Raw genomic sequence first — 141,879 nt, forward strand, 5'->3', positions numbered from 1 at the left:
TCTGAAATTTTGATGTTACCACGAAGTGTATAATAATCATTGTGTCTTATTGAAACGAGGGAAGTTCTGGATAGTCTACGCAATTTTGATACCAATATGAATTAATTTATGCTTATAACCAATTTTCTGAAAAACAGTATATTGATTGTACCCAAAAATGGTCATATTAAAACAAAAAATAAGATGGGTTACTTATATCAACTTTGTCTCCGACTCAATTTTACAACTTTCATCTTACATTCATCAAACTTTACGTCTTTTTACCATGATTTGCAGCGTCTGGATTCAACGTATAAAGGAAGCTTGCAGCGATCATCTTTCTCCTCGTCATCATGGGGTAAATAATTTGGCTTGTTTTAATACCTTTGGGGTGGGTGTTGGTAGGAAAACGGTGTAACCAGTATCTATGCTGATGGGAGGTTGTTTCCTAAGCAAGTCACCAGCTTGCCATCAAAAGAAAAAGATTCCAAGAACCCTGTCAACCTTTCAATATAGTTGCTGATCAACTGCTCTGCTCAGGATATCTTACTTTAGGCCGGTATAGATGCATCAAAAGGGAAAGTCTCTTCACCAAGTATTTATCTGAAGTCTGAACGGGGATAGCCTCATCGGATCCTGATTTGTTGTCATTATATTAATTGGATACCGTTCCCCATACGTCCTTTTAAAGTCACTAGATGTGTTTATTAAACCTGTACTGTATTAAAACTAGGGCGCACGTCACGAGCTAGTCGCCCACGAGTATCTCACGAGTCTTACACAACCCAAGAGTTACACAGCTCACCACCATACAGCCCACGAGCTAGACACTAAGTAGCGAATAAGGCCCACGAGCTCAACGTCAAGGTAACAACATTTACTTTAGGCCCACGAGCTATACGAGCCACGAGCTACAATAGACACTCGGCAAATAAAGCCCACGAGCTCTATACCATAGGCAAAATGCCTTAATGTTTAGCTTGTGAGACTGTTTTACTTAGAGTCTAACTAGTAAGCCTGTTCTACTTGGTGTATAGCTCGTGGGCGTTTAACTGATTGACTTTTTTTTTTCAATGCCGAGCTAGTGCCTAGCAGGTCGTTGCTCTTGGTTGTCTAGCTATTGAAATGGCCCTTTTATGGAGCAGCCTCAAACGCGGGACGATATTTGATAAAACAACACAAAACACAGAGACGAGTGGTCGAATGCAGGTTTTTCCCATGCTATCTAAATAACAAAGAAATAAGCTCTTAAAGGCCAAAACATAGTTCTCATATGCCCGCAGAACTTGCCCATTAGTGCTCCAAAATGTACACGATTAATCTCGAAATACTCCAGAGTAACTCATCATCCTGACAAATTGCGTCAGCAAGGTGAATTTCCATTTAGACTCTTTCGGTGTATCGCAAGCAAAGTCTGAATGATTTAAAGATGGATTTTGAGCCCTTCCGAAAACTATGCTTGAGTGCCGATTGGTGCGAAAAACCCTCATAGTGTTATACTGTACACACTGTACAGAGTCCTGTTCACAGAAAGGGTTATGTGTGACTTCCTTCCAAGAATGAAGGTTGTTTGGCAGAATTACGTCCGAAAGATGGAAAGGATGTGACCACTGCGAAATGATGGAAGAAAATGACAAAGAAATTCACTATGCAAGTGAAATGGATTGACTATTAATGCAATATGTGGATGCTTAATCAATTAGTTTTAGAAAACCAGCCAAACCTAAATATCCTTTACGAACAAACAAATAACTTGTTCATTCTTTATTTCTTCAGGATTAATCTGTACGTTTCTTAGTCATTGCGGAGTTATGAATATTCATTACATTACTTTACTTTCTTTTTAATACGCTGATGCGAAAATATGCCAGCGATATACATGTTCTCTTAAACACAAGTCAAAGAGTCAAAGAGCTCATCTTGTATTTCAACCCAGGATTTTGTTATTCCTGGGATTTTGACAGGTTTGAATCTGATCCCTTGGGTTTTGACAGGTTTTCCCTGCCCTTTTGTCACCTTTAGTAGCTTGATAATACAAGTGTAGCCAATAGCAGAGCTACCAAGTCTCACGCATTGTGAGTGAGACTCAAGCATTTAGGGTCTGTCTAACGATCTCACGCATGACGCCCATTTTTCTCACGCATTGGGAGCATTGCTTAAAGGATTAAAGAGAGAGTTGCAATTGAAGGCATATTTCCCTTTTGTCTTTCAAAATAAGTAAAAAATAGTCACCAGTTTGCACATTACGAGCTAAAAATTGAAAAAGCCCCCTACCGTGGGAGGGTGGATACCCCCCTCCCACACCCTCTCCTCGCTCAGTCGCTTTGCTCCCTCGCTCACACACATGCGCGCGTGCCGAGACGCCGAGTCATGAAAATCTCACTCATAATTTGTTTTTGTTTTTTTTTTTGTTTTTTTTTTTTTAACTTGGCATCTACTTACTCTTAAAACATCCGGGTCAGAACTGACCGGGAACTGGGTCTGTTGGGGTCACACACCGTTCAGGGTCAGAAATGACAAGGAATGGGGTCAGATATGCCCTCATTCAGAGTCATGAATTAGTTCTGGGTGACCCCATTCGGGGTCTTCATGACCAATTTCCAAGTCATTTTTTACCCTGAACGGTGTGTGACCCCAACGGACCCAGTTCCGGGTCAGTTCTGACCGGGATTTTTTTTTAGAGCGTATGCAATAGATTGTTAAAGCAGAGGAGTGCAGATGTGCTATGAAAGATTTTAATCAGTTTTCTCCCTCGAGAGTCTGTACCAATGCATTTGCAAAATTGCAAGTGCTGATCTATAGTTTAACAAACATTTCGTAAACAAAATGGAACCCCCGGGAATCAAACTTGTCATACTGCTTTCCGGGCAGCGACACTACCACCAGGCTGTCCCTGGTTGCCGGGAGTGACACGATGAACATGGAACAAAATAATATCCATGCTCTAAAATTTCGACATTGTGATGTTAAGTAGTCGAAGGCGGTCAAGGCTTATTGAATGAAATCCAAGGGTTGTTAAAGTAGAAGGATGAAGATGTGCTGTAAAGAATTTTAGTTAGTTGTCTCCCCCTATATAAATGTGTTTGTGAATGTATTTGTACAAATATATCAAAAAATTTGTGAAAATGATTATCAGCAGTTGCGATCTTGCAAATTTATTCATTTGAATAGAGGGAGAAAACTGATTCAAAATCTTTCACGGCACAATGCATCTGCACAGTAATTCTCAGAGTCGTTGTCGTTGTCTGACATTTTGTTTTTTTCTTCGGCCACAACGGTTCAAGTTATAAATTGTTCAAGTCCTGCTTGATTTTATGTGCCTCTCTATTTTGCTGGGACCTCTACAGTTCATAAAACTACAGATAAGAGCACTTTGACAAAAGTACATTCATTTGTAGCAAGTGCACAATTCGTAAAGATTTGTTACTGAGCTGCGTTATGGTAAAACTTACACAAGTCGTCGAAAATTATATGTAACTTGTGAAGGAGCTGGAGTAGGTTAAGCGCTCTTTCATTTTTTTTTTATGATATGCTTTTTATTTAATTCAATCTATTCGGCACAAAATAAATCAAAAGTACATTATGTACACAATAAAAACAAAAGCAATGTGTGCAAACATACATGCACATGTTATGGAAATTAATGCTGGGACCCCTTTGAAGCATCTGGTGCTTGTTGTTGGGGCCCAAAACAAGATTATACAAAATGCAGTTGTTAAATAGCATATTGTGCAAAAATGAAAAGAAAGAAAAAAATACACACACACACACACACACAAAAAAAAAAACTTATCAGCCCTACACTATACGTACACACCACGTTCTTATTAAACACACAGCGAACATGCACCCAACACACTCGTTCAGTAGCAATGTCAGGATCAAAGATGTGAAGAGAAGAAGAAATTAATAGTAAGCAGTCTATTCAGTCATGGATAACAGTTTCTTAAAAGTATGTTGTTTGAATAATGTTCTGAAGCGAGAAAGTGTAGTGGTGGACTTGAGATCTGGACTAATTGAACTCCATTCATTTGTGACCGTGCACCTCAAAACGAACATAAAGTCGCACACACTGATTTAGCGTGAGGACTGAAAATAAGTGAAATGGGTCAACCTAGCCGAACTTGACTTTTTCATATTTTCTGGAAGAGCAGGTGTTCTTTTACATTATATTAAAATTTGGTATCATAAAACGGGCGGGAAAGTGTGTTTTTTTTAGCAGTTTATCTCGAACATTTTTGGTAGAATTGTGTGATTAGGTGTGTCTTTAGAATCCCTTTTTCATTTCTGAAAAACCTTGTCACACTCTTCACTTTCAAATCTAATAACTTTTGAAAGGATAGCGCTACTGCTTTGAAAGTTGACATTAATTATGAACAGAATGTGTTAATGAGGCATGCTTAATTTCACTTTAATCTGATAATCCCTTCATTGTTGTTACTCTGTTGGTTTACTTCCTGTTTTTTTGTCCCATTCATCGCACAGCCAGCACGGTTTGGTAAAGATTAAGCGCTTGAATAGACACTGTACTTCAGAGCCTCTTTTCTCAGTTCACACTTTTCCGGAGTTTGTGCTTTCTTTCCAATATTTAGATAGGTTAGGAGAGTCCATTTGATTTGAGTTATACATCATTTTAAAGCTTAAAGTCTGCTCTTTCAGAATATGGCCTTAACTAAAAATTCATGTCTGGCGACTTTTTGTTTGTTTTGAGGTGCAGAGTCACATTTACACCTGTAAAACGAATGGTATGAGTTCTAACTGTTAAACGGGCTACTGGCATTCCCAGGCTTTATCTTTCCCGAGTAGAATAATCATGAAAACACAAATTACATTTAAAACTATCATGAAACAAAGTTGGGAGAATGCCTTTATGATACTTTAACATAAACACTAATATATTAAATCGAACAAGTTCATAAATGGGTAGAATTTTAACTTGACAAAGACTGGCAAGCTTGAACTGCGACAATTGCTCTTAGAAATCAATCTTATCGCACGTTTTTGTAACATAGATAATTTCTCAACATGAGTTTTATATGTCTTACATCATATTTCATTACGATAATTTAAATGTGGTAATATTATTGCATTGTATGTATAAAATAAAAATTTTCTAGGTACAAAATCTACCAATTTAGACAACACTCCAACACATTTTGATATGTTTTGTAAGTGGTGCTTTCACTCAAGACAGTCATGAATAGAAATACCAAGAAATGTATAATTTGAGTTCCTTCAATAATAACATTTTCAATCTTAATCAGATCAGAATTTACAGAAATGTTCTTTTACTCAGAGTGAAATAAAACATTTTGTTTTTGTAAAATTCAAAAATACTTTGTTACATTTAACCATTCATTCAACAATTGTAATTCATTATTCAGGGCAAATATAAGTGTATTTACATTTCTCTGAGAATATGATACTACAGTGTCATCAGCAAAAACAGAAAATTTCAATATTTTTGAACAATTTACAATATCATTAACATATACTAAGAATAGTAATGGCCCTAGCACAGAGCCCTGAGGTACACCAATGTTTACCTCTCCTTGCATGGATTCGACACCATCAACCACCACATATTCTTTTCTATTTAACAAGTAATTAGAAAACGACAGTAGGGGTAAACCCCTTATTCCATACGAACATAGCTTTGTTAAAAGGATATGGTGGTTGATGGTGTCGAAAGCTATTGAGAGGTCCATAAACACCCCACAACAAATATTACCTTTATCAATTTCTCAATCAGTGAAATATATCAAATTCATTGAGATGGAATGATTTTTTCCGAAAACCAAACTGCTCAGGAATCAAAATATTCCCCTTGGGGGGCCTGGTATCTCACCTGCTGCGTCACAGGCATACGCCAAGAGCATCTGTACCATCTGCTAGAGGGAGTCGGCATACGAGACGATTTCTTTCTCGCCCTCAATGAATATTGAATATTTTCATTATAGGATGCTCATGAATACGTTGTGGAAATTCTTCACGCTTACACCAAAATTGATGTAGACTGCATTTGTGTTATACCATATAGCGTCTTCACTTTTGTCCTCCTGCGACACTGTATACATACCTGGAACGAATACGTGTCATACTATAATGATCTGGATGAGGTGATATGGTGGTATTTGACTTCAAAATGATAAGAGTCAATCATTCAAACACTACTGTGTATTTCATCGTTAAATTTCTTGTTATTTTCAACCTCCTACTATGTTACATAGGTGGATTCACTACACCACATTGGGGGGCCTGGTATCTCAACTTCTGCATCACGGGCATACGCCAAGAGTATCTGCACTATGCCAAGCGTTAAGACTCTGCAGCTACAGGGAGTCAGCATACCAGACGATTTCTTTCTCACCCTCACGGCATAAGCATCGGGGGCAGGGGTATTCAATTCAATTTAATTCAATTCAATACAATTCAATTTAGTTTAATTCAATTTAATTTATTTCAATTCACTTTAATTCAATTTAATTCAATTTAATTCAATTTAATTCAATTCAATTCAATTTAATTCAATATAATTCAATATAATTCAATTTAATTCAATTTAATTCAATTTAATTCAATTTAATTCAATTTAATTCAATTTAATTCAATTTAATTCAATTTAATTCAATTTAATTCAATTCAATTCAATTCAATTCAATTCAAAAAATATTCTCCTTGGTAAGATAATCATAAATCACAGGCAAACGCCAAGAGTATCTGCACTATGCCAATTCAATTCAATTCAAAAGATATTCTCCTTGTTAAATAATCATAAACATTTTCTCTCACATCATTTTTTGCACTGGAGAGGAAAAGCTTTGAATGTTTCTGTACACGGCGGTTGCCGTAACTGAATAGGTAAGTGATTCCACAATTTCGGTGCCATAATTGTCTGCTCAATAAAGGTACGTAACACGTTGAAGGGAATCATTGAAAAATGTGTTGTTTTTTCTTGTTTTGTTTTTTTATTCCACCCCATCCCCACCAATCCAGGAATTCTGCCTCCCGAAGTTGTAAAGGCCGTGCAACCAGGAGTGGTAAGTCAATGAATTTACACAAACAGGGATTTACACGTTCGGGTATCACTTCCGGCTCTACAGCCGCGAGAATTATGTCTGCAGAGGCCAATGCTAACAGGGGCGGGGTTCCTACCGACGGGCTGGTCGCTACCTGCCAGTCGCTTGGCGCGACAGGGACCAAGGATGTTTGCCGCCCGGCAGCCGGCGGCGGAGCTTCGAAATAACTTCAATGTAAACTGAGACCTATTTGGTAGACTGCATGAAAACATTCAAAGAATATGCTTGCGAACGTCATTACTGATCAAACTGATCAAGTACATTTGTGCATCGACATCTAAAGAAACATTTATAGTATGTCACAATTGTCAGTTGTAGAAAACGTGTATAACTATGAATGAATTTTATTCAATTAGAAATAAAAAATAGAAAGAGTAGGATATGAAAGGCACAACAAAACTTGGAATGTTACTGATGAAGCAATGGGCAGAGAAAATAATACAAATATATAATTTATAAAAAAATTGTATATTAAAGAATCTTGAGAAAGTATTTGATAAGAAACAGATACGTGATATTATGGATAAATGTTTTGTTAATATTGGATATGATTTGAATTGAAAGTTTGATCAAAATTCTACAGATAATTTTTTTAATGCTATATGTGAAAGTAAATGAACACACTGCTTATGTTAACCCTGGTCCTGAGAAAGAAATCATAGATATTATCATAGATTATACGCATATGATATTAGACGATTACAGTTTCAATGAAGCGTTATTTATATGACCAAAACAATATACAAATGTAGTTATCTGTAATGCAAAAAAAAAATCGATTAATCTAGGCATTAGATGGGACCTCTTTTATTTTTGTTGCAAATTAATGACATTTTCAGTGGTGCTGAAATTTTAAAGCTTCTTCTTTTTGCTGATGATACAATCGTATGTTCTTTTTTTCACACAAGAATGCTTTAGAATAAAAAAAAAAATCATTTTGAACCAAGAATTTCCTCTGATGACAGAGGGGTTTTATTTAGATGAACTTACAATGAATGTCCAGAAAACTAATCTATGTTATTTACTAAATTATGTTATTTACCAAGAGAAAATATAATATTGAAAATCTCTCTATTCGTATCTGTGAGTCTCACGTAAAACAGAGATTGCATGATGAGAATGTTACCTGGAATGCTCATGTATATAATCTCTCTATAGTGTTGGTTAAGAATATCGGTGTTAAAATTAAGTTGCAGTCAATGCATAAAGTGTTCATAAAAGTGTTTATGATTTAAATGTTTGACTGTATTTGTCATATTAAATTATGATTCGGGGCAATGCATAAAAACCCAGTTGAACAGAGTTTGCGTTTTACAAAAACGGGCAATGCGTATCGTAGACCATGCTTCATAACTTTGCCATTTTTCGTGATATTTATCTTTCGCAGTTGGGTATATGTATTTATGTTGCAAAACATTACTTCCAGAATCCCTTTTTATACTTTTTTCGCTGAACCGCGTTATTCATGACGACGAAACAAGAAATTCTGTCATATCATTATCAATATTATTACTTTATTATTATTGTTATTGTTATTATCATTATCATTATCAACATGTACATAATTGTGCCAGTAAACCACCAAAGATTATGGATTAAGGATTAAGTCCATTGTTCATCCTAAACACTAAAACTGAATTTTAAAAAAGATAATTTTCGTTTTTAGCTCATATTCATTTCCAACAATTACCGACTGTTGCTTAGATCAAACCTCACTCCAAGGATGAATCTCTGAATCTATCTTTGTCAAATTCTAATTGCTTTTACTTGTGTAGATAAACATCATGTAATGTCTTACTGATTTCCAAATGGTTTTGATTGTCCATTTCGTTTGTGCATTCTGTTTTGGTTTTCGTTCTTTAAGTCAAACCAGGGATTATTTTCGTTAAATATATAAAATGCGCAATTTACCTTATCTTACATAAACCAACATTCTAAAAATCAAGAGCACTTGATAAAGGACGAGGAGCCCGAAATTTGTGCGTCAAACAATAAACTGTTGGCTTTGATAGCATGACCTTGAGATCTGTTCTATTTGTTATATATTATGATATACATATATTATTTAATACATATAGGTCATATATATATATATATATATATATATACATAGAGAGAGAGAGAGAGAGAGAGAGAGGGAGGGAGATATAGGCGTGAGACAGTATAATGATCCACTTGTTCAGACCGAAGCTTCTTCTTTCTCTTTCTTTTATTTTGTTCTCAAGCCTTTGGCCTTCACCAGTTGACACATTTCTTGTATGCATGTATATATATATATATATATATATATGATAATAATTATAATAATAATAATAATATATATATATATATATATATATACTGTATGTGTTTGTGTGAGTGTGTACTGTGTGAGTGCTAGCGCACACGTTAATGAAATTAAGGCTACCATGTTTAAAGCTGATGGCCAGGGCAGTACTAGACTCGAGAGAAATGAAAATGACATGACAATTTCTTTTTGTTCATTCTTTGGCCCTTGACTTTATTTTATTTTATTTTTTTCCTTAGTAATATTAGCGCATCAACAATTGATTCACTGCACACTGCACAAAGTTAAGACGAAGCCGGGCGAAGATAACGATTTAAGAAACAAACGAAAAATAATTGAGAGAAACGAAAGAAAAGAAAGAAAAAAAAATCATCGTAATTCACAGCATCGTATAAAACACAAACACTTCGAATTAGGTATGCAAAGATGCATACCATTATAATCATTTTCCCCATGGAGATGTTTTCACTGAAATCTAATCCTTAAATCATTAACTCGTCCAATTTGTCATGATTAAATAGCATCAAAAATAAAGCGCTGCTACCGAATGTACTCAATTTAATATAGAAGTTTTCCCCTATATCAGTCGTTCATCAATAAGCCTACATAAATAGTTAACTTACTGTACATAATAACACAGTACAGTTCCAGCATACAAAGTGACCAAAACTAACAAAATACAGTCATTACAAATAAGCATGTATGGCACTTGATTATACAAAGGTTGCATGTCAAGATATTCTGGTGAACAAATAGTCATGTAGATTTTGAAGGAAAAAATATTTATTTATATTTTAACAAACGCTAATATTTATATTTTACTGACAATTATTTATGACGATGGCAGATCTGAAAAGGCTCTCACGCAGCTTGACGCACCCGACTTCGGATTTCCATCTCTTGTTTGTTTGTTTGCTTGTTTCATTTTCATCTAAGAAAATGGCTGGATAGCCCATAATCGGCTGCAATACAGCTGGTCTTCCATGTAGTTCAGTTGGATGTGAGGTGGGACCACTTCACCGAGTTAAAAACCCTACTCTTTGTGATGAATATATAAAGCGGGATCTTTTACGTGCATGGGTTGTGACTCTCCTACACACGGGACCTCCATTTTATCTCCTATCCAAGGGACAGAGTGTTTTGCCTCTTGCTCGTGTTGCTGGAGAGGACGCAACATTGCTCTCGAAGCAGGATCGTCTGGATCGTTTGAGGAAGACGCGTTATCGACTGAGCTAACTCATCGTCCACCGCCTCTTCACTCATAACTTTCTATGTTGACAACATCATCTGATCTTAAGGATCTATTAAAAGAAAGAAAGAAAACATTTTAAAATGAATTCTTAGTATGAATACTGACTTGTGTTGATCCACGGTGCTCTGATCACACCTCATGTGGCGGAATGAATATCTCGATACATGTCATATATCTCATAATATTTTTTTCACAATCTTTCCTCAGATATAGCTTAGATATGCCTACAAAGCAACAACAACAACAACAACAACAACAACAACAACTTTCCCAACCAAAAATTTGCCAGTGCCATAATTGTGCCATGATATGTCGATCATTGCTGAAATACTAACAGGATCAACAAGAGACATTGGAAGACACTGTTCCTTAGACAGATGAGTATAACTTCCATGTTACTATAAACGTTACTAATCAAATGATTTAATTTCTGATTCATCCAGGTAGCGATCAATAAAGGTACAAAATAAATCAATTTATCTGGATCCTGATCCTGAACGCTTTTATTCGAACAATAACGTCAGTAGTGCGTCTGCGCCGATTGGCAACGATGCCTTCCCGCCAATAAATCAGACGAGCTGATGAAGCGTCCAGGATCGGACGTGAAACCGTTCAAAACAGTACGTCCAGATACACTGATTTAATTTTGTACCTTTAAACGTTACTGATATAGTAACAACATACATTACAGTGAAACATACAAGTTGTACTCGGTTTAGGGGAAGGTGCATTCCAATGTACTTTGTTAATCGTATGAGTACTTAAGTAGTATTTGAGAGATGATGTCACTGTCAAAATTCTGGTTTGGAAAGTTTTGTGTGAGTGTATCTATTATTATTAAATCTGAATCAAAAATATTTCTTATAATATATATGGCACAGGCTCATTTTGGCTACATAATATAAGTGATGATTAGGTATTGTACATCGATACAAGTCAACATGCATTTGCATTGATTAGTTCCTTAAAAGCGAGGATTCAATGGGTTGTGACGAATGTAAATGAAAAGGAAAAAAAAAAAAGCTTAGTCCACGTGGCTTTTGTTTTATAAGAATACTCGTAGAGGGCGCTACGTCCATGACCATCCTCCCAGCCTGTAAAATAAATTCCTTTCGCGAGCACAGGGTCAGAGCTACGCAAAACGTGTAAGTCACTGACAACTGTTTTAAGCTACTGAAATCCTTGCATCTGATTGGCTGAGAGCAAATTTGTCAGCAAACATCACTGACAAAACATTTGATGAAAAGCCCCCCCCCCCCCCCCATATCCACTATACCCACGGTACAGTCTTGAGTACCATGGTACCATAGTGCCATTTTTTGTCTCAGGCATTCGATTTGGCTCTGTGCAAATTATTCACATACAAGGTTGCGTGATAGTCACAGTCTCGTTTGGCAAATCCCGCCATTTGGGCTTACCTGTTGCTCAAATACAAGGATCATTAGACATTTCACAACGATATCCCTTTCAGGTAAACATGACTTCGTTCCTTTATGAGGGAGGAATGTTTGGTTTATCTAAAAATGACTGTGCTTCTGTAGAACTGTTGATATTGGCTACTATAAGTACACTGTATTATCATCTACAGCGATTTCTTATAGTTAATATCAATTCCTTTTATGCCAACTTTATAATAATCCCCGCAGACATGATACCCAGAGCACTGTTTCACTCGTGATGACTTTCTTACCTGCCACATCATTTCCTGATGAACTTTTGATGAATTTTGGATCCAAAATACCATGTGCCCCTTACTGGATAGTGTTTCGCATTTCTTTCCACATGTTGTTTTTATGGTTATCTCATGAATCGTAATTTTGGATTACATTCCTGCACCTTCTATAATAGCTCTCAGTTCTAACCTTCCTCGATTCTGTTCTACTTTCAAATTTCGGTTTGCAATCTTTCATTGTAGAATTAAAAAAACGCAATATAATCTAGTTTGATTGTCAATCTATGTTTCATCTCAAGACATACAAGAATGTGTTCCTGACGAACCACAGTGAAGGGATCTTTGAACATCACGTCGGGAAACTGGACTGTTTGTTTAATCTGCCATTAATATCTACTGCTGTCTTTCTTTCTAGATGCGTGGCAAATTAAAAGAGATGATGAAAATGATGATCATGATATTTTGTGTTTTATATTTCTCTTCTTGTACATATCCTGTAAAACAATACGAAACCGTGTATACCCAAAGGTATTATTGAGGCATTCTTGTCTATTTTCATAAATCTGCCACTGTGTCATTATATTGTCACAAAATTGCCTAGAGCACCCCTCTCACTGTAATGGATCAGTCTAGGGCTGTGCACTGGAGTGTGCACTGGTGTGTACTCTACTGTAGGCATAGCTTATGTGTTAAAGTACACAGGTCATGAGTGTGTGTGTGCCTGACCCTGCAGTGTCAGGTCAGTACAAAGTTTACTTGTCTTCAAGGCTCACACCCATAAATATTTCCCCATAGGGACGTGTGTTAAAAATCAAATTTCAAAAAATTATGTAAAATAGCTGGGAGAAATGAGGTGTTTCAGCTTCGCGAACCTGGATAAGTGAGATATACCCTTTCATCCATCAAATTTTCAGGGTGGATTCTTCGGTCAAAATTCTGTCCAGGGGTTAGTCCAGATACTGGACGATTTTTATCATCCGCAGTCCCCACGCACTCGGCACCCACCCAATGCGCTGAACCGCTGATTGCGACACTCCGCCAATTGGTACTCCCGAATGAGGGGTGAATTGTGTAATACAGTGTACATACAGACACCATCAGCGTACGTCCGTACACACGCGGGCACACTACGAATACAGTCCAGGAAGTGGACTATCCAGGGGTCCGCAAAGCCAGACTACGAGTTCTTGTCACTCAAAAAGTCACCTATTTTCCGTACACGTACCCAATGAAATATAGTCCCCTATGCTAAAATTCCATCAGAAAAGCTTTTATCTTCCAACCAAAATGCAGTTTGTAGAGGAATTCACACTCAATATCTACAGCTATTCAGTTTTTTGACAAACTACATCATTGATTTTTAATCAATTTTTCCCTTCATTTATGTTGGTATCTTTGGTACGAATTTGTGAAGGGGTCTGGGACATTCCATTGTATTTACGGGTGTGAGCCCTGCAGAGCGTGTCGCGGAGTGACGGCTTACTTTTGCCAAGGTGCTGTTTTGGATGCTGCTCATATGTAGTCTCTCGCTCGCGCTCTGTACTTGAATCGACATACACTGCAGCTGTATTGGAGTTGATCCTCCTTGATTAAACACATTCGGAACGGTATGTACCCTGACTGTTGACTCATTTTATGATGTCTTGACCTAAATAACAAGTGCTTGCAGTGGGTGCTCATTGTTGGTGGTTGCTCTGATGTGCGAGGGTATGAGGTGACTATGAGTGAGTGAGCGATAAGCTGAAGTGCCTGCCAGCCATATACTTTGGCGAGTGTCCCGATTGAGGTGATGAAAATACTCAGTAATACAGGGGAAACTCGATATAACGAGATGGTAGGGACCGAGTCGTTTTCCTCGTTTTTGTAGCCGATATCTCGTTATATCAGTGGGCATAAAAGAAAGCATAACATAAAGACATTAATTTGCACATGTGGGACTACCCATCATCTTTCAATCAATACTGATAACTTGGTAATGTGTGTGAGGGAATTACTCACCTTAATGGGTAAGAAGATGTTTTTCGCCAATGAAATCCAATATCAAGAATGTGTTTCTTATTAATTGGAGATGTTTGAATTTGTAAATTTATATAGTTTGCGATTGTGTCAAGATCGTCAATGGATTGGTATGTTGTTATGGTATGGGTGTGTGTTGTGTGTAAAGCTTGAATGTGGTCTGCACAATGCTGTGTGTGTATGTCACACATCCTGTATGTACTAAATATGACTGTGTGTGTGTGTGAAGATGGGGAATTCCCTACGAAAGCCAAGCACAGCATCAGATTGCCTCACACCTGATGATGTCATGTATACATGATAGCACAGGTGAAGTAAAGCTTTACACGAAGACATTGCTTTACCTCGCTGTAACAGGTTTGATTGGTTATATTTTTCTTTGTTTGGAAATTACAAAATTTATCTCGTTATAGCAGTTATTTCGTTATAGCCGATCTCGCTATAAGAGTAGCATTTTACATAGACTTGTGTGGAAGGAAATTTTATGACCGGGAAAATTTCCTCGTAATAACCGATATCTCGTTATAGCAATGTTCGTTACACCGAGTTTCCCCTGTAACAAAGAGGCAAATTTGTTACAATATTCAAAGAAAAGATTTGTTTCATGGCCACCTTGAATTAACCTTGTGTGCCAATGACATTCCTATGTTGAGCTAAATATCACCTTAAGTATTGTCATTGTTTCATTCTGTGACTCAACCACCGGGTTTGGCTGCTTTATGTGCTGACAGCAATTGTTGCACGTTGACGTACCGCGACTGCGTTGTACAAACAAGATGACAAATTTCTCAATTTATAACTTTCTGTCAAACTAGCACAGATACAACCAGAAAGCCAGAGGGAAGATCACTTTACAAAAAAAGAAGCCTCCCCCGTTTCAGCTCGAAACAACTCTGCACTTCTTGTAACGTACAGCTATCTTCCAACTTCACGTAAGTAACACTTTGTCAGCGTTCTTACGAAACATCGTAGAGCACATTCAGAATACATTTCTGTTTCTCTGCTTTTCAACTGCCATTAATGATATTATTCTTACGATGATAGCGCGGAAATATCTCTGACCAGGGAGGTGAGATGACACCTCCATGGTCTGACTCTTTTTTTTTTTTTCGTTAACATGAAATCAGGTTACATGAGTAGATATATGTTCAGGTAAATGTGTATACCTACAGTTTGTTTGTTTGTTTGTTTTAACGTTCAGTTTTTATACGTATATCATGGCCGGCGGGGAGGGGGGGGGGATGGGGCTGGGGGCTCCCCCGCTTTTTTGCACTATACAAAAGAATACATATAAGGTGTCACCACTTTGGGCTCCCCCCCCCCCCCTTACACACACACACACATACACTTTTTTTTCAGAAAGAAATAGATAGAAACCTTGAAGAATAATCGCGCTAAGGTTATGTTTCTGCGCTGAAAACCATTTTTTTTTTTGCTTGTCATTTTTTTTTCTTTTTTTGCTTGTTAGCTCATTAAACCCGGGAGTGCCCCCCCCCCCCCGCCACACACACACACACTTTTCAAAACGTTCCGCCGGCGATGTATATCTTTCAGGAGTACCGTTCTTATAACGCAGTCATATCAATAATGTGTGTGGGTTTTTTTTTTTGTTTTTTTTTGTTTCAGCTCCGAGTCTTCTCTTTCCTTCTCTCTCTCCCTCTCTCTCTCTCTCTCTCTCTCTCTCTGTCTCTCTCTTTTTCTGTCCTTCTGCTGTTTAAGATAAAATTTTCTGTTAAGTTTTGATATGAACTAAACATGGTTAGTATGTTATCTTTTTTTTTTTTTTGATAAAACCAAAACTGAACTGAATAAGCCAGTTTTGAGTTAGCTCATGGCATATTGGTACGAATGATCTCTCTTTTCTCTCAGTCTGTTAGTGGCACTTACATCGTTTTCAGAGCGTCATAATGCATAGGCCTTTCGTTACAATTTATGGGATACATCAATCCTGTTAAAACAATATTTAAGAATGACCAGAATAATCCGTCAGTTTACTTTAACACTTATAGAAAGCATCCATTTAATCATTGTATTAACAATCTCTTTCTATTGATATTGCCAAATATCACATTTGCTGTCACATGGACGTGCTGGTAAGCAGCATTTATGAGGATTACTTGACTAATCATTGCATCACAAATGCTTATCCAAGTAAATTTAAAATCAAACATGCCTATTGGTACGAATAAACTTTTTTCTGCTCATGCGCAAAGTAGAACTGCGAACTGGCTCAGTAATTGAATTGATCGTTGGAATCGATGTAATGTTTGTTTGTTTGTTTGTTTGTTTGTTTGGTTGGTTTATTTTTGCATTTTCTTTCTCCATATACAATTGCAAATGAAAACAGAATGATACAGATAACATACAAATCAATACACAAAAAAAAAAATCATTTGCGTACCAACATTAGTCTGAAGTGACATATGAATCAAAATAACATATTAAGGCATACTGTATCTATTAACAAAGGAGAAATCAATACAGGGGACCGTCATCATAAGCAGAGCTTGACGTGGATGAGGCCCTATCTGAATATGTGATACCAATATAATACAACACCAATTATATATGTACTCATAAAACTCTTAATCTTAATACACGAAACACATTTTGGTAGAGAAAAAAGAAAAAAAAACAGAAAAGAAAAATAGTGACTTTGCGCTTTAAAACAAGAAAAAAAAAGCACAGCACGCTGCACCATTGACTACTGCATGGTATAGTAGACTATAAAAGTGTAGGTGTGTGCGAGTGACAGTGCGTCGTGTGTGCAGGTGACAGTGCAAGAAAGAATAAAGGCTGTAGCATGCCTATTCTCGGGGTAAGGTATGGGCTTTACTATATGTATGCAATACATTATCAAAGAAGGGAACGGGAGGGAATGGAAAAAAATCGAAAAATCATTTTGCATGGATCAGGGCTGACTGAGACTTTAAATAAGGAAAAAAAAGAAAAAATACATTGATCAAAGACTACTAACTGGAAACATATTTCAATAATAAATACTTTTTTAAATGAGCTTTAAAGGAAAAAAGTGAAGTACACTGCTTAAATTGATCAGGTAGGTTATTCCAAACATCGGGACCGTAATGTCTAATTGATTTCTGAGCTAAGACAGTTTTGGGGTTTACAAGGTGGAAGTCTGTCGAACGGCGAGTTGGATATGTGTGTATATTCGAATTTAAGTGAAAAATATTATGAAATAAAGAGGGAAGTTGATTTGTTGCGTACTTGTACATAAATATATCTGTTTGTAAAATGTGGATGTCCTGAAGCTTCAAAGTATGCAAACGATGAAATAAAGGATCTGTATGAGATAAATATGTGGAATTAGTAATAATGCGAATAGCACGCTTTTGGAGTAAATACAATAAATTCAGTTTAGTAATACTACAATTTCCCCATACAATATTTGAATAGAATATATGAGGCAAAATTAAAGAATTATATAAAATAATCAGGGATCGTTCTGATAGGAGATCTTTCAATTTCCAGAGTACGCCAATATTTCTTGACAGGGTCCTTTGTAGACAGGATATATGTTCGTTCCATGTCAAATGAGAATCGATTGTAATGCCTAAAAATCTAATAACCTGTTTTTCGCAAAGAGAAAACCCATCAATGGATATATTGACATTAGGATCCTGTGAGTAGGATTTTCTAAAATGAACAAGATTTGTCTTGTTAACATTCAAAGATAACTTGTTTGATTTAAACCAATTCAAAGAGTTTGTTCGCAAAAACCGATAAGTCCATTTTTGAAGATTTTGAAGTACGGTCTCTGTCATAAAGTACAAAATAATACCTTTTAAATAATATATTGGTCACAACATATAAACGTACATTTTTGAAGTTATGGTCAAAAGAAGCAAAAATTTTCTTATTATTCTCATTATATTTCTTCACCTTTAATCGTAAATATCTCCATTTGGCAAATATGGACTTATCGGTTTTTGCAAACAAACTCTTCATATTCAATAATTCAGTGTTCAAACGATTAACAAGGGTCCCTATATCATAATCTGATGCAATAATAGATGTATCATCAGCAAAAAGTATAAAATTCAGAGATGGAGAAGAACTTATAATATCATTTATATAAATGTTAAACAACAGAGGCCCTAAAATGGAGCCTTGAGGTACCCCACATTTAATATCAAGTTTCTGTGATTCATAAGACTGAAAACTAACATACTGTTGACGGTTTTGCAAATAATTTATGAACCAGAGCAGAGCGTGACCTCGGACTCCATACGTATGAAGTTTATATATCAATACTTCGACAAATCCATGGTTATACCTATAACATGCTTCTTATCAGCAAAAGCTTCAGTTATTTTATCACACATGTGAGCGATTGCATAATCAGTAGAATATCCACTTTTAAATCCAAATTGATTGGGTATCAATAAATTATTGGTTTGTAAAACTGATATATCTTTTATACACAATTTTTTTCAAGAACTTTGGATAAACTTGGTAATAATGAAATTGGTCTATAATTGCTCATTAATTTAGAGTCATCTTTTTTATGAATAGGAATAACTTTTGCAAGTTTGAATGAGTTCGGAAAAATGCCTGTTGAAAGAGACATATTGAATACGTGAGTTAGGGGGTTTGCAATGTAAAAATTATTTGTTTCAATAAATGAACACTAAGACCATCACGCCCACTCGATTTAGTTGTTTTCAGATTCTGGACAACATTGATTATTTCATAATCATTGGTAGGCGTGAGAAATAATGAATTTTCACAAGGATTGGGTAAATAATCAGTAAAATGTGTATTGCATGAATTCATATTAGATGCTAAACTAGGACCTATATTTATAAAATAATCATTAAATGAGTTAGCAATTGTGGTAAAATTAGTAATTTCCTCATTGTCAATGATGATAGAGTTGGTAGTTTCTTTTACCGTCTTTCCCATAATAGAGCATTGACAGTTTTCCACAATGAAAAAAGATTATCCTTATTTTTTTTTTCTATAATATTTGAATAATACAATTTTCGGGACAATCTTATTACTGATGTTAATTGATTTCTATATTTCCGGTATTTCATAAATAGATTATTACTTTGATTCTTTATTGCTTGCTTATATATCTTATTATGGGTTGATATAGACCGCATAATACCTTTGGTAATCCAGGGTTGTCTATTTTTCTTTAAAGGTTTCTGTTTAACCAAAGGAATATTTTTCTGATAATAATACAATAACCTGCTGATAAAATTTTCATTAGCAGTATCAGCATTGCTTTCATCAAATGCATCGCCTCATTCTTCCTGCGCTAAATCAAATATCAAAGAGTTAATGTTACTTTATGTTTCCTTATAATACATTTAATATTTTTATTATCAAAATATTGTTTTGTTTTCAAAAAACTATTATTGATGGTAAAGACAGGTAAATGATCAGATATATCATAATAAAATATACCATTTGTAAATTCTGTGTTTATTACATTTGAAAATATGTTATCAATAAGAGTTTTTGATGTACTAGAAATTCTTGTTGGGTTGCTGATATGTGGTTGAAATAAATAAGTTGCCAATAAACTTAACAACTGCATTGTATGATTATCAGAATTATTTAAAAGATCAATATTAAAATCTCCCATTATAAAACTGTCTTTCTTTTCCTGAGAAATAATACTAATAATAATGATGTAAAAAGTAACATTGAGATCTTATCTATATAAACTTTTAAACACTACATTGTGTTACCACAAAGTTTGTAATTACTATCTATGTTGCATTAAAAGGAGGGAACTTCGCCTATTCTACGTAATTTTGATACCAACATGAATTAATTCACCCTTATAAAAAAAAAAACTTTCTAAAAGCAGTAGGCCTACATTGTACACATACGGAGTGAAATTATACATTTACCAAAATAAATAAGATGAGTAATCTATCTCAGCTTTTTCTCCGAAGCAATTTTACAACTTTCGTTTTAAACTCATCAAACTTTACGTCCTTCTGCCAAGATTGCAGTGTCAGCTAGGATTCAGCATGAAGAGGAAGCTTGCAGCATTCGTCTTTCTCCTCCTCATCACGGGGTAAATATTTTGTCTTGTTTTAATTCTTTTGGGATGGATTTGGATGGGAAAAGAGGGGATCAGTTTGTGAGCTATGAAAAATTGTTTCCTAAGAAAGCCATCAGCTTGCCTTCAAAAAAAAAAAATCCAACAACCCTGGAAACCTTCTAGTCTATGATTGCCGGTTTGTCTGCTCTAAAAGACTCGGGTGAAGTTTCTTCACCAACTTAGGCCCATTCAACGGGAGTCAGAACTTGGAGAGAGCCGCCGGAATCATTATTTGTTATCATTACATATTCATTGTGCACGTTTCCTCATTAGCCAGTTTAAAGAGACCTGTCTAGCGAGATTAAAGTCACTAGATGTGTTCATCGGGGTCATCCAACTAGACCGACAACCATTAGTCATGCAGCCCACGAGTTCGACATCATAAAACGGGTCCATGAGTCATACGGTTCACGCGTCATACAGTCCATGAGTTCGACACTAGACAAATAAAGCCCATGAGTTTGACACTAGGTAAAAACAGCCTATGAGTTCGACAGATACAACACTGGGCTGACTGTGTCTGTCTCGTGGGCCTTGTTAATGGCTTAGTGTCGAACTAATGGGCTGTATGACTTGTGAGCTGCATGACTCGTGGGCTGTATGACTCGTGGGTGTCGGTCTCGTGACGTGCACCCGTGTTCATCAACCCTGCACCATGATGTAGTTAGAGCTGGGGTGTACGTCACGAGGTGATACCTACGAGTCATACAGCTCGCGAGTCATACAGCCCACGAGTCATACAGCCCACGAGTCATACAGCCCGCGAGTCATACAGCCCACGAACTACACACTAAGTGAACAAGGCCCCCTTGTTTTAATGATATGCCTTTTATATTTCCTCTTACATCATTTTGGCACATTGACCTCACGTACTGTTGGAAGTTTTTGTCTAGAGGGGGCACCACGTATATTTAGGAAAGTCTTTGTAATTCTAAATGTTTGATTGGAGAGTCCGATTTCCCTGGCCTGAATGAATGAATGAGTGAATAATAATAAAGATAATGAAAATAGTGAAAATAATAGTAGTAGTAGCAATAATAATGATAATAATAATAATAACAATAATAATAATAATGATAATAATAATAATAATAATAATAATAATAATAATAATAATAATAGTGGTTACTTGTATAGAACACTGGTCCATCTTTCTGTGCTCATGGCGCTTCAAAAAAAAATGAAAAGAGAGATAATGTACAAACATGAAAACAGAGAAGAAAATGACAAGCAACACGCAACTGTACCTGTCCAGAAAAAGAACGTTCCAAACATCATAGATTGCAGTTAGAGTCCTCCAGTGTGAGAGTAAAAGGTTTTAATGTTTCTGTAGATGGAAGTTGCCGTAACTGAATAGGTAAGTGATTCCACAATTTTGGTCCCATTCTATGCTCACGAAAGCCACGCGACACGTTGAGGGGAATCATGGTAAAAACGTTTTTCTTCATCCCACCCCACCCCCACCAATCCAGGAATACTGCCTCCCCATGTTGCTACGACCTTGTAACCAAAGCTGACGTCTGTGGAGCTGATATGCCCGAAAAGCCAATAGATTTGTCCAAACTCGGATTTACATATTCAGGTATCACCCCCGGTTCTAAAGCCGCGAGAATGATGTCAGCAGAGGCCGATGCTAACGAGGGCCGGGTTCCTCCCGGCGGGTTGGTCGCTACCTTGCAGTCGCTTGGCGCAAGAGGGATCAAGGCTGTCTGCCGCCCGGCAGCATTCGGTGGAGCGGTCGGAGAGTTCCTACTCAAAGATGAGCTTTGAAATAACTAGTTTAATCGTCTTCAATGCTAACCGAGACTTAATTGATAGACTACATTTAAAGAAACATTTATGGTTCGTTTTTAGCTCAATTCATGTACAAAATGTTACCGACTGTTGCTTAGATCGGAACCTCACTACAAGGTTGATTCTCTGAACCTATCTTTGTCGAGTGCTAATTGCTTTTACTGGTGTAGATAAACAGCATGTATTGTCTTATTGATTTCCAAATGGTTTTGATTGTCCACTTTGTTTGTGCGTTCTATTTTGTTTTCCGGTCTATAGGTCCAAAACAGGGTGTTTTTTTTTTTCATTCAACGTAAATGCGCAATTTACCGTATCTTACATGAATTCTTGTCTTTTATCAAGTGAAGAGTTTGTTTGCAAAAACCGATAAGTCCATATTTGCCAAATGGAGATATTTGCGATTAAAGGTCAAGAAAAATAAAGAGAATAATAAGAAAATTTTTGCTTCTTTTGACCATAACTTCAAAAATGTACCCTTATATGTAGTGACCAATATATCATTTAAAAGGTATTATTTTGTACTTTATGACAGAGATCGTACTTCAAAATCTTCAGAAATGGACTTATCGGTTTTTGCAAACAAACCCTTCAAGTGCTCATGATTGTGGGAATATAAACGTTCTCAGAATCAAGAGCACTTGATAAAGTGTTTAAAGCAGATGTGAGTGTATCAGTATTTCTATGGCATTTCTTTCAAAATTATACGCCTGAATGAGCACGTGGGTTCGGAAAACCCCTTTTATGCTAATGGATTAAAATTCAATAGCTACCTTTGGTCAAGTATTAAAGCATTCTTCTATTCTGATTTTACTCGGATAAAAATCCCACTGTGTTATGCTGCAGTGATCACAGATATGAGCAATTATGCCAATTAAATTCTTGGGACCTTGCTAATGGATATTGCTTTGGCGTTAAGATCTTGATTCTTGGTGACATCCTGACCTCAGTACCACGAGAAGCATGTCCTAACTGCCATTTTGTCAATTTTTACACCGTGGTCACTCAACCGTGAAATTTTGTCCACAAGTCATGAATTATGGTATGTCAGGAAGCACACAAATTGTGCGTTGCATGCCTTCTTATGCTGGAAGATTGAAAATTGTTCTGATATACCATTGAATCAAAGTTATGAAATAGGGCTTGTAAACTTCAAAAAGTGACCATTTATGACCCTGCACCTCAAACCAAACAAAAAGTCGCCAGACATAAATTTTTAGTTAAGACCATATTCTGAAAAAGCAGACTTTAAGCTTTAAAATGATGTATAACTCAAATCAAATGGACTATCCTAACCTATCTAAATATTGGAAAGAAAGCGCAAACTCAGGAAAAGTGTGAACTGAGAAAAGAGGCTGTGAAGTACAGTGTCTATTTTAAGCTTTAAGACTTTAAGGCTTTAAGACTTTAAGCTTTAAAATGATGTATAACTCAAATCAAATGGACTATCCTAACCTATCTAAATACTGGAAAGAAAGCGCAAACTCAGGAAAAGTGTGAACTGAGAAAAGAGGCTGTGAAGTACAGTGTCTATTTAAGCGCTTAATCTTTACCAAGCCGTGCTGGCTGTGCGATGAATGGGACAAAAAACAGGAAGTAAACCACCAGAGTAACAACAATGAAGGGATTATCAGATTAAACTGAAATTGAGCCTGCCTTATTAACACATTCTGTCCATAATTAATACCAACTTTCAAAGCAGTAGCACTATTCTTTCAAAAGTTATTAGAGTTGAAAGTGAAGAGTGTGGACAAGGTTTTTCAGAAATGAAAAAGGGATTCTAAAGACAACCTAACCACACTATTCTACCAAAAATGTTCGAGATAAACTGCTAAAAAAACACACTTTCCTGCCCGTTTTATGATACCAAATTTTAGCATAATGTAAAAGAAGACCCGCTCTTTCAGAAAATATGAAAAAGTCAAGTTCGGCTAGTTTGACCCATTTCACTTATTTTCAGTCCTCACGCAAAATCAGTGTGTGCGACTTAATGTTCGTTTTGAGGTGCACGGTCACATTTTGTCTTTAAAGCGTGTTCACTGAAGCGTGACCTGACGATATCCACTGAATTCCACATGAAAGGTAGCCAAGAAGTACAGCTACTTGCCCCTGTGTTCAGATTTCCTGAAAGGTTCCTGATTCAGAAATTGCAGCGAATTGTAGTGGTGTACAGAAATGAACCGTTGGTGAATACAGCATGAACTTTGTTCCAGTTTTGTTTTTTGTTTTTTATCTTATTATCTTGCCAACACGTGGACAACCTACTCAATATGTCTATATATATGTAACCCTTACCTCCTCTATAGGTTTAGGCTATAGATTTGGTTTAGGTTTTGGTTGGTCTGTTATTGCCTTAATTATGAAAATGTGTAGAGTTATATGTTTACACTAGTTGACTGGTCACCATTATTAATTCTCTCACATAAACCACCACCACATCCATCACAATCACTCCAGCATGCGCTATATAAACTCCTTACACTAAATGAAGACAACAGACGTCTGATTTACGAGGATGCCACATTATATTAGGGTCTTGCAAGTCTGATAGGTTGAAACCATCAATTTAGTGTATCTTAATTATTTCCTTCATTACTCATGCAAATTATAGATGCTTAATATGGAGGTGAATTATAAATCCCTAAACTTCATTTGTGCTACTCACGGTACCGTGCGCGGAGTCCATTGTCCGTTTTTATAATTCGGAGGATGCACAAGTCATCAAATTAGATAATTTCAGCGAAACGCGAAATGGGAGGAGGCGTCTCCATGGTTTGGATCCTCAATGTTAAATGGCAGCGGCGCTCCAGGCTTGGCTCCAAAAAGGGGTCTAGAGTGTTCGTCGGGACGTCCAATCTCCATCAAATTTGTTCGGGTACTCGGTGTCGACTTTGAATAGGCGACAGGAACATGGGCACGACACGATGTAAATCAACGTCTTTTGTCGAAGTCCAAAAGCATCAAGTGTAACTGCTGATGCGACATAATCCGCTCCCGGGGTCAGGAAAATCAGACAAGCATCTCAAGTGTACATAAGATGAAAAATGGGAGCTGTAGAAAGTTGGTACAAAGCCTCAGGAAGGTACCATATTGAAGTTTCACGTTGCGAGACTGATCCCTTTGAAAATTTGTAGAGAAGTTATGCAACTTTTAAAATGTCGAGTACCATTGGTTGATTATATTTTAGGTTGGGCATAAAGTATAAAACAAATTCTGATTGGTCGAATATTCTTTGGCTCTGCCTATCTTCCTTCCAAACTCTTCCAGAAAAATGATTACTAAGCCATGACTTGCCTTGAACTGTCCATTGGTACATCTGGTTTATTTACGAACCCTTCGAACATGGTTGCCATTGTGGTTGGGGTAGAGGTCTGCATAATCTCCCATTTCTTTACTTTCTCTTCCATTGGGTTTCTCTTTACTCTGACCTCAGTCATTAATGATTCCCAGTTTTAGGACAAAGGTTGCCATTTACTCTGGGCTTGGCCGGTCAGTGGCCTAGACTACATTATTCACACAAGGAAGATAAACTTTGTTTTAGATTTTGCTATCTGTGTGAATGGGATAGCCTGTGGGAGTACATGGGGGAATTCACATTGAAATATGATCTTTAGGTGTAGTAACAGACTGAGCTTAGAAACACTATGTGAATGGGCAGTTCCTGTATGATTCATAGATAAGGGATGATTCCCCCCCCCCCCCACCAAGGAAAAACGCAGTATCTAACATTTTTGGCGATTTTCACTTTTTTGCATAAATATAGTCAGTGGGCAATCCTTCTTCATATGACATAATCAGATTTTTGAAAAAATGTTTGGAAAGCTACTTTTCCGTAACTGCCAAACGCAGTATATACACTTAACTTGCACTTTCCCCAAGGAAAAACGCAGTATCTACATGATGAATATTTCCCCAAGGAAAAACGCAGTATCTACAAAGGTAGTCTTAATTACCAGACACTGTTATTTATATATGTGAATACTTTGCCGGTTGTTCTGTAATTTGAACGTAAATTACTTTCTTTAGATATACTTGCTCAATAATAAGACATAATGTTCAAAATATCTAACCGAAACAATACTGATTAGTAAATATTTTGATGAGATCGTGATCCTAATATAAAACACAGTGTGTGATTAAGACTAACCGAGTGCACATTAAACTGACTGCACAACACTGACAGCTTGCATATTAGCTGCACTGAGCATGCAGCTGGTCTCAGCACAGGGCCGGCCCGGCCGGCTAGTCAGCATTTACAGTGTGAGTGTGTACTTGTCTTGGATTAAAACAAAATGTTGTCGCGGGGAAAATTACTCGTGAGCCTAGCCCTCAAGAAAAATTTATCTGCAGATAATAAGTAAGTAATTCAAAACTGTTTCAATATTGAAAGAATAAAGCTGATCGTTTGTCACACGAAGCGAGGTAACGTTAGACTTAGAGTTCTAAACACAAATGCATGTTAACCTCGCTTCGTGTGATTAACGATCAGCTTTTCTTTCATATTCTACCTCGATGATGAACATCTTTCGTACTATTTCAATATTAACTTGTTGTGAAGTAACTTTGATAGGCCTAGACCCTTGTCAAAATTCCTCAGGCTCCAAATCTGAAAGTTTCGTCGAAAGGCAATAGACCTAACTGTTAGGTGCCTTTGTTAGATCTATTTATGTTGTATCGGATAAACGTCGCGTTTATACTAACATGTTAGACCCTATATTTAGATCTAAGTCCAAGTCTAAGACTTGTCTAGACAGTAACGTTTGAGTCTTGCGTCTCTTTTCTAACGTTAGACTTAACGTTAATCAGAACTTTCAGGGTCCGTATTCCGAAAGACTAAAGAAAGATGTAGTGTAGGACTAAAATAGGCCTACTCTAGTAGGGAAGGCCTGTTTATAAAGCTAAGAAAGAAGTCTAAGACTAAAACTTAACCACTCAGAATCCTATTCCTAAGTGTAACACCGCTAGTGAAGTGTCAATGTTCAATTATCTACTCCATACCATACTGTCTTAAAATTACATAGACAGCGATCTAGTTGAAAATAGATTATGTGAAAAATAGGTAGGGGCCTAGACCGGTAATCTAAGGGCTTAGACTAAACCTTCTGCAGTTCTAACGTTAGGCTACTTTTTTTCTGTGAGTATCGTGCATAGCCTAGCCTGTAGACTCATGTAGCCTGTTACGTAGCCAGCCTAGAATAAACGATATAAAAACTAGACCTAGTCTAGATCGATCTAGGTCCAGACATCCGATTTAGATTTATTTTGGTCTAGACAGACTCTAGCCTAGACTGTACAGATCTAGATCTAGTATTCTAGATGCTAGTTAGCGGCTAGGCCATATCACATTACAGCCCTGGCAAGCTTCATATAAACGCGTAACGTTTACAGCAAGATCGGTCTGGGAATGTAAGCAAAACGTTCCAAGAACGATCTGTTATTTGTTAATGCTGTTGTTATGAAGCCTCCTCAGTAATCAGGGCATAAATGGGGGAGGTTGAGGATGGTGCATCATGAATACTTGTACAATAGCCGACATGCATACATAATTATGGCAGAAGATTAATCCTAGTCATTCCGCTGTAGATACTGCGTTTTTCCTTGGGGAAATTCGTTCCATTGTAGATACTGGCTACTGCGTTTTTCCTTGGGGAAATCAGTCAACTGCATGGGGTTTCCCCAAAGTATCTACATTTTCATTAATAACTTAAAAACAAAACAAAAACACAAAATGAGATTTTCCAGGAAAATTGGTAGCTAGATAGATTAAAATTCCACAATGAAGGAATTTTTCAAAGGAGTGTATTTTCCAGGGGCTTTGGCAAAAACATAAAATGGTGAATATCTCGGTTGTTGAGAAATGGAGCTGGATGTAGATACTGCGTTTTTCTTTGGGGGGGGGGCAGATTTATAGTTTCTGACCCTAGTAGGAAAACCGCATGACCTCTAGTGAGAGGGTGTTGGTCCTGAATGAACATATTGAGAGATAGATGGAACAAAGTAATAGCTTAAGTCAAATAGATCAAAATGTGCTTCCAGTTTGTAGATGGGCACAAAGGATGGAATAAAATCAAAGGACTACATAAACTGGTATTTGGTAAAGCCCCTTTAATAGCCAATTGGCTGGGGTACATCTATATATATATATATATATATATATATATATATATATATGTACACACACACATATATATATATATATATATATATATATATATATATACATATATATATAGTATGCTGTATGTGTGTGTGAGAGAGAGAGAGGGTGAATGAAAGAGTTAATGAAATTAAGGCTATCATGTTTAAAGCTGGTGGCAATGGCAGTACTAGACTCGAAAGAAATTAAAACTATAAATGTTAGTTGATCCTTTACAAACGACGTGACAATTTCTTTTTGTTCATTCTTTGGCCCTTGAATTTATTTTATTTTATTTTCTTCCTTAGTAACATTAGCGCATCAACAATTATATACATTCACTGGACTAATACAAGTTAAGACAAAGTTGGTCGAAGAGAAGCACTGAAGAAACGAGTTGAAAATAATTGAGAGAAATGATAGAAAAAAAAAGTGTCGTAATTCACAGCATCGCACATAACACAAACACTTCGAAGCTATGCAGAGATGCATGCCATTATAATCATTTTCCCCATGGAAATGTTTTCACTGAAATCTAATCATTAAATCATTAACTCGTCCAATTTGTCATGATTAAATAGCTTCGAAAGTAAAGTGCTGCTACCGCATGAAGTCAATGAAATATAGACGTTTTCCGCTACATCAAAGTCGTTCATCAATAATCATAATTATATAAATATTTAACTTACATAATTACACAGTATGCCTCGGCATACAAAGTGACCATAACCAACAAAGTACAGTCATCTTCAACAAACATGTATGCTACGGTGTTGCAAGGTTCACATATCGATAAGCTATTCTGGTGAACACACTATGTTGATTTGCTGCCATGATTATTGGAACATAGTTAGGTTCTTCCGAATATCTTTCTGCCGGATTATTCTCTAAGCATTGGCTATTAAAATATAGTCAGTGAGCGTTTTGATGTCAACTACGGGAGAGACTGCTAGTCTGTAGACTATAATATACACTGATGTTACATATATAATTTATGGCAAAGCATAATTTTGTGATGTTCGTTATTCCGACGGTTCGCTTTTTATGAAAAGAAATTAGGTTCGCCCTTCCGATGGTTCGTTTATCACATGTTTATCCGAAAATTATGTAAGGTTCGTTAATTTGAAAATGAACAGAAGGTGCGTACTAACGAACCTTCGGAAAAACGAACCTTTTTTTTTTTTTCATTTTTGGAATGACAAACCTTATGAATAACGAGCCTTTATGGGATTGCGAACTGTAACTAGCATAATAATGCCCCTTTTAGACAGAAACTCCCTCGAGATCACTGAATCTTTGTGTAACATTGTGCTTGCTGCTGAAATAAACTCATTATGCATTCAGCACAGTAGGAATTCGTTACAAACATGAAAAATATCAACTTTGAATGGTTCGTCATAAAAAGGTATCATTCGCACGTCGCATGCAGAGAAGCTTTACATTTACGTAAACATCTATATTCTCGAAAGGAGCATGCCATTACATTCTTTACAGGCTTTTCACGTCTTATTACAAAAACATCATGCTCGTATGAATCTCGCGTAATCTGGCAATATTAATGTCAGCTTATTACCACAAGAGACACTAGGGAAAGGTTTGGCGTTATAAGCAAACAGCGCAGATGGTATTCCTAAATTAGATTTACTCAAATACAAACGCTTGTAGCGAATACGTAATATCGTGCGATTCTCGCAAGAAAATGTCTTAACGTATCACACATCATTTCAACGTAATAACAAATTGCATAGCAAAAACAATTCTTCCTTTATACAACAGTTCAAGAACATGCAAGACAAGTCATAAAATGCTTCAGTAGTACTTCCTTTGTCGCATATCCACTTATAATGCCCTCTTGTTGTTTTTCACTACATATAGCAACGAAATGTTCTTGTTTGGTAAACATGCGCCATGACACAGAAAACATACGGTGAGAAGGCAAACTTTAGCGGTTACCCAAATATTCTGTATACTGCTACACATTTTGCACACGTTATACCGTTAGTTGGCAGAAAAACGTGATATACTGCTGTGCTGTCATATGTCTTCAAGGAGTCTATTGCAGCTCCCAAGCTTTAGGCCGAAACGAACTCCTAGGGGACAGAATATACCGCGCCAACGACCAAACGTGTTTAACACTCAACGCTAAATGTGTTATGATAGTAAATATCTTTTTGTCATATAATAATGCGTTGTCTAACACGATTGTATCATAGTACTTTTGTCACATCACACATTGAATTGGGTAGGTTACACAGAGCGTGCTCTTAAAGTTACGATTGGTGTAATCGATTTCTATTCATCAAGTTCTCTACAGGTATGAACATCAGAATTAATAATTTATCATATTCACAAAGACTTTATAAACATCATTAAGTATTATCCAATATTCTAAGTCACACGTTAAGGCTTATGTCTTATGAAAGCTGAATACAACGCGCCTGAAATAAACAAATGGAAAGTGATTAGATTATAACAGCTGTATAACAGTAAAGCTGCTGTTTCTGAGCATTTTTTTTAAGTTTTCGCTGTTTTCAGTGACAGTGAAACATAAGAATACAGCTTGCTTTCATCTGAACTTTTTATAAGTACTCACATATCGTTGAATAGGCAAGGATAATTTTTCACGTAAATTCATTACAAATTACAGGTGTATTACTATATACATAAATGGGTACAATCAGCCTGGAGCGGAGGTTTAAGATAATCATACATTATTTTTTTTATCTTTAAATATTCATCTTACATAATCCTACCCTAACTGGGAATAGAAGCATGATGGGGGGGGGGGATTTTCAACGGTGACGAGTCGATTGCAACTAAAACAATCATATCGATATCAAAATTAAGACGCATTTGTACTTTTCATCTTAACAGCGGCGGCAAAACTGAAATTTCGATTAGATATTATAACAATTACGTTCTCTGTAGCAAGATTCCGTCAATCTCATATGAACACCAACATGAGGTTCGGAAAAACTGCAAAGAGAAAAAAAAATATAAATCTTTATGTTCTATCATTCTGTAGATGCATGAATATACTTGTTGGAAGTTGTTTTTGCTATCTTTGTGAATTTAATCACTTCAAAATATCACAAGTCGCAGGGAAAATGCTTGGCGATTTATGAATTATTGGTAAATGCGATATTATGCGGTTAATTCTTTCTCCTGCAGACGTATTTGATCCACATAGACCGTTTTTTTTTCTTTGTGTGTTTCTTTTTTTTTTATGTTATAACATTTCATTTTGGCAGGTTTGCAGGTTTCACCGCCTTCAGCGTATATTTTCAAATATATCAAGCTATACACTACGGGTGAAATTCAACTGGTTACACAGCCAACAACGGTTCCTACTGGAATCAATAAATTGTAATATAATTCTCACACACGGTCATTCAAAAACAAGCAGAAGGTTTTCAATACGTCATACACATTGACTGCCACCAGCACGTTAGTAAAACGAATATCATAATAATAATTATTACTACACTGCAGCGGTGAATCTTTTCACAGTTTCCCGCCAAAGCGTCGAAGGAGGCTCTGTATCTCTCTGTTAATTTTTGGCACAACTTGACTCATTGATGATAATGATCATTAATTTTGTAATAATAGAAATAATTACAACAATAGCGATATTGATAAAAATGATACGATCTTCTTCATCCAGAGTAGCCTCTTCAGTGTTGCCACTGCTCTACCAGAGCTCCCTGCCATTATTATCACCCTATAGCTTTGCCAGGTACCCATTTATACACCTGCGTGGAAAGGGATGTGGTGGGTAAAAACATCTTGTACAAGAATGTATAGGCTCTTGAAGGGATTCGAAATGAAGATCTCCGACTGAAATTATGGAGTCTCATCCACTATGCCACGGTGCCCCCTCTCCCACATTGACGTATCTTTCACATACATGTATTATATATCGTTACATATTGACTGCAACTGCTCTAGGATGTACACAAGATCTTCAAAGAACCCCAAAAGTCTACATGGTCTAACAACTTTTGAATTATCCCCCTGATCTCTATCACACAGCAACACACCGCCTGCGAGGAACTACCAAAATCACAAAACCTTCAGGATAATGCGATATAAGCTACACGTTTTGATTCAAGCATTCGTTTACAACGTGGTTGAAAGGTCTGTCCGCAGAAAAAAAAAAGATATATATATATATATATATATATATATATATATATATATATATGCATCGAAATTACCAGTTATCTTGATCCATCAATATCTGACTCTAATTCTCCTTTAACTTGAACTTAACAACAAAGAATATAACGGATGTTTTTCAAGTACATGGAAAAATGCAAAGGCATATCCTTTACTTTTTTTTTTCTGAAATGGCAACCGCACTTTTTATCTTTTTTAATCACAAGTGAAGGGAATCTTAGTCACCAAACGTACCAGTGAACAATATGTGTTACTCTTTGTTACTGACTTAATGTACCTCTCTCTAGGTATATTGTACAATCTTAATAAATAAAGTTGAGTATTGAATGCCTCGGCGTTGCTGTTCATTTCAAGCACTAAGGGAGGATGAAAACAAGACAAGCTATAACTTCATTCTCACTTTGCTTCAGCCTTCATCTAAGGCTGGAAGTCACAATAATGGACCTAGATGGCTATTCTGAGGCCACCATTGGTCGGTTTGTTGTTGTTTGTGTGTGTGTGTGTGTGTGTGTGTGTGTGTGTGTGACTCCCTTTACTTAGAAAGCAACTCATTATTTGTACCTCATTCGAACGAGCACGCGGATCACCCTGTCTGAAATATCCTCAGAGATTTGCTTCCTCCATTTTGTTTTTTGGCTCGTAACTTCCATAGAAAAGGAACAATACAGAGCTTAATATTACAGCTTTCTTGCCAACAAAATAAGCTCACTCAAACGTGCACAGCTATATTTCTTTCTTTTAAACTCTGCATCAAATATTCGATTGTGTTTTAAGGTGCGACGTGCATTTTATGTCATTTGAGATGGAGATGTAGCAACGTCACTTCAATACCACGGTCCTGTTGTGGCCGAGGAGTCTTTGGCCGAATCTTGCACCTGGCTGGGATACAGAAATCTCGTGACTTTGTTGCGTAGCAACCGGATGAAGGAGCGCGGGAGGAGGGAACGCGATTGTTCCTGGCTGTAGTTGTAGTACCTCTCGGGATGTGCTATAACCTTCAATAGTTCCGTAAGCACTTCTTTATCCTATAGAAGAAGACAGATATGGTAAAGACAAAGATCCCGGATGTAAAATGAAAATCCAATTCATCCTCGTGCTGACCTTACACACCAGGTAGCGTGAAGATACCATGTAATGGGAAGGCTGGCCCGACTAGAATATATTCGAAATTCCCGTAACGAATTGTGTATAGTTTTCGCACTGAACTCTTTTTGTATTCAGCACATACACAACCAGAAAATCTCGACTGATGGAGTCGAACGTTACCTACGAGCCTACACGCTTTGATGCATACTTTCGCTGACGGGCAATTCTATTCTACCAAGCCTGCGCTATTCGCGGTTTTCGAATGTACCCTGGTAGCAGCGAATGAAGATCGATTAAATCGGGCCAAGGTTTTCTCTCCACGCTACTCAGTATAATGCGTGATAGAATAACACCTAATACGTGAAGAAGAATCAGTGCAGAGGAGCGTACAAGTTTGTGAACACATAATAAACAGAAATATGTTAGTTAGAAAATTTTAATTTATCACACGTTTGAACAAAAAAAAAAAGGAAGTATACTCCAGTGTTATCAAATCTCCAGTAATACATGTATATTTTAGATTCTTCTAGACCGTTTTAGATTCTTTTAGACTCTGAATGCGTGGGCGTGTGTTTACAACGTCTGAACGTGACTGTGTGAGTCACAAAAATAATCGTATCCACGTGGTTGACTATGGAAAGCCAGATATGTACATACAGGCCCGAATTCGCGATGGTGTTTTAAATTTAGACCATGGTCTAAAATGAACGTGAAACAGGAGTCCCTTTGACATGCGGGTATCAACGCGCGTTTGTTACTAACTGGACCTCTGTTGGCGTGCGCAATCTGTCAATCGTATTTACGCATAAGAAATTTGCACAAACCATGGTTTAGATTTAAACCGTCTTCGTGAATTCGGGCCAATATATCGCAGTCATCCTTCACAGAAATGCACTAGATAGTACAAGAACCAGGTAGACATTTAAAGGGCTTCTTACCTTAAGTATTTCCTGGTGGTGGTCTGACTCGTATAGCCGTCCGTCCTTTACGATGTCTTTCATTAAGTATTCGTAATTTTCTGCGAGGGATGGGAGAAACACCAACGGAAAAGATGCATTGAAAATCACATTCCACAACAGGCGCAATAAAACGAACAGAATGACAAGAAGTCATCAAAATCGGACCTAACACAAGGAAGCAATATAACATTTTAAAGGTCACTCGTTTTAGGGCAATAATGACAATCAGTAGCTATAATTATCCACATTACACGAAGTGATGAAATCATGGCTTCCTTTTTCCCACCTACCGAAACACAAGTCGTCACCGAAATTAAAACAAAAAAAAAACCTTGAATCCTTCGCATCAATTTTTTGTTGGTGCAATTTATCTAACGTAGTATAATCAGAACTAGTAAACGTGAATTCTCAAAGAGCTCTGCAATTTTCGTTTGCCCGGTAGGCATTGCCAGGTTCCCACTCCTAAATCTTTGCCATATTATGGTCCTTCGCCGGAAAGGGACAGCGTGTTGTACAAGGATGAACAAACCATTATATTGACAGAAATCGAACTCCCTATACATTCTATTTAAGCCCCCTCCCCCCCCCCTCTACTCTACTGTTTTATCACTGTTGTGATCACCAACATCATTCAAAATGATTAATCAATATCATTAATTGAAGAGTTAATTTGCAAAACGGGCTAGGTCCACTTTAAGTACTTCGGAGAAAACTCAATTTGTTTGTGAGAAGTTGTACACATTTCTATTCAAACGGTTGTCCGGAGTTCAAATTTTCCCTGTAACTAACTCAAATGGAATTCTGTGCAGTGATGCTAATAACTTGATTTTCATTAAAAATGGATCTAGCCCCTTTTGCAAATAACCTCTTCAATTATAAACGTTACTTTGATCATTATCATTAGCATTATTTCCATCCCTTGGATGTCACGTACCGTCATATGTAGCATAGTGGATCCTAAAGCCTTTTGACGAGTTTGCTCCATCCGACGTAAACCGGATCCAAAGCCGCTTAGTCTGCGCTGTAAAGGCGAACGGGCGTGTCACGTTTTCGCACGCCCTAAATGATCTGGCCGAGTGGGGCGTGGCTGTATATCAAGTAAACATGAATAAATAGAGTTTATGAAGGCACAACCGTAATGAATATATTGATCACTGAATTATTGAACGAACCAATAAATAAACAATAGCATTTCCAAAAAGAAACCTGTAAAGTTGATGATTAGATAAATCGTATTAATAACCACACCCTATCGTAATGAATTTATCATCTCACAAGATTCCCCTTACTAAGCAGAGGCAAACTGTTCTACCGATGATACAATCATTAAACATCCACATTTTCCATCCATTTTGTATTGATACCTACGCCGAATAACACTTATGGCACACATAGGAAAATACCAATAAATCTTTTAAAATAGTAAATTTATAAAGACTAGAAAACAAGGTGTGGTTAACTACGAGATAAGATAGTACAGGAAAGATTACTTTAAACACTGTTAAACATTTCATACTTTTCAAAAGTTTTGTAGTTGTCAAGAAACAGAATTATCTATACCAATTAAGTATTCCAGATTCAGATCTGTGCGCTGGATATCTTTGAACATTTTCTACCTTTTGAAGAACACCATGCTCAATGAACAGTAGCTTGTAACAGCCTTGAATATCTAAACTTGGATTTCGCTTAATGTCTGTTATATCAATTCTATGGGCGTGTGCTAATAGTTTCAATCGCCGGATATCGAGTCACTACCGATGCTCACATATCCTGTACATTTAGGTTTTTATGTTTTTTCTCCAGTAGTTTGAATTTGAAAACGAGTCTGGACTCGATCCCAGAAGCTGCTCATTCACCTTTTCTCCGAATGACCACTGAATCTCCACAATTATCCTCCTTCCGGAGATATATTTCTGATACGACAAAAATGACCTTTCGTCCCGCTGGTGGTCTAATTTGCCAAATACACTGGGCGTTTGCGGGGTAGTCTCCGGGGAAGTTTGGGGTCTCGAAGTAACCGACGTATGGTCCTATTTTGCCTCGACAGGTCGTATCTGCAAAATATATGAAAACAACATAATATAGTATAATGTAATATGATATAGAGTATTATTATAATACATTATAATATGACAATTATGATATAATGTAATGCAATATAATTGATACAATACTTTCATATATGACATATGATATCATATAATGTAATACAATATAATAAAAATGGAATATCATTATATTGAGTATTTGACCTTCTGAATAGAAAGCGATTGTGTCATTAATAGATTTATTAACCGATTTATTTCCACTTTTATGTATGAATAGCGAAATATCGAACAGTGATTCATATCATAGTCTGTCACATATTCACCTGATGTGTGTGTGTGAGTATATATATATATATATATATATATATATATATATATATATATTCCTTCCCTAAGTTAATGTGTTGAGTGTAATTCAATTATTGTATGTGTTTAATTACTGGTACACATTTGATTTATGTCATGTTATTCTTACTTATGTTTTGACCTGGCTGTTTTCCCTCATTTTTCATCTTTCCTTTCGTCTCTTCCCTGTGCGCCTAGAAGCATTGTATTAAGCGCATTACAAATGTAATGTATTATTATTGTTATTATTATAATATATGTACATTGTATATATATATATATATATATATATATATATATATAAGAGTATTTCGGGGGAAAATTAGCTTGGCATCATTTAAAGTTTGAAGCATTAAATGAATGTCTTCGAGACCTTAAAGTTAAAGGAATGATATAGTGTTGGTTAAGACGAGGGTCCAGATTTTAACTTTCATCCTCTTATGAAATATTAGAGAGCATACAATAAAGAGGAATCCGAAGTTTATTTGATGAAAATCGGTTTTGAAATGGCTGAGATGTCCAAAAATCAAAGTAAAACAAAGTGGTCCTAGCAAACGGTGCGTCCCACCCTTAAGGACCTCTTTGTTTTTTGCTGTTTCTTTAGTATATCTCAGCTATTTCAATACCAATTTTCATCAAGTAAACTTTGAATTCCTCTTAGAATTGTATGCTGTGTTTCATAAGAGGTTTCTCATTATCTCACAAAAAAAAAAATGGAAAACTGTAGCCCATCTATACCAAAACTATATTATCTTTTTAACACTGAGAGAAAGAAAATCAAAAGTCAGTTGCTTTACAAATTGGGTAATGACGAGAAATCATCAGCAAAATAGGTTTGGTTTTTTTTTTCCACTTTTCATCCTTATCTTCGCTTCCTCTTCATTTTCATCTTCCATCTGACAATAGAGATGTAAACCTTGTATGACGGCAAACTGTATTTGCCAACTGATGAATTACCAAGCATCGAATCGGGTGGTCATTAATGTTTATCATGGCATCATTATTACATGTATCATCATTATCATTATCATTATTATTAATTATCATCATTACTGAGGTTTACGTAAAGAGATATGCTCCGTCAAAGAGGATTTTGTTCTTGTAACTACTCTATATAATCACTTTGCACAAGACATACCTTTACACTGGTCTCCATCTCTCGAACCTTCCTCATCGGTTGTCGTGTTGCCAGGGCAACGGATGCAGTAATTCATAGCTGGATACGGTTGGTAGGATCCTTGAGGACACCGGCGACATACATGCCCATCTACGTCATAATACATGCCGGGTTCGCAGTGTTCTGAAAGACAAGTAAAAAAAAAACAACAACAACAAGAAGTAAAAATCGCAGTCCTGGCGATTTGTAATTGCCAAGAGTAATGCGGATTCATATTTTGTGTAGCTTTAAAAACTGCAGATAGGATATGAATTTTAGAAATTAATCTTAGTAATATATTGTTTATATATCGTAGCGTAATTGTCAAGTCTTGTCTTTTGTTGCTGTCTTTGTTGTTGTTGTCGAAGTTTGGAAAAGTCTTGAACGTATTTAAATTAGGAAGAGGATATTTAAGATAATGAAATTGGTGACTGCAACTTTTTTTTTTACATTTTCACTGTTTCGAATTAAAAGGTAGGAAAGTTTTTGCCAAAAAAAAAATATTCGGCAAGAAAAGCAAATAAGCAAATTTGCAACAACAAAAAAAATCCACTTTAGTCAAATCTTTATCAAATTATTAGATGGATTACTAACTACATGTATATTATTATCTCTTAACGGAGGGACTTGAAACACTAAGAAACACTAACATCACCCTTTTTAAAAACTTACATTGATGAAAAAAAAAATCCATGAGATTCAAAGTGTTTGAAATATTGAATTTCATTCCTAGAATCCTTTAATGCGTTGCGTTAATGATACAATCTATATTGATTTAAGTTTCATGCCTCTTGCAAGACAGTCGGCAAACGAGATGGCGCCCGTTGAGCTCGTTAGCAGTCCACCGTTACACGGCAGGCAGTGTGTTCGGCCCGACTCAGGCTGGTAGAAACCTTCTGGACACGGGTCACATGGCTGAAATCCATCCACCGAATATTCTCCGGGATGACATTGCCCTGTTGGGGGTGCAACATCACAGGTATATTGCCAGGGTGAGCCGTTATCGAATCAATGATGACAATGGTTGTTGTAAGACAAAATGAAGGCGACAAACTTTCTGTCAAAAAAGCGTCGACCAATATGTTTTACACACAACAATGCTTTTACTTCTGGCAGACTACGCTGCTGTTCAAATTGATGATTTTTCTGTCGAGATTTGTTTATTGCAACTGATTGACAAATTGTCATCCACTGACGTAAATAAGCTCCGATTATTCAGTGTTTTCTCAAATTTTCAAGAACAACACGAAGTAAATTTAAGGTCTTTACTGCAATGATGTTATCCAAAAACTGGTCATCGTACAATGTCGTAAGATTTTCTTAGCGTCATTGCCAACGGTGACCTCGAGAGTCCTGTGTATGAAATGTCAACGACGTGTTTTGAATCTCGTACGGAAAAGGTGGACATACCATCAGCTGCAGACATTTTAATTGTTGGTAACTACACCCCTTTATTCTGCATATTTCTAACCCACCTCAAGAAAGCAAGGATAAAAGTAAATTCAAAATGACGGCTTCCTTTTCCCCCACAGCCATCTCCCAACCCCTCATGACTTTCGGGGCACCGTCTCATGAAACTTGTCTGTCACTAACAACTGGTTTTAAGCTAGTGAAATCAGTACATCTGATTGGCTGAGAACAAATTTGTCAGTGAAAATCAATTACAAAACACTCGACGAAAATGTTCCCCTGCAACATCCGGGACCTACCTCCACACTCGGTGACATCGCGCGCACCGAACACGGCGTACTGCTGATCCTGTTGCGGGCATCTCTTACACTCGAGCTGTCCCTCCACGTCCTGGTACGTGCCCTCTTCGCACGGCACGCATCCACCGATGTTAGCGTGATAGTAGGTTCCTATACTGCATGCGACTGATCGAGGTGGAAACAAAAACAAACGAATACATTGAAATGTCTTGAAAGGATGAGACTAGCATACTATGACAATCACACAAAAGACGATAAGACACCGCAACACGAATGCAGATTAAAGGGATGGTACAGTATGGGTGGAGATGAGAATTGGGCTTTTAACTTTTTGCGAGATACTGAGAAAAGACTTCTGAAATAGTACTAAACATACCATTTTAAGAGGAATTCAAAGTTTATTTGATGAAAATCGGGTTTGGAATGACTGAAACATCCAAAAACAAAGTAAAACAAAGCGATCGTAATAAAAGGTGGGTCCGGCCCACCTTTAGAATCGCTCTGTTTTGGATATCTCGGCCATTTCAAAACCAATTTTCATCAAATAAACATTGGATTCCTCAGGGAATTACATGCTCTTTCATGTTTCATAAGAGGTTTCTCATTATCTCACAAAAAAAAAAAAAAAAATGTAAGAAACCTGATATTAGGTCTCAGCCAAAACTACACGATCCCTTTAATGTTCCTGAAATCAAGATTATTACTTTTAGTTGATTCTCCATGCAAACTCTTTAAGATAATGCTAGAGTATGACGTAAAATAAAGGTTTTCCAAGTATAAAGGACTGAGGAAGGCCTCTGGGATGAGCATAGTCGTTATGGTTGTCGTCATTGTAGGGTATAGTAAAGTCATAGTCTATGGGGACATAATGAAACGTTTCTTTACGGACATGTTACATAGACAAATTGTGCGAAAACGACTAAACTTTACGAATCGATTACGGGAACTTGCTCTTTCAACGCTAATGTTCAATGTCTTTCACGTTTAAATTCTACAATCATATTTGGAAGCAACACTTTAGGTTAAAACACAGCTGTTCCTAGTCAAGATGCTAACAAAAAAACTTTGTCAGGTATGACCAACAAAATTTGCCATAGCATAAAAGTTATCTCGGCGGAAACGGGATGACTGGGAAGTGAGGGCCAAAGAGGTTACATATGAAGAGTTTGTTTGCAAAAACCGATAAGTCCAGTTTTGAAGATTTTGAAGTACGGTCTCTGTCATAAAGTACAAAATAATACCTTTTAAATGATATATCGGTCACTACATATAAAGGTACATTTGTTAAGTTATGGTCAAAAGAAGCAAAAATTTTCTTATTTTTCTCCTTATTTTTCTTGACCTTTAATCGCAAATAATAGCATCTCCATTTGGCAAATATGGACTTATCAGTTTTTGCAAACAAACTCTTTATAATACTAGGAATTATAATTATTGCTATATGAGCAAAGGCCCGCCATTAGAAAGATGGGCACAAAGTGAGGATCTTGCCCCTCTTCGTAATGGCGGGCAGCGCTCCTGGCAAGAGGTTAGGCCTTCGTAGCACAATGCGAATGCGAGTGCGGACTTCTAGTACGCCCTCTACAAAATTGTAATGTCTGCCATTACGCAAGAGGGACACGTCTCCATGTGATCACAGAATTTATTTCGAAGTCCACCCTCTTTAAAGGGATCGTAAAGTTGTGGTTGAGACCCAACTTCAGGTTTCTCATATTTTTTGGTGAGATAATGAGAAACCTCCTATGAAATATGAAAGAGAATGTAATTCCAAAAGAGATTCGATGAAAATTGCTTTTGAAAGGCTGAGATATCCAAACAGAGCACTCCTAATAAAAGGTTGGACCCATCTTTAATTACGACTGTTTTGTTTTACTTTTTTTATGTCTTTAGCCATTCAAAAACGATTTTCATCTGTTAAATTTTGAATTCCTCTCAGAATAGAATGCTCTGTATTATTTCATAAGTGGTTTTTGGTATCTCGCAAAAAGTTACAAGCCCAATCCTCATCTGCACCAAAACTACTTAGACTACATAACCTCTCGTAGAGGGCGCTATACCTACCACACGTGCCCCCGTCGATCATGACGTGGCCGAGTGGGCAGCTCTCTTCCGACACGTCAGTGATGTTCAGCGTGTTGCTCATCTCGTACTCCGTGCCGTCGATCCGAACCACGAAATGATCGCGTTCGATGGACTTGCGAAGTCGCTTGATCATTCGCTTCATTTTCTTTTCCGACCAACTGCGGGCGCACTCCAAATTGCACTTCCCTGCTGGCAAGAAAAAGAAAAGAGGCAGAAGGGTCAAACAAGTCTTGAGTAGTATATCTGTTTATACGCCAGAATTAGTGTTTTGCAAAGAGGAAAAAGATATCACCAGTTTCAAATCAACAGTGGTGAGAGCTTAGGTGGCAAATACTCCTATTTCACTGCTGTTTAAAACATCGTAATTGGCTGAATGATATTTGTTACATCATGGGTGCACCATGATGAAATTTTGATCTAATATACATGTATATAGTATCTCTTTGCTTGTTTGAAAAAAAAATGAAAACGTGTACTCTAAAGCCTGATTCATAAATTTGACTTTTGCTTCTGCTGAAACAAATCATAACAATGTTTGTGATAACATAATGATTTTAAATGTGTTGATATATCATACGCTTTAATGATGAAACAACATTATCATTACAAACACTTGATAATACCTCTTAACCGCGCCTTGATGACAATCTCTACGTAAGCCGTGATCACCGAGCCACTGGCGCTGTCATCGCCGACATCGATGGCGCCCTCCGTCTGCCGTTTCCTCCTCGAGATCGGTTGCTGGTCACAGCTAAGGTTCAGGAAGCTTACCTCACAGTATTTCCGACATCCGCCGGCTGAAAATGACATCGTTCGATTCTTTATATTAGTGCTCTTCAATATTTGAAAGGTTTGTTTGCAAAAACCGATAAGTCCATTTATGAAGATTTTGAAGTACGATATCTGTCATAAAGTACAAAATAGTACCTTTTAAATGATATATTGGTCACTACATATAAAGGTATATTTTTGAAGTTATGGTCAAAAGAACCAAAAATGTTCTTACTATTCTCTTTATTTTTCTTGACCTTTAATCGCAAATATCTCCATTATTGGCAAATATGGACTTATCGGTTCTTGCAAACAAACTCTTCATTTATATACAGAAGAAGAATCGTGTCCATGGATTACAGAGTACAAACACGCTTGATGGTGACTTGTCTTTGGTACCCGAGCAAGATTTAACGAAAGTTTTCACGTCCTGAGGTAGCATCGTCGTGAGCTTTAACGAATCGTCCTGTCGTCATTTCACCTTCTCTTCGTGAACGAGCCAGGGCCTAGGCCACTTTCAACAAGACACCGTCACGCCCCACGTTCAGGCTTTTCTTTGGTTGAAAGATGCCACTAGGGCATGGGATTCAACCAGAAAGGTGGAAGATAGGAGCTTCCAAGATGTTATAACATTGTCACTTTCCCTTCTCTACAATAAAATAATTAATGATTTATAACAAATTGTATTCACCTTGAACCTTTATATGCATATTTGTGGTTTAAAATATTACTTTTATATTCTCAACTGTTCTTTGCTAAGACAGGGAATTCTGGTCGAGCAAGTCGATTGAAACTATCCTGGTAAAAGCCTCTTAAGTACAATCTCGAACGAAAACTTCCATATTTCAACGACATGTCGTTGAAATATGGAAGTTTTCGTTCGAGATTGTACTTAAGAGAGTTTAATAACGAGAGTTTAATAACGAGAAACGATGCATCGTTTCTCGTTATTAAACTCTTAGTTGAGATTATTGGTATTTGATTTGAGGATCATTTTACTCCTTCCTATTGACATTTCAACGAATTTTACGTTTTGGCATAGCGATTAAAAAAAAAACAACAACAACAAAAACACATAAATCAGTAACCTAAACTGTTAGAGACTTGAACTTCACGCGTTCATCTTCCATTTGAGGGTTGGCAATTCTCGTCTTGCTCGTGAAATATGAGAATGTGAAAATAAATAGAATGAAAGATGGATAGATTCATCCAAAAACGTTTATGGTCCCCGTGCAACTAAGGAACACATACATCGTACGAATCGTTAGTAGCGGTTTGATCAAGTGTGACATGCACTTAGTTTCCTTGGCTTGTAAGAACACACTACAGAGCGGTGCATAAACAATCGACCATGACATGTGGACATTGTGGACGGCAAACATGCATTGAAAATTGAGAATCACATACTGACAGAGGGCGCCTTTCAATGTCTATGATCTTCCTTGATGAACATGACACTGGTGATAGACTAAAAAGTATAATTCATTTCCCTCATATTGTGTTGCCCGCTTATACTTACGAACATAAACTTCGATTAAATGAAGGGAAAAGAAACAGGAAATTGATTTTGGTAACCTTTGCTTCAAGGATAAAATGTTTAAGTATTTTGACATGTTGGTCCACTATTTGCAAAAGACAGTATATTTTTTTTTTTTGCCATTCAAAATGTTACGACTTTTAAGGGGAAATGTGATAATATGTAAATTACCCCAGTGCTTTGAGAAGACTGGAATGATGTTTTTAATGATGACCTATTTTGAATAATGATACCATTGTAAAATCAACAGAAAAGCGCCCCCTGCGAGTGGTCGAGGAAGAGATAAACTAGCAAATAAGAGGCGGACACGAACTAGACAAGGCACACTGCACTTTCACTAGTTACAGGGCAACATAAAGTACGACGGAGAACTCACGTTCTGCAGGTTGACCCGTCCCGAACCCTGATGACTCAGTTCTTCCGGGGCAAAGGTGAAAGTTCACGCTAGACGTATAAATCATTTTGCAGCATTTTAGCACACAAAGTTTTATAATTTCCGGTGCAGGGGTTATTGATGATTTCAAAGAATACCCTGTTAATTTTTTTTTTTTCAAGCAAAACCAGCAAAATAAATAATTCAAATTTAAATTAAATGCACTAGTGCGGAAAATTCAATAATTGTGAAGGCATAAATAATTTCAGTAATTCAAATGAAAATGTATTACTATTGCGGTGAAACTGTCTGTCTCCAGGCGACAACGTGCCGAAAATGCTGTGTGTTCAAAAGGCGTGCGCGCATTAATAAAACAAGTGAACTTTTGTGGGTGAATCTTTGCATTCCAAAATGTATGAAAGAATGGAAATGTGAAAAAGAAGCATTTAAGTGGATTGCCTGGCGGTGGTGCAAGAACGGCCTTTTACCGTAATTGGAGAATAACGAGGAATCGTTCCCAGGATTATCCCAAACCGCCGAGGGTGGCGCTGTAGGGTCATCAGGGTCGAGGGTGGGGCTTCCAGTGTTAGACTCTTCGGACAGCCCATCCGTACCTGATAGCTTTTGGTTGATGCTCCTTGAAAGCTGCCGTGTGACCCGTCTTTGGAGCTCGCAACGACTGGTAGAAAAGAATAGGCGCGCCTTTCGGCTGAATAGTGGGGCATCGACTGAAGCTGTGAGGGTACATGAAAAAAAAAAAAAAACGATTTGCGTCAAATCTCCTCTAGATGTGCAAAACATCGAGGGACATTTTGAAACTCATAATCAACATTCTAATTTTTTTAATCCACATAAGATGCTGGATTTCTTTTAAGAAGATTTCCAACACCGATAGGGCCTACTGAGTAAAGATATCTACATAAAAATTAGGTGAATATTTTTGTAAAGAGTGCTGTCACTTTTTCATCATAGGTAAACATTAACATCTAATGTATGAACTAAGTTCTGGCAAGAAAATATAACATTCATACAGGGGTTTAGTAGGGATAGTTTTGTTTTTCACATTGGACTTTTTTGGAAAAGCGATAAACATAGATATCAGACACTTCTGCACTTCGGATCCCATTTGCTTCCTGCTGATAAAAAAAAAAAAGATAATAATGATAATAACAATGAATAATCTTGTTGTCGTCAGTGGACGTTCAACAAATATTAAGGTAAATAAATCGATAAACTACGATTATTTCCACCATGGCTTTCCATACCTGAGCAGCTGGGTAGTGTATCGTTCGTAGTGCCGTGGGTCCACTGATAACGCGTGCTCTCCCCGCACTGGTAAGTGAACGTGCCTTTGCCCGACGCGGTGAAGTGTGAGTTGGACTCGCACGTGAGTAGACAGGTTTCTTCTGTACCTTCTTTGTGACACTCAAGAATGGCGCGCGCGGGCGTGCGCAAAGGTAGACATCGCGTTGCTGATTTGAAGAGTTCAGAGTCAAAGTTACGAGTTTGATCACAAAATGGGTTAAGCGCCACTTTTGACAAACTGTTTGAAATATTTTAAATTAAGTCTATCATCAGATTTAGAACAAACTAAAACTCTCTCAGTAATACCTCACTTGTAACATAACAAGCCCTATTCTTGAAGTTACGATTAAAGAATATATCATATTTTCATAATTATTATCTTCTTTGTCTTCCAGCTGACACAATCGGAAATATTTCAAATTAATGAAAATGGCGTTAACTCCTTTTGCGATGTATAAATAATTCAGAGGGTGAAAATGTAGAAACGAAAGTCGACCTTTAAGTAGGTCCTACTTAGCTTTACAACAGTATTCGTTCTTCATGAAATTGAGGTAGTATAGCTTATCTGCGCTTCAGGCAGAATCTCGATACGCATGTTTTGTGACCCTCATGGTATTTACGCCGAAGATATTAAGTCACAGTAAACATTAAATCGAAGGCTCACTCTGCCTCCATTCATTAATCTGATGAATTTCAGAAATGACGTAAAAATGTATTATTTTTTTTTATTTGACCCCTATCTTTTTACAACGCTTCACTCGTCATGATGATCTTGGTTAGTTTAAGAAAAGCGGGTTTCAAATTATATGTCAGACATTCTTCTGTCCTTGGGCATTGCTAAAGGTCAACTCAAAAGTATTCTGAAATATAACCTCTATACTCTCACGTTAATTCATGAGGGTTTTTTGATGATCTTGACACAAATAACGTTTTTCCGGTATCAATAACATCAAAGTCTGGCTTTGTGTTTAAAATGAAATCAGTATGGGCAGCACCGTGTTGATTTGTATAGACGAGGTTCCGTGACGTCAACTGACGCGTTGCCTGAGCGGCAAAAACTAATCACGTGTGCATTGAGCGCTAGCTCTAGCGCGCAGTACGCGCCGCCTGCCTATCACGGGACATGGGATGCAATGCTTACGCGCTTGCCCAAGCGTGTGGGGGTTCCATGCGCAGTTTTTGCCCCTGAGCATGACGTCATTAGAACCTCGTCCATACGGAGAAAGTCCAGTTACCAAAGTTACCTGTGCAGTCTTTTCTGTTGGGGTGTAAGGTGAATCCTTCGTGACAGTAACATTCGTAGCTTCCTTCAGTGTTGATGCATCCATGTTGACATCCTCCGTTGTTGATAGAACATTCGTCGATATCTGAAAAACAGATGATAACAATAAGACAGAGATTTAAATACTACCAAATGAATAGCCTTTTTGCAAAGGCAGCTCGCAATACCTGGCGTACACAGTCACGGCGAGTATAGCGACCTGCGAGTGGAGCTGAGCGAACTCCGATATTATTCTGTGCGCGAATCCACCGCTCGATGTGTGTGAGTCCATTGCGAGCTACCTTTGCAAAAGGCTACCAAAATCCAAAGCACATAAATACAATTCATGACAACTCTCCAACAGTCTCACCGAACATTGACTCTCTGTTTTTCTGTGTACGCTATTAAGATGTCTCTCCTCAGTCATCAAATATGATTGCACTTGGAGAAGAAAACGTTTTGATTTTGTCTAATATGGTGATGATTTGCAGTCTTGCATAACACGTCCGTACGAAGTCTATGATACCTGAGCAAAGTATCCATTCATTCCATTCGTCCATTCATCTGGACTGTTTAAAGACCGAGGGACTGATGAATGAAGTGAAAAATCATCAGGAAAAAAAAAACAATCATGTAATGAATGAAACTGTGAGAAATATACGAATTTCCACAGGATCTGACAGGCAAACTTGGCATCTTTGATTTGTTAGGTGAATAGCTTTAGTGCTTCACGATAACAAGGCTCAACTTAGCATGTTATATCATAAATGGCTTTTGATTTCGTTCTCAAGCAGGACATTAAGTCCAAGTCTATTCTGAAACCAAGGTCAAGAGGAGAAAGAGAAATACAAAAACAACTAACAAAATCTTCCACAACTACAGAGATGCCGAGGAAGAAGCGGTCTCCGTCATAATATTTATGATCCTCTTGCTGTAGTGACTGCAAGTGAAACGAAGAGAAATATAGCGAAGCCAGTTTTTCAAAAAACATTATCAATACTGTCGTGCCCAGCACTTTTTTGTTTTCAAATTCTGAGCATACCGCCTCCCGACGAAGGCGAATATGAATTATTCATATATTCATGAGTCAGATCTCAGTTGGTATGCTAATGTGGACGTGTCAACGCTGCGCTGGCAATGCAGGCAGCTACGGTGAGCGAGCCGCCAACATGCATACTTATGCGTATTCATTAGATGCGACGGCGTGGTGGGCAATGCGGTCGCTGATTGGCTGCTACCTAAACTACCAAAGGACAAAGCTAGCAGCTCCATTGGGCGAAGCATCAACAAGGAAACAAGGGTCGTTTTTCAAAAGGTTCGTTCATCCGAAAAGGAAAGATATAAGTTTCGCAATTGAAGGTTCGTTAGTCAATGGTACGCACCTTGTATTATGTTCGGATCAATGAACCTTGTTTCATTTTTCGATAAACGAACCTTCGGAATAACGAACCTTCAGAATAACGCCACAAATGGTCGACTTGATGACAAAAGCTATATCTCATTTTCTAATTATCGAACGTCTACATGTAAAAGGAATTTGTGTGTTTTGGTATCACTTTCTTTCGGAATAATGGACCTTACGTCATTTTCGGATTAACGAATGTTCTGAATAACGAACATCACATGTTTAAGGGCCCTTGAGCGCTGATGCAATTGCCTATGGTTCGCTTTCCCCATTTTTTTTTTTTTTTTTTGCCCCATCAACGAGAGGGCCTTGACATTTTTTTTTTCTGCCTTGACAAGGCCTTAACAAAAGGATAGCACTAGAGTGGCAAACCTCGAGTAAAAGGGATAACATTATTTTTCTGTATCATTATGGCAGTCACGTCGTCAATGCTGCCAAAGAATCTGGGCCAAAGAAGTGGCGGAACTTACCTCCACAATGTGTTATGCCGAACGCCTGGTAGCCGTCATCACATATACACTGGAAACTACCCTGAAGGTTGATACACGTGTGATCACACGTATCGTTCATTGCACACTCATTGACATCTATGATGAAACATACAAACAAACAAACAAACAAACAAACAAACAAACCATCAATCAAACATTATGTCAAATAATGAATGTACAAGTATATTTCGACGTCAGTTCGGAGGAGGGGGGGGGGGGGTGAAATACTTCTATTTCTCTTCGTGAACTATCATCAGCCACTAATGTCAACAGTACCTGTGATTGGATATGGACGTGTCATGTTATATTTTTACGATTCATATCACACTTATGGTCTTGTTTATCCACGGTGGCCTCTACCATCGACCATTACTGCTCTACCAGAGGGCCGTACCATTGTCATTACCCTAGCATTGCCAGATATCCATTTTTTACACAAAAGTGCCGAGAGGGACGTTGTGGGGTAAAGCATCTTGTCTCTGGATCAAGTTCGAACTCAGCACATCCGATTGAAAGGTAAGAGTCTTATCCACTATGCCCATTACTACCTATGTTTTACGTCACCAGTAAAACTGGATAATGTTCTTCCGTCTTTCTATCTGATAACATAATGCGATGCTACAGGTAGTAACAACTGTATCAGCCATACCACTGGGATTCACTGAGGTATAAGCTAGATGTTACAATAATTATGACATTGTAACGAAAGAAGCCTAATACTGATAGTTCCCATGAAAATTGCGTGATTTTCTTTTTTATACATAAGATTAATGTTAAACCTATACTTGCATTAGTCATTATAAAAAGCGATTGACAGGATCACAAGTACAAACAATCCGATATTAATCACACCCAGAGTTCTGTGCAATCAGTAATATTATGCCCAATACGGGCTATCCGGTTTTGTTACTGGTTTTGTTCCTGTAGGAAGGCTTATCTCCACCAATAAGTCAACGCCTATACGAAATAAACCATGTTAATAGCAACGAGACCCCGCCCTTGGAGACAATCACAACCATTACCTACACCAAGAAGCCCGCATATAAACAAAACGCCCCTCTCACATACAGACAAGTCCCATTCAAATGAATTAACCCCACCTGTAGCGACACACCCCGTTCATGCCAACAAACCCCATCCATGCCGATGATGTTTCTGGATCCTGCCCTTATCGACAAGGGTGCACATCACGAGACCGACACCAACGAGTCATACAGCCCACGAGTCATAGAGCTCACGAGTCATACAGCCCATGAGTTATACAGCTCACGAGTCATACAGCCCATGAGTTCGACACTAAGCTAACAAGGCCCACGAGACCGACACATTAACAAGAGACCCGCGGGTCTAGCGCTCACCTGAGTATCGCAAGTTCACCTTTCACGCAGTCACTAATCTAAATTATTCACAGCTCTACTAAAATGTGACCAGGCATTCTCAAGTAGAAGATGAAAATGTACAATAAGGGCCCAAATTTTTTTAAGATTCCTTAATTTGGGGGGATTGGGGCCCCCTGGGGCCCTCTGGGTGTGGCATGGTGCCCATTTTGATAAATTGAGATCCTGACCCCCTAGGGATGCTACCTGCCAAGTTTGACGAAAATCCATCATGAGGTTTTCAGGAAGAAGATGAAAATGTACAATTCAGGCCCCCATTTGGACCTCCCCCCCCCCCCCCGCCCCCAAGAGGGGCACCCCTGGATCTGCTATGAACAAACTTGAAACTACAGTCATGAATGTACTCACTCATAGTATTATCTTAGCTCTATAACTTCTGATTCTAGAGAAGATTTTTAAAGATTCCTTCATTTTGGGGGGTTTGGGCCCCCTGAGGGCCCCCTGGGTGGGGCATGGTGCCCATTTTAACAAATTGAGATCCTAACCCCCTAGGGATGCTACCTGCCAAGTTTGGTGAAAATGAGTCAAGGGGTTCTCAAGAAGAAGATGAAAATGTACAATTTAGGCCCCATTAGGATCCCTCTCCACCCCCCTCCTCTGGGTCCCAAGGGGGGCACCCCTGATTCTGCCATGAACAAACTTGAAACTACAGTCATCAATGTACTAACTCATAGTATTAACTTAGCTCTATCACTTCTGGTTCTAGAATAGAAGATTTTTACAGATTCCTTAATTTTGGGGGGTTTGGGCCCCCTTGGGGGCCCCCTGGGTGGGGGCATGGTGCCCATTTTAAAAAATTGACTTCCTAACCCCGTAGGGATGCTACCTGCCAAGTTTGATGAAAATCGGTCTTGGGGTTTTCAAGAAGAAGATGAAAATGTAAAAAGTTTGCGCACGACGCACGACGGACGCCGGACGAAGGGCGATCGCAATAGCTCACTTGAGCCTTTGGCTCAGGTGAGCTAAAAACCCCGTGTTGTACCTGTCGAACTCGTGGGCTGTTTTTACCTAGTGTCGAACTCATGGGCTTTATTTGCATAGTGTCGAACTCATGGGCTGTATGACTCGTGAGCTGTATGACTCATGGACCTGTTTTCAATGTCGAACTCGTGGGCTGTATGACTTGTGGGTGTCGGTGTTGTGGGATGACCCCATCGACAAAACCCTGCCTGCACCTATATACAAACCACTCCCATACTAATAAAAACCCTCCTTACCGACACAGCCCCTTCCATCTGCCATCAGTTTGTAGCCCTTGGGACAGCTGCACTCGTATCCGCCCAGTCTATTTGTACACGTGTTGTCACATCCCCCGTTCTCACTGACGCACTCATCGATATCTGTGTTTCAGGAGGACAAAGTAGCGTCTTGAAACATGATTAAAAGCAATGGGCGCAGCCGTTATCTGTCGAATTATCAGCAGAATTCGTCATCATTTGTTTACCTTATCCTAACGATACAACTCTCTCAGCATATTTAGATCAAAATCAATGCAGATACTCTTCCACATAATGATTATTTCACATAAAACGTAAAGTTTATCATAAGTCTAAGAGTATTATCATGAAGAAACAGACTTTTTGTTGTTGCATAAGACCAGTGTGCATGAAGTTTACAGTACGTTGCACTGAATTTGAGTGCAAACTAAATATGTTGAGTTTTGTACATTTAGCATGATTATACGTGCACGTTTGATTCCTATTATAGCGACAGCCTGTCTTTGTTATCTGTGTTCCTCATGGTGTCTCATTTTTAGAGACATAAAATTTACGACGTGAAGAAGGGAGGACAGAAAGCAGAACTACTGATATGATGTATTATATAAGAGAAGGCAGGAAGTCACCAAAACAGAGTATTCAGAGGGAGATGAGGTGAAGAAAGAACAAATTGAAAGGAAGGAAAGATAAATCCGGACTTGAAGGAAAAAGGGGTAAAGGTGCTTTAGGTAAAGCAGAAAATTGACATGGTTAAGGGTAAGGAGTAAATAGAGCAGAATAAAGAAAGAGAATAGAAAGTTAGGACAAGGAGAGAAGAATGAAGGAGGAGAAGGAGAAGAAGAAGAAGAAGAAGAAGAAGAAGAAGAAGAAAAGAGAGGAGGAGGAGGAGGTAAGAATGATAAGTTCTAAAAGAGGAACATTGAATGAGTGGGAGAGGGGTGTGAGAGGGCGAATACCGTTACACGTTCTTCCGTCTGGCATGAGTTCGAATCCCTCTGGGCAACTGCACTGGACCCCAGTGGGCGTGTCCTCACAGACACGGTCACACCCTCCATTGTTCAGGCCACACGTCTCTGCGAATTAGATGGTAGGGAAGGAGAACACATTGTGACGTCAAGATCAATAATCACAAGTCATATACTTAGTTAACACAGAATTTGATCATACTTGATCTCATCCTATAACGGTTGACACTTATGATAACAATAGCGATCATGATAACAGTACATACTGAAATCTTGATTGGTTCAAAAATATCATGAACATTGTCAACACCATTATTATCATCATAATAACAATATAATATGGCCATATTTGATACAACTCATTATTATCGGCAATATAAATTAATTTACAAAGCATTCAGTGCAGATCTTTTTTTCCACACAAACTCTGTTCAGAAAGGGTTCCCACTTGAGACTTTTGTAATGCCTTTATTTGGGTATGAGAGAATATAACAACAACAAGGATATAAGATAAAAATAGTTAAAACTTGTTTCGAGTGAATATAGATTTTAGTTACAATCAAGATAATTTCGCGTATGACAGTATGTCAATCCTAATCAAAGTTCATGTAGCAATTTCCTCGGTATCAAACGAGAAGATGAAATAGCTCAAATAAATCATTAAAGGGGTACATTTCCTCTATATTGCAACATCTTTGCAGGGATTCAAATCGAAAATATTTGTGGGTATATGGCACTTTATAGACTGGGCATGGCGGTGAGTCATGCATTCCGCATTATTATTTTGCATGTCTAAAAGCAGCCATGTGGCGTTATGATATTCCACGGGTATTACAGGTATAGTTGATATTAGTAGAAATGTTGTTAAAACTCATCTATGTTACTTTGAAAAGACCAATGAGTATGATAGGATGATGAAAATGACACGCGAAGGAGATAATTTCCCATATGCAAAGGTCAGATAATAATGATCAACTACAAAAACTTCTTTTTCATTGTTAGTAAATCTTTTTCAAGATCGGCTGCTTAAAACAGGCAAGATAACACCATATTTGTAATTTAATGATTATTAACTATGATATATGCAACAGGCAGGGGACCATGGTATAGGTTTCGAAAACGCTGACAATATTCGAAACATTGCATATCATCCTAATAAAATGATCAGGCATGCTGTAAATTTAAGTGTAACTGACAATGATCTAACAACCGTTTTGGGGTTATGTACTGTGAAAGAATAACATGCACATGATATTCGTTTTAGTTTGTAGCATACTGTTTGAAATTTTCTCCTAGTGCGTAATATCTTTTTATTTATACATTATTTCCTTAATGACATAGATTTCGGCATAAAACTCATGAATTTGCATCAGAGAAAAAAAAAACACCCCGAAAGAGCACCATACACTACCGAATACGATGATTATAAAAACATCATAATAGTTGATAATGACTTTAATACTTACATGCAGTTATTATTGAAATTCGTATCATTTACATTATTATCAATCACATCTTTTTTAAACAACTTGTATTGTGACAACAATAATGAGATCTCATTTTTTTTTTATAATGGGAATATCAAAATCCTTTAGGGAGTGGAAACAACATGTCACACTGAGAAACACATGTTTCTGCCAAATCTTTATCATAACGTAATTCTATTCCGTACCTATCCCATACAAAGCTGGCCCAACCTGGGGCTGTCTTTGGGAATTCTCCGCCTCGTCTGGGTCTAGCGCTGTAGGAAGATCGATTGTTTTTTATCACGTCATTTGCACATTAAAGTCAACGAAAAACGTCAGGGGCAACATTTAATAATACGGCCAAAAAGGCCTTGGATCACCATGCCCTAAGCTTGTGGACAGTAAAGAAATAATTCAAATTTTGAATGGAACTTTTCATGAATAAATTGACGTGTTATAGATGGTTGTTTCGAGATTGGTTGAAGTTTTGCAATTTTATAGAGAATGGTTTGAGTAATTTGATAGAATTCCCAGCATCATACATGGAAGCCGAACTTTTTTATGCAAATTGTCACACGTTTGTCTTTGAGGTTACCCAGCACCCTGCATATTGACCGTTTCCACTCGACTTCCGTGTGAGAGAAGTCACGTGAAAGGTCATGTGCTAAGTCACGTGGTATGTGCCAAATCACGTGGTATGTACCTGAAGTGGAGGAATAGTCGTCCGGGTCGTCGTACGCCTCTCCATGCGATAGCGTTCAATTGAGAAAGACACGGAAAAAGTGGCGGTAAACATCTATATGATCGTGACGGCATTTTGAGGTTTGAGTGTTTGCCAACTCTTAAATGTACTTTGCATGAGTTAAACAGGAGAAAAGGAACAACAGAAGGTGGAATCTTGATAAAAGAAAGGAACAGTTGGAACGGAAGTGAACGAAGTAATGACATGGAAGGAGTGGACCGCAAACACATATGATCAGGATGATGCACATACTTTGGAAAACATTAAAAAAAAACTAGAAAATGAAAAATAATGTCTATACTTTATATTAGAAAAATAACAATGGTATAACTACAGATAGATCACTCAAAGTTCGGTCACGTGACTAAAGTGAGGATGATTTAGACAGAAGCATGAATATTCATATTTTTCGCCCGTCTTCATTGATGCACCAAATCAAATGTGCCTTGCCACACTAAAGGCAGTTCTGAATGTGATTATCATACATTGTCCAAAAGCACAATGTTTCGTCATCTCCTTTTGCTATGGATTAACATCAATATTCCTTGCGCTGAAAGATATGAAATCCTTTTTTTTTTCTTCATCTTAATGCTTTTCGCAGTTGAGGTTTGGGTAGCTTATGAGCTTAGGTGCTTTTTAACTTTCACAAAATTCTGTCTCGCATACGGAAGTAAAGAAAATTAATTGATAACTTCTGATTCTGATACTTTATCGACCAAATGCCAGAGAAAGAAAGAATACCCTTGCCCCGAATAAGTTGTTTAAAACGTTCTTACGACATGCAGGGGGCAAGGCAATGCAGTAGAAATGTCCGAATAAAATTAATTAGAAGATGGTTGGACAAAACTATTTGAATGTAGTAAGATCTCTTTATGTGTAGTTTCATTACAACATTGCAATGATGAAGTTTGGGCTTGTTCGAGATAAATGGTAACAATAGTCATTACATCTCGAGAAATTTGTGCAAGGAAGCTATAGATATATATAACGAAGGGCCTTTTATGTATATTTCTAGAATTTATTATATATATATATATATATATATATATATATATATATACATTATGTGTACACATAAATAATAATACAATAGGTATGTAATCGTTTACTTAACCAGCGTGTAGAGTAGAATCCTTGATAAAGGCTTACGTTTTATAGAGGAGCAATTTTAGGAATACTAGACCGTTGAACATATCAAAAGGGTTCTAGAAAGTGATAAAACTAAAATGTATCAAATATTTCCTTCTCTCCCACCCCACCCTCTCTAATTCCAACAACAATGCCGCTTTAAAGAAGATGATATGTTTTGACTGGCAAAGTTCGGTAACGGATTCTGTATTTACAGCGTGGGTCACCAAACAAAAATGATTCAAAAAATGGGGAGGGGGCACTCTAATTGAAACACTTGATGACTAACGAGATGAATAACAGCACATGCAATGGACAGCTGAGATGCTTTGTGAGAATTATTCTTGAAATTTAGAAAGTTGTGATATGTTAACAGCAAAATCTGATCATGCAAACTTTAAAAGACCAGACAGGTGATTTGAGGGTTGCTGGGTGAATTTAGCTAATTTATCTACTCGCCTTGCTGTAGAATGAGATTTAGGAACTACAACATTTGCAAAGTAATTTATGTTTTGACATTTTGATAAAAATAAAGTATTTTAGAATCACTCAGTATTCTACCTACGAATGGTCTTTTGCTTTTAAATGTTCCCCTTCCCTTTCCCACCCCCCCCCCCCAAAAAAAAGCCAAGTGATAAACAGTTTTCAAGCGATCTGTTGAATGGAGACAATGAAATTATTTTTTTGTGGGATCCGGAATTAGTGAAGGATTTCCCATTCATTTTTTCATCAATTTAAAAAATTTTTAATTTAATTCCTTCCTGAGAAATTTGGAATACGCCAATCCTAGTTTTCAATTTCTTCTTTTGTCGTTCATTTTCGTACAATGTCTATTCGATTTTACAGTCATTTGTGACAAATTTACAATTCAAATTTGGCCGTCATACTCGCTGCATACAATGTTAAATTTTCCTTAAAATTGATCTCATAACTTTTCTGTTGTGATTTTTTTTTGGTTACTTTATATTTTTTCTTCAGTCCTGCACGATGCCCAGGCATATATGATGGGCGTTTTCGTTTGTGACAAAGTGTGGTTTTTTTCTCTGCGTGTGAATGAAAACAGTTTAAAATGAATGGGGGTAACCTATATACGTTAACGACGTCGTACTGATTGTACACAAATTGCTATGCTTGGGACTACAATCATAATTATTGATTATGTCAATCAGAGGTCTCCATTTAGCAAAGTTCTCACATCATGGTGACTAGGAAGGCACGTAGATAAAGATACAGGCAAGTGTTAGTATGAAATCAAAATGTCGCTAAGGTAACAATGATCGTACATTTCTAAAATAGTTTACACAAATCATTTGGTCCCTTTCTCATTATGTGTAAATAAGCTAATGCACATAAAAACCTCTTGTTAGCATGAAGAAATAGGTATTTTCAACACACTCATTAAGGATATGGAGAAAGAAGTAGTTGAGTAAAGTGGTAGCAACGACCGAATATTGATTAAAATCACTTTTGTTGCAAGCTGATATGTATGTACACATATATCTCTTGAACAACACTAAAAGCATTAAGGTGCCTCTCATATCTTGCAGGATGACAATTCTAATGAGCAACATTCCGATAAAGCAAAGCTGCATAAAGGAGCTACCATTGACTCCAGTTGATTGAATTGAATTGAAAATTGTATTAATTCAAAATTAGAAGTTCATCATTAAATAGCATTTTGAAATCAAGCGATATTTACGAATAATCCTTATACATAAATAAGAAAATTTAAAGTGATGAAAGTGATCGAATTGATGTTTATATAGAAATTTAAACTATATTCTGTCGAAGTGAATTGGCTCCCGAGGGTTCTAATTCGAGGCCAAAGTAGCCACTCGAACTGATTTGAGCTAGATTGTGTGGAGACGTCCAAAGCCTACCTACACACGTTCTCCCGTCCGTGTGGAGATGATATTTCTCGTGGCAGCTACACAGTGGTCCCATTGGTATGTCTCGGCATATATGTTGGCATCCTCCATTCCCTATGGCACAGGTTGCTATCGAGACAGAAGAGAAAGTGACACACATACAGTCGATATTCCACCAGTCCTCCATGTGCACTAAGAAAGAAGTTTCTTCATAAATCGCTGTACGCATGCGTAAACCACTTGCGCATACGCATTGTATTTACTCTCGCCCAAAGTTTTAGTTAACCAAGTATTTCGTAGGAAAATGCTGAAGAATAGGTGAGTCTACAAACAATCAACATAAACACATAGACTCACTCACAGACACTCACAGAGAGAAATCCATATCTTTCACTGCAGCTTTGGAATTTGCTAGAGCTATAACTTACATTAGAAACGCATATGTTATTTTCGAAATGCGTAGAGGTAATTGATGATAAGAATAGACAAGAAATATCTTTAATCAGATATTCTAAACCTGGAGATATCAAGAAGTCTATTCGATGATTAAACTGTCATCCGACAGGTTATATTGAATCCTGGTCCTTGGGCTCTTCAGGCATTAGTATCTCCCTTGGTGAGCCTTGGTGCGAAACTCTGGAGTTTGTCAGATCAGATTTCATCGGAGCTCATCATTTTCCCCCTATGTTTGGGATCAGATGAGTCCCCGATGGTCAGTGGAGGGGGGGGGGGGGGGGGAGGGGACGAAAAGGTGGGATACTTACGAATGCAGCTTCTGGTCCCGGACAGTATGTAGTCAAGTCTGCACTGACATATGGACTGGTTATTATCTATGTCCACGCAGAAGTGTGCACAGTCCAGGTTCGGGTTGCTACAGCCGGGCTTACCTGCGAGAGGAAATTACCGTGCAGTTGATATTTCAGTTCTGAGTTGGGCAAACAACGCTGTTGTTGTTTTTTACCCCAACTGCGTATTCATTTTCTTCACAAAACAACGTTCTGAATCACATTACACATACTCACACACACACACACACATACACAATAAAATAATGCCTTTTTGACATCGTTTATAATCTACAGAATATACATCACTTGTTTTGGTAAATAACGTTATCGTTTCCTACTATTCAAATCTTGTTCGATTCTCTCACGATTGCCCTTCTTAGTTTATTTCTTTCAACGTTAAATTTATTTGTTAATACACAAATACGCAAAAATGTGCACAAATACACAGATACGCAAATCTAACAATTATTGTCTAATTCGATTTCTTCTTTACATTGTTTGGGTTTCAAGCAAATGCATTCCTGTTTTTCAAAAAAGAAATGATACATGACTTTAATTGTTGTTGTCAAAAACGGAAATAAAACTGCTTGAATCACAGTTTGTTTGTTTGTTTGTTTGTTTTTTTCAAGTTACGAATTACCGCATAATATAAACAGCCTGAAGTAGAAGTATGTCATACGCGCATGTTCTAGGATATATTGTAAGAGAATGTAATCTTTTGAATTGTTCATGAATAAACAAATATTCTAGAATGAATTAATTGAATTTCATGATCTCATTGGTATTTATTAAACAACACACAGTATTCGCTATTCAAAAATGCAAAATTGAAATCAAAAGATAAAAAGTTAAACCGTTCTTTTATAATGGACTTATAGCTAATAAATAGGATTTGATGAACTTTGCAATTCGGTATTTAGCAGTCGGTAATAGTATTAATATGTTTTTGGATGAAATACAGAGACTTACTTGAACATGTCCTCCCGTCGACATTGAGATATCTGGATGGCTGACAAACACATTCGTAACTCCCAATCGTATTGACGCACTGGTATTCACAGGTGTGTTCGTTTGTTGCACATTCGTCCTTATCTGAAATATAAAAGATTTTTTTTTTTCATCTCGGTCTTAGCAAATACTGTATGATGAAGAAAATACATTTTCTATCATTGAATTGGCATCATTTCGCTTCATTTCTTACACATGAGAAAGATTAGAAGGAACTGGTTTATATTCATTTAATCCGAAGAAAAAAAAAATCAGAAAGAAACTTCAAACGTTTAAACTACATCTAAAATGCACTTTGAGAGAGTGTTTATTAATTGTCCCCGTCGATTTGTACGAATGTATTTTGTAAGATTTCAACTGCTGACTTACATTTTAACAAATATGTCAGAAAAAAGGGACCATTTGGGATTCGAGTCTGCCATCGACAGCTTTCCGGGCAGCGACACCACCAGGATATGCCTGGTTGCCAGCAGAGACACGATGAACTTGGAACAAATACCCAAGCTCCGAAATTCCGACATTGTTATATGTTAAGATAGTCCAAAGCGGAGGCTTATTACATATTATATTGAAGATATGAATATTATGAAGATTTTGGAATGATTTACGGATTTTTGAAATGTGTGCAAGCAAAATAATTATTTATAATAACTGCAAAAGTCTCGAATGAAATTGTGTCTTACGACGAACTTGAATTAGATAGCAACTCCGTAAGTTGCAATCTTAGGTAAATAGTAGTCCTATACCTTCATTCGGCCTTCATAATTGTCTATTCTATTATTATGTCTAATTCTTATCTGACCAGCATGCTTCATTTTCAAATCTTGTCCTGGGAATGCATTGTTGAAACGACATTATCAGTTCTATATTGTGATGTTACGTCATTTACTGTTTTGCTTTGTTGCTGTTTAATTAACTTCAATAAAGATGATAATGTACATAATATGTACTACATAATGTGTATTAGGAAAACAGACGGAACACAAAACCGAGGAAATGTAGATAATGAAATAGGGAAAAGGTTGGTTGGTCGAGTGTTGTGATCTGGCAATGAATGGTTATGTCATGTCTATACGTTAAGAACTATATGGCGAAAAGTTCTCGAACTTCTTCTTTTTTCACACTCTTATTCTTTTTCTCGAAATTAATGAAGGCTAAAGCTTCTGTGTCGTAATAGAATTTCGTCATTATGAATAGCTTATGAGGGAAATTCCATCCTGAGTTTATGTTGCCTTGAATAAAAACAGAAAAATCAGAAAAGTAAATCTGTCATTTTTTAGGAGGGAACTGGAAAAACAAAGAAAGTTAAAAAAAATATTGTTAAAGTTTAGAGATTAAGATGAGTTGGCACCTCACTGTGATCACCATGGGGAGCAGCACTCGATTCGCTTTTCAATCAAAAATTTGACTTGAATATACAAGGTTCACTAATCTTATTTTCCCAAATATTTGGGCACATGCACACAGAACTTACCTGCCAAGAAGGGCACACAAAAACGTATCACTCTTTTCACCACACACACACAAAAAAAAAAAAAGGTTTGAAGAATTTTTTTTAGAGAGGAAAAAAAAATAGGATAGAGTTTTCCTTAATCAAACAGACTGCAGCTTTTTTTTTTAATAAAGTTATTGAAGACTGAATGACCCTGGTGAAAGATTACTCCAAAAGTCAAAACGACATTGTTCTCAGGAATACCAAATACTGAACACTATACCTCCATAACTTTCTTACATTAATCTAAAACACAGTTGAGGAGAATGGTAGCAATGATATTTTTTTTTCAAATCTACAAAACGAAAAAAAAAAAATTCTGCTGAGAGGAAACAAATCCTCCATCATAAATTATGGGAGGATGATGCTCTGCCTGTTCAATGTTTTTTGTTTGTTTGTTTGTTTTTTGTTCAGATGCGATTGATCGTAGGAAGATTGAGCCAATTAAATGCTTTAAGTTTTGAGCTCAGTGAATAAAAAAAAAAAATATGCCGCAACAATACCAGTAGCGTTTGGCCAATCATAAGGACTGTTCTTACCTATACAGTCTTGTCCTTCTCGATCTAACACGAATCCTTCATAACAAGTACACTGATAGCTCCCCGGCGTGTTCACACATCTGTGAACGCATCCTCCATTTTTGATTTGGCACTCGTCCACATCTGATCAAAAGTTTGAGAGAAGAATTTTCGTGAAAAGTGTGGCTCCATCCATAAAAGATGATAAATACAAAAAAATGCATTAAAAAAACCTTAAACATGCGTCGGCAAATTGTTCGCATTTCTTCAAATGAAAGATAAATACTGAGTATCAAATAGTAAAAGTCAAAATCGATTCTGTGATGACGAGCATACAGTGAAAATAACATCGATGGTGAGGATAAGCACAATAACAATACACAGGCTGGGTGATTTTTTTTTTCATCAGCCCTAGTCCTCTTAGTCCTTTATCATCATAATGATAGATGCTCATTTTCAGATTAATCAATAAGTTAATTCTTAACACGCATAAAACTGATAATACATGAGCGCCTTCTCATCCACTACATAATAAAATCAGATTTTTAAACAGTAATAAACAGAATGAAAGTTAACTTTTGGCCTGGGCCACTTTGAAGGAGAATGAAACCCAAATGTAAGTAAATTATGTGGATTAAGTGAACGCAGCAATTAATAAGTACGACACTTTAGCGAAGTTTGAAGAAAATCGGATAATCCACTCAAAAGTTAACAGTCTTGAAAGTTTCAATGCCGCCGATGCTGGGTGAAAAGACAACAACAATCCGTGACGTCATTAATGGACAACGATTCAAAGAACATTCAAAGAGATTTATTATACTTTCTTATTTCTACCACAGTTGTGGAATTTTCTTAATAATTTATTTACATTGCTGTTATTGCGGACATCACGAAATGTTGATGTCATCTCATCCAGCAATGCATGGTGGCACCAAAACTTTAAAGATTCATAATTTTGAACAGATTGTGTCACTTTCCTCAAACTTTCATGGTGTGTTCTATCTGATATTGCCGCATTTACTTTATCCACATATAATGTCGGGATGGGTTTCATTCCCATTTAACAACTTTGAATCAGAGATGAATACGACACAAGGGAGCATGCTAATCGTTTTTAATCTTTGACGAATATTATAGTGAACATTCACAGATAGATCAAAGATCTTTGAGAACATTGAATATTCATTATGGCTCACAAACAATTTGAACATCCAGCGCGTCTTACCAAAGGCACATCTAACTCTTTGCAAACTGCGCGTTTCATTATTTTCAAGCCAGTCTGATTGGTCACTATGCGCTGCGCGCAATCGCTTCGCGCCGTGTCCGCAGTGTCAAAATAGCAGCTCGTTGCTCAGCTCACGTTGCTCTTAAAAAGATAAATAAATAAATAAAAATCATAAACTGATGGTGAAACAATTATTCTGCGGTTTGGTTGATTTCTCTAAATTTTGGTGAAATGTTACCATGGTTACATCAAAAAACTTTCATATAGATGGTTACCAGCCAACGAGGATGTCCTGTATTTAAAGTTCCCTGTCAACAGACATAACTTAATTATGAGAACAATAATAATGTTAATAATAATAATGGTAGTAATAATAATAAACACAGGCAAACAAAGTAAATCCATTGGACAGAAGTATGCGTGCGAGTAACCAAGGCCGAAGACACATTACGAACGATGTCACTTCCGGTCACGTGACCATATTGGCAGAGCAGGTCTTTGCCAAATCCACTCACCTGTACAATTGGTGCCTATCCTTGAATAGCCGTTCATGCACGAGCATCGATATGATCTTCTTGTCTGAGTGCATACCTCGTTCTCTCTGCAACTATGCACCCCATCATTGCACTCCGCTATCTCTGTATTGTCTGAGAAAAAATGGTCACCAGTCTACTATTGATTGGCACGTCCGTTCGAGTGTCTGGGGCTCACATTACTGTTCAGTGTTATGGTGCACTACTACAGACACCCTCCTTCTCACACATTCACACATTCACACAAATGCATACACATACACACACAGCCCAAAATTAAACGCGGACAGAAACGGATAATTCACAAGTTGCTTCAGCGTAAATATGGCATTTTCAGCGTCTCTGAGGTGTTTGATTAACGCGAGAGGATGAACAAAGAAAAGATGTCTTTAAAACTGAGGCGGTTCCTAATGAAACCTCGCTATAGTTGAAAAATAAAAAACAAACTAAGAACTCACAAAATGTTTCACGTTCGTTTGAGCGTGTGTGACTTCAATGCCTCTTTACACAAAGACACAAGCATAATGTATACATGTATGCTTATGCATACATACATGCAAAAATACATAATATGTATACATACAAGCGACAGACATCCTTCCAAAGAAATCGACGAGATGTCACGAGTCAAAACGAGAGAGAAAAACAAAACTCCGTGAAAATTGCTCCGAAATACTTTGAGCTTCCACACAAAAGTGCAACCCCCCCCCCCCTTGATTCATTCGATTGCCGACATTAAGTAAACATTCCCCCAGACAATTTATAGGCGACATCGCTGTCAAAGAAGGAGTGTGAGTTCCGCCAACGTTTGTAGAGAAGTTTGACGAATTGGAAGCTATAATGAAGATGACGATGAGGTCGCCAATCTAAACACGATTCTGTGATTGCCAGTCCCGAGCCTGAGCCGCTTCGCTTTAGATCAACACGGCCCGGAAACTCAATCCGACCTAGAGTACTCGAGTCGATGTGACCTGTAGACACCGCCTGCCACGGCGTTAGCCATTGACGAGTGGCATGTCGCACGTGTCAAAGCTATGGCACTACGGCTAACCCGCCCTGCAGGGGTTGAAAGGTCCCTCGCAGAGCGGATGAATGAGATGTGTCAAGAATCATTTGCATCATCATGGTGACGTTGATATACTATTTCACCGTCATCCCTCCCATCAAACACGTGTTTCCCATATTCACCCAATCACCACGTTCATTATCGCTCGCGAAGTCCCGTTGCTAAATCACCCGGAGCAAGTGACGCCGTGGTGAGAAAAACACGCTCAAACAAAAGAGCATGCGAGTTAAGTGTATCAAAATTACCCTCTGCTAGTCAAAGCCATCCGCTTTGCTAAGGAAAACAGAATTTTTGCGAAAAGGAAGGCACATACCATTGTCAATTCTCTTGGGATGGGTAGAGGGAGAAACATTAAAAAAATGCAATAATGCAATGTAACAATGTGGTCACAGTTCATCGGCTGCACTATTGTAAATTAGTTCCGAAGAGACCTTCCACTTAACTAGTGTAGCAACCACCATTAATCAAGATCTGTTAATTGTCAGACACCCTTGTTACAACTGCTGATCTTTTAAAGACGTCTGTGATCAATAGTAAAGCAGATCACATTAGTAAATTATAAATTTCTTTGAGTTTGGAATTGCAATAAATTAAAAGGCCAACAGGATCAACGGCTCTGAACCGAGAACCCCAAGAATTAGAGTCCGTGGTATTTCTTAGGCCAGACCCATTGAGCCAAAATAGTACGTCAAATTCCTGCAAGTGGCATTTTGCGGCCACCAGGTTAAACTACGAACAGGTGAACTTTAAAATGACATACCTACAAAATGCTTCATGAAAAAAGTACTGAAGTGGATTTAAAGATGGAAAACTTGTGGAGCGTAAATCGATGGACATTAAAATGAGGAAACGCGATTCCAACGATTAGAAGTTCAGCGATGCGCAAGATGCTGAGCGACAGAATGAAGACGAGGTTATCCCTTGGGGTTACTATGGAGACCCTCCTCCTCCGGAAGGAGGGTGGATGTCTTTATTTATTCATAACTTTCACAAGAACATCCATAGCGATACCAAGGAATCAAGAGGTTTCGTATCATGGCTACCAAGCCGGCTCATCGGGCTGACAGAGCATCCTTAACGATCCGTCATGCACTCCACAAGTTACAGTGAACATTGGATCGAATTCTGAGAGAGAGAGGTAAAGTCAAATAGAGCGAAGAAAAGTGAGCAAGAGGAGTGGGTGGGGAGCAAGATTTACCGGACACAGATGCTTAAGATATAATAGCGGGACTTAATAATACATTGTACTAGCGAAAGGAATAATGAATAATATAGGAAGACACATGGGAAGAAATTTAGAGAAAGAAGCAGGCTGATTACAAAAATGAAAAAAAAAATGATGTCTTTATATGATGGAAAAACACAAAATTAGAAGCAGTTTAATACTTCAGGTCGTTGATCAATCTACAAATATGACAAAGTTTTGAGACACTTGAGCAACATGTAAAAGATCGCTGTTTGATGTAATATTCATTCATTATATTATACTTATACCTATATTTATACTTAAACTTATACTAATACTTATACTTATACTTATACTTACAGTATACTTATACTTATACTATACTTTATATTCTATATTGCATGGCACAGATTTTGACCTACTTGCTATTCACTGGTGATACTATCCAAAGCTAATTTGCAAAGCTAAGTTAACTTGCACTCGCACGGTATTGCAGGGCGGACAGACATTAAAGCAAGATGTGTTCTTCATAACATCCCTATATACCTTTTAAAAATCTTTATAGATGTTTTTCCGGAGGGCGCTATCATTAGTAGAGACCATCTACCTACGGTTGTATGATTAATATGTGTGTCATTCAATACTTTTTGACTATCATTGCAAATACATGATTTCAACTCGAGGAGGGCGAGGAAGGAGGGCGATACTGGCAGGAATGGTTGTGCCTGAGCTCCTACTTGTCCTTGACGGAATACATTAATACATTTCCTCAAGAGCATCCCGAAAATAACAAGTGAATCACATCGCTCATTGCTGGCGCTGTGTACCGACTTTCATCCGGGTTAGTTTGCTCCCTGTCCTCACACAGTCGCTTCCGAGACTATTGTTCTCGAAAGAAGTCGATCCAGTTGCATGGGCAATCATGCTGGTCTGGGCTTAATTCGCTTCGGGAGATGACAATTTTTTTTCTCTCTCTCTATCTTTCTTTTTGGATGAAAGTTCCTGTTCATGAGACAGCGATTAATTTCGGCGGGTCATTCGATTCGCCAGGGCTGCTTCATTGGATTTCATCGCTCCGAGCTCTCGGCTACAGCTCAAAGACTGACGTCACACACCGTGCTTCTTTCATTGGACGCCGATTATACTGTTGTTCGCATCCGGGTACTTCATACCACAGATACATTAATTAATTAGCAGCTAGGTTCAGTCGAACGGGTTTCGCTGACAGGAACATGATGCTCTCCGGATAATTCCCAAGGTCTGCACCCGCCGTCTCGTGAACTCCCATGACCTGGAGTATGTGGGACTACGGCGACAGACAGACGCGAGGAGCCCTTGATGACTCTTAGCTCGAGCGACACAGACTTGAATGATAATAGGGCGAGGAGGCAAGACGGGCTGTTTGTACGGACAATGTGAACGAAACCGGGGAAGTGGTCCTTATGGATAATGTAATAGAAATACACTTACTGGTGTAACCTCGACTCACGCTGAATTCTAAGTGATTATCCCCGGAAAAGGAGGCCACTTCCTGGCTGAAAACCACCACTTTAAGGACACTTCTTAAGAGGGAAAATCCAATTCAAAGATTAAATAGGGTGGATCGGAAATCCAAGGGGACACGTTCTGGATTATAGACGTCACACATTTTCTCTGTTGGCCAGTCGCAACAAAAACAGCAGTGACTGCATAATCAAGTAAGGATGACATTTGCAGACTGCATGTATACTATCATGTTCGTTGCCTTACTCCATCACGAGGCGACCGGTGTAAAAACATACATCAATACACCGCAGACTCGACAACAATCTCCATCAACACTGACCTCAATTTCAATTGCAATACGACATGGCCAAAAGAAAATGTTGCGCTCAGAAGACGTTTTTTTTTTTTTCACTTTTTCGCAGCCCTTTAAATTTAATGAGGAGCATGTTTAAAGAGCACATGCAAAACAAGCGTTTCGCACGCGCGGTCATGAAACTCCCGAAAAAGGGAGCAATCGATTCAAGGAGACGATAGGAAGAATTCCGAGACCCTGCCATATCGCCTGGCTGCAATCCAAGCTCCAGAAAACCTCGACATTCAAGTTGTAAACAAGGCAGAACACCCTCAGCCAAAACAAGCACGGTGAAGAAAAAATCCCGAAACAGACAAAATGCATTACTATCCATGACTATATAAACAGGAACACAGTGGAGTGTGGTGATGAGTAAAACCACTAGCGAGCTGTCTGTCGTAGGAAGAATTGTACAAGCGGTCATGTAACTCTGAATTGAGTTCAATTGATTTTGAAGAAGCAGTTTGAGTAAACTATACACTGTTCTGTATTCGTCAACTTGGATTCTATTCAATGGTGTGAACGTGTACAGAGTTAATTTGCAGACAACATGACGGATGGACTATAAAACGTGAAATTTGAATTATAAATATTCAGATTTCAAATGCCACGTTTCTGCAAACAAAAAGTGAAAAAAAATCTTATATGAATGATATCTGAATCAAGAGTAAGTCAATGCATAGTTGTTACCTCATTAACAGAAAACTGCGCTGGTGTTAATTCAACAATGACACCGCATGGTGTTGATTTGGTATTGCTGGTGTTAATGTTAATGGTATAACACCCGTCCAGCTTCAATATGAGACCACACCAACTGGTGTTACTATGGTGTAAATGTGTTCACACCTTTTTTTCAAAAATCAAGTACTTTATCGGAAAATTCTTGTCTTTTTGAAGTTCAAAATGAACAAGAAAAATTGTAACTAAGAAACTATTCAAAAAAAAAAATACTTATTTTCAAATGACACCCGGAGGTGTTAATCTAACACCATAAATGAGCACCGGAAATTAAACACCAGCTCGGTGTTTCATATTTAACACAAGACTTTTTGCAGTGTACCACAAACACATATACACACAAAAACAACCAAATATTGCACGTACGTACTTCCCCTCAGTCATAAGTATGCACACACTTTCTAACCTATATGTATAATACAAACTGAAATATTTCAATGAACTAAAATGATATCCCCACAATGGACACAGAGCAGTCAAAACCAACATTATGTGTAAACGTGTATGTACGATGAAACGTCAGGGAATTAAAGGTACATAGATGTATCTGTGTGTGCGTATGTGGATTTGACATATAAAGACATGATAAAGCATTCCTCAAAATTGGATGAAATAATTTTGAAATACGTGTAATGTCAAAGAGCGATAATTGTTTTGAACCAGACGAGTGCTCATAAAAATAACAGCCCGTGAACCAAAATCTTAAGATAGAAGGAAACTGACATGGCGGCGCCGTTGAGAAACCCGGACACGTGTCTACTAAATATTGCGACACCTCACTCAAAGGTCACGTGATGCCGCGTATACCTCCAGTGGCGCCACCGAATGAGGACTAATGGAGCGGACTGCTGTTTGAAGTGTCCTCAATACGTACAACCTGTCCGATAATGTGTTAAGGCGGGTATGTATGTGTCGGACGGGTAATTTCGCGCGGCCCGTCTGCGGAGGGCACGGGGGTTAAGTTCAGGCTGGAGGGGGTAGAATGAGGCCACGTGTAACCCAGAGCTGTGAGCAGGAGAAACAGACCGTCCTCTCAACGATGGAAAAACAGGAAGCCAAATTCGTCGAACATACCCGTAGGTCGTACTATTATAATCACAGAGAGGCTGGCGTGCACGTCCTCTCGTCTTGACGGTTAGCCTTGACTTGATTGAAAACGAAAATAAGAAAAAATAAAACACGAAAAGAAAAGCAAAACGTAAATACTCTATGTATATACTATAAACGTAAACTCTATATTTTCTGAATTGGCGCAAAGAATGCATTATGTCATGACCATGCACTGTGTAAACACACATACGTGCACAATGTCCGCAGTCAGAAGTGTGGTAGTTAAAGCATTCTGTTGCAGTTGATATAAAAGCTTCAATGGTAGACAGTCATATCTTGCTTTATTTGAGTGAGCGATTCGTCTTCTTGACTTTGTGTATTCATCATGTGTGTGTGTGTGTGTGTGTGTATGTGAATGCATGGGTGTCTGTGTGTGTGAGAGAGTGAGTGTGTCTGTGTGTATGCGCCCGCGCGTGTTAGCATACGTATAGTATTTTCATTAGCTTTCATTATATTGTTGATGATGAATTAATGCAATTCTTTTCGAATATCATAGTAAAATATCTTTAGTAATATTTTTACTTAACTTTTAGGCAAATAATGCTCTTCTTTCGAAACTGTCACTGGTGCCGTCCATGACATTTTTAAAGCATATCAAGGACACAAATCTTTTTAAACATTTCGCTACTCGTATCCGTTGGATATTCAGCTAGCTGATTTCACTCGGCTTATAGCCAAGGACGGAAACCAGGAAGTATAATATCCACCATTTGTTTGTTCAACGCATGTTCAAATACCTTTGTAATACAATCACTGAAAGGTTTCAGGCAATGCCCTTTTTGGAAGACGTTGAAAAAAATAAGCCAGTCTGCCAGTCTGATCGATGACGATCAACGTCTTTTGGTCTCTGAAAGTAAGGAGGTACTACGGTTCCCCGTTCGTTTGTTTGTTTGTTGTTTGTTTGTTTGTTTGTTTGTTTGTTTGTTTGTTTGTTTGGAGTGGGTGATTCCTCTAAGAAAATGCAACTACGGTCATTCATTACATAATCATTAATATTACACGTATACTAGAGAAGGATGCCTCTCTCCCATTCCAGTCAAAACAACATGCTGCAAATCTAACGATCCTTATTAATGAGTGAAACAAATTTGAACAAGTTTAGGGAAATTTCTTTGTTCTTTACTGATTTCTTTGTGGTCAGTTCGTTCGCGTCTTTTAATTTAAACCTTCAGCCGCAGATATGAATTCATATTCCCTTTTCCTATTTTCATTTCCAAACAACATATATTACAAACGTCAAAATAATGGAATATTCCATGCAACATACAGTGTCACATGAAACGCGTAAGCGTCTACTATATATAATTCTATATGACTTTAATAGCTTTTATGATTACAAGATATTACTTTACCTTTGATATTTGTTTCCCTTTTGGTTTTATGCATTATATAATGCAATGTATACAAGTAAAAGTGTGAGTAAGAGGACAATATAAGATTCATCAAATATAAATGTCAAGACATATTTCTGTTGGGTCTCTAGCACTTTCTAGCTTACAGAACCTGTCTATAACAACCTGTGATTCGTGATCTTATTTTAAAGAGGAGGGTAGTTTAGAGTTTCTGGTAAGTTGAAGCCAAAATGATCAAACGAATCGTGCTTACAGCTTTTCGCTCGCGCACGCTTTAGCACGGACGGATCGCCAGCCGGCTGACCAGCCAGCCAGCGCCCAAGGATATGCAAAGTCCCCACTGATTACCCACTTATATTGTGATGTTTGCATTTCAGATCTTTTTTTTTTCAAGTCACAGTTGTTCAAAAACTAACATTGAAACCTTTGGGAGAATTTTTGGAACTCATTAAGTTATCTCGACAGCCGTTTTACTGTATAATACAGTATACAACAATTAATACAATGCCCCATTTCTTTCAGTCTACTGAGGGTGGCCGCTATATATAGACAAAGACTTCAACATGACTTATCTCTCGGGCGAATTGTTTTGAGTAGCCGCGTACTGTAGGTGGCCACTATAGACAGGTGTTTGCCATAGACAGGTTTGACTGTATTACACGAGGAGTGGGTACATTACTACTTTGTCCATTAGGACAGAAATTTGACATCTGTTAAAAAAAAAAAAAAAATCTCCTTTATCTTCACACTACAAATTTTTAAAGTCTGAGAACTTTTGAAAAGTGAAAAAAGTCGTTTTTAATGGAGCTTGTTGCTATGGTGTTTTCTATGACCTAGGTTCCTACAACAGTCTCTGTCACTGATCTTTATTACCTGTCTGAATTCTTGTCATAAGGCAACGCACGCAAACACACACACACACACACACAAACAATCACACACACATTTTTACAAATTACATTACAAGCAGGATATATGACGGAAAAAAAAATCGAATCATGCCATAATCTAAAACAATCTAACGACATTATCAGACTTTCGAGGTGATGGGTTTCAAGTGATTTGTTATCATCAAATGCAAATCCATACCGATATAGGGAGATAAGTGAGTGTAAGCAAGGCTCAACACTAACTCTTATTCCTTGGGGGATCGTTTTGGCCACTAAAATCTTCGAATATGAACTTTTGATGGCCCTAAAAAAAGTAGTTGCCCAAAATAAAAGGAAATATGAAGATTCATCGTGAAATTTAGTTGCCCTGTCCGGCCAGCAAAAACATATCGCCATTTTGAAAATTGGATGGTCTGACAGTAACTTTTAGGAGTTTCGGACACGGCTAAAGTCGAGCTATGGTAAATTAGTTTGAAGTTAATCTCTCAGTCAGATATAGGGGTTGAAAATTGTTTGCGTTGCAAAAGTGTTACACAGATTCAAACGATATTCAACATCTCCCAGCAAGAAAAGAAACAACCCATAAAGGTAAGCGTATATCATAATGATCAATCATAATTCCGCATTTCCTCTTTCGAAAAGCTTCGAAGATATCCGCTCACAACAAAACCAAAACAAAAAAAAACAAAAAACAAAAAAAAAAAACAATCTCAAGAGATGGGGTAAGGGCAAGGACACTATAACCACTTCTTGGCCTTCTGTAGCCATCCTGAACTTTTCAACCTGGCCAAGGAAGAATCAACCAGGGTTGAATAAGAGGGCGAGTGGCCACGCTGAATCCTAAAAGGGTTCGGGCACCCTTGCGCCATTTGGACGTAGCTCCGGGTAATATCTCGCCATCGACCGCCACGCAGTCAATATTCCAGACATCGTAATCGTGCGAAATAACAAAGATAAATCGACAGATATCTTTCTTTAGCTTGCCCTGGAGTGACTGTATGTTTTATCCATATTACAGCCAAGGTCAAAAACCCTTGGAAGGCATGGTTGTCACGTGACTTGCTAAGATGTTGTGCGTCTTAGAAGAGGTTATTACTTTCTCGGATTTATTCATACTATCGATTGTCTAATCCATCTTGTTGACAACATAAAGGTATTGAATGAATGTAATCATAGGTGTCGAATATGCATCTTTTAATATAGAATATGAATTTGACATCATTCAATCTATATCGCAATATTCACAAATGATAATTTTGAAACACTCTATTGACGAAAGCAAATGAAATGTTGTGATAACATTCAAAGTTCTTCTCCGAGTTTATTATTGCATTAAAGATAAAATACATACAATATCTATCCATCTGCTTTGTTTGGTATATTTGTAACATAATCAAAATTTGGGTCTTACTTTGCTAACTCCATCAATGAAGCAGCCCTTAATTTAGAAGGATTTTAAAAAAAAAATCAATTTTATTGTGACTAAACACCGTATCTTGTTCTTGAGTTTTTGTTAGTGAGTGTTGAGGACTGGACGGCAATCAGAGTTTGCTACATACAGGTGGTATTTTTCTTTCTGTTTTGCAAAACTACATTCGAAAATTAGAAGAGCAGTGGTCTTTTTGAAAAGAAAAAAAAAAGAGTTGTACAGCATGTATGTACGGCAATATACGGACAAAGGGCACAAAGTGCAGAAAACTCTGTGAGGTGCATTTTTTTCCAAATCGAAGCTTAAACTAAAAGAAAACCGTGTTAATATCCAACTTGCGCAATTGTTGACGAAAGTGGTAAGTAAAAAGCGATGAAATGAGAACGAGATAAACGTGGCGAGGATTATTGAAGTGCAAAGTCAAATAATGTATGGTGTTGGCGATCGCCTTAAAACCGTGTCTCCCCAGCTTGATGCTAGGTAAGACATTTTTATGAACTCTAAGGACCTGGTTTGAACGTGCTTTCATTCGATTTGGGCTATTGATCGTGGCGGCCCGGGAGAGGAAAGGCGTCTCCACTCGTAGACAACGTAGACAGAGGTGCAACCTGACAAGAGAACATTTTCCGAATGAGTTCCTGGGCAAAGCTGGGAGGTCACATCTCTCAAGGAAATATACAAGGTAGGATTGCTGCATGGCTGTCTTTCGTTCAGTTTCCCAAAGCTTCTATTACTACATACACTTTCAAAGATTACTAACCTACTTTTGGTTTCTTTACATATTGCATGTTAGAGGATAAGTGGTCCCCGGATGACCAATATCTCAGCACTAAGAGATTTCGCTATAACACCTTTGTTGCTGTCGTCGCTATATCAAACCTTGTGAGTTATCTACACCTGATGTGAACTTACTTTCGTGTCTCATCAGACACGATAGGTAAGAGCAATTCAATTGACTTTAGAGGGCACAATAAATGAATCTAACCTCTTCAGGACAGTGATGAAAACATCTCCTGCTGATCAAGCCCCCTCCCCTCTTCCGAAAGAGTAGGTTTCAAGAAATTGGTAAATGAATTGGTAAATAATTGTGACCGATTGCAATAGCTGGCAAGAACAGGTTAACCTCCATACCGTATATTAGCATGAGCAAATCACCATATACTCAGGGTTTGCTTATTTGTTCATTTGTTTTTGTCCTTTTGACAACATCAAGCTTTTTGCATTTTGTTTTGTTTTGGTTTGTTTGTTTTGTTTGTTTGCTTGCTTTTTTGTTTTGTTTTGATTTGTTTTGTTTTTCTTTTCTGCTTTGGTTTATTTTGTTTTTGGGTGGGGGTGGGGTTACAGTTATATCTTTTCTAGAAATTCCCCTGAGTAAATCTGCCAGACGCACTTTAACGAAATCCTGGACTGTGAAGATTGAGTGAGATGTGAATGACTCCACTCTTCGTCGCCACTCGATCTTCTCACCGAGTTTCGGGAGCTCCTCAAACCTGACACGATTCTGGCCAATAAGAATGCTAGCTTACGCCGACCGCAATGTGTGGGACACATGCAGACGGGGAGAGGAAAAAGGCCCGCCTCGTGGTTAGTGTCCTTTCGATGGCGGGACGCGGATTACGGAAGGAAGTTTTCAACTCCCTCGTCTCGTCAGGGCTTAATGCAGACGATCAAACAGCGTGGGGATCGGGTGATCAGCCGGCAGGAGACAGCTCAGCTGGCCGTGCGTAATTGATGATCGACTGCGACACAGTTTCTGGCTGGCGAATGTGGGTCCCGCAGTTGAATTGGCGGTCAGCGACTTTTAATTCGCTGTCTATGAATCATGAATTATTCATGAGGCTCGGGCAGAGTTTATTCAAAGTCGAAATCGTTTCGTACCATTGCTTTCTCATGTCTCTATCCCTTCTACTTGCTTTATTCCTCCTTCAAAGACATTTGCGTTGACCTTGAAAGTTAAATTCCTTACCAAGAGGAAATTTAAGTACACAAAGTAGGCCTATATACACTTATATTTATACCCTAATAGCAGAGACAAGAAAGAATGACGCTATAATGACGCTGTCGTCAGAAAGACGTCGTAAACTGTCGACAACAAGACATTTTTTTGCTCAAATAGAAGACGTACAAAAGACATCATATTTAGACGTCAGAATGACGCCATGAATATGTCGCAAACTGAAATTTTACATCGACAAATTCGATAATTATATGACGTCACAAGTACGTCGGAAAACTGACGTAAATTTACGTTATTAATTAGTCGCTAATATAACGTAGTAAATACTTTGCAAAGCAACGTAAATCTTATGTCATTAATACGTCTCATCTCTAATATGACTTGATAGATACGTTGCAAATCAACGTAAATTTTACGTCTTTTATACGTCGTAAATATGACGTGAACACTACGACTCAAATCTGACTTTTTCATCTTAGTAATACGTTACTAATATTACGTAATAAATATGATGGAAACTGACGTAAGGTTTACGTCATTAGGAGTTCTTTCAAATGACGTGATAAATACGTGAAAATCACGTCATTTTCTGGTCACTATATAGCACCCAGTTGACTTTAGTTTCAACCAAATCAAAACGTCTTTTTGACGTCAGTCTTCTATCGGTACTTTCTCACTTATTTTTTTTTTCATAGAAACAAACATAAACTGTATCACGAAAGGAGTGCACAAGATCTCGATTAATTTCAAGCCTGAAAATGCGAAAATTTCCAACGTGTTGGAGCGGGATACCCCCCCCCCCCTTCCACACCGTCCCTTTCACATTTACCTGAATACTAGTTTATATTTTTCATAATATTCTGATAGAAACAAAAATCTAACATCCTATCAAAAGTTTGCACCATATCTCTGAATTTCAGGTCTAAAAATGCGAAATCAAAATCGAATATTTAATGAAAAATGGGTAAGACTCTCATACCCTTCCCAACACTCACCTCCCCCCCCCCCGCACGTTTTCCTGAATATGTATGTGGGCAAGCCCACATATTGCTAAGATATTAGCAAGTGGTAACCCCTCCAGAGATTGACCCTGGCACCCCATCTTCGAATGGAAGAGTCCAACACTTTCTTTGGGGTTGTTATCTCCTCTGCGGGGTGAAAGCATTCAAGACTTGCTTTTCACCACAAGAAGTCTGCCATCTCTCTCTCTCTCCATCTAAGGTGAGTTCAAACATTTTATGGTATATTTGCTACAGTTACTTGGTAAAGATTTTAATAGTGAGCAACTAATATCATCAGAAGTAGACATTTTATCCTGAGTAGATGCTATTGAAGGTATACAAAAGAATGGATTCCAAGAGAGCACTCTACGCAGCCTACAAAAGTTGAGACATAAATGGCAAGCCTGAGAAATTCTACAAATTCGATAAATGCAGCCGAGTTGGCCATTACCAATATAGTTTCATTGTGAATAGCCAGTAGATTAATTGCTTTAAAAATGGACCACTTGGTCAGTTAAGCTCTACGTGTCTTGCGATTGTCTCATGAAAATAATGTCCTTGGTTATATTGTATACTCTGTAAATTGACGAAGGAAACGAGACAATTATGTCAGTTATCAAATATGTTTCACAAACTATCCAATAACTCAGTTAAACTAAAACTACAGGGTATACAGTGTTACATATTGTCATAAAAAAATGCAGTACTCCATGAGGCGTACAGGAGGGTATATAATGTGGGCCTGTTCAATAATTATTCTAGAAAATATTGCGAGTTGTTATGTGTGTCTGTGCATGCAGTGATGGTATGCATGTGGCTAGTGTAGTAATGTGACTCAATGTGCATTGCAATGTCAGGGCATATAAGATTGTAAAATTAGACACTGCAGTGAAGAAAAGTCAGTGTACGCTTCATTCTAACAGACTCCATCAAGACAAAGAAACCTCAGTGGTCTCCAAAGAAAGATACGCAGAGGAAAAGATAACAGTTTGATGGGCTATATGGGTACTTTCACACGGGAAGACTAATACACCACATGAGACAGCGTATGCGGGAATGTCCCTCGAGGGAATATGTTGAGACTGGTGTTGAATGTTATAATTGTGTGTAGTGTGGATACCGTGTGCCATAATTTGACAATCCAGGTTGAGGGATGAGTAATAGATGACTGTCTCACACAATTCTAAGTTAGATACTCCTCTTTAAGTTTTGAAGTGTTACAGTATATGATAATACAGGATTGTATTTTCGCTAATGAAATTGAGTTGTGTGTTGTGGGTGTCAGCAGAAATAAGTATTATTATTAGGTATATAAGTTTGATGGGGGAGACGGAACTAGAATTAGAGTGTGAACACTCCTCCCACTGCCGGAGTGAAAACCACTGGTATGGACACCAGCGAGCCAGTGGTTCTCTCTCCAGCCCTGTGGTCGGATGTTGATGTGATGTGGTCTTGGTCACTCCTCTCCTGCCTCTCGCCAAGGTTGAGATAACTCTGTACCTCGGCAGTGTAGATAGCTTGCTACTTTCTTCCCCCTGCCTAAACAAAGTCTTTGTTTTAAGTTTTGGACACCACTTGGGAAATCGAGAGAGTTTATCTCCTCCTTTTGAGGAGCCATCTCGAAGAGTGCTGGGAAAAAGAGAGGAGATGTTTTATTTTATTTTAGTTCAGGAAGACAAGTTAGAAAAGAACCAGTCAGTGCAGATTGGTAGTAGAAATTTACAACAAATGTCAGTGTTATTATATGTAGCCTGAAAGAATCCAGTCATTTGAGTCATCGAATTGTTTTGAAGTGAGAAGGAATAAGTTTAAGGGCTATTTCCATATGGATTTTTATTTGTTTTGGAACAGAATGGCTTAGACAAAAGAACAAACATTTTTTAATTAGTTACATAAGGAGTTGGCAGGATAAATTGATTGGAATAATGTTGAAGTTAGATTAAGTGAGTTGTAATTTTATGACTAATCATGATTTGTTTATTTGTAGCGCCGATGAATTATAGGCATTGATATGGATGTAACATAAAACTGCATTCTTACCTATCGCACAGCTCTGTGGGATGTAATCGGTAATAGAGATAGGAAAGGGATCAGTGAGAGATTGTGTTATAAATCATATACCTAATGAGTAACCGCTTTACAGCTAAATAAAGAAGGGTGTATTAATTTAGTTGTTTACAGCTGGGAATAGGGTAGGCAGACAAATAACAGAGTATATCACATATGTTGTTTTGTTTTCACACAGAGTGAGCAGTTCTCACTCGTAATTACAGGCTGGTAGCACTAAGCAGATGTTGTGTAAACACGGTGTGCTGACATAGAGCCGTAATTGTTGTACATGATTTTGTTTATAAGTTGTTTGTGTTTTATCATTTGAGTATTCATTTGGTCAATAACGGAATAAAAGATTCAAGACTTGCTTTTCACCACAAGAAGTCTGCCATCTCTCTCTCTCCATCTAAGGTCTACGAGTGCGAATGAGCGAGAGGTGGGCTACATGTATATTTTTATTTTTTACTCGAATATGTCACCAAATTGGTGCACCAGATCTCTGAACTTTAAGTCTGAAAGTGGGATACCCCACACCCTCCACCGCAAAATCTTCCTGAATATCTATTTTTCCTGTATTTTGAAAAAAAAAAAAAACATAGAAAAAGTCTCTGAATTTCAGGTCTAAGAAATGCGAAATCTCCCTAGTGCGGGAGGGGATGTCTGTCCCCCCCCCCCCACACACACACACACACACTTTCCCCGCATATTTCCCTGAATATGTATATTTTAACTTTTTTGATTATACAAGCAAAAATTAAAGTATTTCATCAAAGGGGTGCACCAGATCTCTGAATATCAAGTCTGAAAATGCAAAAATCCCCCCTTGTGGGAGGGAATATCCCACACCCTCCACCACACATTATTCTAAATATTTTGGGGTGTTGCGTTCGTTTTGTTTTTGTTGTTTGCCTTCTTTTATAGAAAACAAAAATCGAATATCTCACCAAATGTGTGCATCTCTGAATTACAGGTCTAAAAATGCAAAATCTCTCTCGTGTGAGAGGGGTATCCCCGTCCCTCACCTTCCCCCGGCTATGTCACTCCGCTCCCTCGCACATATCACTAAGGTTTTGCCCCCCTCCCCGGTCATGAAAACGGATGGAAGCCCTAAGCTAATTGGGGATAATTGTTTTAATTGACGTAATTCCAGAAATATCACAAACCCCGATAGAAATAAGGAAAAAGTTACAGACAAAAATGCCCATATTACCATTTAATTTAATTTTTGTAAGTACACATCGCGCGCGTTTGCTTATTACACGTGCTTTTATGTGATGACTATCGCCGATCACCCCCCCCCCCCTTGACTCCTCGGTACGGATTTACGTGCGTGATTTGAACTCGGGTCCTCCGATTGGGAGTCTCGAATCTTATCCACTAAGCCACAGCGCCTTCGTAGGTATCTATCGTTTTCTATACTTTTTATCACATAGTAGCCAGATACAGGAGCATGGTTACGTCGTAGATACAGGTTGCGTTATGTTGCATTAATTTCGTTAATAGTAAAAGCTTACCATCTTGGGGGGGATGTTTCAGTCAGAATTCAATTTGCTCATCCTTTTTTTTTTATCAAAAGGAATGTAAAGGAGAATGAATTAAGATTAGACATATATTTGAATAATACACAGGAATCAAATATAACAGTAGGTTCATGTTATGACAAATATAAAAAGAAACATAATTATACAGACATAATATTCTGCGGAAAGAACAACAGAAGTATCCACTCAAAAGAATTCTTCATGTAAATACCTTGGAACTTCGTATATGTGCTTTTATTATATTAACGATGTCTCTGATGAATTTTTCAGCACTTCTAATATTACCATAGCAATGATATAATATAATATTCTACCCTCACCCTCATTCGTAAACCATCATGCAAATTTCCAACTTTTGCCTATACATGGACCTACCTGAAGACGTGACGGCAGCATTTGTGAAAGAAATTGCAGTTCAACAACCTTGGAATTGGGAGTCTTGAATAAAAGTACTCGGTCTCTTGAAGTATCCAAAAACTCTGGCCGTTTGCCTCTGCAACGTCCATCGGGTAATTATTGTTTTCACTATGTTTGTGAAACAAGAAAATTGTGTCTCATAACTCAAAACGTAGGTAGTTAAAACGTGTCTCAGCATTACGCCAATTTAAGACACCCATTCTGGTATTTTGGATGAGAGAGTGCTACTATCGAGGGGATTGAACTTACCTACAAAGCTCCTGAAACCATTCTAAGAGAATCAAACGATAGACCGGAAATTAAAACTTCGCTTTCTCGCTTAATAAATTTTGTGTACCCACATCTGACCACATTACCTTGCAATTTACTGACCAACAACTCCCCAAATCAACTCACACGGTCTGCATTGTATTCACAATCGTCTACGCCACTTCATAAACATTAAATGTTGGAATTTAGGACTGAAAACCTACATAGTATGGAAATTTGGGGTGAAAATCTCCTAGGGTGCTGATCAAAATTCACATTGTGAGATTCGCAGAAATGTGGATTATGAGTGTGACTGAATCCTGTTTGTGAATGAGACGTTCCGCAAGCATAGGCCTACATAGAAATGTCGATGCTTTGATTTCATGTGTTTCACATATATATATATGGCAAGAAAAGGCAGCTTTATCATACAAGCACATACAAATTTAAAGATAAGCATACAAAGTACAAAGCCAGAGTTTAGTCAACTTTTGGGACCATGGTTGTGGTTGTGGTTGTGCTTATAGTTATAGTTATAGTTACAGCTATAGTTATAGTTATAGTTATAGTTATGGTTATGGTTATGGTTATGGTTATGGTTACGGTTATGGTTATGGTTATGGTTATGATTATGGTTATGGTTATGGTTATGGCTATGGTTTTAATAGTTATGGCTATGGATATGGCTATGGATATGGTTAGGGATTCTCGGTTCCGTTAGATCAAATATGTGGGAGTAATGCCCTGCCTAAATGTAGTTTTAATGCTTGATTTTACATCAGTATGTAATGTCTAGAGAGGAAATTAATTGATTTGGTAAATGATGCTTATCATTGCTATCGGAAATGGAGGACGTGTCATAGACCCTGAGTTAGTAGACAAAGAAATAATAAGTTTCTATCCTTAATTGCCGTCCTTAGGACACACGATTTTAGCTTTGATTTTTTTTTTCTCTTATATCCCGCTACACCTAGCCCGTATTCCAGACATATGACTTTTAGTTTTGATAATAATAATAACAATAATAATAATGATAATAATAATAATAACAATAATAATAATGATAATAATAACAACAATAATACTAATGATAATAATAATAGTAATAGTGATAATAAGGGTAAAATTTATGCATGCTTTCTTCTTTTATTGTGCTTCGTAGCTTGAGCACCAAATCACGCATTATTATGTGAAGCTGCTATGTCATCATTCTCTGATTTGTTATCAATAATTTTGAAAACATCTTTACTCCTCATCCCAAACACTATAAATGCTGAAACTCATCATCCAGTGTTTATCCAATTTATAGGTGTTTAGTTGTAAAAGTCTGAAAATCATCCGAAAGTCTCCTTAAGTTAAATTACCTTTGGGATATTATTACTATTTCGCTCCGGTTATCTTAATACTAGTCAGCAGTACTGTCAAAGTTTAACAAGATACCTTTTCTAGCTTCAAGAGTGATCAAGACAATACTGCAAAACAGGGAAAGAGAGCACTATTTATGCAAGAATCATAACTTTAAAGTGAACTTTGCAGTCAAGCGTTGCTTAAGTGAGCTTGAACCCGGCAGTGAGATAAATAAGTTGATCCTTGGCTTGGTTGGTCGATGACTCACCCCGGTCTTATCTCGTGGGTGTGTCCTCAGGGGGCCGGAATGCCTAATTTGTTGTTTGATATGTCCGCGCAGACGATCACGGCCCAGTCGCCATCCATCACCCGATAGTTTCCTACCCAGCGCGCCAAAACAAACACTCATACAGAAAAGCCCGGGCAATTACTCTTGATCTAGTTTAGCCTACTTCGAAGCTACAACTTATTTATTTTTATTCTACACTGCAACTCGCTCACATGATATAATGTGTGAAACGGTTGTATTCGTTCGAGTAAATCACACTTTTCCGAAATGTTAAAAGGGTCCACTCGAATTTTTTATGGAAAACTTCGTTTGGTATCAGTTCCCCTGTACAGCAATCGTTTTAAATATATTTCAAACTCACTTCATTATGACTTGCTTCATAAATTCACAGCAATGCAGGACTCTTCATTAGCTTTTTTTTACTTATAGATCAATGAATCGCGCCCCCATTTTCATAAATCTGACCTAAAAATTCTACCTTTGCTTATATAAATATATATATGTAATTATATATATATATGAAGAGTTTGGTTGCAAAAACCGATAAGTCCATTTTTGAAGATTTTGAAGTACGGTCTTTGTAATAAAGTACAAAATAATACCTTTTAAATGATATATTGGTCACTACATAAAGGTACATTTTTGAAGTTATGGTCAAAAGAAGCACATATTTTCTTATTATTCTCTTTATTTTTCTTGACCTTTAATCGCAAATATCTCCATTTGGCAAATATGGACTTATCGGTTTTTGCAAACAAACCCTTCATAAATATATATATATATATATATATATATATATATATATATATATTGGTTATTTATTGGTTAAAATCTGGTTATTGACGAAATATAGAGTCTAAGCAATTTTAACATAATAGACTTCTTTAGATTGTGAGTAGTTTTACATTGAAAGATAAAATGATGTATTTATATCACATTGTTTATAGGATTAAACAAAAAGTCGCCAAAGGGGCTAACAAAGGTGTATATTGACTGCACGGAATTATTCTAAGCTGACAAAGGACATTGGTGGTTATTTCGATAACCATTCAATGTCCTGGAAGTTATAGCTGGAATGTTGAATACAAACGGCCTGGCATGAAACTATAAGGAAGTTGGGTATTTAAGCCAACTGTTTCAAATGACAAGTCGTCTGCAACGTAAAACGTCCCGAGGTGATTCTGTGATAGAGAACGTCCATTCATTTCAAATTTTACTGCCAAACAAGACAAAGTATTTCTCTCTAGGCCAAAGCGCTGTAAAGGAGATTTACGAGAGTGAGTTTACTCCTGACAGATGTGAGTTTATAGACTCCATCCTATCCTCTATTTCCCGAAATTCTCGATCAAAAAAAAAAAAAAAAGAATTTAGTCATCATTTCCGGTACTTTGCTTGCTGCTTTGGTATTGAGATTAGAAAATATGGTAAGTTAAATGAATGGCAAAATGCTTTAATTCCGTTAGACAAATTAAACCTCATTCTTTCGCAAACCGCCGACAGAAAGGATAAAAAATACATCAGCTCACGCAGCTGGTACCTAATTTTCGGTTATAGGTAGTTAATTCCGAGAGTTCGTTATTCCAAAGGTTTGTTAATTCGAAAGTTAAAAAGGTTCATTCATCCGAAAATGAAATGAGGTCCTTACTTCCGAAAATGAAATAAACCTCATTCAATGACAAAATTCGATGTTGTAGTTTTAGGACATCAAGCAATGATGTATGCCACACACTCTCTCTTCTATCATCATCATCAGGATGTGCCATACTTGCACAGATTATTCAATTTTCAAATTCAAGAACCTTGTCTCATTTTCTGATAAGCGAACATTATTTCAATTTTGGATTAACAAACCTTATTACAATGTTCAACTAACAAACATTCGGAATTACGAACCTTCTGAATAACGACCATCATTCCCTTCTCGGATCAACAAACCTTAGGAATAACGAACCTTCGGAATAACGGCACAAATATGTGACAAAATGTTCGAATTAACGAACCCTTTATAATTTTAGGATTCACGAACCTATAGGAATAGGGAAAACCTCGGAATAACCCACCTATTTCATTTTCAGACTAAAGGGATGGTATAGTTTTGGGTTGAGATGGGGCTTTAATTTTTCAACTCCTTTGTGAGATAATGAAAAATTTCTTATGAAATATGAAAGAGCATAATATTCTACGAGGAATTCAAAGCTTATATCAGGTGAAAATTGGTTTGGATGTGGATGAAATATCAACAACAAAAAAGTGGGACCCACCTTTTATTTGGACCACTTTTTATTTTACTTTTTTTTTATATCTCAGCAAGAAAGAAAAAAGTTGAAATCTAAATCCATCGTCTCAACCAAAGCTATACTATCCCTTTAACGAACCTTCGGAAAACAAACATCACCCCAATTTCACCAATATTCCTGTTCAGATATGTTGCTACTAACCTCAATGGAACTGTTGTTAATGATATTATACTAAGTCTTCTCTTCTCTTTTTTTGGAAAATAATGTTACAGATTGGCACTGAGATACAGATTATGCGAAAGTGTTACGAGTACAATTTCTGCCAGAATTAAAGAGTATGATCTTAGCACACAAAAAAATAAAAAAAAAATAAATGGCTGAATACAAAAACAAGGTTTACAATTTCCAACTGCGTCTCGTATTGAAGTAAAAGGTTTTGCGATTAGCTGCAATTCTTTGATGAGGCCTCGAATCCACGATTTCTTTCACAATGACAATATTTTGTACAAATAAAGATAACCAGAATGTACAAACTTTTATCAAACAAATCACGACCCACGATTTCACCAAATGCCATTTACCTTTCGCAATAATTCCATTAATATTTTCTTCGAGGCAAGCACATAAATTATACCACAACATATCTCAACTTTCATTAAAAGCTTTCCAACAATAAGGTTCAGTTGACAAACCAGAGATCAACGTTTACTATCCCGAACGTTCGGTAAAATAATAATAATAATAATCATAATAATCATAATCATAATCATAACCATAACTATAATCATAATCATGATCATATTTTTCGTAATTTCGAAGGTTCGTTTGTACGTCTCTTTTTTTATACCGTTTTCGGCTTCATGAACCTTATTTCATTTTCAGATTAACGGACATGCGGAGTAAATGTTCAGATTTAAGAATTCCTATTACATTTTCGGATTAACGAAGATCTACGTTACGGAATTAGTGTGTTTTGGAATAACGAACCTTAGGAATAAGTAGCCTAATGTCATTTCCGGATTAAGGAACCTTCGCAATAACGAACATCACCCATGGACAACATCTTTGGGGAGTTCCGTAGACCAGCGTGAAAGGTATTGGAAGTAAGTTGCAGATATTTGGCACAGTGTAATGTTTATCAAGCTAGCCACCACACCTGGCATGACACACCCCTACTGGCACTGCTGGTACAACGCGCTAGTCCGGGAGTGTAGGAATGCGTCACCAAGATACCGATAAAATTGGACAGTTGTTTCCAAGACTTTGGGACCGTCGCGAAACCAAAATGATGCGGTTTGAAACTTCCCAAGACCCGAAAGTCATTCTAGAATAAACAGAGCTCTCTCGCTCTCAAGGAAAATGCCATAGATCATGTAAGTGTCTCACCCCTGCCTGTTTCTTGCGCAAATTTCCTTGGGACAAAACAAACATTCCTCCATTAAAATTCTTGAACTTTTTTTGTGTGCCCACTTTTCCATTCCGAAGTCAGTGTATATTAGCATGACACTGTTTTCCCCGCATCACATGCACTCTTTCACACAATTGAAACAGGTGATGCTCGCAATTCCAAGGGTTCATTGTTCCCAAAATGAAAGAAGGTGTGAAGTAACAAACCTTCAGAATTACGAAGCTAATTTCGGATTAACGACCCTTCGGAATATCGCGCCTTTTTTTTTTTTCTATTTTGGGATTAACGAACCTTGTTTCATTTTGGGTTAACGAACCGCCGGAACAACCAATCTTATTTCATTTTTGAATTAACTAACCTTCGAGGTAACGAACCTTCGGAATAACGCACTTTATTTCATTTTCCGATTAAGAGCCTGTGAAATAACGAACCTTTGGAATAACGAACTGTAATTGTTGAAAATGGGTATAAATAGATATTTCGAGTTAATTTTTCCATCGTAGGACTTCTCGTCTAGTCTTGTAAATCGATCTCTACATGATATCGTTCATGATGACGTTAGAGAATGTCATGGAGTTAATCTCAGACTCGAAGCTCTAGACCCTGCGGGCCTCTGCCGCAAATCGAAGTACGCGGCTGAGTTTGCTCTGTTGTCGAACGAAGGGTATATAGCGAGTCACCTGTCAGATAGGACCACAGGGGCCTTGGGGTAAAATGTAAGGTTCGTTGCACCTTGGTCCTACATCTCCGAAGGCGCTTATGACAACATTCCACGCATGATCGACATGGCACATGAAACATGAAGAGTTGATTCGCTTCTTACAGCTCTCGAGTCTGGAAAGAGTTTGCTGAACCCTCCTGTTAAGGCTGACACGAATAAAGCGGCATGTTGTAGAACTCTTCACCCTTACAGACGAGACACTTATTGATGTGGTGTAAGATATCTCATACATTATCACTATTGCAATTAAAGAGAAGGTAAATTGAGATGCTGATCGACATGTTCCTTCACTCGATTCCTGTGCACCACACTACGGCAGACTTCCATTAACACAATAAGCGAAGTTTTATCTTCCTCTATCTGATGATGGACTTGGTTTAAAACGTTTAAAAATGGCGCTTAGCCCGTTTTGTGATTAAAGGAATCGTATTGTTTTGGTTGAGACCTAATTTCAGGTTTCTAACATTTTTGGGTGAGATAATGAGAAACCTCTTATGAAATATGAAAGAGCATGTAATTCTGTGAGGAATTCAAAGTTAATTTGATGAAAATTGGTTTTGAAGTGGCTGAGATATCCAAACTGAGTGATACTAATAAGTGTGGGACCCACACTTTATTACGATCGCTTTGTTTTACTTTGTTTTTGGATGTTTCAGTTATTTCAAACCCGATTTTCATCAAATAAACTTTGAATTCCTCTTAAAATGGTACGCTCTGTACTATTTCACAAGTGTTTTCTTGGTATCTCGCAAAAAGATAAAAGCCCAATTCTCATCTCCACCAGTACTGTACCATCCCTTTAAACTCTTCACGTTGTGGCAGTTTACCTCTCCCTATTTACTCCCCAACGTAATGCACAGTTAACTTAACGTCAATTTACCTACTTATTTAGTCCTTTCCGCCATGTTTCATCCTTAAAACTTCTTTACCCTCTCCCCCTTACCTCGTTTTACCCCCCCCCCCCTTCTATGTACACCCACCTTTACTCCTCTCCCCCTCTATCCAGCAGACATGTTAATGACAATGACAATACCCGATCATTCCAATCCTAACTTTGGAGTCATTGACAACGATGAGTCAGGCGAGAGGAATTTTCTCTCGTCCGTGAAAATAATGGAGGGGATTATAAATTGCCGATGTTAGTTGTGTTTTCTATCATAGATCAGGGGTACTTCATAAGGCTGTAAAAAAAAAAAAAAGAAAAATTCACTCGTACACGTCCTACTTTAGTTTGTTGTAGAATCATTTTCAAGGCTCATCGCAGAGTATCCGGCCATTTTTTTTTTTTTTTTTTACATTCAACGGCATTTTATGTTCAGACTTTCGGGAATTTCTTTGAAAATCAGGTAAATAGGATGCTTTGAAGAAAGAAAAATCGATTCGATAATCCATTTATACATACTTTACTTCCTGAAATCAGGAGTGATTTAGACTTCTATTGCCTTGCTAAAATTAATTCTCTTGATCGATGTAACACAATTCTTGCATTGATAATTCGTATATCGAATCATCTCATTAAGAAGAACAAGCGATCCTGATGATACAGCACGATAATGATTATACAGTCATGACAGTCATTATAACTATGGTGATAGCTTGATGCATGTCATATCAAAAACAAAAATTACACACAACAGCCTAAAGACACTCGAATTTACGTAATTAGGTCTATACAGATACTTCAAAATGATAAATGCTGCAAGCACGATATTCTGATGAATATTCAGACGCACTTCTCGAATTGTAATTTTTAGCCCCAGTGTATAATGATTTAAACAAAAATAAAACTTTGTGCTGTACCATTCGACCCACTGCATACAACAACTCACCCTGTACCCCTTCGTTTTCTTGCATTGTATCTTTCCCCCTCCCCCTTTCTTTTCAGCTCGGCTTTCGATCCCTTCCATTGCCCTCCTTTTCGGCGACTCTCGCCCCAAATACCCCGAGCTTCTCGGGTAGGACTCTAGAGCTAACCCGTAGCAGGACACGGGGAGGCTGCTTACCCCTTGGACAAACAGAGAGACCATTATCATAATCAGTACAACGGATTAAGCACTCCCCCATGGGGGGGAAACTTTAGATCCCGCCGTCGGGATTGTTCCCCCCTTCAATATTGAATCCATCCGCCCTTATTAATACGGCACACCGGCCCATGGGTTATGTATGTGGTGGCAGTTCAGGATCTGATGTGAGCGTTCTTGCGGCTTACACAGGCGTGCCTGCTCACGCCCATCTGTGCAGCGACCGGCTACAATTTTGGATTTTGGACGAAAATTTTAGGGTTGGATTGATTAGTTCACTTGTTTGGTCATGACAAATGCTGACGAGAAGACAAAATAAAAGTGAAAGCATTTCAAATAAGATTTTCCTATCGTACATCTACATGACAAGGATCGTTTGAATTCCTTCCACAGATGTCAAACATCATTGCGAAGGATTTTTTTTTTTTAAATCTCTCGATGATATGTACGGGTCTGGCACCCAGTAGTTTCAAACGATCTATAAATGATGATAATAATAATAATAATCGTCATCATCATCATCATCACCACCACCATAATAAAAATAATAATAATAACATTATCAATAATAGAAAAAATAGAAATAATAATAATAATAATCATCATCATCATCATCATGATAATGATAATAATAATAATGATAATAACAATAATAATAATAATAATAATAATAACAATAATAACAATAAGGTTTTATTTTCCCAGGGTAGCCTCTTCAGTGTTGCCACTGCTCTACCAGAGGGCCCTGCCATTATTACTACCCTATAAGTATAGAGTTTCCAGGTACCCATTTATACACCTGAGTCGAGAAGGACATGGTGGGTAAAAACATCTTGTCCAAGGACGTAAGCACTGCGCGGGAATCGAACTCGGTTCCTCCGATCGGGAGTCCGGAGTCTTATCCACTATAATGCCATAGCGCTTATCTATATTTTTCCATTAAAAGGAGGATTGAAGTATAGCTGTCTTTCTTGTTATCCTTGGTTCAGAGATATGTAATTGATACATACACCTACCCACAAGAATAACGACCAAACACTGATCACCTGTGACGCTTTGCTTTCAACAAAATCACCTCCAGATGTAAATTGAAATTCGAAAAGTTCAAGCGATCAGAGACAGATTACAAAGCTTTCGATAAAGTATATAATGCTAATTGTAAGTGTCATTTGTCAGCGATTCATATATATCAATATCGTCGCAAATGGAGTAGCTCTTGAAAGTAAAGTTTCCTATCAAGGGACTTTTCAGGCCATTGCCTCCGTCAAAAGTTTACTCGGCTCATTTCAGGTAATTGCGTTGTAAAATAGAGGCTCTCCGTCATAATATCAGGAATTTTATTCTCTGAAATAAGAGACGAAAGCCGAAAGTGACTGCGATAATCCAAAAGAAAACAAACATAATACCCAACAGATTCCATTCGTCTGCGACGAAACTTCTAAAGTGCGTCTGAGTCTACCGACAAAGTGGTATTGAAGCAAATTGATTTACCTACTCAAATCGCTTTGGAGATTTTCGTTCAATTTCTGTCCGTTACTTTTACATTTGTCTAATGTTCAAACGGTTTCCCGCTCCGGTGTGCCATAATTTCACCCACGCGCACCGGCCACAGAAGTAATCAATCTTAATGAATTGGCGGGGCGCATGCGCGTTTCAGACATCATTGTGACGTAAATTCCGAGACTAGTCCGTCGAGTGACAGAAGTAAAATTTGCAATTTTGTGTCAAAATCGGGTGTCAATGGTCGAATGTTCGTCATCCCATCCCTTGACGTCAACTCACTCCAACCAATTAGAAAAGGATTTGCAATTGTTGTCTTTGTTTGTGTAATTTTGGGTGGGTTTTTTTTTTCTTATTTTGCAGAATACTGCGTAGATAATTGCTGTTGGACAAATCATATTCATGTTGTGCAAGGCAAGTGAGGTGGGGCTGTACTTGGAATTTATTCAATAGAGTTAGAGCTGCCAAACTATTTCTTCCTGCGAATCAGGATTTGTACTTGGTGATTAGTCAGTCTAAACTTCTTCCTTTGCTGTTAGTTCCTGGCTAGAGAACAAAGCAATTCAATAGTTTTAGCCATCCTGTTATTCAAAGGCCAACTTTACAATTTTCGATGTCCCAGATCTCTTTTTCTTTTGGTGAAATTCCTTCGTATGTCCTTCATATCATACTAGTGCTTTCACTTCATGAATATATCGAGCCAAATGAACAAAATGATAATCAAAACAAATCACGGATTATTGCCTTAGTTGTGCCATGTTTATTGTCTTTGTTAATATTACTATCGGGCACTGCAATAAGGAAAAAGCCTGGCTCAACCAGGTTTTTCCTTATTTTTTTTTTTTATAAAGGGGTATCCAAATTATACAGTCAAAGCTGTTTATAGCGGCCACCCAAGGGAGACAAAAAAGATGGCCGTTATAGACAGATGGCCACCAAAGAGAGGTTCTTTAACATGCCTTTTCTTTCAGAGGGAATTGTTTTCAGTCGTATATACGGCAGGTGGCCGTTATAGACAGGCGGTCGCTAAGGACAGGTTTGAATGTATTGATGTAATGAGGAGTGATACAGTCTTTGTGTTCATGAGTCGGGCTTCGTAGGTTCGTACACATGGACCTGAGCTAAGTATACATTAAATACATTCAGGGTAGCCCTTTGTAACATCATCAGCCTTGTGTGAAATAAAGAATGCCGCAGTTCCTGGACTCAAGAAAACAAAGTGGTCGTCAAATGAAAGCACATTTTTCGAGGTCAATACATCCTTTGGAGATGGAGCTACTTGTAGCAGCTCCATGCTTTAAACATGGAGTCAAATGGAAAAAGAAAATGTTAGTCAGCACCTGAAAGGGTCGTTACGTGATTGGTAATGGAAGATGGCTAGAGTCGATAGCTTGTATAAAGTTCTTGCCACTTCCCAATTATCCAATATACATGCAGCTGTTTGATTAGTTCACCTCTCAGCAGATGATTTGGCTCAGTCGATCTGTCTCCAGATCCAAAGGATACTGATTCGATCCCCGAGTCTATTTGACCAATGTTGTGTGTAATCATACCGTCCCCTCTAGTAAGTGGCAGAACACTCTGTACCTCGGATAAGACATAAAATGGAGGTCCCGCGTGTGGGAGAGTCACAACTAATGCACGTAAAAGATCACGCTTCATTCATTCATCGCAAAGAGCAGGGTGTTTAACCCGGTGAAGTGGACGCACCTCACATCCAACTGGACCTCATGGAAGACCAGCTCATGTAGCTGGATATGGGCTTTCAAACTCTCTTCTCAGATGGAAAATGAAACCAAAAAAACAAACATACAAACAAGCAAATGAACAAGACGATGTTTGAGGATCACACCTGCTCATTTTCCATGGTTTGCATAGTTACAATCTGATGTACCAATACACGATGTCATTTTTCTGCACAATATGATGCACAATAGAAACAATAGAATGTACCATCAAAATATGGAAGACATGTGCTGTTATACATGATTTAATCTTTTTCACAAGACTGGCTTTACATCTTCACTGAATTCTGAAAGGGAGTCAGATATTGAGGTGTTTTCCCCCTTTACTCTGCCTGATCTTACTCCTAAAGTCTGTGAGATGATGTTATTGGAATTTTTAAATTAAAAACGTATCTTTTCCACAAATGAAAGATTTAAAAAATTGAAATATTCATTCATCTTTTTTTTTTTTTTAAATCGAAAGCAATACACAAAACCCTTTCTAGTATAGTCAACTGTACTAGGATATCGATTAAGCCTGGTTTTCACTTGTAAATGATATTAATCCTAGCATTGTAAATTATAGGGCCTATGGAAAGTCGACTTTTTAATAATCTGTTGCCATTTTTACGTTTTGGAAAATGTCCTCTTTTAGATAATGATGTTATCTTCTCCAAATGATTGTGATTCGCCAGTGGACTACAATTTCCACTATCACCAGCAACCAGCATTCCCCTTGCAGACTTTTGCTGCTGAGCTACTAATTGCCCATCCATATTTGTACAATGTTATCATTTCTCCTGTCTGCCGTTGCATCAGCGAGGCACCTTAAACCGCTTCTAACCACACATCATTTCAAGAATATCAGCTGCAAATATCTTTCTCGTCGTTTCATGCAGCTGAAATCGTAGTAGATTTCAGCGACAGAGCACGAGTAATAGTTTTCGTGTTCTAATTAAAAATATCGTATTGATCAATCTACGCCATTCCTTTAAAGTCAGCTCCCATATGCTCCTAAAATATACTTTAATGCCCTACCCTATATTTCATGAGGTGAAAAATAAGCGCCAGTCATTTTATTTCACATTCTGAGCATTCCCTTGTGAACATCCATGGTGCAATTTGGGAAATGTGTTCCATGTCATACATTTTGTATTTGAATTTTATGGGGTCATATGTCGTTCATTTTGCCAGCCGCTGTAATCTAAAGAGACACATAAATCTCTCGTGAATAGATTTGGTAATGTTGTCTTTTAAAATGAAAAGTCATGGACCCTCTTTCTTATGATAAGTAATTTGTATCATTTCAACCGCTTTGACATTGCGGGTATGAATTCAAATCAATCCATTTTTAATGCATCCTCAGTTGTTCTGGTCTAAACAATGCTCTCTCGGTCTTTTCCCAATTTCTTCTAAATCATCTTTGAAACGCCGATATGAAACTTTAACATTTTAAAGCACAGCCCGACTAAATAATTCCGATCTATTTCCCATTTTCAAAACGGTAATCCTAAGTCTGTTGCAATTTTCGATGAAACTAGGAGTCAACAGAATGGGATTAGACAAGGTGGCTGTCCATCTCAGTGAAAACTCTGAAAACTTTTCGAAGACGAATCTGTCAAAAAAGAAAGCTTGGAGATGCAGCAAGGTAGTGGAGTGGAAACCCTGGGCAAAATGGAAACTTGTTGATGAAAGAAAAAAAAATAACACTAGAGGCCAACCTCAAGAATTATTACTCCAACGTGAGTGGAAGTCAAAATCTGAAAGTACACATACTTCCAAATGTGTTGCTTGACATTGTAGTGATTTTTATTTACAGTCGCGGTAATTTCTGTACAGCTCTCAAATGCTTGAAAGATTATACAAGATACAAGGATTTCTTGTAACCAGTCGAAGAAGACGTGTGCATACTAGACGATAAATATTCATACAGCTCATCGACAATTATTGTTACATGAATGGATTAAATAGATTGTCTTGCCGCATTACAAACATTCCATTGTTGCTACTATCATATGAGGTTCTTAAGGTTCTATTTTAAGGCTGAGTTAAAACAGTTACCAATCGAAGTGGGAATACAATGTATTTTTAGCGAAAAAAAAATGAATAATCTAATAAATGAATAATGAATGATAATTTGAAGTTGTTGTTTAAAAGGAGAAATATCGTTCCCTATAGGTAACTAAAGTCAGGCAGGTTCATGAGATTCTGCCGATGAACAAGCGTTTTGCAACACATACTTCAGTGATATTTATGACTTTCAACGCCAATGTAGTGCAAGGCCCTCCAGGAATTCTTGAGGCAGGGTTAATATTTGACGTATTTTTCCCTTGGATCCCATAGTTTCTATTCCTTATGTTGGTATTAGAATACTATGTAACAATCTCAAAGTGAAGCTTCAGATAAAAGTGGTTACACCACTTTGGATTATCTCGTAAGATCGTCAGCGCTGCAGCTACCTTTATAACCTTCCTGGAATGTCTTTTATGACTAATTTGGCTTCAACATCCCATAGAGCTTCTTTTCGTTTCGGAAAGATCAAAGAGGGTGATAGTTTGCCTACATTCGCATGCTGTGTACCGGTCTATGATACCAGTTTACAGGGTGGAACAAGGCCATCGCTTTGACACGAGACGTATAGCGCAGAGTGATTGGCGAATTGTCACGAACAAGTGATAACTAGAGAAAGTTAAGCGTCCAAGATAACGGTCTGGGAGGAGACTATTGGTTAATACCCAATAAGTGTAGAAAAGGTAAGAAGGCGAATTCATGAGCGCTACTACAGTATCAACCCTTGTTTGATGATGAGCTCCGTAAAGACTGAAAGGTTGCTTGTATTTCCTCATGTTCTCAGTAATTGATGAGACTTGTAACTAAGAAAGACACGCCACTAAAGCCACGCTTTGACAATATTTCTGTGGCTTCTGTGACCCTTCAATGGTTATTTCAGAGAATAGACGCTCTTTTGGCTTCCATTGTAGGAGACCGCTTGCCACTTGTGAATTTCCGTAACTATCCCATTCAATATAGTCAATTCAATATACATTACAAATAAAATAACATGTGATATTCATCACGGTTTTTCTCTCACACACTTTGTTTTGGGGAACATTCATTCAATTCAATTCAATTCATTTTAATCGTACCCACATATTAATCGCAAAATCATTGCAAGTCAAGTCATTGTTTCAAACATATGAAGTCACTTAAGTACAGCAATAATACATATTTACATGACATTACCTGTTATTTAAATATTGTCTTGTACGCTAGGTTTTGACATGACATGGCAACTTATAGAGTGTTTCTTGTTTTTTAATGCGACATAAACGTGGCTTATAGTACAATAGAAGAAAATTCCTTTCGTGGAGTTTCCCTCGACATCAAAACTACCAAACGAAAAGTGCGTAAGGTGTTTCATCTTTACCCAATACAGGTGACCTTACTTCCTCATATCAAAACAAAGTACGTATACTCTCGCATACACACAAACACACTCTCTCCTCTTCTCTCCCATATTGCTCCTTTCTCTCCCCCTCTATATTTACCTCTCTTTCTCCCTTTATCTCTCCCTATGTCCCTCTCTCCCTTTATCTTTCTATACTTCTCTATCTCTCTGTATGTCTCTATCTCTCTGTATGTCTCTCTCTACCTCTATCTTTCTATATTTCTCTATAAATCAATATGTTTCTATCTCCGTCTATCTCTCTATATCTTTCTATATTTCTATATGTTTCTATCTCTCGGTATGTCTCTCTCTACCTCCATCTTTCTATTTATGTCTCTATCCCTCAATATGTCTCTATCTCCGTCTATTTCTCTATATGTTTCTATATTTCTATATGTTTCTATATCTCGGTATGCCTCTCTGTACCTCCATCTTTCTATTTATGTCTCTATCTCTCTATAATATCGGTCTCTCTATATATCTTTCTATGTGTCTCTATCTCCATATATTTCTCAATATATAACTCTCTATATATGTCTCTCTCCCTCTTTCGCTCTTCCCTCTCCGCTTCTTTTTCTCTATTTCTCACTCGACCTCATCTCACTAGTTATCATGATTGTAGTATCGTTGAAGGTGTTAACAGTCCCGCGTAGAGCATAGCTACATCACATTAACGTCATATTTCGAGATTCTGGCCACGAGATTCTATTTACTATAACAACATAAACATGAGTAAGACACCATAAACATGCAGGAGACATGAAAAATTTATATCTGGCAGTGAATAGACCACAACTTTCAGCACAGGAAGAAGAAACTCAACTTTGTCATTCCACGCCGGTATACATTTCCATGTGTGGTTTTACTGATATAATGCCTATATCTATTTCATGACGTAATTTCGTGGAAATCACAGAGCGATTACAGAGAGAGAATGTAACTACTGCACCTTTAAAGATCAAAATAAAGAAAGGATGAATGGATGAGATGAGATGATAGACTCACCAGTACTGTCGACCTCTTGGGATCTGTTAGTGCCGAAGAGACACGCACATAAACAAAGGAAAAGTAATAAATAAATAGAGCTCATCGCGGCGAGCTGGACGGTCAGTTTGTTCGGTCAACTGAGTGTGTGATTGCTAGAGAGTGGATGTTGATGGAACCTGAACGATGGGTCGCGACAACGAACGAGGCAAAAGGTCTGCGGTGTTAAGATGTCGCGAACACTCAGGACAGCGTCGTGTGAGTCGTGCGGACACGTTTTGCCATCAACTGGTCAGCGAGCTGCCTTCTTCTTGGTCGAACACAAAATCAATAGGGCGAGCGAGAGGAAGAGAAGAGAGTGTGTTCATCGACACCTTTGCGTGATCCGGCGTAGCCGATGTGTGGGAAGGCCTCTATTTCGTTACTATATATATATGTATTCTATCTGACATATAACATCAGATGATAATAGGATGCCGAAGCCTGGATGAGGGACGCAACACAATGGCGAAGACGGGATAAATCAGCTCCGACGTCACAATTCCTTTTCAAGAAAGCTTGACATGACGTAAGAATCAATACCCATGTTCTCCATGGCTTCTTGACCGAAAATTTATAGAGAAGTGGTTGAAGTTCACGACGGAGAGGGAGTTGAAAACCGCGCCCGAACTTCGGCGGGAGGCAATGAGAAAGAGGGGACGGCGCACACCAGAGCAAAGAACATGTCTAGAGTGTGAGAGATCTGGGGGTGGATGAAAGGTGAATAACCACGATAGGATCCTCTCCGTTTATTCTCAAACTCGTACCTCTTAAAGACAAAATAGAAGAGATGAGCGAGTGAGGGGAGCTAGAGGGGAGGGGAGCTAGAGAAGAAGAAAAAAACTCCTCGGTCTGTAAGAACAGTTTTGGAAAGCGCTACCTCCTCCACCTCCTATTCCTCCTCTGCTTTTTCCTTCCTTGAGCGTGCGATTCTTCCTCCACTCTCCGATGTACTTCCACACAAACCTCTCTCCCTCTGTCCGCCTATCACCTTCTCCCTCTCTCCCTTTCTTTTTGCTACGGACTGATTCGCAATTAGAATGCAGAAGGACGCTGCAAACTTACAACATCAGCGTCGGCGTGCCTGCCCCTGACGCGTCAATGAGGGCGCGCTGTATCCATCTAATTTCCATGCCCTTTGACTTGAGGAAGTGCCATGAAAAGAGGACACGAAAGCGGCGACGAGAAAAAGAAACCGCTTTTCCTCTCCCCTCCGTCCTCGCTTCTCCCTCCCTATCCTCTTTCCTAGCTCCAAAGAACAAATCAACGTAGACTGGAAACGACTTCCACATGAAATCAATGGCTCTCTCGAGAAAACATTAATGCCAAGTAATTGATTTCTAGATGTATGTTTTCTAAGTTTAGAATGACATTCTACCTAGCTGACTTCCCCCCTTTGAGAATAATTCGTCGCAAAATTCAAACATCTACAATTGCTCCGCGAGCTGGTCTTCGTCTTCTCCTTTTGTTTTGTTACTCTCTCTCCCTCCTTTCTCATCTGGTGTCCTCCCAGTTATCGCCTTAGCGTATCCTGACGTCGAGCAGCTTAGGTCAACGTATGGTAGTCCCAGGCTGGGCGAAGTGTTTTGCTATCGTCTGGAAGAAGCACTCTCGATGAAAAAGAGAGAGGAGGAGCATAAAGTGGGGCAAAGAAAGTTATTGGGGACGCCAGTGTACCAAGTCCGTCGGAGGATAGGCAGATGTAATTGGAGTGATCGGTCTATGACTCCGCTTTCCTTGAGACAAACCACGACCAAATATCAACACCATTCCATGGCTGACATATCAACTGCCACTCCGACTGAAAGAAAACAGAACGCGGAGCATTGGAACGCGGAGATAAACTCACTTTATGACACTTAAGAGGAGCTGTTTGCATGTTTAACATATCCATGCGGAAGATTCTCTTCAATTACCGGCCAATCTTTGTCCGGCTTCTCCAAAACACCCCCTATCCCTTTCGTCGATGGAAGCGACAAAGACGCTTTCATTGAAACGGGGTGACACGTGACCAAGTTGAATGCACTGTTAATACTATTATCACTATCCGATGGGATGCATAAGGGGCCAAAGGAGAGAGAGCGACAGCTTAGACAAATCTTTGGATGTAAGGACAAGAGGAAACGGGGAGGGGGGGAGCAAAAAAAAAAACAAAACAAAACAAAAAACAAAAAACAAAAAAAAAGAAAACACACCCACTACACCAACCCTTCTCCTCTAAAAGATCGAGGATATAAAAACAGGACTCGCAGAGGACGGAAACGAAACGACATGTCCTAATTTACATGCTTGAGGCCTTTCACCGGTACTCAAACGCTATTGGTTGTAAACAGACTAAATAGAATCTTAAATCCGAATGAGATTGGTAAAGCATTGTTACAACAAGCGGCTCCATGCTTAACTGTGACTGACCTGCAATTAGATCATAGACGGTATAGATCGCCCCAAATTAGAGACGAGAATACTGTTCACACAATCACTCAAGTCGCATCCACTGGATTCGCGATTTCTACTAGAAGCCAGTTAGCAGCCCTGTCAAATTGATTTGACCCCATGTCTATACGGTTTTCCTACTGATGAAGTGAAGGCGACGTCTCTTTACAACGATGTTTTCGAGAATCATTAAGAATTTGATGGAGCAATGTAAGCGCGGGGGATGATGATAATGGCCTCAATCTTCGCAATTTGATGTGATCCACGTTTTCCAGGAGCTGAAGTAACAAAGCATGGATTCGTCAAAAGGAAGAAGTCTTACTTTATTAGATGGAGGAAGAAAATGAAATGAAAACATCCATCCGATTCCATCCTGTATACAGTTTCAGGAATCGCCAGACAGGACCGTATCCTCCAACTCAGCAAACATATTGTTTCTAACAAGGAATTTCCCCTTATACCATCAACCATCTTGTAAAATACACAATAAATGAACAACAAAACTAAACAAAACCAAGGGTGAAAGACAAAATCAAAACAGCCATTTGTATTCAGGCCTAAAAGATTGAATCATCCTTGAAACTGCCGTCTTGTTCTTTGCTTTCAAGATAATGAAGATAATGGTACCTGATGTTGATAAAACAAAATCAATAAAGAACATCAATGCATAAATGAATTTTAATAGGGTGATGACTCTACTTTTGTACAATAGTCTTGCGCAGGCAGAATTTTGCCAGTATTGTGCATTAGACTTTTCAATGTTAACAGAGACTTTAGTTATGACTAAAATGATTAGTGAATTTTACGGTCTTTTTTAAACAGCGAAGGCGGTTTAAAAAAATTCAATAAATGAAACTGACAATTCATTTCTTGATATTGTATTTTCCCTACAGAGCAAATTCATAGATACTGGACTTTCCTTTAGGTAAAGTCATGCAAAGTAGATTGAAGTAATTTCTATATTCATGGTCCAATTTTGAAGAGGCGTCTATTGTTCGGTTTGTTTGAGTCTACTCACTATCTTCATCAGAGCAAAAATATCTTAATGTGGAATCGGAATTATGCCATTGCCCAGTAAGTATGAGAGGTAATCCTCACACCAATATACCCCAATACCAATCATACAATTCTCCTCACATCTTCACCCATGAATAAAATGAATTCATGAAATACTGTTTTCATATTGTTGAAAAGAGTTGAATTCCCTCATGAATATGCATGTATGTACATATTTGTACAGTTCAAGCGTACAGGTTCTTCAGTGCTGTACTCTTAGACAATACGTCATGTTAGGATCCGAAACAAAAAAAAAAAATGAATTGTATAATCTCTGAGACCCATAAGTATGCTAGATACAAAAACCGAAATCTACAACCCCTAAATACAACTTTGAAGAAGTTTTTGCCCTCTTTCCACTCATTAAGGATCTAGGTTAAATAAGTAGTGGGTGGCAGCTTTATTTAGTACGTATTATCCTATGATCTAGTTTATCCAAATATATCGAACCCTTTTACGTAGAAGTATTCAGGCTTAGAAGAATAGCGAAGAAGAGGAAAGGTCAGTTACGTTTGGTACATATTCAAATGCAGTCAGCACTATACGAGATTCATTGCGGCCGAAATGATGAACTACAAAGTCACGAATTTCAATGCATCAAGTACAGCACTGTAAGTAGATTTTGTAATCCACGGTTCCTGGATTGATGTAGGCCAACTCTTTTTCTGAGAAAGTAGACGGTTCAAAATAGCAAGTGGTGGTGCCCAGTTGAGCTGAAGTTCTTTCCGTAAATCTTGTTTAACTGTGAGTAATTTTGTTAGAGATTTTAGCATTGGAGTGTGCAGAACAACAACAGAGAAGCAAATAACAGCAAATAACAAACATACAAACAAACTTGGAAATATCAACGAAACCGGTTTTTGCACGGAGGTTTCACGAACACAGTCACCTGACACAAACACACCCACCTACGCACACACACACGCACACACACAAACACACGCATCCTAACCCTTCATAAGTGTGAGTCGTGTCAAATTAGATCTGATCACTCTCGGGCATTATTCATTTTGTGTGGGAGGAGTAATCAATTTTTACCGCAAAAGCATATTTTTTTTTCCAGGGAGTGTTATACGAAGGAGTGCGTGATTCTACCTTTGTTACACCATAGGCAGTGTTCTGTTAAGAAAATTCGGGGGGGGGGGGGTTACATGGAAACAACAAGGGACTTTTCAAAGATTGAATATTCTCACTGACATGATAGAAGCATTTTCAATCGTAAACTATTATTCTTTCTTTGAAGATGCGCCTTTACTTTCGTCAAAAGAAGAAGATATTATATCACATTATTGAACGCAGAACATTATCATCCGGCAAAGGCATCTGAGAGATCAAAATGAGGCGTAAAACCCGGGGGCGTTAACAAACCGTAGTATGTGTGTTACATTACTGGGGGACGCCACGTACGGATGGTATAGGACGCAAATATGTGATATTAGTACTTCTTGTAAACTTAAATAAGAGCTAGAGACTAGCGCGCAAGGGAGAGAGACGGACGGCGGTAGACTGTGAGGAAATAAAAACTGTTCTAAGTCTGTGAATTTAAGTAAAGGAGCTGGCGGCCAGGCCGTGGGTGCCCTTTTCTTGTATAATTTTCAGACAATCCAATTTTCTCGATACATCCCTCGAATGTCTGCAAATTAGCAACACTATAGGCAGACAGCTCGGGTTACCTGCCGGAGACAGGGTGTGTAGAAAAGGGCGGCAAACTACCTGTGCGTCGTGTCACTGGCTGAGAATATAGCAGCCCAAGAATTCAGCACTCACTTACGTCATGACGCCCTTCTGTCACGTGATTTGTCTCTCGAACTCATGATACCTGGTCTCCCTCCCTCCCCCCCCCCCTCTCTCTCTCTCTCTCTGTCTCTCTGTCTCTCTTACCTTACTCTAATCTCTTCTAGTTGTATGAAAATTATTGGCTTCAGAATGGTCTCATATTCAAGTAATGTGCAGTTAAATGTTTCTAGGCTAGCATGCCTGTACAGTGACGGGGCGATCGTTAACGGCACAACTGCACAGTACTTGAATATGAGACCATTCTGAAGCAAATAATTTTCATACAACAATAGATATGTAATGTACTCCTAAATGAATCCCACAAGGATTGGAACAATCAATGCCCCAGCATTCCCACTGATTCCCACTGATCAGTTACTAGCTATCCCCTTTAAATACATTTCAGATCGGAAGCGTTTTCCTTCGAAAAATATCCCTTAATAGAAATACTTTCAATCTATCTCAGTGATATCGTCGTAAAGTTCCACAGATTTCTACATCGTGTTCTTGTCTTCGGTGTTGATCGGGTTAAAGCAATATAAAATGACAAGAAAACGTCACAATGAAAAAAAAATAAAGCTTTTGCATGTTATCACCGTCTACAGAATGTAGTTGTTTGACCTTTTGCCTCCATATCTGGGGTAACGCACGTCATACAAATCACACCTGCACTGGACAAATTTTCACCAAAAAAAAGAGAGAAAATATTAAACAAGTTCAGATGTTTCGATCTCTTTTGTAAATTCAGTAAAAAAAAAATGCATTTGTATAGAGAAGAAAAATAGTAATCCCAAACTTTCCTTATTCTCAGTGGAATGCCGTCGAAATTGTTGATATTGGTTGCTAAATTACATTGGTTTCGATTATCCCGCATACCTGTAGTATCGGTTTGACGTGCAATGGTCTTAGACGTCAAGCTTCATATAAAGATATGACAACCTATCAAAAATATCTGTTTTATTTACAACCAAAACAAGAAATGCATAATGCGAAAGCAGGCAATGGCCATTGTAATGTTTGGAGTACTCACGTATACGAGAAAAGCAAAGCTTAAATACGCTTATAGTGCGGATTGAACGTAAGTATTATAATATTCGGGGAAATACGTAATACTCGGTCAGGCCACCTGACGCAGACTACTCTGATTTTGTCATGGCTGTGTCTTTTCACCGACCCTCCCCCACCCCCCCCCCCCCCCTCTCTGTTTGCACGTTCGACCCCAGTGGCCTGAAGTTGAGGTCAATGCTCGGAAAAGTACCCTATTTATTTCAATCGACTTTAAATGTGACGTAAATCATGTATACGAGTTAGTATATAGATCGCGCTTGAACTCTAACATGCCTCATTTTACTCCCACAAGCCTAACTTGACGCAAACTAGCGTAAATATAATATGGCTATACGAGATTACGGTTAAAGCACATTACCGCTTTAATATCTGACGTCATAAATACAGCTTGGTCTTACTGCGCGACTAGATAAAAACGGTTGAAAGCGTGGACATACAGCCAAATTTTCCAGGTATAAATATGAATAGGACAAGAAGAAAATGGAACATAATACAACATCTAAAATAAAAAAGACTATATTTATACCAATGTGATACAAGCCTTATGCTCCAAAAAAAGAAAACCTAACTTTGACAGAATTGACAAGCATGTTTACTGACTCTACAACTTGACCCAAGAAAAGGAAACACAAGAATAATGAAACAAAATGGTGGGCTGATGCCATAAAAGAAAATGAGTAGCGGCAAGTTGACATCGCCATATCAAAATCTGCTGCTTATATCAAAAGCAGCGTCTTATGATCTACAGTTGTTATGATAGATTTTCTTGGCACTTTGAGGACAAAATTTGTCAGGATTTATCATAATTGATCTATGCTGGGATTAATTAGCTTAACCTAAAAGGACAGGAACGAAGTTCTGGTTTCTTACTGCTTTAATAACTGACCCTTAACAGGAAATCAACAATGGTTTGCGTATACGAGCTAGCTTGTCATCTCCATTGTGTATTAGTAAATAAATTGAGAAACATATCCACAAACACAATACGTATAATTCAACATCTGTCCATCAGTCTGTCTATATGCCTATTAAATTACGGGTGCTATTGTTTCTGTCACATATAGTTGAGAATTTGAAGCAACCGAAATAAGGAAACTATCTGTATATTTCAACCTCTGTCTATATATCTGTCTATGCCAAATGAATTATTGGAGCTATTGATTCTGTCACATTGTTTGGACTATGAAGCAAACCGAAATGAGGGAAAATCCGGAACGAGATGGAATTTCAATCATTCCCACTTTTACGGAACATGTACAAAAAGGAAAACTCAGACGAATATACTTCAAAGTGAAAATATTGATTGTAACTTTTTTCTCACTATCTCTCCTCTTCCTCCTCTCTCCCTCCTTCATCTCCCAAATATCTCTCTCTCTCTCTCTCTCTCTCCCTCTCTCTAGACATATATATATTTGTTAAATAGATAGATAGATAGATCAGATAGATGGATGGATGGATAGATAGATAGATAGATAGATAGATATAGATGGGTAGATAGATAGATAGAAATAGATAGATGGATAGATATATAGATAGATAGATAGATAGATAGATAGATAGATAGATAGATAGATGGATAGATGGATAGATAGATAGATAGATAGATAGGTAGTTGGAAAGATTTATAGATGGATAGAATGGTAGATAGATAGATAGATGTCTCTCTATCTCTCTTTTCTATTGTATTTGTTTTTACCGTGAGAGGACGGGGTCACGTTTCTGTGGCTTGTCCGCAATTTGGTTTGAGGGATGTCGTGTATGAGTTTGTTCGTCGGCAAGTCAACGTGTCGCCGCTCAAGTCTGCCTCAAGAATGTGACGTAATTCACCGGTAACATTACACCAACATTGGGGGCGCCACTCACAACATTCTCTCCCTGATATTAAAGGGGCGATATAGTTTTGGTTAAGATGGGGCTTAAGGCGTCAAGCGTTTTGGGGAGATAATGAAAAACTTCATATGAAATATGATAAGAGTTGCTTTGATGAAAATTGGTTTAGAAATGGCTGAGATATCCAAAAACAAACGTCTTAATAAAAGGTGTGACCCACTTTTTATTATGACCACGTTATTTTACTTTGTTTTGGGGATATCTCAGCCATTTCAAAACTGATTTTTATTGAGTTAACTTCGAATTCCTCCAAGAGTTGTATGCTCTTTAATATTTCATATAAGTGTTTTCTAATTATGGCGCAAAAAAGTTAAAATCTAAATCTCCCGTCTCAACCAAAACTATACCATCCCTTCAAAGTAAACCTCCGGATGAATGTCAGACTTTTGGATTTGAACTACAAACTGGTTGTACAGAATTTACAGTGAATTAAGGAATAAGAGAGTTTTTTATTATTATTTCACCACATATCACAGTGAGCAAGGGTTATGATAACATAGTAGCTTCGTATGAGAATGCACCAATGGGTGCTCACTGAAGCAGCATTAAAGGAGAAAGTCTAGATTCTACACAGGTGAAGTTGTTAAGCAAGTGGTAGTGTAATGGGATTACATTGCTGCATTACTGGTATATGTATGCTCGTTATGTCATCATCCTTGTTCAGTGTATTATGTGTTTGGTTTTCAGAGTATTTATGGTTTATCTGCTCAGGGATCACAATCAATAGTTAATTCTTTATACATTCCATTATCGATATAAATACTACATGATGTGAAATTATGAAAGTCGTCTGGAATTCCCCTTTAAAGGTAACCTTCGGAGATTTGTATTCATTGCGTTATTCATTTCAAACTAATCAGTGGACGAACAGGATAAAATAGATACAAGCCGTGTGATGAGTGAATCGCTGTAGGAATTCCATGGTAATTTTGGAAGATTCACACCGCTTTTCATTTAGAGGATTAAATGTTCGATGAACCTTACAACGGATAGTGGTAGGCTACGTTGAAGTCTGAAAGGTTGTTGATATGTCGCTCTAAACTTCCGCTCGAGTTTCCAACAAAGTTCGCTGCAAGAACACATGGGTCAATGCCCCTCTTAGTTTTGCTCCTCAATTAAAAAAAAAAAAAAAAAATCGGAAAACACAAAAGTGGCAGAAGAGGCATTGCATAGTAATGAAGCAAACCAAGAACTTGGAAAGAAGGAAATCGTCAAATTAAAAGGTTAAAAAAAACAGTGTGGAACACAGGCTGAAAGAATAGGGAAGAAGAACGGAGAAAATGTTCGAATTGGACAGGCAGACTATGGGAGGGTGGCCACGGCAGTAAGCCATCCCAGTTTGGCGCCACAAGAACGTGTTTTTCCCCATTTTTTTTTTTTCAGGAAAATGAATGATTATTGTTTGTCGTTGAGGCAGAAACCGCTCCCTCGTTATGCCAGCCGATAGTGTTGAAACGCGCCGGCTCCCGAGACTGAGCGAAGTTATCAATGAGTATATTCTCTTTAATTGTGACGTCACCTCCTCCCTGCCCTGACGTCATGGCTCCTATAATGAACTTCCGTTTGGCAAGAATATCCTGATATCCATGATTGTCTGACGAAGGAATCGCATATTTGACTTAGAATTCTCTCCTTACAACTTAAGACGCCATGCACCACGCCCGGAATCATGCAGTATACCAGAAGAAAAAAAAAAGAAGTGAGTCAATCATTTCACTTTTTTAAATAAACGAATTTGTCCCTTCGCTATTAACACATATATAGCATTGGCTCGTTGTGAATGCTTTATGGTATCTACTAAACGTCAGAATGATTAAGCTTGTGTCCAATGTACTTTATTAACACCGCTCTTGGAAGTGTGGTCCTTACAACTTAAGAATAAGGATCGCCAGGCATAGCGATTCCTTCATGGACACTAGGACTATATAAAACTATCCACCATAAATGTATTACATGGAATGTGTAACATTTTGTGGAACATGCTTAGAGAAGTACATGAAAATAAAACATAGAAAGTGTATACTCTGAATAAAGTGTTGTCAAACAATTCAAGATATTCAGATCAATATCAGCTACAACAACGTCAAGGCCACCACTATCTTATACCACGCCATATTATCTATCAAAGGAAAAATAAAATGTTATGGAGGTGCTTCATATAAGTGAACAGAATTCATTTCAGTTTAATTCGGTTTTACTTTATTTTCATAATCAACAAAAGGAAATACAAAATGTACAATAAAAAATACATCATGCAAGGTCTCAAATTTCTCGGTTCAACTGTTAAACAAAAGAACATGATATCATAGTTCTGTACAGTTAATAAAAAATCCGCCTGCTATTCCAGTCAATCTAAATAAGTTAATAAAAGCATGAAATTAATAAGCTTCTGATTATGTTTGTGTGGCTGCCATTCCTTCATCAAATCACACGCCGTAATAATGCTTGATCATTAGCGTGTCAGAATATTATATGATTGCATACCTCACGGACAAGATACAACAGAAATGTCTCCCCCTATCGTAGGTAACTTTAATGAATGCAAGGCAAACGGGCGGTGACAGGATCGGGAAGCCGCGAAATTGTCACACCCACGCACACTTAGGACGAGGGGATAGTTTACGGCAACCTTGAGAAATATGCGCCGCTCCAGGCAGCAATAATTAGCGTGCATGCATGTCTTTTGCTGGCGTGACGAGAGAGAGTAGCGAGATCGGGACATTCGAGATTGAAATCACATTTTGCCGAGCTACTCGAGCCTTTAAGTTCGATACGAGAGCCCCCATAGATGGCATTCCTTACGGCTCGCAGACAATGGAATCAATATGAATTCGACGGCATTTGGGAATCTCTCTGTCTGGCTGGAGTTTGTATGTTTCAACACCAGCCGTCCGTCTGTTATGTCTTCTATTCTCCTCCTCCTCCTCCGAAGTACCAGGGAGGTGTGAGAAGGAGACTGCCGCCCACTCGCCTGTCAAGAAGGGCGTTGTGTCTGTCCTCCAAAAACTTGTCTCTTCGACAACATTCCCGAGTTCAATCAATTATCTAATTAGACTTTCATTGATAAAGGCGTATTCTAATGAAATTCTTCCTCATTTCCCACCAATATCTACGGTCATTTTTTCGTTATTTGACTCATAGGGCGTTGTACCTTTCATCCAAAAACCTTTTACTAGTACCTTCCACAAAATTCGTAAGTACAATCAATTATCTAATTATACTTTCATTGATAGAGGCGTATTCTAATGAAATTCTTCCTATTTTTTCCCTATTTCGTACGTTCATTTCTCATTTAACTGACTCAGCGCTATCTGAAAGTCAACTTATGATGAGGTGTATTTTGTATATCTTAGTCATGTTGTTGTCATATAGATTATACTTCTCGTTATTTCTCGTGCCCCTGTAAACATTGTTGAACTTCTGTATATATTGTATTTTTGTATATGTGATTTTTGTTTGCAAGTTCCCTCCATACTCCTTACTAGTGCTACTGCAATTCCCATTGATTTGACGAAGATCAATTTATTTGTATACTGCGTAAATATAATATAATGTGCATGTATGAGCAGGTGTGTATATGTACGTTTATTCATACGTCATCCGATCGTTTGATATCTATTTATTGTATACATACGTATTTGTATGTGCTTCATTGTACTACCCCATTATGTCATTGCACATGCTAGTATATACACATTTTCATCATTAGGCCTACTTTGTAACATCTTTATCATTAATTGGATATGGAAAATAAATGATATGAAATGAAATGAAATAAAATGATGATATGATCTGTCATTTCCTCCCAGGACCCCACTGGAAATCAACTTCTTTCGAATTGAGAAATCCTGGCTGAAGACTAAATAAATAAATACGTTTTTTTTTTATAAGTTTCCTTATTAGGGTATTACTCCCTATTGACGTTAGGAAAACATCAAAAATAGTGTTCATCTTAAAATGTTATTTTAAGTCATCTGAGAATCATCAAAAAGTATCTTATAAGATAAAAATAAGAAATAGCACAATAGGGTATTCAATTATAAGGAAAAGATAAACATAGCTGCGTACTTTCGGTCCTCCCTCAAATGCAATATTTAGATTTTGTTCTTGGCTTGATAGAATTTGAGAGAGGGGTTTATGGTTGGGGTTAGTCGTTTGTTTGTTTAGGGTCATTCATTCCGTTGTTTCAGAACCTCTTTTAAGTGTTCTAAAGTTTGTATTTGTGTTTTTTGTTTTGTTTTGTTGGGTGTTTTTTAGCTTTTGAGTTCTCTTAAAGGATAAGTGTCTCATCTATTTAATGTAAAATTCGATACCATCCGGAGAAACTTCAATAAATGACTGCTTTCATATGCCATAGGACTTCGAGATCGTAAGGTGGGGGGGGGGTGATATCCCAGAGGTAATCATACTAACTGGCAGTAGCTTATCAAAGTTAATTTCACCACTGAAATGCGAGCGAAAATCTTAAGTATTACCTTGTTTGCTCCATCTGACCAGAAGTGTCAGAGGTCTTGCTAAGATTAAACTGAATTAAAAATTAGTATCGAGGACTTAACTACAGATTTGGCAGATAATCTTGTAGTCTTTCAATTATCATAATTGTAAATATAGACAGCGTGGGAGTTTGGTGCGTATTTTGCAGTAAAATTATCTTTACATATTATTATGTACCCTGAAGAAAATAAAAATGGTCATTCTTTGAAAGTCTCTGCATAATTCTTTTTGTTTCTGGTATCAAGGAATTGTTATCTTAAACAGGAGTTCAAAGCGATTTCGTGAAAATACAAGTCAGATTTCTCACCTCACAGATAGACATATTTCAGGTGCAAGTGATAGATTGACTTTGTATTATTCAGCAAAAATATAAACATGTTTGTATGTACAAATATGTAATTCTATAAATACAATTACCTCTTGTGCATCCGTTCATCTGTCAGGCATGTAAAAAAAAATAGTAATGGAGATTTCATGTTTGAAAATCTCGAAATGATTATAAGTACAAGAAGCGGAAACCAGATGCATTACGGAGTCATTTTGAAAACTCATTTACATCACTATTATCAAACAAACTAACTTTTATTTGAACAATATAAGTAGTCTAATGAATGAAACAATTGAGAGGAAAGGAATATAGGCTGGTTCAATATCGATCACTTTTAGAATGAATTAAAATTACAGCAATGCACTCTATGGTCGAAATATGATACTTCCACACTACATAGCAGATAATTATGATTATAATAGTTTTTTGTAGACAATCATTACATAGCACAATGAGGGCATGCAGATGGAATCACGTACTGCTCTAGGGCTCTTGTGCGTTCGTTCATCTGTCACCCACGATTAATAAAACAAGCGAAAGTGGTCTAATGGAGAGTTCATGTTTGAAAGAAATTATTAGAACTACAAGAAGCGGAAACCAGATGCATTACTGAGTCATTTTGAAAACGCGCTCATTTTTTTTTTCCGCGTCGAGAAAACTGCGAGAGTTTGTTTACCTACAGTTCTATTTTTGGTTCGTCTCTTGTACACTCATGAGGACTCGACAAGAGGAGGATGATGGGACTCCAGCCCATAGCTAAATGAGTAAGACGTTGGGTGTGAAGATATGATATATGCAGACGGGGCCAAAGACAACACGGATTGATTTAACGAATGCAAAGCCAAGGGCAAAAGACAGAACTTGGCCGTTTTCCAGTCAGCGAAAAAGAAGAGCACATTGTCATTGTTCTCTTGCATGTCGTCTAGTTATCCCTTTAGAAATGACGACTGTACATTTTGTATAATAGTTTCATTTTCTCCTAGATTTCCCTTCGAGTGCACAACTTGCATTTCTTCTCGAAACTTCCATCAAGTCTGGACAGAGGTTTACCGAGACAATAATCAGCTTTGAATCATATAACTGAATGTAAAGTGTGGGAAAGTCAATAAATTCCCAACCACGTATGTTAAAGAATGTATATAACACTAATCAGGTGAGGGACTGCTGACAAGTTTTTGACTACTAGAGGAAGTCTGGATGCGTTTGGAGAGTATAGCATGAAGATTGACATAAATATTTTTTGCCACTTGATCTTTCAATTCAATTCAATTTCAATTCAGTGTAGATTTATTCACAATAAAACAAGAACATGTAGCTCAAAATCTGATATTGTTCATTTTTCAAAACACATAGGACATTAAAAAAAACACTTTTGTTGAAATTATCTTTAACCAAGCAAAGAGACACAACTACTGGAGCAGATTTAGAGGGCTGCCTGTGAGGCGCACACAGTCAAACAAGATCTTCCCCGCTAGTACTAACCACGGATCATGAGGTAGCTTCCCATATCCTTGAGTATACAGTATACTTGATATTCATTTGCTGTAGTCTTTGTTACATACAGCCATGTCTATAATCAGTAAGTGTTGATACGTATATTAATCATGTTTCGTTATTCTATAGTAACTGTAGAAGATGAGGAGACAAAATCTATTAAACGCCTTGTACACATTGTAATCAACATAATTTTATGGTTTATAACAGTTAGCGGCTGTAAAAGAAGCGAGTGCACGTTACTAGTTCGACACCCACGAATCATACAGCCCACGAGTAATACAGCCCATGAATCATACAGGTTACGAGTCATCAACGTGGGCATAAGGAAAGAGTTGTGGGAAATTTTTGTCACGTTATGTAGGACTCCCGTCCCTGCAGGTGAATCGTAGAAATGTTAGACATGCTTGAAAGGGAAATCCAGACGCTTTGGATAATTTCACATCATTCATGGGGTACAATATGTATCATTGATGTCGCGTATAGATTAGGGGAATTATTGTGGTCCTTTCGCAGATATATGACCAAGGATAATACCATAGGAGACTCACATATTCCAGTAATGCAGCAGTGTATTTCCAATACCCTACCACCTGCTTAACAATTTCACCTGTGTAGAATTTATGCATGTTTTTTTTTTCTTTTGCTGTGCTTCCTTGAGTATCCAATAATGCATTTTTATGTGAGGTCGTTATTTATGTGATGTCGTTATGTCATCATCCTCGTTCATTGTGATTTTTAAAAGGAATTTTGAAAATATTCTTATTCCTCATCACAATCACTATAAATTCTGAAACTCTTTAGGCCTACCCAGGATTAACCAATTTTTAGATGTTCAAATGCTTAAGTCTGAAAATCATCGGGAGGTCTCCTTTAAGTTGATATATCACCGTCTCCCTCAGAGGCGAAAGTATAATAAAGAGTAAACAAAGAAAGCCAAGTATTCCTTTCCTCTATCTCCTTCCATAACTGAGGGAGAATTGGTAGCCGTCGTGTATCATTGCCTAAATTTCTGCGAAAGTCGGTAAACGAAAGGCAATGTGGCTGCAAATCTCAAACAGTCCTGTTGCGATAAGAGACGACGGGGAAGCGGGGGCGGCTTGCAAAATACGGCGCAAGTCACTTTTGTTTGACAAATTATTTCATCAGAATCAGCAAAGTCTACATCCTCATCTATATACGGGACTGAAGCATCAAAGCGGTCTTCCAAGAAATGCGCCGAGTATAGAAAACGACGACGAATTTGATCGTCATCTAAAAATAGATGTATTAATGTCGAGCGCTCAAAGGAAGATAATTTATATCGAAATTGTCTGTACTGGACATGGTTCATTTTAACCCATTGAGGACGAGCTGATTTTGCTCTAACTTATATCATATGATTCCCATAGACACCTGCCCAAGCATCCTCGGGACTACTCCTCAACGGAACGCCTCGCTTCAAAACACTTTCAATTTGAAGCAAATTCTTTACAATGACATTTCACAGGAAGATTTTCCCTCTTTTTTTTTCTGCTACATTATATCACTTCTAGAAGCTTGGATTTCAAGCAATAAGTATGACCATACTTTTCTCTCCTTTTTCTTTTTTTTTTTTTTGGTAGCGTTGCCACCAAAAATAAAAACTCACATAGAATTTAATGCAGATAGGGATACACAGCTTAATGATGTAGCTTGACGATGTGACGATGTTTTCTATTTACTGAAAAGCAGATCATATTTCAAGCATAAAAAGAACAAATGAAGGAACTGTGAGTTATAACAAAGAATATATAAACCGCTATGGCTACATAGTCATGGTGCCTGGGGTTTTATGTTTGTGACTGCGGGGTTCCGAAACAATTCGCAGTGTATTTTGATATAATGAGAGGTACATAGACGTGCAATTTAAAATGCAGAATTTGGCTTTCGGGGTTTCCATTCAACAGAAGTTATAACAATACAGTCAAACCTGTCTATAGCGGCCAAGGGAGACGAAAAAAAGTGGCTGCCAGACCGACTATACCTGGCTAGTATAGGCAGGTGGCCGCTAAGGCAGGTTTGCCTGTATTCGTTATATCGTCACATATCAGAGAGCGGAGCCTGAGAACGGAAAATGTCAAGGACTATGTTTCGTCCAACCAGACTACGCCAGCCCAGAGAGAGCTCAGAGGGAACTATCGACTAACCGTCGACCAGGAGCAATCAACGTATTACCCACGCGGCGTGATCTGTTGATATTGGCCATTAGACCAGGCAGTCATGACCTCTAGGACAGAATGAAGATGCCAAGATTAATCATGACTACAGGTCCTCTACTGATTCCATCGACCCGTCATCGGATGTGGTGGGGGATAGAGGGTTGTCTGCCTTGATACTTGATAGGCATGCAGCCATTCTCCCATCAGGGGCTGCTGTGGTTCAGTGGTTCAGTCTACGGACTATCAGTCACAAGGTCTCTGGTTCGAGTCCTCTGGTATGAGACGTTGTGCCCCTAGGCAAGGTGCTCCATCCTCATTGCCTCGTTCTTGGCAGGGATTTAAATTTATAGGCAATCGATCCCATGGCTGCTTACTTGTAAGTATAGATTACTTCTTGTAAATCAAGTTAAAGAATGGTATAGTTCTGGTTGAGACTGGGCTTCAGTTTATCAACTTCTTTGGCGAGATAATGAAGGACAGACCTCTTATGAATTAAAGTGAAAGAGCATATTCTAAGAGGAATTTAAAGTTTACTAAATATTGATGAAAATGGATTGGTTTTGAAATGGCTAAGATATCCAAAACAAAGCGGTCCTAATAAAAGGTGGGACCCATCTTTTATTACGACTACTTTGTGTTACTTTGTTTTATGATATCTCAGCCATTTCAAAACCAATTTTCATCAGATAAACTTTGAATGCTCTTTAGATCTTAATTAGTGGTTTCTCATTACCTCGCAAAAAAAAAAAATCTCAATTCCCCATCTCGACCAAAACTATACCATCCCTTTAACGTTTGCTGTCTCATTGTTACGTCCTATAATGATTGCAAGTCAGAATGTCTCCCATTAAAACAACATGGGAGAACATGTTCGTGTAAACCTTCTGTGGCATATCAAGAAACCTGGAGCACTTTGGGTATAATGGTCTACTGGGCTCATGAGGCGCAAAGACAGTGAACTTTCTGTAACATAATCTGATCACCGAGTTAACTCGATGTTATATCAGTGTATGTTCACGGAACTGAGAAAGAGATATCCCTGTTATATTTGAGTAACCCATGCAATAGATGAGATGGTGACATTTGGTACAACCTACCGTTCTTAAGCCTCAGGTGTAAGTTAATCAGACTTACCTCGTGCAAGATTTGTCTGTCTCCATGTTACTCTTTAGTAACCAAGACACATCTTGGATCTTTAATTTCTCCGAAGCATTCCAATAAAGAAGACCAATCCAGGTTTTCTCAGCTGTAAGAGAACGATTTATTTGAGAGCAGAACCTGATGCGACATAGTAAAGCAACATAGAGGTTTTGTACCGACTGACCTTCCGTACTCATATTTATGGATAGACTTTGTGTGGAAACGTAAGCTTTGCAACGAGAACTCTTTTAAGCACAGCGGATGACCAGAAGACTACTGCGCGCAGAACAACGCAACAGAATTCAGCAGCTAGATTGCGCGTGCAGTTTTTTCTTGATTTATACCTGGATGATCTGTTGTTAAAGGATATGGTAAGAGAGAACTTACCCGCGTCGTTCTCAGCCTCGGGATCTCGTTCCGCTAGCATTATAACTGTCGCTCGACACAGTCCCGCACCTGTCCGAGCTGTTCCCGAAGGCACCCGATTCAGTCCGACGTAGATATCGTAATCCAACTCTCCATATTCGGGTGTTTGTCCATTCAGCGTGAAGAGATACCGGCTCTCCAGCAAACCTTTGCTATTCTCGCGATTATTCCACCTGATCTTCTCGTCAGCGATCTCGATTCTTAGCTTCGTCCCGACGTCGACAACATCGTCCACGACCTTGAGGAGCAGGCCTCCGTTGAGGGTTTCGGATGCGTACCCTGACAGCCCGTTGCTGTAGACGCGCATCTGCTTGTCGCGTATTTGCAGTTCCGCCATGTTGGATGTGACGTCACCGTCACCACCCATCCCGTTCCCACCGGGTGAGTCTGAGATATCGAGCGTCCAGTTCTGCGGCGTCTCGCTGTAATCCAGAAAGAAGCGAGCCACCCGGTAGGGACCCGCGAAAGAGATCTTGAGCACCGCCTGTCCGTCGCACCGATGATGCGTGGAGGCCCTTGGATGCACGAGGAGCTTGATGTAGTCTCCATTACCCTCCACGTGACCTGTTCGCAGGTCCAGGTACATCCTCTCTCGCTCGTAGAGGCTCTGGCCGTGGTCCCTGTGACAGAGCGCTGTCAGAAAGCGGAAAATGAGAGAAGAAGAGATGATTCAGACTGTAAAGAGGATTTAATTTATTCAATGACCAGAGTCATCACAAGGATGGACCTTCCTTAGCCATGGTAGTCTTATCAAGTGTTGTTAGTTATCTTACAAGGAGCCCTGCCATATTAATAACTGAACATATCGCCAGGCATCGATTTACACACCTGGGTCTAGAGGAGCATGTCGGGGAACCCATTAAGCCTCTATGTGCTTTGGACATTGGAAGCTATGGGGTACTCCATGCTTATCGACATTAAAAGTAGACAAAGGGTTCAACGAATTCTACAACCTTTGTGCCAGAGTCAACAGCACACTCCTCATGATACCGCCATGGTCTCATCATCGCATACAGTAAATAAGGAGGTGAAGAAATCAGTGACCTGCAGCCAAACCTGCCTTAGAAGTCACCTGTCTACAGCGGCCACCTGCCGTATACGGCTATTAGAAACGATCCCTCTCCCTTCGGAGAGAGAAAAACCGTGTTAAACATCCTGTCAGTAGCGGCTACCTGTCAATATCCTCTTCTTTCGTCTCCCGTGCTATAGACGGGTTTGACTAATACGATCATTTCTGGAAAAGCCTGCTATGATAAAAGAAATGTTCTCCCTTTTTATGAGTAGTCTAGTGACAACAGACGTGTCGACACTTCCAATCAATGCGTTGGAAGAAAATTGCCTGAAACGAAGTTGTAGGAATAGTTGCGTCAGGTGGGGAATACACCAAACGTTCTGGTAATACGCCAACTACTTCTTCAGAAACCTGCAGACAGAATAATCACAATTTGTTTCCAGATGACTCTTTTTCATTGAATATAAAAGCTATATCCAACAGTTTGTTTAAAACAATACTAGTATGATTTAATAGATGATTTAAGAATTTTTGACCAATAACATCTCTTAGTGAATATTTTGTAAAACACGTCATCTACCCTCCACTACTGCGTTTGTCTCTCTTATGACTTGTTGTTTACGAGTGCATTCGACACCAGTAAAACATCCGGGGATTCTCGAACGGCAATGTCACGTGACACCAGAACTGTCCTTTGCCATGATCATCATGCGAGTTGGGATGAAGGCAATTCGAGGGATTGTAAGCAAGGGAAAACAGAAGCCATCCTATCATCATGCGAGTGATGTCCGTTATCTCGAAGGTTCGTAAATCCGAAAATGAAAATAGTTAATGACTGAGGTTCCTCACCGTGTTCGTTATTCAGAAAATGTAAAGACTACGTAGGCCTACTAACCCACCTTCGAAATAAAGACCTTTTTCTATTTTCAGATTATCGAACATTCGAAATGACTGATAAATAGTGTAAGCACTTAATTAATAAAATGTATGATAGAGTAAACAAAGTAAAGCTGCCTTGGTCTATCAAGAAAAAGCATATTCATGACACAAGTTGCAAGCACATATTACCCAAATAAGATGGGATATTGTAAATGATGGCCTCACTGACCCTTACCCGATCCCACATAAACACAAAGTCTCATTTTATCATTTCTTTTTTCTCAGAAATTTAAAAGACCAAAATGTTTGATTACCTTCATGTGTTGTTGATGTTATTAGGGCAAGAATGTAGCAATGATGACCTTAAGGGAGAAAGTGTTGTAGATGCTAGAGTTTCAACCAGAAACATTACATCGTAATGATATTATTTGAGCACAAACTAATTGAGGGTATGTGGCTTGATGACACAAAGTATTATATCAGTGTATATATATATATATCACTTCAGGATATTTGCATTTTTTATATCATTTCGCTGCTTATGAAAGTCAATAGAACAGGGTAAAAAAATTGCACTTAGCATAGACGAAATTAAACAAACTAGAATAAATCATTATACACTGTACTCTGAAAACTGGTACAAAAAATATGATATAACAACACCATAAAATCGGCCTCGTAATTTATCACTTGCGAGCGCGTGAAGCGACACTGCTGCAATCCACTGTTCATTGATTCCCCGATCAATCATTCTTATCCGACGCAGTAGCATTTCGATGTATGTCACCCGTTTACAAACCCACTCATTAAAGATTATTCCCCGAAAACCTTAAAATAACTCGGAAAGGACAGCTCTGTAAACAGGTAGCTTGACAGTTGCAAAATGACGTTTACAGGGGAAGAAAGAAGACAATATCAAGGGAGTGAGTAAAATCTAGAAGTCTTGGTATACGGTGTATACGCAGGAACCACGTTATGTGGTTTCACGAAGCCCTACATGTTTAATGACGTGATAAGCAGGATTTAATACGCCTAACAATATAACCACTCCTCTACTTTCGTAATTACACTAGCGTTAAATTGTCTCTTTAAAGGTCTTGACTTAGTCTTCGTACCTCAGACTCGCTACATGCAGCTAACGACATAAACAAGAGAAGAAATTTTATTTCCTGTGTCACGATTTGGAGGAATGCGGTCACAAGTTCAATTTATTCTGCAGGTGAATATGTTTTCATTAGAGCACTGCGGGTGATTGATTCTGGGGCTATTCAGAAAGCTTATACACTGTAAAAACATCGGTGTTAGATTTAACACCATGGGTGTTAAATCTAACACCGATCAAACTTCAATAGAGGACCACACCCACAGGTGTAGAAAATGTATTATGACGGTGTTAAAAAGTGTTCGCCTGGCACTTCGTGGTGTTAATTTGACACTGTGACTGGTGATATTTTTGACACTGCGCTAGAGTTAATTCAATAATGACACCGCATGGTGTTGATTTGATATTGGTGGTGTTAATTTCAATGGTATAACACCCGTCCAGCTTCAACAGGGGACCACACCAACTGGTGTTACTGTGGTGTAAATGTATTTACAGATTTTTTTCAAATATCAAGTACTTCATCGGAAAATTCTTTATCGTCTTGTTGAAGTTCAAAATCAACAAGAAGTGCAGTAACTAAGAAACTATTCAAAAAAACAATTTTAAATTTTGAAATGACACCCGGAGGTGTTAATCTAACACCATGAATGAGCACCGGAAATTTAACACCAGCTCGGTGTTTCATATTTAACACCGGACTTTTTGCAGTGTAGGAGTTAGATCCCACATGATATGGTGTAAATGGAAAAGATGAACTTATATTCGTTAGCCATTCAACATCCAATATTGTGTAATAATCACTCTTTCGGATGATATTTAAGATTAGAATATAAGAGGTTACAATATCATGTGAAAGAAGATTGTTACCCCTTTCTCAGGGAAACTTGATCTATCATGTATTAAATATTAGCCCAGTCAAATGTAATTACTGATTAAGACTGGACCAGTAATGACTTTTCAACAACATTCAGTTGATTCAATATCTTAATAATATTTATGAAGTGTTGGTATGCTATGCAATGCTACTCAGGTTAAGCATGCAGGACGTAATGTATTTCATGCACATTGCACGATGTTCTCATACAATTTTGTCTACAATAGAAGCCTATACGTTTAGTCAATTCACCAAATCTCCCTCCGTCACTGTCTAAAAAGAAGACAAATTGAATGCCATGAATTCTTGCAATATTGAGCATTTAAAGCTCGGCGTAATTTAACGATGCACGCTCTTGAGTTATGCTAATGCATAAACATTTTTTTAATGTGTATTTCACAGCATGCTTGATAACCATTAAACAAATCAAAATTCGTTTTCGCAAGGCAAATTCTCTTGAGAACTATTTGCTATCGTGCCCTTCGTCACGAATACACATCTGAGTACTGTCGTTGACAAGACGTTAAGAAAATAATTTTAAAGGGGATGGATGGTAACTGATCAGTGTGAATCAGTGGGAATGCTGGGGGATGATTGTTCCAATCCTTGTGGGATCCATTTAAGAGTATAGTATATATCTATTGTTGTGTAATAATTATTTTCTTCAGAATGGTCTCATATTCAAGTAATGTGCAGTTTAATGTTTCCAGGTTAGCATGCCTGTACAGTGACGGGGCAATCGTTAACATTAAACTGCACATTTCTTGAATATGAGACCATTCTGAAGTAAATAATTTTCACACAACAATAGATACATAATGTACTCTTAAATGAATCCCACAAGAATTGAACAATCATCCCCCAGTATTCCCACTGATTCCCACTGATCAGTCACTAGCCATCCCCTCAATCGCCTTCTTGGGTTCTTCTCAGAGACTAAGCTTAAATTGGCCAGAAACCATAGAATTCCTGAGACTGGGTGTAAATCCTATCTGTTGAGTTTTCCTCAGCTAAAGAACACAGTTCCGACTAAACAACATGAATAAACACGTAAGTCCACGAAGGCTTTCAAACTAGTTCTGCTTACAATGACCGGCTTTAACGGCCACTTAAAGTTTAATTGAAACATCTTTCAGCCTGTTTTCTCCTAAAGGCAAATTAGGAGGCAGCAAAATAGCGCAATGTAATTACAGTTACAATCGTCTCGACTTCTGAAACAGGCTTTTCCAGTCGAAGGTGAGTACAAGGATAAGAGATCTTAAGGAGGGGAATAGCTCTTTAATGCCTTGTAATACCCATGAGGGTCATGTCAGTAAGATAACACAGTCGCAGTCAGCAAAGCAGCAACGGCATCACGTGACCAATTTGAGATGTGAATCTGAAACAATGTGGCATGATTGCTGATATCCAAAAGTTTATGTAAGCAGGACTCACTGGTCTTCCTCGCGTCTCCATGGTTACAGTTATCTAGATTTTATTTAGATCAGATTGATTTTTTTTTTCACTGAGTAATTCTTTCTGTCATCTCTTTCATTCTTTACATTGAAACAAAGGGCTTGAGTGTGCCCGTGTGTGTGTGTGTGTGTGTGTGTGTGTGAGTGTGTGTGTTTGTGTGTGTGTGTAGAAATATATGTCACTTAAACCTCCTCTTCATTTTCTCTTTGATACAATTTACGGCAGAATATCCAAAGTCAGTTTCAATGTTCAGAGTACAGTTAACCGTGTTTCAGTGAAAACAGAAGCATTTTGAGAACAACGTCATAGTCAAACAAAATGTCATAAATGCAATAATTGGTCTTTACTTTCCCTTCGTAATGGTAATTATAGCTTTAGGCCTTTGTTAGCATCTCCGAATGATTACTAAAGTACTTTTTTTTTAAATAAAAATCAAAGTGAAAATATATTCTTACATTCTACGCAGTAACATTTTCATTTGTTGTAGACACATTAAGCAGAGCAGACAAACAATAGGAATACAAAGCAAAAAAAAAATACATACAATATAAAATCGTGTTCACGTTTCTTTCTTCGTACACCTGAGGAGTTCTGAAATATTTTCAAATGTTTTCAACTACGTCACTCGCTCATCGTCTGGTGTCGATTCCCACGAGATGCTGGGTGTAAATAACACGAAAGTGTAACTGTGAAGTTCAAACTGTGACGGAACAAAAGAGCAGAAGACTGATGGAGATTACTTGTATATTTTTCAGCAACATAATACCTGGGAGTGCATAAGCCGAAATGGATCGGTTTTGATTAAGGAGCATGTTTTTGCCCGGGGTGTGTTACATGTTGTTACTGGTTCCCATTGGGACTCACATATTAGGAATAGACTCTTTTACAGGGTATGGGTCATGTTAAGTGTTAGACAGGTATGGTGAAGTCGCCTTAGCTTTTCAGTGTAACTCCTCGATCCCGAGACTAGGCATCATAATCTGGGCTCGCGGGTGTGTCTTAGTTTTCGCCTTTTCGTGTTTTTGTAATTGAAGCATGTAAGGTTAAGGAACTGTATTTCAAACTTCTTTAACTTGTTCGCTCCTTTTATTTTTCAAACGATTCCGATAGAAAGATGTCTATTTAATTTGATGCGGACATGTAGACAAAGCGGCAGAAGAAGATAGGAATGGCCTTAGAATAAATGTCAGAGGACATTTTCCACTTCACCCTCAGCCAAACAGTGTCTGGGAAAACGGAGTGATGAAAAGGTGTCAAAGCGACTTGTTAATGGAAGGGGGAGAAGGAGAGTACGGAAGAAGAAAAAAAAAAAGGATGAAAGAGTGAAATGGATGAACACTGATCACTGCACCTAACACAAAGGAGAAAGTAAATTGAGTTTAAAATCTGCCAAGTGAGTGCTTTGCAAGGATTCATAGAGATTTAGTCTGACAATCCGGATTGTAGTACAAAAGCTGCCACGTCGGAATTGGAAAGCGAACACGCGTTAGATTAGACGGAAAGGAACACGCACACTCTCATACATTTCACATTTCTTTGAAAATATTCTGATTACAGTACACTCCCGTTATAACGAACATGGTTATAAAGAAAATTCTGGTTACAACGAAGTAAAAATTCAGGCTTCAATGTCATCCACTTTATGTATCTTTATTGTCTAATTGTTCGGTTATAACGAAATTTCAATATAACGAAAGAAAAACTGCCGCTCCCGTGGATTTCGTTATAACGGGAGTCCACTGTAATTGAATTCTTTCACTATTTCATTCAAAAAGCTTGTAGCGTCATGGAAAAAAAAATAATCCCTCAAGTCCTCATGTCCCCACTTGATGCCATATCCGCGAACTTTCCCCATGTGTGTAAACGAAAATAATAAGAGAAATGTTTGAAAACATTCTGTGCGAATACAGTGCTTATCAAAGTTTCAGAGTGTTCCTGCACATGATGTACAGGAACATAATAAAATGAGTGTCAGCTTTAGTATACGTATACGGTCGTCAGAAAACATTAGATAGAGTTAAATCTTACAAGCTTTCTTCTCTTCTTTTTTCAAGTGAAACGTTTAATCTGAATCTCTTTGACCGTACACATGACGATATCAACGATTCGTCTTCATAACGTCTTGTTTCATAGAGTCTGGGACCAAGGCTACAAAATCTTTACGCATCAAATGAAAATACTCGATCGCTTTTAAATTTGTTTAATCTTTCAGTCAAACAACAACCGGGGCAGGCAGCTCTAAATGTCTACCATGCATCCTATACCTTCTGCCGATCAGTTTTTGGCATTTGCTCACACTGATTCTCTATTTGCTCGGAATCCCCTATGCCTTTCTTATAGATTCGGTTGCAATGCCTTCATTCTGCCAAAAAAAAAAAAAACAATTCTTAAAATGAGACCAAACTTGAAAAAGGTTTATCAGGGGCTTACCCATCCTGGCAACAACTTTATGCAATGATATAAGCACTAAGTACTACATAAACTATGGATGTGGCGGTGAAATTATCAAGCTGATTACGAAACTTTACACTTTGTAGACAGAAACACCCATGAAATTTTAGATATTAGTTATACATCTAATACGCTTTCTTTCAGCACACCAGCGCATCCATAAAAACGATTTCAACCCCCAGTGTTTAGTGAATCAAGTTTTCGCTAGATGCTTTTTACATGTTTTAAACGACACGATCGTAGCAGACGACGCCAGGTGTGTCAAAGTTGGTCAATAGAGGGCTACAATCAAGTTGTCACACTGCCTTGATTGACCATCCGATGGGCTGGTGGTGTGAATGTTGAGGAAAACGTAATGGGAGTAACTGCGCCCACTTCGCGTTTTGGTATTCCTAAACACGACATTTTGTTCCTGCGACAATAGCTCATCTCGGGTCTCATTTTCTCCAAGGCCTCATGGTTATAGGGTTAGGGTTGCGATAGGGCTAAAGGTTTAATTTGATGTGACGATTAACAGTCTTCTTCTTCTTTAGCTCTGTTCTCTTCCTCTCCTTTTCTTTTCCTTGCTCTGTTTTTCTTTACTTATCTTTGATTATTGTTGACTCTCACTGTACCAGTTCTTGAAATGATTTTCATCAAGGATTTTTTTTTTATGTTTTATGTATACAGTGTATTATTCTTGTATTGTAAATTCGGGACCCTATGGAAGAACAGTCATCATGCTTTGTAGATATGACTGAACGGGCAATCCCCCGTTTCTTCATACTGTTACGTATATGCAATGTTTACGCAACTTTTGTATATTTTCTTTATCCGAAGACGGAAATAAAGACAAACAAACAAACAATCGCAATACCTTCAAACCTAAACTGAAGACCTATATCTTTTCCAGGCAACTTTGTGAATGATGTGTGACACATTGTGGGAGCCGAGCGCCTTTGAATGTGGCAAATAAATGGCGCTATGTAAACGCTGTTTCATCATCATAATTAGGATTAGGGTTGGGGTTACGTTTGTGGGTAGAATTTATGTTCGGCTTAGCTTGCAGATATTTCATGGGAGCAATAATTGTCGCATGAGCAAATGTCATGGAACCCGTGTTCTAGCAGACAGCACACGGAGATAGAGGCACGTGGCATTGTGTAACAAAACGTCAAGCTTGTCTTTATGACTAGAATATAGACTATGACATAGACTACGAATCTAGACGGATGATTTGATATGTCGTGTCAATCATACGTGATTGGCTGGTGTGGCTAATATTGTCACAATGGGTAAACACCGATTGTCATGGTGTGAATAGTTATTGTTGGAATTAAGTAGCGATCTTTCACATTCTTCAAGCCTCGCGGGGGCGAGTCTACAGTGGGCCGAACGTAATGATGGACGTTCGGAACCCGGCTTTGCATAGTCTCATTACAAGTCCTCTCTCCGAGTATCTCTCTATTCGGTATCAAACTGACTATCATAAATGCGTCTTGAAATTGAAACTACATGACTATGTGTGAACCCACGTAGCCATTATTAATACACACGTTTGGGAAACAAGGTATATAAAGCTGTTGACACACAAGTCAGTGGCTCGCATGTGACTGTAATACAATGTGTGACTGTAATATAATATACAAGTGTTGCGGGAGTATGCACAATTTGATGTGTTATTTTCCACTGTCATAATCTGTATAGTACGTGCTGTATGTATTCAAATAAAATGGATCCCATGATATAGGATTGAGCATACTAATTACGCTATTGCACGAACAATCACAGAATAGTGTTTCTCTCAGAAGAGTCCATCCTCTTTAACCATCGTAGTGAAATTTATGTCAAAGGAAGACATACACATATTGAAGTATAATAGATCAGAAACTTTATCAGCCTTTGCTCTAGGGATTTTAGAAGCACCGACCGCGAAGCATCTACACAATGCACACGCAAGCATAATGACACACAAAAGATAAGGAATCCACGAGACTCGAATCCGAGACCTACTCGTTTTGAAGCTGAATCACCGCGACCACAGAGCCAGATTGCCTTCCCGCAGCCCGGTAGCTGAAGACGCCGGGTTAATGCAACCACAGCCTAGAGCGACGTTCCCATCTGACTTCTGATTAATTTATGACGGATGAAAATGCAGCCATAAAAAACTGACAGACTTTCTTCCTAAAGGTTATACAAAATATTCTGAATCAACATCATATTTCATCGCAAACAAGGCTTGAAAAAGCGAAGATGAACCCAAACACATCGGCTAAACGTGAGCCGTCGTTGCGGTTTCCCAGTTTGATGTCGTTTTTCGGTATAACTAAGAAAAACGACAGAAGGATAAAGATGGTCACATCGACAATAAATCATCAGAAAGAAAGACCCAAATGTGGTACAGACAGATAGAGAGAACAATAAGAAGGGAAAAGAAGAAGAAAAAGAAGAAGAAGAAGAAAAGAAGAAGAAAAAGAAGAAGAAGAAGAAGAAGAAGAAAAGAAGAAGAAGAAGATGATGACGAAAAAGAAGGAAAAGCAGGAGGAGAAAAAGAACGAGAAGAAGAAGTGAAAGTAGGACAAGGAGAGGAAAGGACGAGAAGAAGGAAGAAGGATAACAGTAGAGAGGAGGAGGAGAAGATAGAGTTATCGGATTGGAGAAAAAAAAAACATACTGCTATGGTGCTATTCATGCTGCTGATGATAAACAAGATAACAGAAGAGAAAGAAGCCAGTAGATTTGGGGACTGACTCTCTTAAAAACCTGAATTAGAATGACCGACAAAAAACAATTGTCTCATATCTGAATAGTTTGTACAAGAAGTCAACAAACTTTATGAAACACATTAAAGGGATGGTACAATATTGGTGGAGCTGAGAATTGGGCTTTTTTGCGAGATACCAAGAAAACAGTAATGAAATAGTGCAGAGCATGCCTTTTTTAAGAGGAATTCAAAGTTTATTTGATGAAAATCGGGTTTGGAATAACTTAAACATCCAAAAACAAAGTAAAACAAAGCGATCGTAATAAAAGGTGGGTCCCACACTTTATTAGAATCGCTCTGTTTTGGATATCTCAGCCATTTAAAAACCAATTTTCATCAAATAAACGTTGAATTCCTCATGGAATTACATGCTCTTTCATGTTTCATAAGAGGTTTCTCATCATCTCACAAAAAACCAAAACTATACAATCCCCTTAAATATTAATGAGAGTGTTTTGTTTTGGTATCGTGATAAACCAGGTACACGTACTTCACTTTAAATCCTTTTTTACTGGAGGGTTCTGCTAGAGCTTCGCCATGCGATCCTTATAGGCAGGATTCGTTTTTGCAGCACTTAAAATGTTGGAATAGGCCTACAAGGTAAAAGAAGTGAATCGAAGGATAGCATGCGCAGTGACTCATATACTTATTAGTGAAATGCAAGCTGATTTGAAAAAAACAAAAATCATCGTCTTCAATCACAGTTCTTCATTTGCACCTGACTTTTCTGTATGATATTTTCCGAATTTATTTCACTATTTTAGGTAAAGTAAAGTGATAGCCCATAATGTAAACAAGATATTAGTGGAACACAAGACGGATATACAACAAGACTAATGTTCATCACTGCGATGGTGTCATCTATCTCAGAAGACGGTATCTGAACCTAAAAGTGAAAGGAAGATGTCTTCGTGGAATTTTCGCGACCAAACTGTGGGTGGATCTGAGATGTGACATCGTAAATCTTTATGTCATTTTACGTCGGAAAAAAAAAACAACATTAACCTTGCTTCGGCTTACCCCTCACGGAACATTGAGTAGGGCGTTATGTTGGATCGTCGTTGTAATGTTGTAAGCTCGGTGATGTAGAGGCTTCGGCGCTCTGTGATTTTCAAAATTTTCATATTAGAAAAAAAAAAAAACCTACACTCACTTGTCTCGCTGCAACAGGAAGGCTTGATGGCAAAATGGGTTAAGCGCCATTTTTAGACATTCTAAACTAAAGTTCATCATTTAGATAGAGCAAAGCAAAACCTTCAATTCCCAATGATACCTCACGTGTTACATAACAAGAAATAATCGTGAAGTTATGATTACACTATTCCATATTCTACTTGTGTGGTTTTTTTTTTCAGCAGCAACTGCTACAATGAAATATCTCTGAAATTAACGAGAATGGAGTTAACTCCTTTTACAATCAAACTCTTCAAATATCTCCTGTGTTTACATTTAATGGTGATACTGGAATTCCTCCAAGAAAACATGGCATCGTCTCTTGTGAGGTGTCTGAGTCGTAATAACAGGGAGTGTCAAAAAAACAAATCAACGGAGCGAATGTAGGAAAATTTTGAGGAAAACCACACTTTCACATTATCTTTAAGTTTTGGTTTGTTACATGTTAATAGTATACCGGCCTTCAGGATGGGTAACTCTACAACCATTCGCGATGCAATAGTTAATGATAGGAAAGCTTATATAAAGGAAATTTCACCCCCCCCCCCCAAAAAAAAAAAAAAATAAATAAATAATAATAATAATAATAATGATAATAGTAATAATAATAAATAAATAAATAAATGAATAAATAAATAAATAAATGAATAAATAAATTATATCGGTTTTAGAATTATTCTGGGTTGAAATACTGATATTTTGGGAGAGAAAAATCTGAAAGTAGTAAAAAAATAGTATGAAAAAATAACATGGAAATTGATAAAAACTGCAGCTACAGTACGATAGTGATAACGGTGATGACGATAATCTATTAAAAAAATAATGATAAAGATGATGCTCATAAGAATATTAATGACAATTATGATGACAAATCAATTGATTAGATTAGAATACAAAAAATGCAGATACAAGAAATTATATCGTAACAAATTTACATAATCTAGTGTGTCAAGTATAGTACACTCTCAGGTTTAAGTATTGGATAGAACAGCGACAAGAAAATAAGAACGCAAATGAAACTGTAAATGATTTGGAAGGGTAGCATTGTAAACAAGTTTGTTTGTTTGGCATCCGTCAAGAGTAGTACAAAGCGTACGAACGTTGTACATGTAGTAAAATAATAGGTCTGTATGAAACAATAATTCATATTGTGCAGTGGAGAACAAATTACTTACTGCTAAACAAATTTATTTTAGCTTAGCTGTGTATACATAATACAGTAGTTACTGTTCTCTGAAAATGCAATTTAGCAATCGTTATAGTCATATGATGGCATTAAGAAATCCGTTTTTAATTAGGATATGATTGACCACAACACTTCTTTTCAAACGTTTCACACGTTTTTCTCTCTTTTCTTTCTAAATCCTCCTACACGCAAGTGTAAACTCTTCTCTTCCTAACTTTAAAGGACAAGTTCACCTTCATAAACATAAGGATTGAGAGAATGCAGCAATATTAGTAGAACACATCAGTGAAAGTTTGAGGAAAATTAGACAATCGATGCAAAAGTCATGAATTTTTTTAAATTTTTGTGTTGGAACTGCTGGATGAGGAGACTACTACAGCTTGTGATGTCATATGCGTACAACAGTATGAAGAAAATGTAAAGAAAATTCAACACATTTTCATTTTTTTTTTCGCATGATAAAGCACTTGACTTGCCTCTTTCTAAGATCAGGGTTAATATTACCCATATCATATGCATGTAACGAGTCAAGAGAATGTGTGCTTTTTTCAAAAGATGAAATTTTGTGAAATTCTCTTTATATTTTCCTTATATTGTTGTACTCATGTGACATCATACGCTGCAGTAGTCTTCTCATCCAGCGGTGACTGCACAAAAACTTCAAAAATTCATAGTTTTTGAACGGATTGTCTGATTTTCCTCAAACTTTCAATGATGTGTTCTACTAATATAGCTACATTCTCTCAATCCTTATGTTTATGAAGTTGAACTTGTCCTTTAAGCAGTGAATGAATGCAATGCAAAGAGAGATATAAATCGTCCACCTTTTCTGGTCCCGTCAATACATTACACATTATACCCAACGTCACAGAAAACAAAATAAACGCATTTATTTAACGAACACAACGTCGGAAGTGTTTTGGGTGCAAAAATAGGACACTGCACCCCTTTGCCAGTTTTTTTTTCTCTCTTTTTCAGAATGAAGTCAAAACCTTGCTTCCTCTCTTTTTATTGCGTCACACGTCAATCTAAAAGTGTGGATTTTTGATAGGATTTAGCATAACGTTACACCTCCTCATTGCATTGGACAATAATATTCAACACGTGGCGACCAGTTTGATGGCTAGAATTGGAATATAGAGAGGGGAGAGAGAGGGGATAGAGGAAGGAGGTGGAGGGGGGGGGGAGGAGAACAAACCCTTCATGAATTTGACTTTCCTGAATGAAGTGTTAAAGTTAACGGGTTCTCCTTTTCTGTTTGTTTGGGGGGTTTTTTCCCGGTGGCTGCACGCGTCACTCTGCGCCCTACAATTTTCCAGTTCATCAAAGTCCTTTTTCGCCGGGAGCGGGGAATATAAAGGCCTGGCTCTCAACACGATCGCCCTTTTGTTCGTTATATCAGCGAACCAAAAGTAAGACTGGTAAACAGCAAGTGGACAACAAAGAAACGGATATGTCCATCAAAAATGTGAATGGGTAAAAGACAAGCGTTGAATGATTTCGAAACATCTCTTCTTTCCTTTTTTTTTTTTTTTTTTTTTGAGGAATTGACATCTTTAACGTTCTCGACGAGCGATTCCAGCGATAATCTCGTTTACTAAGCTTTCTGAACGTTGACATGTGATTCACAACGGTACAATTAGTGATTGCTGATGGGGATAGACCATGACTCGAAGTGTGGTGATTTTACGCCGAATTCAAGCTTTTATTGATCTTTTCAAGCCAGTACTGTACACCTTCGTGGAAAATACACTTCACAGCCTGTTTCTATCTTACATAACATTTCACATTGACAGAACTTCCGCAAATTCTTCGCTGAAAACATACATTTTAAAGATAAAATGTTTAACTCTATCTTAAACTATTTACGTCTTAATAACAGCAATTTAATAGCTGATATATGAATAATCGTCAGTATCATCTGATTCAGTTCGATCGCTGTTAAACAAAGTCGCAGAAAGGAGGTAACAAGCCAATTACCGTTGAGGGCAGCAAATATGCCCTGCTGTGTGTTTCACGACCCCAATGCCATTTTTCATCACAGGTATTTGAGCCAGAAATAACCCATATGCAGAATAATAGGTCATCAAACTTGCAGGAATCTGAGAAAGTTTTAGATTTATTACCAAGCCACGAGTTTCAAGTGAATAGAAGGTACATGTACGTGGCATGTTATGAACTTCATACCGTATTATAAACAAGAGTTGTCTTTTTTATTCTTGTTTCCCCTAATTTTGATAGAAAATTTTGGTGGAAAACGATAAGAGGAGGGGGAGGGACTTGATATTTCTGAAAAGCAACCTTAATCGTGTGTGTGCGTGTGTGTGTGTGTGTGTGTGAGTGTGTGTGTTTTTTTTTTTTTAGGAGGTCTGAGAACAAAACACAAGCACGCAACGGATAATGTCTGAAATCAAGAAAGGAGAGCCAATGACGTCACTGCAGATCCGTAAGAAAGATGTCTGGTCTGTTTTCACCGATATCATGCCATTTCTAGCCTGATATTCACTCGTCTACCTGTGTTCACATTCTTATTATGGCGCACGCATAATATTATTAATATCGACACGTTCTCATTATGACGTATGCACGAATATCAATACGTTCTCATTATGACGTATGCAAGAATATCAATACGTTCTCATTGTGACGTATGCATGAATATCAATACGTTCTCAGCATGACGTATGCATGAATATCAATACGTTCTCATTATGACGTATGCATGAATATCAATACGTTCTCATTCTGAGGTATGCATGCATGTCAATCATACGTCAGTGCATCTTCTTTCGACACGATGAATTGACGGTTATTATCTCTCTTTAAACGCTTGCACTGTCATCCTGTCAAAAGGGGGCAATATCTACTTTTGTGTCGTTTACATGACAGTTTGAGTAAAAGGAGAATAATGCGTCGTGTTCCATGATATTCGTATAGAAAAATGATAAATCAACATTTGAATAAATTGTTTCCATTTCATTTATGTTCGCCATGTGGTTGTCTGTTGTTTTTATCATTTACGACATAACGAGTAGCATTTTAGAATTATGTTCCAGCAGAAACCCAGACTTTTGGTGCTTCTTTCACATACATCTATAAAGTGTAGAAAATAAAGCCATGTTTTGAAGACACGAGTGCTTTGAGTATGCAAGCTGCTTTAACCAAGGAGGTATGAGACCTCCTTGCTTTAACGATGGAAGCTGATGGTGAGAGAGAGACAACCTGTATTTGATGAGACAAAAATAATAAGCTGTAAATCACTGGCAAACAAGGCAGTCTGTGTATCAAAGGACGGTGTCAACATAGAATAGCAACACGTAGTTCATCTCCTTAACGCCAGCATTTTGTTAAACCCTAAAAATATGTAGCTATTCGCACAGCAGGGGAGTTAAGAAATATTTATTGTTTTGATAACCCCGGCTGAAAGATAGAGAGAGCTCCTAAAGTCCTTCTAATAAATTTTACAAGCCATCTCGGCAGAACCAGACGTGGATACTCTCCCATCCTTTTGGACGAGAATTCACAAACTGTGATTCACTGTGAACTCTTTATAGTCTGACTTCAAGACTAAGAGAGAATCTTATAATGTCTAGACACATTATCACACTTCTAGACGCAGATTTCATGTCATTTATTTCTTCTTCTATTTTCTTCTCCTTTTCCTTCTCCTCCTCCTTCTTCTTTCCACTTCTCTTCCTTTTTGTCACTTTTTTTCCTCCTTCTCTCTGTTCACAGGGGGAAAGAGTGGTGCTCATTCATGTATGCTTGACAATTTATCTGTTTAATCATTTGGCTCGTTTGTTTTCAGGTGCGATTTACAAAGTCAGCTTAAAAGTCATAATATTTTGATATCAAAGTAATAAAAGTATAAGAGCATATAGCACCAATCCGGTAATGGCATAAATCGGTGACCTACTAAATCGACGAAGCGACTTGATGAAAGCCTATGATCAAAATGGAAAACACCTTTTCCAGCGCATAATAATCTAAACCACGACTTTCAGTAAATGAAGGAATGTCTCCAATTTCGAAGGGATTTCAGCCAACCTACTATTCTAAATAGACTGTCTTTCAAGGGATTCTAATAAACTATTTCTTTTAGAGGGAAATGAGATTTAACCCTTCCTGTGCCATTGAAGGAAAGGTGCACAGATTCACACACGTGTATTATGGACAGAAAATTAATATGGAGCGCAAAGGGTTAAAGAAGTCATTTTCTGATGACACCATATTACGCGATTATCTGTTATTCATTTAGACTAAGGCTATGTGTGAGATAATGTGTACACGTATACGAGGGCTGAAAGCATCACGCAAATATTATGAATATTAAAGGGATCGTACAGTTTTGTTTGGGACCTAATTTCAGGTTTCTAACTTTTTTTTGGTGAGATAATGAAAAACCTCATGAAATATTAAAGAGCATGTAATTCTATGAGGAATTCAACATTTATTTGATGAAAATTGGTTTTGAAATGGTTGAGATATCCCCCCCCCCAAAAAAAAAAGAGTGATTCTAATAAAGTGTGGGACCCACACGTTATTACGATCGCTTTGTTTTACTTTGTTTTTGGATGTTTCAGTCATTCCAAACCCGATTTTCATCAAATAAACTTCGAATTCCTCTTAAAATGGTATGCCCTGTACTACATCGTAAGTGTTTTCTTGGTATCTCGCAAAAAGTTTAACGCCCAATTCTCATCTCCACCAATACTGTACCTTCCCTTTAAAGCTTTCTATGTCGGGCCTTTGGACAGCGCATGTGTACAACGCTGTGGGGTTTTCTTGGCCAATCGGCACTTAAGCACGCAAAGGGTCAAAGTCGTTCTGCGAGTGAAGGCAGAAAAACGTTCATAAAGATGGCGTGGACCTCCTGTATCTTGTAGTGTCACAATGATTGTAATTTGTACGGTATTCAGCTACTTTGAGCAATAAATAGTACTGGTATCTGCGATCTTTAAATTCGAATCCCACATAGGTTTCTAAAGTTACAAGGAGAAGGATGAAATCGGCATGTCGTGTTTTTAATGTGAAGACATATAAAGTTTACTCATAAGCCATTCAACACATAGATGCTATAGTGATATTACATCTTGGTTGTAAATTTCTATTAAGCTATTTCATTCAAGCAGATATCAAGCTTCATTATATGACGTCAAAATGTTTCAAAGCCGTGAGTGAAAAGCTACGGAAAAAGAGAGAGCATTGGTGCAATGTGAATGCGTACGTTTGTGTCAACCAAAGACTTTCTTTTCTTGTTGACGCAGAATCCGACAGATAGCCCATTGCACCTTCCCGTCCCTTTATGAGCGATGTACACGTCAGATGTAGGCCTACTTCATTCACTTGCACATACACAGATTGAAGCCCATACACGATATACACGTCACAACACTGGCATCACAAAACCATGTTTCAGCGATAATTCCATAAAACATGGTGCAAAACGAAAATGCACCTCTGGGATGAGTGAATTCGACCAATCATAATGTAGCAGGCATCGTTTTATAAACCAGTCATATTTTCGTTATGACTTTGATATTTGAGGTTCCAATATTGTTTATGGCATCACAGTAGGGGAACCGTCGCGCTATTTCGGAATCTCCCGTACTTGTCTGACATTATGACATTTTACTCCACAGACCACAGCTGAACAACTTCAGTAGAGCAAGTTCGTGTAAAGTAGACCGTCAAGTTCTATTCCAGACTCCATTTTACGAGATGTGTGTTAGGAAGGTCATAAGAGACGGTATGTATTTAAATGGTAGGCCTACTGCTGATAATGTGCGTTCCGTACCGAACTTATATTCGCTGTCTTTCTCATAAAGGAGAACAAGACCCACAGACGGACCCCAATTCCACGTGCAAATCGACTTTCTGTATTAAATTGAGTTGAATCTATCTGATTTCTATCCATAACAAAAATACATTTTTACAGGTATATAAGATAACTAGAATATTGAAAATAAGCAAAAGAACAAAAAGAAAATCAAGCGAAATACCGTAGTCTGTTCATGAACTGAAATACAATGCAAATACTAACTATATTACAAGTTGATAATTGCGATGGAAATGGAGGGGTCCCCTAAAAAGCTTGGCTTGTAAGTCATTGACCCCTCATGGGACAATGATACATTGAAGCGAACGGTCATATCAATAAATCAAAACAAACAATTACGAAATCAATCGAATAAATGTATAGTGGCCGTGTTTTATGAAGAGTTATAACTGATTATATAGTTGATTTCTACGATTGATCTATATGGCAGCCTGTGTGGTATCCTAATGAAGTTTAAAATCAATTATATATGTTGATAAGACGGGGCCAGTATTTTTGTTAAACTATATACAATATGGGCTATAATATCAAGAAGATGTGCGTGTCTGTTGGTGTGTGTGGTGAAGGTGGGGCTGTGAGTCGGTTGGAGGTACCTTTGATCAGTAAAGTAAAATCAAACACACGGTTTACAATGGTTTATGGGACATTTCATTGAGACAAAAATATTACAGAAAACCGAGAGAATGGCTCCGATTAAGGTCAGATAGGAGTAACTATGCAAATTAGATGAAATGGCTCTTTCGATTTGCATAATATTTCGTTTCCACCGAAATCACTTTTCCCTGAAGGTGCGTGACTCTTTGATGCAATAACTTTCTAAATTTTCCTTTATATTCAAGAAATCATCTATATCTCTGTAAGATTAATCGCATAATTTATGTATTCATTCATTCATTTATTTATTTATCTATCTTTCTACTTATTTGTTTTCATTCTTCTGTCAAAGTCACCTTGTGCATGTCGTGAAGTCATCACGATGATAGCATCCCCCATCACGTAATTATTTCCGGCAATTGCTTAACTCTTTTAAAGGAGTTCACACGAACAGAAGAAGTCGTTGTAAACAAATTTCTGAAACGCGTTTCAGAACGTTCTTACAGTTACGACACTTCACTTTGAACCATTCTGCTTGCAAACCCCGTCTGCAAATGAATATATAACAGCTGTGTTACATATAATTTTGCTTATAATGATAATAACAAAAAAAAAACTGACAAAACTAAATTCTCAATAGGCGCTGAGCAAAGAGTACGTTAATAGTATACGCTGCAGCATGCCGGAAGTAAATTCAAGATCAAGCATAACCCCTTTCCTCGGTTGAGGTCACACAGTTCGACTGCTAAACGTACATCAAGAAAAAAGGAGCAAAACTCGATTGGACAACACCTCAGGACTACGTCTGGCGTCTCTGAAGTGTACTCGGTTGAGGAGAAATTTAAAGGGAATTTGATGTTCAATACGTACAAGAAATATTCGAGTGTCCCGAAACGTGTTTCTAAACACGTTTGTTACGTCAATCTGAAATTGTTTTCTGTTGAGGTGTATCCTTTTAGGGCGCCGTGCACTCTCTGCGATGTTATGTGCTCTTTATCGCCGCTAATCGACCGATAACATTCTACGCGTCCGGACTTAACGCCTGTGTAAACGTTTGGACTGGACGCAATATCAACAGCAGTCTGTAATTTAACATACATAGAATGGTGATACAATTCTCTGGTGTTTGTTTACACAGAGATATATGACTGAAGACTGACGAAGAGGTGTCGAGCACCATGCAAAGTGCCTCACACCAGCAGCTAGTCTCCTCCCAGCCGTTTGAAGTTCAATAATCTTCATCGAGGAATCTAGGCATCATTTGAATCAGTGCTGTCCGGTCTCTCTTCCTATTTAAACTTTTATATGATTCCTCCGATTAAATCTTCCTGCTCATCTTCAGATACATGGCAACAATGAAATAAAAAATACAACATGAGCAACGTAAAACAAGGAGCAGAAAGAAATTTGTATGGATGATGATGGGCGTTCTTCTTGATGATGATGATGATGATGATGATGATGATGATGATGACGATGATGATGATGATGATGACGATGGGTCGTGATGATGAAGACGTTAATGACGATAATGGACCGTAATGATGATGGAAATGATAACACACGTTAATGATGATGATGATGGTGATGATTATGATGATGATGATGATGATGATGGTGATAACGATGATGACTGAAGAGGAGCTGATGATGGGATGATGTGAAGGGGGAATAAAATCAGGAGAAAAGGAGAACCGATAACTCTTCTTCAAAATTGTAAGAAAACAACAGAAAACACGGAATACAACTATCATTCACAGGAACGACGAAGAATATCAAAGGGAAAATGTTGCTTACATCAGAAAACATCGCATGGATATCGAACATAATCGCACCGTAAAAGAAAAAAAAATACGTAATGAGCTACCGGCGACAGATAAAATATTCAACTTGAATAAATTTAAAAGATGAATAAAAGAAAGCGCGAGGGCAGAGAAGATGATGTACACGAAAGTAATAACCGTTGGACTGGAATAAATGAACAGAGGTTAGAGTTAAACTGTCATTCATACTGGCAAAGCTGATGCAGCAAGGTATAAGCAACATTTCTGGGAGAACCAGTAAGGAAGATTTGAATTCCAGTCACCAGTGTTGAGTGGTAGGTTGGCATGCGTCAAGTTTACGGTGGCGGTCCAGACGATAGCTAACATCTTGAAGACATTTCCGCGGGAAACATTTTACCCCCACTCCGCCCCGGACACGCGATCGCTATAATGTCGTGCAGACGACAGGAGAAAAACAAAATAACGGAGAGGCCGTTTTCGTTTTCAACCCAATGTTTGTTAACCAAAGGCATTGGCAGCATTTTACAAAAGGTTTTGCCAGTTTCAGTTCTATTGGGACAGAGACCAGGGGAGAGAAGAGAAGGCATGCTGGTTTCAGTTAAATACTTTAGTTTTGATTCCGTGAGTGTGGCAGAAAAAACAACGATGGTTAATCCTAGTTGAATTGCAGAGGTCACCGTGTATTATTCGCACTACCCCAACGCAATAACGTCTCGGGTTCACTCATCCGCAATAACATCATTTACAGATAAATCATAACATGAGAAACAGCAGACAGTACTGATATTTATTATGCTTCATGATGCCCCTATTAAGGTTTTTTAAATATCGTTCAAATCCCACTTTAATACTCGTTGAAATTTGGCTCACCCTGTGGGTCCTTTCTGTTGAAAAGTCTTTCGATGTTTATACTGTACGGGATATCTTGAAGAAGTTGCATTGCGACAGATATCGATGTCCAAAATCGATATTTCAATCGATTCTTACAGTTGAGTTTAAGAGAAATTTAACGTTGTCACGAACCATCAGAGTATGTCATGAAACGATTGCTTCTCTAACGCTGACGAGTCTTGTGGATAGAAATCATACACATGTAGTTAGCATCTTGTCAATTGTGGGAATACCAACATCGTGTATCATGTTTGCCATTTAATTAATAGCACAGTTCTGAAGTTTCTTTGAGTTCTTTAATTTCTTACAGTGATGAAAATGATCGATTCCATAGGATGAAACAAATAAAGGTAGTTACCTTTGAAGTGAAAACTAAAATGGTACCTTCACTATTCCGTAAGAGTAGCAATAGAGCGTCGCTTATAGGGAATTGATTCTAATTCTAGAAATACGCAGTGTGTCGACGTCCAAATATTGCTTACACGTGTAATCATGAAAACAGCATAGGCAGTTCCAAATTTTATAAGTATTTCATAATAAACATTACAGCATGAGTCTTCGTCTCTTATAGACATGTCTCCTCGAATCAACGTCTCAGTTACTTTAAAGATCTATACGGACCGATCAAAATATGGAAGAAAAAGAAGATGCTCACGAATCCCTCTATTTCTAAGAAATAATTGTTGCAAAAACTACTGGCAATGGTAAATCTAATGTGACGAGATTAATCAAAGCGTTAAAGCTTGATACTCTCATCACCGGAGCACATACAATGTATTTCAAATAAGTTCTAATGCTTCAACTATCATGTCGTCGGTCGTATGCCAAAAGGGCCTTAAAGAACTTCCCCTGTTATGCCAAAATGGCACTAATAGTGTACAAAGTCTATAGTGTTAAGGCCTTTTGGCATAACAGTGGAAGTGTTTAAGGCCCTTTTGGCATACGGCCGACGATGTGCTCTCAAGAGACAAGCCTTTAAGAGATACAGATAGATTTAAAGAGTTTATCACAAAACGAGCTAACTCCCTTCTTGTTAACTTGAGGTATTTGTGAATATTCGTGTATGAGAGAGTAACAACTCATGCACGTAAAAGAACCCGCTTCATTCATTCATCGCAAAGAGCAGGGTGTTTAACCCGGTGAAGTGGTCCCACCTCACATCCAACTGGACCCCATGGAAGATCAGCTTAACATAGCTGAATATGGGCTATCCAGCCATCTTCACAGATGGAAAATGAACAAACAAACAAACAAAAATATAAAAGCATAACTTCTAGAATAATTCTTGTTATGTCACAAGTGAGGTATTAGTGGAAAGGTTTAACTTTGCTCTATCTGATGATGGACTTACTTTGAAAATGCTTTAAAATGGCGCTTAGGTCATTTTGCAATAAAACTCTTCATTTAGACTGCAATAAAAAAGACATGAACGACAATGATATCTAGTCTGCACAGTCACAACCGAACCGTCAGCTAGGTTACTTGCCGCCCCTTCCCAAGTCAACATCAATGTCTTCTCATCTAATGAAGACGTAAATTGTATATATTACAATATTTTGCTCGCAGCAGAATGACTTTAAGTTTTCTGTCTAACGTATGAAGGAAAATCATCTGCCGGTTCACATCCATGTAATGGAAAGCCACACTTGGACCATTCTATTCTTTAAACAATTTTTTTTTCCTCACATGACCCAATTTGTGCTGAAAGGGGGAGTGAGTATGTTGTCTTCCGTTCAAGTCTCCAACTTCGACGTTAAAAAGTCCTCATTTCTTGAATCTGCGCTCATTTATCATGGTAATGTGAGGATAATTCTGATCGTGTACACAAACAAGTTGAGATTTTATCCAACAAACACAGCGCTCAAAATTCCATTAAGGTTTACGCGAACGAGGTTGCGGTTGACCTTCCGGCAAGGCGGGGTCAAAATAAACTGTGATTTAAGATCCAGAAACAGCGACGGCCACTGCGCTCTAAATATTGCCCGTTCGCAGACGACAAGCCCTGCCAAGCGCGTTAGGTTTAGTAAATAAACATCTCGCTATGATAAAACACAGAGCTGACTCACAAATAATAAACACGAAGCAGTCTCGCTGAAGGATAACCGCTCGAGAAGTGATTTATTGATGACAAAATAGATGGAACTGTTTTATTTCTTCCCACTTTGTTTCCACAACCTCTCAGCAGTTGTGTTGTTTGGGATTCGAGATTCTTTAAACGGGTTCCAGATGATACCAAGGCATTCCGAGGATTGAATCTATTCTTAATCCAGGCGTTTACACATTTTCACCACTCTCTCCATGCGTTTTCGAAGCCTGTTGAGATTTTTATATTCATTAGTTGTTTTATAAACGCTCACTCTTCTCTCTCTCTCTCTCTCTCTCTCTCTCTCTTTCTCTGTCTTTTTGAAGGGAAGTGGATATACCTAAGAGAGGAAAGGGCTTAAAAAATCAGATGGCAATCGGAGAAATTGATGAGACAAACGTAAGACAATAGGGACCCCACACTTAATTTGTCTGCAGACTTAATGTCAACGCCTGAACTGAGACTAGTCCCAGTATGACAGCCAATCGACACCGACTCTCTGTTATCCCTACATCAAATCGCATTTTTCATCGCGAGGAAGTTTCGAGCGCTGATTGGTATCAACGACCGAGAAGTCTGGGTATTGCAGTAGAAGATGATTTCCGCTCAGACACTTTCTGTCTACCGAGGACAGGAGAGTTTCTCAATTCTCATCCTTTGTAATGATGGCATTCAGACCTTGGGCCGACATGTTTTAGGCCGAGATGTTCTGGCCCAAACCAAGATGTCATCGCACTGCCCGAGTAAGCGACAAGACAGCCATTTCTCTTTTTGTTTTTGTTTAATGTTTCACTTCATGTTTTCTATCATTTTCAAGGGGATGAGTGTGCTGCCGTATCAATAGCTCTAAGCAAAACGATTTGTCGCTTTGTTCGGATATTATTCAATACAAGACTCAAGCGCAGTCACAAATCTGAAATTTATAATAGCCATTTCTTATTGGTTCCGGGATTCGTTGCTTGAGATATTCACTTTTGTAAGACTTGGTACAAGTAAAATAATAGATATGTTAAAACAAACGGAGGATAAGTATTTTTGTTACATTTTGCGTGGGTTATCACAAATAATACATTCATGTAATCAGCATTTTCAATCAATGTGTATCATTTTCCCCTCTTGCTAGCATAACTTTGTCAAAAAATCAATAATTACATTCAAAGCTAGTAAGCATGTCGACTTGAGAAAAAATTGCAAACTATCAGGTTCTTCCTTGGGATTACTGTCACTCTAAAAATGAGGAGGGATGGTCTTCAAACGTAAAAAAAAACCGTTTCAAACAATTCAAATCGATATGAAAGTTTAGAAGAGTTAGCACAACATTAATATATTATAAAAGTATAGTCATACACCTGGGCACATGTTAATGTTCTCAGTTTTACGATGATTAAAAATTGAAAGTCGACTTACCCAGTAGGATGCAGAGAGATATGAATATCTTTTGGGATATCGATAGCGATACCATAATATGATGTCGTCTGCTATGCTTCACCGTCTTCTGGTCAGTTGAAGCGAGTTGCATGATATCACAGTGCCTAGTGCAGGCACACAAACATGTTGTTGAAAGTCCATCCATTTTGTCTTCGAAATTTTCACGCCTATTACAGCTTGCTCAGTGAGGAGAAACACGAAATCAGTGGAAAAGAGCTAAGATGAAATCTGTCACGATCTCATTCATTCATCGATAGTCGAGAGAAAATCCTCCATCGAATCAAAATTTGCAGTCTTTCAGTCGATCGGATGTGCTATCGTAACTTACGGCACACAGCGGAGCTTGATAGCAGCTGAGGAGTCTGACGAAAATTCACCCCAGATCAATGGAAGAAACCGAGAGGTAATGCCTCGGAATTATTTTCCGCAAATTCAAATATCTCGACTCTGCAGACGTCGCACGCTACGGTAGTACATTCACGACCTGAAATATTGAAGACAACAAAATTCAGATAAGTTGGTCATATAATAACACAGGAAGGTAATTTTGTTCGCCTATGAGAATGAATGAAAACAGTGTCAGCAGTATTCCGTAGCCGTAAGATATACTCATATAATTGATTCCTGTTTCTTTGAGTGACACCCTACAGGTTAGAGCTGTAGAGACGGGTTGCCATGACGACGCGGCGATCGATATTAATCGCGAAACGTTATCAAAGTTCAAATTGAAGCAGCTTCCTCTCGAAAAGTGAAGGTGAACGCAGGTTAACGAGCTCCGCTGATCACAAACCCGGAATCCATTTTTCAACCACCAGACAATACTTACTGGCAGTTCGGCAGACTCCGTCAACCCCGTTCTCGAACTGAATGGAAAATACCTTGCAGTTTTGTTTATTTATTCAAACCCGCTATCCTAAAAAGGATGAAAATGTCCGGGTGGCGTTACAAAGATATGGGCATGACTCAAACCCTCGTCTCGTTTGCCAATTTATACCCCCCCCCCCCCCCTTTCCGTGGATACAAAGTTCCTCCTTGCGCATGCGCATCGGAAAAGTTAAATTGTTGAGGAAAGTTTGAAGAGTCAACAGGCCTCGATCATAAATATAACATCATTAAACACTTTCCGCTTTATTATGAGTAGAAATGTGAAGATGCAGATATAAATATACCAAGCAAATACATACCAACATCCAACAAAAGGCGATACCAATAACCACATCAACAGACTTAGAATGCGATGTTACAAAGAAACGATTTTAGTATTTGACATTGATGTTTGTATTACGTCCAAACGATGAAAAAACGCGATAATTTTTAAAATTTTCATTTCAATTTTTTTGAGCTGAAACAAATAGAGTGACAAGCAGATTTCTGAAGTAATGGAACTTTAAGACTACTACATTTAAGAGATTGCCAAATTTAATGTTCCCTTTTTTATTAGTTTATGCATTTTGATATTCAAAAGTTATATAAGAATGGCTTTGGTCAGTTGGAAATTTATCACTGACGAAATCAAAACTACAATGGAGATCATTGTACATTGTACATGCCGTCGTTTTGTTTGTTTTAATTGTTTCGGCAAAGTCAGTTTTATTGGTCTTCAGTTAGAAACGAACGATAAGGTCCTAGAGGTATCTGAATTCTTCTTGATCTTTTCTATAGGTTTCTGTGTTTTCTCGATTTTGATTCACTAACGATCAGCTCTGAACACAATGAAGCGGATATCTGCATCACGCACTGTGTCGCCTAGTTTATGCATTTTGATATGATGACTTTCCTATACTAGTAAGTACTGAGTATGCCGCAACCAATCCCCCACCCTCCGTCAAAGACCCGCATTGTTACGTCACATCAAATAACCGCCGACACTGAATTGAGTTATTCTAACTAGAAGTACTGTTAATGATGTTCATAGTTTTGGAGACTTATCTTTCCAATACCAATTAACCAAAAGGTCATCATGAAAAGAAAAACAAATTTAGTTGTCCTCATCATATTACGTCAGTATTATTAAGAAATTTCTCTAAAATACGGATGATAAATTGTCAACAAGCCCGCAAAGGATCTGAAATAATTCACGGTCACCAATTATGAGCACGTATTGCGTCGGGAGCCTTCGATTATTACAGAGTAATAGGAGTTTGACATTGATGTGCCTATTTTAGCTTTCTTCCGACAAACGGCGTGTTTTCTCCCTCATTCT

General features: G+C 37.9%; 1 protein-coding gene across 1 annotated transcript; it reads right to left on the reverse strand.

The window, feature by feature from the left end:
- Positions 1-33,300: 33,300 nt before the first annotated feature.
- On the reverse strand, positions 33,301-114,486 carry LOC140235926 (signal peptide, CUB and EGF-like domain-containing protein 2). Its single transcript, XM_072315918.1, is given in 23 exon segments — positions 33,301-33,501; positions 34,501-34,580; positions 35,456-35,608; positions 36,378-36,575; positions 38,053-38,214; positions 38,859-39,026; positions 39,780-39,944; positions 41,841-42,050; positions 42,473-42,658; positions 45,031-45,276; positions 45,808-46,014; positions 47,092-47,214; positions 48,984-49,100; positions 51,619-51,741; positions 52,575-52,705; positions 54,749-54,791; positions 57,800-57,916; positions 58,552-58,674; positions 59,545-59,667; positions 61,615-61,737; positions 63,334-63,450; positions 94,332-94,347; positions 114,175-114,486. Coding segments are annotated over 23 exon segments (3,444 nt in total).
- Between the last annotated feature and the right edge of the window lie 27,393 nt (positions 114,487-141,879).

Source organism: Diadema setosum, chromosome 12 (assembly GCF_964275005.1).
Source record: "Diadema setosum chromosome 12, eeDiaSeto1, whole genome shotgun sequence".
NCBI lineage: Eukaryota > Metazoa > Echinodermata > Echinoidea > Diadematoida > Diadematidae > Diadema > Diadema setosum.